Genomic DNA, 144,179 nt, shown 5'->3' on the forward strand with positions numbered 1-144,179 from the left:
GAGCTTAGCTTACTTTTAAATGCCACATTGAAGATAATAATTAGAACTATCATCTCTTGAGTGAGAACTCTGATGCAATAAAAATATGGGAATTTATAAATGGACCAAAACTACCACACTTTTGCTTTACTGCCTTCAGTGTTAGCAATATATATATATATATATATGTATATGTATGTATGTATGTATGTATATCAGCTTATGTTTTATTGTTTCCCTCTATTTTTCCAACTTGGAATATAACTTTAATTGACCCTATAATAATATGTCTTTTCAATCAAAAATAAAAAGCAGAAAATATCACAGTAATTTCTTTTGAATGCTCACTTCTTAATATATGTGTAAATAAAGTGTGCTAAATAAGCTTACACAGGTGCCATAATCTTTAGATGTGTTTGGAAAGAAAAAAAAACATTCTAGAAAAATGCACGAGTATTTTCATCATACCTGGGAAATGTACCCATTCTTGTAGCTCACTTATGCTCCACAGTAAAAAAAATAATAGCAGCTTGGAGCCTGTCGACTGAGATTAATAATAAATGAACACCAAATGATAAATAGAACCTCTCATCATTCTATTTCTGAAGATTACTGCAGGATAAATACTAACAGGAAACCAAGCAATGTTAAACATGCAGTTCAATGTATGCATTATTTACAACAGGCAAATGTATCTAAAAATTCACAGTAAGGTAAAAGGATCAAGCATATGTTGAAAAATGCACACGTTTTGGAATACATTATATGCAAAAACATTTGAATAGAAATTATATTTCAGGTTGCATAAATGTCAGAGAGTTGAGAGTTATTGTAAACTGTACAACTACAGTATTTGAGTTCTTGATCATGCTTCTGCAAAGAAATGTATGCTGATTGGAAATGGAAGGCCAGTGAATGTGGAACAGTGGTTTGATAGAAATAGTGCAACGATGTACAATATTTTTTCCGTTCCAGAAAATGGGATAATTTCATGTCTGTTCCTCTTCTTTCCAGTACAGAGCTGGAACAGGAACACCGCTGTGCTACTGCATCAGATGGCTAGGTAGAAGATCTACATTTATAAGCAGAATTTTGGACAGAATGCAGAATGCAATAGAATGCAGTAATTCAAATCAGAATATTTTCAGAACAGAGATTTCTTTCACAACCGATTAGCCATAGTGACACTTAGAGAGTAACAGAAGCCATTAGAGCTTATCTTTCAGAAAACGAAAACAACAAAGTATCATCCAACACCACTTTTTACTACTGCCTGATGGAGGGTCAGACATTTATGAATTACCTAAAGAAGTCATGAAAGCAGTGACAATAATGAGGTCCCAACATTTAAACAGCTAGACCTCCCTCATATACATGCTGTCCTAAGTAGGAGAGAAGGCAGAAATGGGTGTGCAGAGGTTGGTATTTGGGGGAGTATTTCCCTTGTTTAGGACAGAAGTGAGATCACCAGTAGCACATCAGTAGCAACCAGTGGCACTGTCAAAAATTTGTTGTCACATATCTCATCTTGAAGAATTCAAAGGTTTACCCTGTGTAGTTTATTTATAAGAGAAGCAACCTGCTTGCGGTCTACAAATATTCATTAGAAGACATTTCTGATGGTGGACCACTCTTGAATCCAGCAAAATAAAAAAAATAAAATAAAATAAATAAACCACAGCAATATGCCAAGGACAGAAATAGCCCCTGGATAGATAAGAACTATGAAAAAACTCATATTTTGGAAAGCTACTTATATAGCTTAGCTAGTAAGGTATCAAGTTATCTGTTTCTTAGTATATAGATGAAAATTGATTATTTTTTTAAGGGTAAATAATACAGATTGAGCAGATACCATTCTTATAAAAATAGCAGTTAACACCTTCAGTGTTCAGTTGTGATCAGTCACTGAATATGTGATTCTAGCTTGGGTCTGGTCTGCTCCACAGGAATTTTGAGTCCCCATCTGATGTGCTGACTGCATACTATAACACTGAGGTTATGTTGCTATACAACCTGCATAGTCCAAGGGAATAAGACTGCTGCAGAGGCATTTCTCTAAATGGTATGCCACTTTTCTCCCTCGCTATACAACTGTCCTTACAGTGCACCATCCTAATGCTTTCATTTCCATAAACAGGCTACCACTCTTTTTTTTAATGCACAGGGAGATCTCATTGTAAATACTATTACTAACTCTATATATATTCAGGTGAAGGTATTTGCTTGAGAAGAACTGAAAATGTACACCTAGCAGTAACTGTGGGCAGCAGTGGTTTATTAAAAATGCCATACAGCTTGCTTTCATAATTACGTGTTCTTTTTTTTGTATGGAAACTACAACTAAAGCTTTTACATGAGGGATCTCTGATACTGATCAGTGCAAAATGCATGAATAATCATTTAACTAAAGACTGTATTCTTTGGAACTAAGGAAGTATTAATCTGTCTGCTCCTAACTGAGCTTTTTCTTCTTAGCATCTCCCATCCTTCCTCCATCCAGGAGAGAAAAGGAAAGGAAAAATCCTGGGGAAAGCAGCCTGACCTCCATAGGCAAAAAAAAATCTCTGACCTCCATAGGCAAAAGCCTAGTCCTATAGGCCACAGTTTTCTTTGACTTGCACATGAGAAAAGTCTTATTGCACTTCTCACAATCATCATATTGCCATTTTGCTGCTATAAAGATGACAAAAGACCTGACTAACTGACCTTGGAAACTGAACATATTACTATTGGCAAGTCTTCCTTCCTGTGCTGCAGGAGAAAACCCAGTCCCGTTCAAATGAAAGGGAACATGATAAAATCTGATTTCCTAATAGCCCATAGGCAAAAGTAGGAAGGGTTTTGAAAGAGGGATGTGTTGCTGTAGGACTGTATGTTCTCCACATACAAAGCATTCAGTGAGTTAAATGGAAATTCAAAACCAAAGACCAGGTGGTCTTCCTCTGATTGTTTTGTAAGTAGACTGCCTCATGACAAAAATTAATGGTGCATGAATATAGTGTTTTCCAATGTCATTTGTTTCCCAAATACAAACGTTAACAAGAAATGGTAAACAATTTCTTCAAGAAACTACTTTAAGTTTCCAGTACAGAGAAAAGACAAAGAATGACTAGTACTAATCCATTATTACCAATAATATTCCTTGCACAGTTAGCATTGTGTTTTCAGAACTGATGTTCTGACATGCTTCTGAGGTTTTTACTGTCTACCTCTCTTACTTTGTCTTATTGTTGCCACTTAGTGGCAACTAAGTGCCCTAGTTTATCATCTGATTACTTGGCTCTACAGAAAAAAAAGGATAACAAGGCTCTAAAACTCCAGCAGAAGTTTCAAGCTCATCTTTTCTCAATCCCTCATCTACTTAAGCCAATGTACACCACAGGAAGCAGAGCATCAGACAGATCAACACAATAGAAAACATGCATGTGAAGTTTCAAATTATCTTGCTAACAGGACAAAAACTAAAAATCTCAAGTGCTTTACTGCCTTTGTACCTTTCCCACTGCACCACAAATCTAGGGCATGGGAGAGCAGATCTAACAAAGGAAGAATCATAACTTAATCTGTTTTTCATTTTTTAAAAGAAAACTGGACATATCTTCTGTATTAGTGAGTCACAGGAAGTTTGTCCAGACTAATACCAGGCCAGTCATATGACACTCCTTGTTATAGCTTCATGCTAGCACAATGATTGATGGCCAGTTCCAATTACTATTTGGCACAAGCCCTTAGTTTCTTGCTAAAATTCCAGGCATCTGCAAAAAAGACAAACTAAAAGTCATCTCTTTTATTAGTTCATATTCTTCAATATGAACATACTTGCTAATGGGAAAACAGAAATCTGTGCAAATGTCATATGTGCTTCGGAAAATCCAAAAGATTTTTTCTACATGCTTTTTCACACACACACTCAGATACTTCCTCAATCTGACATATCAGAAAGAATTCATTCAAAGTAATGTCCTACTGATTTCTATCAGAAACCAAGGAAAGCAATTTTTCAGTGAAGAAGCATGTAAGAATCATACATTTCTTACCAATATTTCAAGGAGGACAGAATTTTGGAGACAGAAATAAAAGGAAGCATTCCCTTGTACTAAACAGTCAGCCAGAAAAGTGGCAGCCAATCTCTCAATATAACATGTTTGTTATGCTGCTCTGCACTGTATGGCCAGCCTTAGTTTCTTTTATGAAGGGAAGGGAAGGGAAGGGAAGGGAAGGGAAGGGAAGGGAAGGGAAGGGAAGGGAAGGGAAGGGAAGGGAAGGGAAGGGAAGGGAAGGGAAGGGAAGGGAAGGGAAGGGAAGGGAAGGGAAGGGAAGGGAAGGGAAGGGAAGGGAAGGGAAGGGAAGGGAAGGGAAGGGAAGGGAAGGGAAGGGAAGGGAAGGGAAGGGAAGGGAAGGGAAGGGAAGGGAAGGGAAGGGAAGGGAAGGGAAGGGAGGGCAAGGCAGGAGAAGAAAAGAGAAGAAAAGAGAAGAAAAGAGAAGAAAGAAAAGGAAAAAGGAGGAAGGAATGAAAGGAGGAATAAAAAAGAGAGAAAGAGAGAAAGAAAGAAACCAAGTGAACTGGATCTGGTAAGAGATTTAAAGATGGTAGATCTTGTTTCCATCTTTACTTCTGTAAATTATTGTGCTGTAGCTACAAGGATAACATAAGCCATTATGACCTGCAGTTTCTCCAGGGATACAGTACAAAAGTGCTTTATCAAAAATGCAATCAATTGCAGAGATGACTGCTTCCTGCACACTTCCAAGCTGCTGCTTTATAAAAAAACTCCTCGTAAAAGGAGCAGGAAATGCATGACATCGTTTAGCAACCAGTCATTAGAATTTAATGGAAGAGGATTAAAATACAAAAATGACATGCTGATAGACCTTCCCATACATTACCCCAGACTTTGAGCAGAGGAATCAGCGTTACACCAGTAAAGCTTTAACTCTTTCTTCAACCTTCAGAAGTGGAAACATCCCACTGTCAAAGGAAAAGCTTTGTCATATTAGAAAAAAAGTCAAATAAAAACCAAACCTTTGAATCAAAGCCAGGTCAGTGGTTACATTTTCCTGGTTTTATGCCATCTCTCATTTTTAAAATTTCTGGGGAAAATAAAAGTGTGTATTCTAACCTTGATTTCTCCTTAATTGTTTTTGCACAGGTGCCAAACCATGACATCTCTTGCATCTTAGCAGTTTTCTTATTCCTAGTTGCTTACATTAAAGTGTATATGCACTTCCTCACGGATACATACGAGGTACAATAAGAACAAGCAAAACAATCTCTGAAATTATATTCCCACTGAGCTATCGTGAATACTTTTTTCTTACCAAAAACACCTGGTGCGTGGTATGATGTGCATTGATAATAACTGATGCAGCTTTTTCCTAGGGCAAAGCAAGCATTTACAGCTACATAAGCAGGATGCTGGTGATGAAGTGATTCTTATTACAATCAAAAGATAAGCTTAAACAGCAGGAATATGTCAAGCTCTTGAGGCTCAACTCTCTCTAAATCACCCCCAGAAGGTTCCGTGTATCTTTCTTCCCTCTGCAGTTTTTAAAACTGACAACTGCATTGTGCTGATAACCAATATCTGCATAAATGCTTTTCCTACTGTATGTTAAACTGTACCAAAAAATGTTACAGATAATCTCTAAAAGGTATATCACATATCTCGTAATGATTACATTTTTTTAATGACTAGTCTTTTCATCATACTGAGCCAGAGGCAAGAGTGAAGGTATGCTATTTTTTTATTTTTTTTTTTGGCAACTTTTCTGTCCATCATGCTACTTTGCTCTGCAGTTAAGCACAGTTCAAACCACATAAGCAATTGGGAGCCAGAGCACTGCTCGGTGCCCATACAATCAGATCCCTGGATGAACTGCACAGCAGCATCTTGCCAGTCCAGAGTCTGAAATCATTACCAGCAGAGTACAATTACAGGAATTCAGGGTCCTCAATCATTATGAAAATGCATCTTGTAATACTTACAAAGAGTTGACTCATAAAACTTGCTTTAGTCACATTAAATATTTACTGTTATTGGTTAGTTTAGTCACTCAACTGTAATAAAAACTATCTCCAACTGCCATGCCAACCTTGGATGTGATTTGATCACACCTCATACACAAGGCTCCATCAGCCAGGCAGAAGAAATTGTACCTCCTGCCTCCAAAGGAGTGCCAAGTATAGGCATTCATCCCTGGGAACACCTCCCCCAGATGGGCCAGCTATGTCTCCGTAAGCACTGTGAAACAAACAAAAAGAGGTCATGACCATCTTCAGCTGTTTAGGTAAAGCAAGCTCCTTCTCCTTCCCAAAGTGAAAAGGTTTAATTTATCACTGTAAGTCAGTAGCTTTTTATTTGACTCAGAGTTTTAAAGTCCTCTTACGGCTTTGGCACAGCATCATTTTGTGTATGTCTCTCTAAGGAGAATGTTTCAAATCTTCTATCATTGCAATCAGACATTGCATTTCTTGAGTCATAAACATCAAATACAGTGTTGCACTTTATTGTTAAAAAAATATTTTCTTCCACCCATAGGTGGATTTACTTCATTGCTATACGGTCTTTCATACATATAAGAAAAAAATGTTCTTTTTTCCATAAAAGACATAAATATCGGGTCTAAGTCTTGGGGTTTTCTTCATTTATCTCATCTCTTCCTTTCAATTACATATTTAACATACCCAGTTTCTCTGTATACCCATGAAATTATGCAGTTTTGCTATGATAAAGCTGAAGTCAAAGTGAACACAAAATATCAAAAGGAAATTTGCTTTAAGTGAATACCCTTTATTGTTGCAGTTATTTAGGGTGGAGGTAGCATGTGATGCTGAAAATGACCTAATTACTCATTTACAATTTTTTCTTGAGAGAAGCGCACTGTAATTTAATGTGCAGAGGCTACTGGGAAACATCTCTGATATGGAAATCACCAGCACTAGCCACCAAGGTAAAATTCATGTATAACTGCCTATTCAAAGATCATTTCAGTGCACTTAAAAAAAAAAAAAAAAAAAAAAAAAAAAAAAAGTATATAGGAGCACAATATAACAAAATAATGGTTTCAGAGGCTAAGAGCAAGCATCAGCATTGGTCAGTTTTCTGTTTCCAAAAGCAGTCACAAGTGGATACGTGGTCAATGTTCAGCTGCATGTGAGCCTGCAATGTGCCCACGTTGATCACACCACTGTATTCAGTACTGATGAGGCAACACCTTAAGTACTGTGTTTATTTTGAAGCCCCTCAGAAGAAGAAAGACATTGAGACCTTGGAGCATCTCCAGAGAATGGCAATGAAGCTGTGAGGGGTCTAGGGCACAAGACTTATGAGGAGCTACTGAGGGAACTGGATTGTTCAGACTAGAGAAGAGGAGGCTCAGGGGAGACATCATCAATCTCTACAATTGTCTGAAAGCAGGTCATGGTGTGCTGGGAATTGGCTTCCTCTCCCATGTAACTAGAGGTGATAGGACTAGAGGGAATGGCCTCCGGTTGTGTCTGGAGAGATTCGGATTGGACATTAGGAAAAATTTATCCAAAAAAGTGGTCAGGCATTGGAAAGGACTGCCCAGGGAGATGGTGGACTCACCAACCCTGGAGGTATTCATGAAATGTTTAGATGTTGTGCTGAGGGGCATGTTTTAGTGAAAAATATTGGTGATAGGTGGATAGTTGGACTGGATGATCTTGGATCTTGGAGGACTTTTCCAACTTTGATGATTCTATGGGAAAGAGAAAGAAAAGGGAACAAATCAGATCTAGCTACTTTCTCCCAAGGAGACTTCTTGATCCTAACACAAATAGTTACCCAATTAATAAATGTCAGCAGATCTCCCTTCGAAGTACTTGGCCAATCTTCCTTCAAACCTGTCTCAGCACAGCACTACTTAGTAAAAAGCTCCGAGGTCCAGAACATGTCACATAGAGAACTACATTCCTTTTGTTTTTATCCTGATCCACACCAGCATCATATCTAATCTTCTGAGATCTATATCTGAAAAATACAACAATTGATTCCTTTTCATGCCACTCAGAATAGTTTTGACCTTTCTGACATTTCCAATAAATTCTTTTATTAAGGTTGAAGTGTTGGATGAATCCACCTCAGTTGAAGGTTGAATCCACCTCAGTTACGACCAGATTTTAGAGCGGGTAATAGAAGTAGACTTGCAAAATAATCATACTGATGCAGAGTCCATGGCATTCTCTGGGCTTTTTTTCTTCTAACTAGCATAAAATTGGTCCGGTAGATTGTATACTGATGGACAGTTGAATTAGGTATGTTGCAAAACTGCACTGGATGTGTTCCAGAACATGATCTGGTTTTGTTTAATTCAAGAGTAATCCAGTTCAGATGCTCTAAGGCCATACTGTGTATGAAACAAAGCACAGTAAGCAAGGATTATTTGAACAGAATCATAGAATCATAGAATAATAGAATCACCAGGTTGGAAACGACCTATAAGATCATCTAGTCCAACCATCTCCTCATCACCACTGCCATCACTAGCACTAAACCATATCACGCAGCACGTCATCCAGGCGCCTCTTGAACACTGCCAGGGACGGCGACTCCATCACCTCCCTGGGCACCCATTCCAGTGCCTGACCACTCTCTGAGAGAAACAGTTCTTCCTTATGTCTAATCTAAACCTCCTGTGATACAACTTGCGGCCATTACCCCTTGTTCTGCTCAATGCCTGGGAGAAGAGGCCAGAACCCTCTTCACCACAGCCTCCCTTCAGGAAGTTGTAAAGTGCAATGAGGTCTCCCCTGAGCCTCCTCTTCTCCAGACTGAACAATCCCAGCTCCCTCAGCCGCTCCTCATAAGACTTGTGCTCCAGACCCCTCACCAGTTTTGTTGCCCTTCTCTGGACACACTCCAGGACCTCAACGGCTTTCCTGTAGTGAGGGGCCCAAAACTGAACACAATACTTGAGGTGCGGCCTCACCAGTGCTGAGTAGAGGGGGATGATCACCTCCCTGCTCCTGCTGGCCACACTGTTTCTAATGCAGGCCAGGATGCCATTGGCCCTCTTGGCCACCTGGGCACACTGTCGCCAGTTCCTTACCCAAACAAGTGTATACCTGTTCAGACCATGGGCAGCCAGTTTTCCCAGAAAAAGCATGTGAGAGACCGTGTCAAAAGCTTTGCTGAAGTCTAGGTAGACTACATTGACCTTCTCTCATCTACCAGACTGGTCACCCAGTCATAGAAGGAGATGAGGTTGCCTTTCATGAACCTGTGCTGGCTGGGCCTGATCCCCTGGACACCACACACATGCCATGCAATCTCATCCAAGATGATTTGCTCCATAACCTTCTCTGGTACTGAGGTCAGGCTGACAGGCCTATAGTTCCCCGGATCCTCCTTATGGCCCTTCTTGAAGATGGGAGTCGCATCATCAAGCCTCCAATCCTCTGGGGCCTCACCAGTTAACCAGGAGCGCTGATAGATGGCTGAGAGGGGCTCGGCAATCACCCCCGCCAGCTCCCTCAGCACCCGAGGGTGCAGCCCATCCGGTCCCATGGACTTGTGACAGTCCAGACAGAGGAGGATCTGTCTCCACTGGAATCGCTGGGGGCATATTCTGAGCAGCATCCCAGACTTCCAGATCGGGGCATATAAAGCCCAGAGGATAACTGATCTGGCTATTAAAGGCAGATGTAAAGAAGGCATTGAGGATCTCAGCCCTCTCCTTGTCCTCAGTGGCCTCATTCCCTCCTGCATCAAGTATAGGATGAGAATTATTTTTGGTTCATCTTTTACTGTTGATATATTTATAAAAGGATTTTTTGTTGTCTTTTACTGCAATGGCCAACCTGAGTTCAAGTTGGGCTTTCACCTTCCTAACTTCCTCCCTGCATACCTTAGCTACTTCTTTGTAATCTCCCTAAGTAGCCTGTCCCTTCTTCCAGAGGACATAGACTTTCTTTTTCTCCCTGAGTCTCAACAGTAGTTCCCGGCTTATGTTTTTTTAAAACTAGCTGTGTGATCTGAATTTAAGGGGCAAATGTACTGTGTTTTTTCCCTGAACAGATGCTGTTCCACGCCTCTGAATTGTCCTTGTTGCTGTTCTCTGAAATTTTTGCTCTTTAAAGACAAACTTTTTGACAGGGGAGGACTGCAACTGCACGCATATTCAAGTGTGGGCAAACTATGTTTGTTCCCACAATTATGTCTTCAGTTTTCTCCTCTATTCCTTTCCTAATATTTCAGAATATTTGCTTGCTTTCCAGACAGTTGCTAAGCACCAAATTGACATTTTCATGGTACTATCCACAAACTCCATCTGCCCAAGGTCTCACTTCTGAGTCCTAATTGTCTCTCAGAATGCAACATTTTCTATGCAAAGTCAGAACTGTCCTTCTCTGTGTGCTTCACTTCACATTTATCTATTGATCTGACTTTTGGCAGATACGTATGAGCTTTAAGAACTGATAGAAACATTGTATGCCATGCAAAAACCAATTAATTTGTTATGCTACAACATTCTTTTGAAACATATAACCATTATTATATCAACTTACACATTATTATTTCAATTTTTGGAGAAACCCACTTGGACAAGCAAGTATTAATTAGAGAATGTCCACCAAAGAAGCAAGGAATTTCCACTATATCTATTCTAACTCTAATGCATTAAAAAATCACTACAGCTAGAAAGGAACCCTGGAAAATGCCTTCTAGTACAGTTTCTTCTAGCAGAGATCCTTCCAAACAAAATGCAGCTTGGGAACACTAGTATCACATCATCACCTTGTGTTACCATGTCAGAGAAGAGCATCCAAAAGTTAATTATGTTTTTGAATTGCTTGGCTGCTCCTTATCGTTTGCCGGGAGCTGCCTTTAGAAGGGCAATCAGGTGCTCTAGGCACTGGCATTCTCTGATAATAATAACATAAGTTCAAATAAGCACAGCTAAGCTCCCCCTTCTTCATATTGATATATTAAGGGTTTCCAGATTCCTTATCTGGACTCTTCAGACATTTAAATCGTTTAAATATTTCACACATTAAATAGAAAGCTGCTGAATATTTTCTCCTAAACACATAAAGTCAGTAGATGAGATCTAGAGAGTTATCAAAAATGGTAAAAAATAAAAATAAAAGATTAAAGATACACTGATACTGAGATATAATATGGCAAGAATACAACAAAGATCTTAGCTAGACAGTACATAATATTTTTCTTTAGGGGAACAGCTTCCCTAAAAACAGTTGCATTTTAATTTCAGATTTTCAATTAATTAATTGGTCCAAAAACTTGTATTTTAGCCTTCTTTTTCTTTTCTACGAGAAGCCTTTTCAATGATGATAGCTAATGAATGTTCCAGAATTACTGTACAGACTCCTGAAAAAGAAGGGATTAGTTTGAAAATTATTAAATACACATACACAAACAAACTGAATTACCAGAGGAATTTTAAGTAATATTTCACTATAAACTTGCTGCAATCAGCCTCCATGCTGGCTGACGTGCTATCGCAGGAGGGGCACTAATCAGGACTACCACAGACCTGCTTATGTGCTTTGCCCTGTGAACCACAAAGGCACATCAATGCAAGCTGCTAGTGCAGATGAAGTCACAGTAGGATAATGACAGCCATGTCAAAACAGATTATATCTGTAAACAGGCCAAAATAGGCTAAAGACAGTAAAGGCACCTTTATGTGAAGGTGCCTCATCTGTGAGGCATTAACATTTTAAAGTGTTGTGTCCTAAGCTTGGGGAAGTGGAATGTCCTCAAAATAAGTGTGTACAAGTTCATACTCATACCTGCACCCATCCCTGAAAACTTTTCTTTGAAGAAGCAGATAAGAAGATTATTTTAGAGAAGACCTTCTCCATAAATTTTGAACTGTACAATCATTTATTGATCCAGAGAAGTTTGATTTGTTATGAATCTCTATTTTTCCCTACAAAAGTGTGACTGAAAAGTTCAGAGATTTCACTTCTACTCATGGTCTGTGTTTTCTTGTTCCAGTATGCTGAGTGAAGATATTTCATAGCTCTAACTTGTAAATTAATGTAGCAGTTAAAATAAATTATGGTCATTTTCAGTGATCTATTGGTATAACTCATTTAGCAACATGTCCTAAAATTGCATACAGAAAATATCAGAATTTTAGCAAGTGCATTGATTGACAATTATGTTCAAGACTGTGTATAATACCCGCAACTAGGTACGGTAAACTCAAAACAATACATGAAAATAACATACATTCAGGCCAATATATGATAGAATAATCTTAAAAGATCATGTGGCATGGAAATAAACCTGTTAAAGGAAGGATTTACTATACTCCATGGGTGAGCTTTGAAGAAGCTTCCACTGTATTCAATTACTATTGATTCATTAGGTACATGAACTGTACAGCTCTAATTAAAAACCTTTCTCTTTCCTGCTTTGAAACCAGCAGGGATCCTTAAATAGATTTACTCTGAACTGGAAAAAAGTGATAAAAAGATTAATTAGAAAAATGCTAACCCAAATTCCCCAGCCTTCTTTGTGTCAATTTCCAAGTAACAAGTCATTGTCTTCCTGGCTCTCCTTAAGCAGAAGCATTAGATGATGTACTTTCCTAAGCTCTTTGAAACCTTGGCTTCAGCGTGAACTTGCTTTGGCATGTCCCACAGGCACTCACTGCTTGCTCACACGCAATGTCATTTCAATCTCTGACTTGGGAAGAATGCAGAGATGGAAATCCCAGGCAGAAAGGACACAGAAAAGGAGGAATGGTTTTATTTGACTAACCAGGCTTCTGACACACCAACTCAGTGAGCCTTTTCCATTTTAGAGGAAGGTCTGACAAGACATGGTGCTGGGAAGGAATCTGGCCTGGGAGGGTTTCTACTGTGAAGCTGCAACAGAAGAACCAGGGAATAACTTGCCAGTGGTGAATTGTGCTGAACTTCCTAGCCCATGCTAGGAAGTGCCCATGCATGCAGGTGTTTAAGAGATGTGTGGATGTGGTACTAAGAGACAAGGTTTAATGGCAGTCTTGGTAGTGTTGGCTGTTTGTCTTGTTAATTGTGAAGGTCTTTTCCAATCAAAAAATTAAGTCTATGATTTTATGATCCTATGATTCTACTTTCTCAGTCATTTTTATGGAATAGAAAATTCCACCTCTGACCTTTAATTAACCCATAAATTCCTTTAACATATACACCTGCATATGTGTTACTGGACTCAATGGATTTTCCTAGTGAAAGACTTCTTAGACTCAACTGACTTCAGATAATTTCCAATACAGTTCCTTAGTTCTGCTTCATTTTTCAGTGTCTTCCTGCTTTGTGATGAAATAATATTTGCTGGTGAGAAAGGATAAAAATTTCCCTATGCCTGCTATATCCAATGCTATGTAATTGTGCTAATGTAATTGTGACAAGATGCAGTTTAATCAAGGTTCTTCCAAGGTATTTACTACTGCTCAGCTTGCACCAGGAATCTGTACCAATCTGCACCAATCTTTACAAAATAATAAATTTTCACCAGTTGTCATGATCTCTATATACCATTCAGACAAATGCTGGTCTAACACCAGGACTGTTTTTTCAACTTAAGTATGCCTTAGTCTGTCAAGAGAACAGAAGGAGGAAGACATTCCTTTTGTAAATGTAACAAGAAAAATGTTAAGAGTATCATTATTTTAAACTGAGTTGGGCAGAGTGGAGAGTAATATATAGCATAGAGCAATAGAGCATGGAATGGACTAAACAACGCACCGAACTTCATTTCATCAGCAATTTGCTGACTATCATTTCATTTACCTGCATCAATAAGTGCATCTAATAAGGAACAAATCCCATTCCATTCTTCTGAACAGGTGCAGTTCTGCATTATGGAGTAATTTCATTTTCACAACATCACTAGAAGAATGCTATCTTCTTCATACTGGGGATACTTTCAATCTAGCTTAAAATATAGGCTGGCAATAACTTAAACAATGCTACAGACCCCGTTCCCCCTCTCTTTCTTCAACAATTCCCTATGTTCACATATTATTTTCAGATGCTGGGAAAAGAGGGCAAAGTTTTAAAAAAACTCTGAAGGCCACAAATTTCATTTTCTTATAGGTCATTTTCATAGTCCAAACCCCTACACTAGAAAATGACTAAGTCACTGCACAATTATTTGAAAATTCAGTGCTTTGTTTCTTTCACAGCTTTATGTGAATATAGAAAGAATTATCTACATATCCAAAGGATAAATTTAATTTTAACAGGCTCTGTTTCCGCTAATTGCTAAAGCCAAAAGAAAGTCTGTCAAAGGCCAATAATTCCCCAGCATCTTCTGCAAGATGAATGTATATTATCAAATAAGATTACATATTACATTCATCCTTTAGAGGGCATTCTGTGAATAGGGAATATGCTCTGGGTAACACTGAGGGTCAGATCTACTCTGGTATTTATTTCCATATCTCCTCTTAATACAATGAAAATTGTGGGTTACACTGCTTACAGACATTACTCTTTGTTTTTAAATATTTATTCTTAAAGCTTAAACTGACCTAAAACTTTTCAAATGGTTCTACATTTCTTCTCAATAGATTTCATGTGTACTTTTCAACTGTTAAATTCTATTTATGCTTTTCTATAGATTGAACTCATCTGAAGTCAAGAAGTTGAGCCAGCCAAGGGGAATGGTTGTAGTTTGTTGCCCCATACCCTTCACCACTTGGAAATGTTTTGTATCTGAATTATCAGTTCCTAGGTTTAATGAAGTAGGTATATTTAAAAGGAGAATTCTAGATACCACTGTGTTCACAATTAATTTCAAGAGTTTTATCAAAATGTCATTCCATAAAAATAAAAGACTATTTTAAATTGCAGGTGATCTCTGGTTCATTCATAAGAATCATAGAATCATAAAATCATAGAATCATTAAGGTTGGAAAAGATCTTCAAGGTCACCTAGTCCAACCATCAACCTGTCACCATTATGCCCAATAAACCACGTCCCTAAGTGCCACATATACGCATTTCTTGAAGATCTCCAGGGACGGTGACTCCACCACCTCCTCAGGCAGCCTGTTCCAATATTTGGCCACTCTTTCTGAGAAGAATATCCGACCTGTACCTCCTTGGTGCAGATCAAGGCCATTACCTCTCATCACTAGTTACCTGGGAGAAATGGTTGACTCCCACCTCATTAGAACTTCCTTTCAGTTAGTTGTAGAGAGCGAAAAGGTCTCCCAAGCTTCCTCTTCTCCAGATTAAACAATCCCAGTTCCCTCAACCACTCCTCATAAGACTTGTGCTCCAGATCCCTCATCAGCCTCGTTGCCCTTCTCTGAACATGCTCCAGGGCCTCAATATCTTTCTTGTACCGAGGAGCCCAAAAACAAACACAGTACTCAAGGTGCAGCCTCACCAGTGTCAAGTACACAGGACAACACAGGACACACCTTCTGGCTTCTGCTAACTACAATATTTCTGATAGAAGCCAGGATGCCAGTGATCTTTTTGGACACCTGGGCACACTGCTGGCTTGTATTGATTCAGCTGTCAACTAACATCCTCAGATCCTTTTCTTCCATGCAGCTTTCCAGACACTCTGTCCCAAGCATGCAGTGTTGCAAGGGATTGCTGCAACCAAGTGCAGGACTTAGCACTTGGTCTTGTTGAACTTCATCCCACTGACTTTTAGTCTAGTCTACCCAGAACCCCTCTGTAGGGCCTTCTGACTCTCAGGTACATAAACACATCTTCCCAAATTAGTGTTAACTGCAAATGGATTTAACTCCATTCACTACTACTCTCTGGGCCAGACCATCAAGCCAGTTTTTTACCCAGAAGAGTACACATATCTAAGCCATAGACTGTCTGCTTCTCCAGGAGAGCACTGTAACTAAAATTTTTTACTAAAGCCTAGGTACAGTACAACCACAGCCTTCCCTTTTCCCAGCAAGGAAGGTTATGGAACAGACTGACTTAAGGCTGACAGGCCTGTAATTCCCTGCACCCTCTTTCTGGCCTTTCATATAGGTGGGAATCACATTAGCAAGTCTCCAGTCATCTGAGACCTCCCCATTTGAACAGGACTACTGATAAATGATGGAAAGCAGGTTAGCAATCACTTCTGCCATGTCCCTCAGTGGACACGGTGGATCCCATCTGGCCCCATGGACTTAAGACAGACCAGGTGGAGAAGCAGGTCTCTGTTTCCTCTTTAACGGTGGGGTTTATTCTATTCCCCATCCCTGTCTGCTAGCTCAGGAGGCTGAGTACCCTGAGGATAACTGGCCTGACTATTAAAGGCAAAAGTAAAGAGGGCAGTGAGAACCTCAGCCTTTTCCACATCCTCCATGGTAATGTGCCCACTGCATCCAACGTGTTAAGATGAAAATCCTTCTTGGTCCTCCTCTTGTTGTTAATATATTTATAAAAGCATTATTTATTGTCTTTAACAGTGATGACCAAATTAAGATTCGCTGGACTTTCACCTTTGTAATCTTCTCTCTAGCAACTTCGTTTTGCTTTTCCCTTGTTGCCTGCCCTTTTTTTCTCAAAGTCTCAGCAAAAGTTCACCAGGTCAGCCTTCTTCCCTATTGGCTCATTTACAGCACAGGTCTGTTCCTGCACCTTTAAAATTTCTTGATAAATGTCCAGTCTACCTGGATCTCTTTAGGACTGACTCCCAGTGGTCTCTCAATCAATATCCTAAGCAGATCAAATTCTGCCCTTCAGAAGTACAAGACAGCAGTTTTGCTGACTCTCTCCATGTCAACAAGAATAGAGAACTCTACCATTTTGTGGTCACTCTGCTTTCGACCACCACATTTCCCACCATTCCTTCTCTGTATACAGCAGGTTTAGTGGGGCACTTCCTCTGGTACACTCTTTTACCAGCTGTGTCGGGAAGTTACACTCTACACACTCCAAGAGTCTTCTAAACTTCTTCCTATTTTCTGCACTGTATTTCTAGCAAATGTCAGGTAAGTTGAAGTCCCCCATAAGAACAGAGGCTAGCAATGGCACGATTTCTGATAGCTGATCACAGAATATTTCATCTGTCTCTTCATCCTGATTGGGTGGTCTGTAACAGATTCCCAGGAAGATGTTAGCTTTAGAATTAACATTACAGGCTAATAATGAGTAAAAATATACAAAGGTCCCTAGCACACTATTAAATATTTTATTTAGTCCTTTGGTAGAAGTGACTTTTGCTATGAATTTCTTGAAAGCTGTCCTCACTGGTGCTTCTACTCATATGGTTATGGAAACCAGAAAAGTAAGGACAAGTGGACTACATGCAAGTTCCAGCAATAAAAAAGGACAGAAAATCTTGAAATATAAGATACAACTGAAAGAATCAACCAACTTCGATCGAAGAAATGTATGGACAGTTCAAAATATATTGGGATAATGTAAAGGAACTAAATGAGAGGAAAGGGGTATTTTTACTAAACAAATAAAGAAAATACATGAAGAGATTCGGTTGGTAAAAGAAAAGAGGGGATTGTGTATTGTGAAGGCTTTCTAACAAAATGAGAAATCGGATCCTCAAAATCTCTTTAGGCTCAAAGAAAGTCCAAGATCTTTCTTGCAATCACTTAAAACAGGTATGGTTAAACGTTGGGAGCACACTTCCATGAAGAAAATTCAAAATGTACTTAATCTTAGCTTTTATTAATATCTTACCCTGTGAAAATAAACACATTCTTTGATGTTATTTGAATGTCAAAAGTTGGTATTATGCATGTGTCAGTGAGTTAACTGATGGCATAAAAGATGAAACTAGAGGGTGGGTTTTCAAAAATTCCCATCTGAACTCCTGTACAAAATCTGAAAGATTACATAAGTTTGAGCTGTTGGTTTATGTAAGCAAATATGCAAAACTACCCATAATGTTTACTGTGCAGCAATAACTGTCAAAGGAGAATAAAAAAAAATTAAATTTCTGTACATATTCTGTTTCCTAGAAAAAGCTGCATTGTCATTTGTACGTTGAAATGAAACCCAAAGCAAGTTATTCACAGCATCAGCAGCACTGTTTTCCCTATCATTGTAATGCTACCTTGTGCTCTGAAGTATACAAGATTTCTCTTTCAGCATGTTATTTTCACTGACAAAATTTTGCCAAATAAAGACAGATTTTTATGAGAATAAATGTCATCTTTTCCACCAGTAAAAGTTTTACATCCCTCAGAACTGCCAGAGCTTGACAATTTTAACTAACTTTCCAGCACCTTCTGAATACATCTCATTGACAACATTTTTTTGCAATACTAAAAACTCAAGTATTCCTAGTAAGGATAATTTTAAAATTCACACTATGTCTCTAAAATCAATCAGATATCTACAGGACAGCATAAGAACTCTCAGAGGCACGTATGACCTTTCAGATATATTTATTTTCCTACAATCTCAAAGAACACAAAAAATAATGCAGTAAACATTTCCCAGGGAGACTAATAGTTCCCAGTTGAGAATCCAGTTGATAAACTAAGAACTTTAAGGAAAGTATTTATAGGGTTAAAAAATGCAAAAAGGGAATTTAAATAAAAAAATTAAAAAAATCAGTATTTATCAGGACCAGGACAAATTTCATGTACAGCATGATTTGGGGAAAGTGAATTCAAAATCCAAGTTTATATGGATTTCGTAGGTATATGTAGGTATCTGTGAGTTTGTGTTTGTAAGGTCATCCAAGCCTCTCCCATTTACTCATTCAATTTTTCTTGAGACACTATTTACCACAGTATACTGCGGTTAAAATGTAGTTTGAGACCCTTGAGAAATGTCATCTATATTATTTTTTGCATGTTTGTTAAATATTAAAATGTGTAAGTTACCAAACATCTGACTAAGAATGCCTGTATTTTTTGAGACTGTGTCCATGTCTTTTAAATAACATAAAAGGCAAACTACACCAGTTTGTTAGATGTGTCACTGTGAGCATACACAAAACTGTCCTAGAAACCAACTACAAAAAAGAACAGACAAGGCAGAAAGTTTGGGGTTGGAATTTATGCCTTCTCTCTTTATTCTAAACTTACCTGAAGAACAGCAAGTCCTGAAAACAGAGAGAGACTATCCAGCATTAGAAAGAAGGCAGGTCTGACTATGCAGAAATGGTGATCCTGTTTTTAAAGCAGAGCTGAGCACATCAAATGTACATTCCTCATTCTGTGAGAGAAAACCAGTTGCATACAGACACCTCAGAGAGCAGCCTAAACACAATTATCAGCAGCCGAAATAGTAGTCCACCTTCCAGACAGAAAGACATCTGACACATCAGTCTGAAAATGATTGGCAAGTCAGCTTCAGTTCTCACTTCTGTTTCAGATGCAGCTGAGGTTCAGCCAGGTTCACTTTGAATTTAATTAGGATTCTGGTAACATCAAGCTGCTGTCACAGGCAGTGATCAGAAAGCAGTGCAGAATCAGCCTTTTCCGAGTGTCTGTATTTAATTTTTATTAGAGAGGGATGACTTTATATCTAAAATTAATGCTTGAGAAAACAAAGTTAGATGATGCAAATCTGTCCTCTGCTTTCATAGCAGCCACAAATAGTTACCTGAATCCCTAGCAGCATTTGTGACAAGAGTACTCCTCCACAGCATAGCGTGACTGGCTCAATATTATTTCCACATAAAATTCAAGGACATGTATAAATCCCATGAAGCTCTTCTCTGAGTTTAATACTGTACAGAGTGACACCTGCCTCATTATCTCTGATAGAGTCTGCTCAGCCCTGCTCATTAGAGTAGGTGTGATACGCATGGAAAAAAACAAAGGGACTGCAATGCCCAAGAAAAAACTAACTGCTAGAAAGAAAGAAGCCAGAGAAGCCTGAGCTGGACTTCAGCTCAGTACAGGAGCAGAAGTTTTGTATAGTACCATCCATCATCAGGGTTGTAGATAATAATGCTTGTGCTTTCACTGCCTAGCTTCAGCTACAGGACTCATGCAGGCAATGCCTTTTTTTCCCCCCCTCAGTCTTAGCAGAACAGCTGATACATGTATGTGATGGTTATTCTTTACATGAATCCATTTCAGAAATGCTTTTCCTGACAAACCCAGGGGAAATCAGAGTGCAATTCAGTTAATGAAAGCAAATGGGGTCACCTATCACCTGCAGCCTGATGGATCATCTGATAGGGCACTGGAAACATCTGTATACTCCAAAGAACACAGCAGTTAAGATTTCACAGAGGACAGTGAAGTAGTTGCCCCCAAGTAGTTCATAGATGGAAGTAGAGGATCTGCCTTATTGATGAATTCAGACTTCATAACAACTAGGCTTGACTAACGTTAATGTGAAGATTCAAAGTGAGTAGCAGATGACGTCTGAAATAATTTAGATTAATGATGTTTTTTAATTAATTTCAAGGTCCATTGAGCACAGTCCTGTTAAATCTAAAACTTGTGCATAACAGGGTAAACATTTCTAAAGCATTTACTTAAGCAATACCTAAAGTCTGATATGAACTTAACTGTGAAAATCCAATAGTAACAAAGTTAGGACCTTGGTGTCATTCCTCACTGACATCTGCATTTAGTTTTGCTACATTTTATGACTGGGAATTTAAGAGAAAAAATTCTGAGGACTCATGTGGGGACAGAGTAAAATTTAAGATTCTGTCTATAACTGTGTCTTTCATCATTTTCAGTGGTATAAACCAGTTTCATTGTAGTTTTCAGATCTGAACGCTCTGTATTTTTCCCAAAGGTTCCTTCACAGTACGATGGGGGATTGTGACCAGCTGTGAGCTTCTGCACAGAGGGTGAACCAGTCTCCTTGGCAATGATGAAGAACGGTGGCTGCATGTGGTTCAGTGCTGCTGCTGTTCACCTGGTTGCAGCATTTTGGTAGGGAGAGGAATCTCCACTTAATAACTTGTAAGGAGATCCCCTAAAACATAAATCTCTGAAACATCCCATTGTTACAAAGTAAAATGGAGCTGTAAGTGCACTGCTTACAGCTATGTGTTGTACTGCTGATAGCTACATTTTAAGGGTGTTGTGTTATTAACGAGATGAAAAGCATTTCAGAGATCACAGATGGACTTCGCTAACTGGACAGGACAGCATTTAATGAAGACAGCTCAAAGGCTGTTGCAGTTCTAGGAAGAAATATTTAGAAAACTACAACACAGCATTCTTCAGTTATTTAACCAAGTTCTTCTTGCCTCAATAAGAAAAGGTGCTTTCATTTTGGAAATGAGGGACAATCACTGTGGCCTCCCCCAGCTCCAACATACCCAGTTTCTAATCAGAGCAGAGAAAAAGATGGTTAAATGATTTGCTGGCAAAGTACCCAAAAAAAGCCAGGTAGAGATCAAAATCATCTCTCACCCTCAGAATAATGTGGTAACAGCAAATACATCATAACTATGGTCTCCACCTGTTCCCCATGATACCTGGGAAGGAACTTGCCTGCAGCATGCTAAATAAAGACAAATTAGGAAGCGTTTGCTGAAGAATTTGCCTAGGTTGTTAAAATCAGTGGAAATTTTTCTTCAGAGATTCTGACAAGGAAAACCACTTATGCAAAAGCATCCAAACTTTCTAAAAGAAATTTCATTTTTCTCTAGGAAAAAAAGAGATGCAGTCTCCTGTCAGGAAAATCAAAATGATGGGTTTTTGATTGCCCACCTGCAGGTATCCCATCCATTATGCTCTCTGCTCTCAGTAAGAAAGCAAGCAGGCAACAGCAGTCCCTCAGGAGGCTGCTTGCTACCTGCTGCAGCCATCATAATCTACCACACCATTAAGGCACTAGGTATTCCTTTCACATATTCCCGCTTACCTAACAATTATTATTATTGTTGTGTTGTTTCAGATAAACTGTGCTCTAGGCAGCCTGGTCTAGTGGTTGGAGACCCTGCCCACAGTAGGGGGGTTGAAACTAGATGATTTTTGAGATCCTTTTCAACCCAGGCCATTAAATGATTCTCTGATGTTTTCTATTTGTATAGATCACATTTCAGTAATTCTTAAAATCCATTCTGACTCCAGACAGGAACACATTGCAGGAGAACAGCTCCAGGAAAGGACCTGCCAAATTCTATCTCAGAAGGTAAATTGCTTTTTACTCAGTCTTCTAGGATATGCTGAAAGCTCTCTAGCTACAGAGCAATGTACAAAATGCATTATTTCTGCCAATATGGATCCACACCTGTATGAAAGTTTAATTTCCATATAAACTTCATGGGACATGGAATGTTATCCCTGGAGTCTAGGAGGAATTAAGTAAAATAAGATGCTAATGAATGGCATCGCCTGAGATAAAATCAAAGGGGGGAAACAAAGGGGGATGTTGTAGTTTATAAAAATGTCTTGAGACAAACAGAGTTCTCTCTCCTTTGCAGAATTTTTCTTTTACAACCACATCAACAATTCTGACTCCAAAATTTACTAAAATTTTAACTAATAATCACAGTGACAGTCCTAGACACTAGTATGTTTGCAATCAAAACTGCCTCTGCAGAAAGAATTGAGACAAATGGCATAAGTGTATGCCACTGATTGAGTATAAGCTGCACAAACCAAAAACAGAAACCAGGTGTAAGGGAATAAAGAAGTAGCAAGTAGCAAGCATCTGCAAGAAAACTGCAGATTTGCAGCTGGACAACCTCTTTTACTAGGCTAGATGGTTTGTTTGCAAAAGCACGGGTAGATGCCAAAGCATCCTTAAATTTGGCGAGCCAAGGCCTCTATCTAGTTCTTCTAAGGAGCTTTGCAGAAAGAGACAGAGCATTCTGAAACTGACATGTAGTTCAATGTTAGGACTGATACCATGGTTGTTCACTGCCAATTCAAGCCTGCAAACAGCACTGACACGGACAAAGGCTGAGTAGATTATTTTTAAAGGAACAGTACTTCTGCTACCTTGCAGCATCTTGCTGCCTTTTGTTGTTATCTCTGCTTATATGACCTTTTTCTACCACTCAATTTTGTTCCAGGGCAAAACCATTGTGTGATTCTGCAAAATTTCCAATTTGTTTCTTTTTCATTTCATAAGGCACCAGACACCCTATTTTCATCTGTGTCTTCACCCTTCTCTGCGACACTGATGTCAGCTATGAGCAATATTCCATTATTCCAGTATCCAACACAGAGACTCTTATGTAAGAATATATTACATGCTAAGGCCAAAATTCCAGTTGCTCTGTATCTCCACTTCAGTCTTAATTGTGTGAATGAGTATGTCTGAAAATCAATCCCACAAAGTCTTGCTCAAATTCTCTATTACATTTGTACATCTATTTGTACATCTGCCTTAGAGCAGGTCCAGAGTGGGTAGAGAGATTACCACCCTCTTTGATCTCAAGATCAGCATTGTAGGCTCATCATGAAAGAAAACCTCTGAGAACACTTGGGATTTGTATCTCCAGAACCAATTCTCTGAGGCACTGACAATATTTTACATCACTGTCACTACATGGTTTCTTAATATCACGAATACATCAGCCCTTGCATCCCTTGGTCCTCCTTGAAAATTAGTTTTCACTGTCGTTGTCAAGCTTTCTGTCCAAGGACACTGTCATCAGAGTCACCTCAAACTTCTTTCCTTCTTGGCCATAGCTAGCTTTTACAAGATCTCTGCTTTCTTCTCACAAAGCTTGTTTTTCACTTCGGACTGCAGCCTGCCTTGTCCTGGATGGACGGGTCACTTCAGTGGGTAATGGTCCCCAAGGGACAGACCAGAAGACATTCACTTGAACTGGAAATACTGTTGAACATAATATTAGATTTCTTAACCTCTCACTACAGCTTTTTCCCACATTCCAAAAACATTGCAAGGCTTCTCATTGTCAAGCAAAGAGATCACAGAATCACAGAGTTGAAGGGACTGGAAGGATCCTCCAGAGATCATAGAGTCCAACCGCCTTGCAGGGGGTTGCAGGCCCTCTACAGCAGGCTGCTCATGTTGAGAGCTTTCTGCTTAAGACTAATACTATGTTTAAAAGTATGCTTAGCATTATGACAATATAATGCTGTTCCTTTACTTTGCTGAAGGCGTCCATATGAAATATTAAATGGCTTGGAAAATCTGGCAAAGTCAGCAGTGGTGCTGTTCTCTTTTTTTACTCTAAGAAACAAAATACAAACTGTTCCAATATAGCTTCGCCAAACACCAAAAAGCTTTAATCTGTCTTATTTCTCCATTTGTGGTAGTGTGTCAGCATTGTATCTGGACATTATTCCATCATTTATTTTATCATCTCTTTCCTCTTTCCTAAAAGTACCACGAAGATAAAACTGACTTATAACCAGCAAATACTAGCCAGGGATTGCTCTCAGTCTTTCTTCATAATCAAATTCTAAATTCAGAAGAATATCCCGATCACATGTAGCTGGTCTTTCTGTTGTTTGCTAAAAATCACAGTCTCATTTGAATATGTCATTAGACGTATTCCTGATGGGGCCAGACAAATGGAATACTGAAAAACAACTATACTCACTGAACAGATCACACAATTATAAATACTTCCAGTGTGGAAAGGTCAGATTTCCTACTGCCCCAGCATCACCCCTCAGGCCAGCTGGGGACATTTGGGATATGCTCAGGTCCTCTGCTAAAAATACGAGGATATAGATATGACAAATTAGAAAATTTACCACTTCATCAAATATGTATAAAATTTGGAGTCACATTTACCTACAAACAAGCCACTTAGGTTAGTACATCACTACTTGTCTTTCCCCCAGGACATGGGATTCCTTTGTCATTTCCTATATTCACATCTCGTTCCAATCTTGTTTTTGACTAGTAGCTTTTCTAGGTTTTGACCTCTTTTCAAGGACTTTTTCTTCAGGACGGAGGGAGGAGTGTCTCAGTGTGATAACAAATGCATTTAGTTCATCCTTGAGAAAACACATCCCTTAACTTCTATAACACAGAATCTAAAAGCTTGCAGTGTTGTACTGTACTTCAATTCCCTATTTTCACTTCTGATATATTTGCCCTTATTATTTAGTTTGGTTACCCCGAGCTTAGGTTCACAGAATAAGGGCCTATTAAAAAGCTTTGCTTTTTCTCCCTCTCCACATAAATCTATTTCTTACATCTCTTCAACTAGGGCTCTATTTCAAAGTATTTTACATAGATTCTTGCCTTTTTTCTTTTTTTTTTTTTTTTTTTTCAAACAACTTACAGATCTTCCTTATACATTTTGGTAGAATTCTGTTCCCTGTTCTTTGACTGTATCATCAAAGTATAGATATTTCTCTTCTTTCTCCTCACTCCAGTCTTAAAACTCAAATATATTTGTTGGATGCAGGCCATACAACCTTGCTGCTGTCTCCTAAGCAAAGCGTAGAGTGTCAATAATTGACCCAGTTGTTGTGGTCTAATTTAGATTTATTTTATCACATACTCTGATCTCTAACTAAAACACTCTACCCACTCATCAGTCTAAGCATAAGTAGGCATCCTTACAATAAAAACTTGGATGCTCTTCAGAATAGCAGCTACTTCTTTTATTAGGCATGATACACAGTTTTTCAATCAGTAAATATTTCTTTGTGCAACCAAACTCAGGAAATGATAGTTATGTTATTCATATTTTTGGGATAGCACAGCATAATTTACCTGCATTCATTGTCACATATCTGACAACTGATTTACAGCTTTTAACACCTCAATACTCACCTAAAGATAACCACTGGTAGCCGTCTTGTTATTGTTCCCCTGGCACCTCAAGGATGTTTATTTATGGGCCTCTGCCTGTCTTCCTGTCACTTTGGCCCTGTTCTCATGTCAGCAGATCTGAGCCTGTGTCATCAACTGTATTTCTCAATGTCATTATAGAATAATCATTTGTATTTCTACTAATTTTTCACTAAGCCTTGATCAAAACTAAAGTCACTGTCTAGAGCTGTCATAGCTTTCAAGTATCATCTTTTTTCCTAAGTCATTATGTAGGCTTTCCTCTTCACTGTTGAGACAAACAGAAAAAAGCAAGCATATCACTATAGAACAGAAGCTTTCTGAGACCCTAATTTTGTGTCCTGCTATATGATTATGATATTTCAACCATATTTGTATAAGCTTGTCTTTTTTTCTTTCTACTATTTCATAGTAGCACCAGTCCTCATCAGTGCTTCAGCTCCTCCCCAAAGTACTCTCCATTACTGACATACCACAATCTCACTTCCACAGCTTCTCTTTTCAGCTTCATTGCAATCAAAAACTAAAGTTGCTAGTTCTTTCCCGCTCCTTGCTCAAATGGGAACGGAGTATAAAGGATAATTTCACCTGAGACTTGATTTTGCTGTACATAGCAGCTGACAAATATTTTTAGCAGTCCTTCACATATGACTCTACTGCTTTTCAACATGGCAGTACAACACTTCTTTTCACTGGGTTGCTAATGTCCCTGATGCATTTATTGTGTGTATGCAGTTCAACTTCTAGCTATACTTATAAAGATTCTCCTGTTGTATTTCCCATTGTTAACATGCCATATATGATTAGCTAACAAAAGAACATATGTGAAAACATTTAACTTTCTGTATTTAATAGTCAATTTAATAAAGCCTAACATTCCAACAGATATGCTCTTTAACAGAGCAACTTCTATTGGGAATTCAAGATCTTTTTCAACAGCAGTCTACATCTGCAAGAACATTTTTTCTAATGTCAACAGAAGTTGAAGCAACATTAAATTTTGCCAAACTCCAGATGCAAAGCTTTTTTTTTTTTTTTTTTCCTTTAAACAGTCTTCAGAGTAAAAAGCCAAAGTCTCAAAGACTGGAGCTTAGAATAAACCATACAAAAAAATAAGGACATAACTCTTCAAATCTGTTGACAACTGTAAGCAAACCACTTCTTCAGTTTCACAGATAAGCAAAACCAGACTATCTATGTGAAAACATTACTTGATTATAAAACTAGCTAGACATCTCACACTAATGCTGAGACAGGGTTTCTAAAATTCCGGGTCAATGAACAGTGGAAGCTTTGTCCTTTAGTGTGAAAAAAAACAAGCCTAACAAACAATACATCTACTAACACAACAAACACAAGCACCATAACATGTTTTTAGACAACAGGTGTGTTTTAATATGCCTAAATGATACATGCTTATGCCTATATTATTTGAAAAAGTATGAGGTGGAAATGGGATTGCTAGCATTTCTGAAGCACTGGAGCAATACAAGAGGTCAGAATATCACTACTCCGTTTTCTTGAAATTATTTTTCTTCAATACTCTTAATGCAAACTGCAGTCATATTATCAAGTTTAAAGGACACTTTACTATATGCTTCATCAAATTTTCTTTTCTAGCACACATCTTTCCATTTTTATAATGGCCTGAAGAATTGTATGAGGGTGAAATGGCAGATGGCCTCACAAAGTTATTTACGTTTCTGTTGTGTGTTCCACAGCCCACAAAACCTGCTGTGCTTTATCAGGATTTTTATATTCTTTGCTCACAGAATTCAGAATAACTTCTTCGAACAAGCTTTGCCTTACTATTCCAATTTCAATCATCTTACTGTTGAACTGCCAGTATGTGAGTCTGAAAGCAGCTGTAAGATAACTGATTTGATGAGGCATGTCTTTTCACTTGTGTTCAGGACAGTACAATGCTAATCCCACATAATGTACAGTAAAAACAAAATTTCACCTCCTTTTGGAAGAGTCATTCCAATGCATTTCCTAGTTTATAAAGGAAAATACGTTCAATTGTCATGCCCTTAAATATGTTCGATTGTCTGGTCATCAACACTGTGAAATTTTCTGTGGGCTAAATTTTGCTTTTGTATTTTGGGAAAAAAAAAAAAGTCAATCAGAACGATTTCATGTATTAGAAAATAACTAGAGGTAAGAGATAAAAATCTTTTAAGTTAGCATTCAAAGCAAAGCAAAGACATTAAGAATGTGTTATTTTAAAAGGAAGTAAAAACTGTTCTATGTGTAAGAAAGGAAAATATGTCAAGAATCCTGATGTCTAATCTGAGATTTAGTGAATCCTTCATTTACGGTTTTAGTCAAGTTTTTAGTTCCCTGCACCGAGGATTCATTCCCAGTGATGGTGCTGACAATTCTCAGCAGTTCATTTATTCTTAGTAAAGTGTACTGAGACCTAAATCAAGTATTTGTGAAAATGAGCAAGAACTAGTAAACCCTAAGTAGGAAGAAAGTTTGAGAGAATTCCAAATTCTACCACTTTCCAGGGACTGTCAAGCATTCAAAGTGCTACAAGGAGATGGATCCTTTCAATCACAGTGATCGTGTCTCCATCTTCTTCTGCAGAAAGTTTTGCTCCAAAATCAAGACAGAAATTGCTGTGTATGAATTTAATGTTAAACAGCCATTAAATAAAAAGCACAAGTCAATTGATGCAGCTAATACTGCAGCTTCAGTTTGCTTTTAAACAGGCAGATGTCCTAATTATGACCAGAGAACTCAATTTATTCTGGGAACTCATAAACAGGCCAGTGGTTTTATGAGAAACACCAGCCACTTTGGAGTTACATGCTAGTTGTCGCTTTAGGTCTTTAGTTACATTTGTGAACCACGTCCTGACTCTGAGGAAACAAAGGAAAAGAAGAATAAAAGCAAGGTCCATAAAGGTACTTGAAAGCTTAGTTTTCCCATTTCTAAAATGCATCTAGTGATTTATACTATGCACTAAAGCATTGCTGTGTCAGTGCTAGCTGTATCATTTTCTTCCTCATTCCACTGACTCATGCACTTTTTTATGTGGTGCATTGCCTGTTTTGATATATTGCTCAGTAGAAATTGAGTCATTAGCTAATCATGTGCAGACATCCAGAAATACTCTTGAAAGGTTTTTGGTTCTTTGATTTCTTCAAATACTCCTTTCAAAAGAAAATTATAATTTTTCCCTTCCACTCATGCAGTCCTTTAAATGTTAAGTTATATATAATGTTTCCCACAGGGGTTGAGGCATTAGCTGGTATTCAGGAGCTGTTTCAAAGCGAGGTATTGATTGTAAAGTGGAGATTTCTTATCTCAATCTTATATATATATGTACAGTTATGTTACGTGGCAAGGTTTTAGCAGTGCGGAGGGCTACAGGGGTGTCTTCTGAGCCCCATGTTAGAAAATGGCCCCACTGCTGGCCAGAGCTGAGCTAATAAGCAATGCTCTTTGTGCCTCTGTGATAACATATTTTTGAAAGAGCAAAAATGCTATGCAGCAGCTGTGAGAGAATGAAGTGAAAAAAGCAGTCCTGCATGCACCAAGGTCAGTGCAGGAGAGCAGGAGGTGCTCTAGGCCCAGAGCAGATGCTCCCCATAGCTCAGGAAAGGTCTATGGAGTAGCAAGCTGTCCCCTGCAGCCCTTGGGCACCACACTGAGCAGATCTTCACATGCAGCCACAGAGGAGCCCACGGGGCAGCAGTGAATGAGGTCTGAAGGAGTCGCAGCCCATGGATGAGCCCGCAGGAGCAGCCTCCGGCTGAAACTGCTGCCATAGAGAGCGGCCGATGATGGGGCAGGAAGGCTGGGAGAGCTGCACCCATGGGGACTGTGTGGAGCAGCACGCTCCTGAAAGTTGGGCCCCGCAGTATGGAGTTGTGCTGGGGCATTGCTTGGAGAGGCACAGCCTGTGGGAAGGCCAAGCGGGATCAGTTCATGAAGGACTACATCCCATGGGAGGGACCTCGTGCTGGAGCAGGGAAAGAGTGGAAGGAGAAAGGAGCAGCAGAGAGCAAGTGTTATGGACTCTATACTGTGCCACTGGGAGGGGAAAAGGTAAGAGAGTGAGGAGTCAAGTTGAATCTGGAAAGAAGTGGGGTAGGTGAAGATAGGTTTAGTTTTGCTTTTTCTTCTCTACATCCTACTGTATTTTCAACTATTTGAAGACATTTTAATTGACTATACTAATTTTGGCCAAGCTGAGTCTATTTTGCCCAGGACAGTAACTGGTAAACAATTGGTAAACAACTTGATCCATGAGCTTTTTCATCTTATTTTCTCCCCATGCTCTGTTGAGGAGAAGGAGCGAGAGAACAGCTGGGTGAAGGTCTGGTAGCTAGCCAAAGTTAACCAACAACATGTGTGTACACATATATATACTGAAAATGAACACCATTTTCATCAACAGTTTGAAAATGAAAAAGTATTTTCCTATCAACCTAGCCCAAAAGAACTATCTCACTCCATTCTTCAGATCCTCTCACTTTCCCCTAGCTTAGAGCTATGGACAGATAACATACCATCACACAACACCCCACAGAGCATTGCTGCTCTTCTATAGTTGTCCAGTTGTATTTTCACTCTAGCTAAAGTGTGATTAAAACCCCCTTCAGGCTTTGCATTGTAGGAGGCATCTTTCTACACACCTGTAGGCATGGTGTAGGCATCACACCCCAAATTCTGCTCACTTGATCTCCACTTCTGGAACTAACTTGTACAGGAGTTTTCCTCTATCTTGCGGAGTGTGAAACGTGAAGATGTTTTTCTACTATTCTCACTCAGTCAAAATCACTGAATCATAGAATCCTTAGAGTTGGAAGGGACCTTTAAATGTCATCTAGTCCAACTTCCCTGCAATGAACAGGGACATGCACAGCTAGATCAGGTTACTCAGAGCCTGGTCCAGCCTGATCTTGAAAGTCTCCAGAGATGGGGCATCCATCAGCTCTGTGGGCAACCTGTTCTAGTGCTTCACCACTCTCACTGTAAGATTTTTTCCTTACTTCCAACCTAAACCTCCCCTAATTAATCCTGAAACCATTTCCCCTTGTCCTAACACCACAGACTCTGCTAAAGACTCAGTTCCCTTCTGTCATGGTTTTGTGATTTTTTGGTTTTCAGTATTCCACATTATAACATCCTGTAGTGCATTTGGAGTTAGAATGTTAATGTTCCAATTCTGGGTACCTGTCCCTGTATGTAGCAGAAGTCATGGGATCTGGCCCTTTCTGGTTAGGCGGTCTCTCAATGCCTTGAAGGAGGTGTTGGAGTGTGCTTTCCTAGCCATACCAAGCTTTCCAGGTTTGATCAGTCTCAGGAACTCTCTCTCTCTCTCTCCTATTGTATTTATTAGTCTCAATTTCAATTAGATTGTATTATATTGTGTTATCTTGCATTTCGATAGGATAGTTAGTAAAATAAGTTTTCCTCCATAGATCGTTGCCACTGTTTTTTTTTTTCTCTTCCTTGAGCCTAGCTCCCACCTCCCTACCCCTTTTCCCTTTTCCTTCTCATTTTGTGGGGCCAGGGGGGGCCAGGAGTCTACGGCCCCCCTGTCACATGCATAGACTGATCTACTTAACTCTGTGACGCCTTCTTTCCTGTAGCTCCCCTTTAGATATTGAACAAAATATTTAGGAAAACAGTGATCTCAGAGAAAAAAACAGATGCTAAACTAATGAGCTATCCTGCAAGTCAAAAACAGATTTCTGATTCTTTACACTCAAAATGCCTAAGCCTCAGCTCTGACGTGGCAGTTTACATTCATGAAGCCAACAGCTGGAGAAGTTGAAGGGCTCTGACTTCACGGGAAGCCTGAAAGGGCTGCAGCCTCCCTGCCCTCATGCTGGCTGCCAGATACAGCTCCCAGCTGGCAACTGCATCACTGCAAGACAGATCTCTGCCAGCCCCTGAGAGAAAACAAAGGCAACGTTGGACAAAGAGCTAACTCTGCCCATTTACATTACCAGTGCCAGAAAACATGTGTATCAAAACAATTCTATGTCCAAAGATTAAATGGAAGATTAGGCTCTGAAGATAATAAATAGTTCCAACAAACATTGGTGCAATTGTTTTGTAAAGCCAAAGATCATGTTTAGACAACATCAAATAGTCATTAACGGATCTGGGCTAATTTCCTATCCAAAGAAAGTGTATTGCCCATATTCTTCAGACACAGAAAGTACCCACTCAGACAAGTAATTACAACCTGCTGGAAATGTGCTCCTGAGCACATCCCCACCAGCTGCCATGCCTGGGACTGCATCAGCAGCAGTCCCCAAAGTAGCCCTGAGATGTTTACTTTCAGACATAGATGCTTTATAAGGAATTTGTTCAGTTCTGGGAAGCTCTTGAGCCTCAGTGTCCTCTTAAGAGTTGGAATTTGAGCAATCATACACCTCCGTGGCAAATACTTGTCTACAAGCAGTACAAAAATGAATTCATTTCAGCAAGATAACTCACACAGACAGACTCATCTGTCTGTAAACAAAAGATGCCCAACCAATGTAAATGGTGATCTATCTCTGACTCATTTCTATAGTATTACCCTGATAGCCACACTACTTCATAGCTTTATTTCTAGACAACACTTCATAGCATTACAGGAATTTTCAGTTTCTGATGTTGTATTTCTCCCACATTCTCTTCTTTTTCAAGCAGCACCTCTGAGAAAGATAAGAATATATATTAAACTCTTGCAGGCATTCTTACAGGCAAAAACACCTATACGATTTCTGTATTAAGATATTAATAATTAATTATAAGGTTTTTAAGTATTCAGGCACCCTCTGCATCACTTAAATTTCTAGCACTAGCAGTATGTCACACTGCAGCACCTAAAATTATCAAGTGATTTAGCAAAACTGTGTTGTCAATTTAAACAAAATCAAGACTTGCACCATAAGTTTCCAGTTTTTCACAAGTTTCTGGTTCTCAGCTGAAGCAATTTTACAGAAATCTGTCAAAAATCTTGATACTTTCTGATGAAATTAATAAAGCATTCCATATCAACTTCATCAATGTTTTTTCATTATATATAGGGTTGCCAAAAATATGCAGTTAATCAGAGCAAGATGTGCACAATATTAACATTTGTGAAAACTACCAAAATGTCAATCCTTCATCCAAATTCAAGGTTGGGACACATTTCTAAAATTTTAGCATTTCCTATGGTTTTAGTGTTTTAATTATTCTACTGACTCAGCAATTCTCAGATACTACAGTTGCACGTACAGCTCCACCACTGTGCAATACTGTATGTTGGCCCCTAAAGGGTACAATGATTTTAAAAGCATTGGCAAAACACTTTCGCTCCCCCAAGATATATTTAGAATGTTCTTGGTCAAGATTAGCTAAGAGACTTTTCATATTAGAGGCAAGAAATAATGATGTTATACAGGATCCTCTATCTGAAAATCGTAACAAAGGTCTAGTAGCAAAATTATAGAATAAAACCTAAGAAAGAAAGATCAACTATTCTGCAGGTGTTTAACATTGTGGTATTGTGATTCATTTTCATTCCACACTCCTTTCCATTTACTGATTCAATAAAGCATTTCAGCATGTGGGCATGCCTGTGCATTCTGTTTAGGATCAAGCAGCATAAGCTTAAGTTATTTACAATTCCAGAAAGATTGAATTAAGAAAAAAAAAAGCCAACACCATACACCCAGGACCTCAGCAGAAATGTCTACAAATCCTATTTCTGGATAAGTTTGCTGGAACTGACAGGTTAAATTCCCTACCTCATGGCATAAAGCAGCAGAGGATTTCTTCTAACAGAGACATTCAGAAAAATTGTGCAGATGGAAACTGATGGTGCTTACCTGCTACCTTCCCACTGTGCCTTTCCAAGTGTAAGGAGGAATCTGACCAAGGAGGTGGGAGACAATATATCAAAGAAATTAATTACAAATTACTTTCACATAGTATTGCATTCATGCCTTCTCACAATATCATGGTGAAATTCAGATATACATCAGCAGATTCCAGCTCCTGCATACTTGCCTTTCTGGTAACAGCTACCATGCAGTTACACTACACTAAGAACATTTTTCATCTTTCTACTGCTCTTTTTTCTTTTTTCTTTTCCTTTTTTGTCTCTTTTAGCTTAAATTAAAGTACAGAGGCACTTGAAGGTGACCTAAAAAGATGGAGTTAATGAAAATCATGCAGATGTGGACTGTCAGAAGAATGAGATGAGGATTTGCATACATCATAATGGAGCCACTGCATACATTTCCATAGCAGCAAGTGATAAATAACACAATGTGAAATTTTTACGATTTTATCGCATTGTCGCCTCTGATTTAATATTTGGTACTTTTTAAAAAATTTCCTTGTCCACTGTACTCCCTCCTACATTACTCAGTTCACACGATGAGCCTCTCACCACTTTCAGAAGTGTATACTTTCTTTTCTCTTCTTGATGCAAAATAGAAATTTGTGCTAAGAAGTCATCCCAAAGGTGATCAGAGTCATTCGTACGTGAAGCAGATGAAGTAATACCTGGGGAGGAGTACTGCATCTCTGATTTTCATAGTTCAAGAACCTTGTTTTCATCTTTTTTCCACACTCAGGACCCTAAAATGCAAACTGACATGTGCCAGAATAAAAGACAAAAGAAAAAATTAAAATAATAATAATTAAAAAAGGTTAATCTTGGAAATACATTCTCCATTGGTGGTCATTTCTGTTTTACTGTTTAACAGGCAGGCAGGCAATCCTCAAGACAATTTGATTCTGTAGATGCTGCACATGAGCAAAAATGCTCTTAAGTCTGATTCTTCCACACTGACCCTTTCAAAAAAATTTGCTTTTCATTTCAAAGCAAATGAGATTGAGATTCACACTTTGAGTTAGTAATGCTCTTTCCCGAGCTAAAAAATGAAGTTAGGACAAGTACTCTTCTGAACTACTACAATTGCTTTCTTTTGGTAGACTATAAAGCAGGGAGAATTACTTTTTCCCTGTTTTCATCAGATTAAATTGTACGTGAGGCAACCAAGAAATAACTCAAAGTGGTTTTAATGTAAATTTTGTGGTTTTATTTTTACCTCTAAAGAAATGAAGCTCCTGGGAGTTCAGGGAGTTTTATAAGATGGCGATTTCTTGCTCTGTTAGAACTGTTTAGAGTTTCATAAAAATTGAAAGCAATCTTTTTTCATGATTTCCTGTCATTTTTTTGCTAGTTCAGTGCCCTTCTAACTGTCATTAACTGTCAGAAACTGCACCTCAAACTCTGATATCCTTATTCATTGCCTTCTGTCACCCTAACTGGTAAAAAATAATCATACAGTAATAGAATATCCCAAGTTGGAAGAGACCCATAAGGTCCACTGGGTCCAACTCCTGGCTCCACACAGCACCGCTCAGAATTCAAACCACGTGTCTGTGAACATTATCCAAACACTCCCTGAGTGCCGTGCCCACTGCCCCGTGCAGCCCGTTCCATGCCCACCGCTCCCCGGTGCAGCCCCTGTCCCTGACCCCCACCCTCCCTCCCCTGACAGCTCCATGCCGTTCCATCGGGCCCTGTCGCTGTCACACAGAGCAGAGCTCAGCGCTGCCCCTCCGCTCCCTGTGAGGAGCTGCAACCTCCATCAGGCCTCCCCTCCACTCCTCTGCTGCTCCTCACACATCTTCCCCCTTTAGGTCAACGCGTCTAATGCACCTAGCCTTGCATTTTCTAACTTAAAACGGCACTTACAACACTGCATATGTTATTAATTTCAGCTTGCCATAGACAAAGCAAAATTAAATATGCACAATTAATAAAAGTATAATGGAATTATATCCAGAATTTACCCACATTAAAAAAAAAAATCCTTGTCTAAAATAAAAACTTTAGTCAACGTCTTGTTTCTGTTTTATAAATGAAGAGCACTGTGAGAAAGCTTCAGGAAAGGACACAGTTGCCTGCCTGTCCTCTGGACCAAATTTTACATTCTCCTGCTCACCACTGTGCACAAACAGGACTGAACTGCACTCAACTGTCACCAAACCAGAGGTGCACCCAAATTTTCTTCAGCAAGAGATTTCCTTCTTCAAGTTTTTCAGTCAATATTATAAACATGACTGATTAGCTGTAAGACCACAGCGAACTTGCTTTATTTTACGACACTTGAGAACAGAGCAAGAGTTCCCCACCTCTGCAGACAGCTCACAAACCCCAGCATTGGAAGGTGCTTGATTTTCTAACTGGAAAATTCTCGTTTCCAGCCTGTCTCTAACTAGGATCACCTGTAATACTGAATTAACATTTAAGACCCTAACACCTACTCCTCGTTCTGCAGGATTCAGATACTGCTCCTCCTTCAGCTTTACCCATTGAACTATTTCTAATGTGTGATGTCTTTGCAGTTTACCTACTAGAACACGTCTGAGCCAGTCGAAGTAAACATTTAAACATGTTGAGTTAGACTAAGGCTAAAGACAAGAAACATAGGCTTTCAGTAACCTTTAGATGCCAGATTCACCACCATTATATTACTCCATCCATTATTATATTCTAAATATATTAGGATACTGGTGATGTGAACTGAAGAACAGGCTATATTGAGACTAATTTATTTTAAGTAAATCATAACCTAGTAGTTTTGAGAACCTTCCACATAGGCTTAAACACAATGGCTGCCAATTTTAATGATAGCTGCAACTAGAGAGTAAAGAAAGAAAAACTGGTAGAAAGAAAAACAAATAATATAGATTTTTATGAGGAAAACTGAAGTGATTTTCATACTAAAATTTCATTTGATAAATAATTTTATCTTACCAAATTCATTTTTTTCAGTATTTCCAAAAGAGGTGACTTTATCAAAAAAATAATTTTCTTTTTTGGCATTTGAAAAGAGAGATAAAAAGAGCTAAAAACTAAATCCTTTGCTGAAATATGCTGTGTACTGGACTTGCTTCATTTTATATTGTTTGTTTACTCATCTTTTAAATGTTGTAATTTTAAGTTCTGAAATTACGTGATCCTTCTGACACTCTTCCAATTTTTCATCTCAATTGAGCCTAAATAAATAAATAGCTTGCATAAATGTGGAATCGTAGACTCATTTAATTGGAAGTGACCTTCAAGGTCATCGAGTCCAACTGAGTCCCGTCACTGAACCATATCCCTTAGTGCCACATCCACACATCTCTTAAATATCTCCAGGTATGAGAACTTGCTTGGACAGCTCATTCCAATGCCTATATAAATTCTTCTTAATGTCCAATGCAATAAATACTTTCTACTGTCCAACCTAAGCCTCCACTGGCATAGCTTGAGGCAATTTCCTTGTGTTCTATATCACTTATTACCTGAGAAAAGGGATTGACACTCTCCTTGCTACAGCCTCCTTTCAGGAAGTTGTAGAGAGCTGATTCAGGGTATGTTTGGATCTGAGAAATGGGATGTCTCAGGAGCAGAGGCAATCAAACTACACATTCAGAGCAGCACAGAGGGTTATGAATTTTATTCAACACACACACACTCATACAGAGGCATCCATTTTAGATAATCCCAGTAAGAGGCAAGCAGAAACTCCCTAAGCAATCTCACTATTACTTACAAACCCTTGAGAGATGGCAAGCAGGCAAAAAGGAGAAGGAGAAGGAACATCCCAGCAATGGGTTCAAAAGGTAGTGCCAGGAGGGCATCCCCTGCTTCAAAGTACATTTTTCCTTTCTCTCCCACCACAGCCTCTCTCCTGCTTTTATTCTCTCCAGGGTCTGCAGAGTTTTCCACTTGCACAATGTAGCCAAGACACGATAGAGAGCCCAGGTGGAATACCTGCTTGTAAAATAAGTTCTTGCCAAAAACAAGATAAGCTAGCAAGGTCAGCTCTCTCATCAAAACAAGATATTTGTATTGGTAGCCACAAACATTGTTTCCCTTAAAAATGTCAGAATACTGTGCTTCACCCCAGGATTCTTCAATCAGAGCCTTTAGGTCACCGACACAAGAGCTGAAGAGAGCGTGTTAGAGTCCTCAAAATATTGAAGGCACAGCTCCCACATTTTGAGATACAGATAAAATGCAGGAGAGGAAAGACCTACGCCATGTAAGAATAGGATACATACACTTTCTCCAGCTCTTGCTGGGTGGCTGGATCCTGAGCTAGACCTGCTTGATTGATCAATATGTGCCTTTCAGCTTCAGGACTCAGAACCCTCCTCTCTTACATAGTATCCATTTCCATTGGTCAGGATTTGAGGCAAGACAGGAGGCAAGAAGAGGGACTGCCATCCAGCATTCCTTAGTGTACTGCTGAATAAAGAAAGGCCTTATTTACATGAAGAAGTGAAATCTGATGGGAAAACAAAAAAATCATGAGAATAAATATAGGAGATTAAACTCCTTTTCCTCTTAAGTAATAAGAGAAGCAGAAAATTGAGAATATTATGGTGAAGATTAAAGTTTTTCCTCATTTAAAGCAGAAAATTATCATTGGAATTGGAATTTCATCCCAGATGGCTTGGCCAAGGAACATATGCCAATACTGTTAACCTCACTGTATATGATTTGACACACTGACATTTAGTAAACTTGGAAAATGTAATTAAAAGAGACATATATCCTGTAGAGATGAGCCTTACCAATACTAATATGTGTATTTACTGTCACTGTTTTCCCTGAGCATCTGGCAGGTTGGAAGGCATCTCAGGCTGTAAGCAAAGATTATCTAAATTCTCATAACACTGCACCCACACTAACAAGCTTTCAAATTTCTGGGGATTTCTGCAATTCACTTCACTCAGTCCAGCCCCTAGTGAAAAATGCTACTGGGAACTGCAGTTTCTATGGTAAGAGGCAGGAGAGCCTAAAAATGTACAGAACTGAGCAAATATCTATTCATGAAGGCTTCTACATCCTTCCATAGAGATGAGGCTCAACAAGACCAGTTAGCAGGTCTAAAGAGTAACAAAAAATTCATCAGAAGTAGTGGTGGTAATATAGGACTACCAAGGAACAAAATTCTCTATGCAATACACAGCGTGCTTTCTGGAGGTGATGGTTGATGTGAAATGGCTCATTTAATTTCATGTTTCAATTCAGGAGTATTTCCAATAACAAATTTTTAATATCAAAATTTTTTTGTATCCCCATCTACCTCACTTAGTCTTGCACTACAGACTGGTTTTGGAGCTGAAATTCTGAACTTCAACTGAAAAAAAAAATTGAATGTTATTAATTCTGGATGAAAATAAGAATATATGCTCCAGAAGAACACCTGAGGCAAATGAATTATTATTCTCCTTTCAGAAAAATAATTGCCAGCTCATGACCAGATAAGAACTAGACTACAGTAAAAAACTCCTGAAAGTGTAATCTGTGTGGACATCAGGTCTCAGCTGCACTTCGCTGCACTGACCTTGCTCCCTCTGGACAACAGTACTGGCTAATGCAAGCATGTTAGCCAGTGTGTTAAGGGAATGAGAAAGCCTTGGAGTCCCTTATGGTGCCTCAGGTGCCTCATGTAAGTGTCTGAGCCATCTTGCAATCAGATTTCAAAGTCATTGAATATGCATTACAATGAACTCAATCAATCTGTGTTGCATATATCAGTGTAACTGCAAAGTATTCTACAGACAATTTTGGTAAGTAATTTTTATCGTAATTTCCATTACAACTGCAAATAGAAACTTGATCTTAATGTTTTCTTAGCAGTTTCCCCCTTGAGCTGTAATCATGAAACATGTTTTCTGTCTTAAAGTAGTGTGGGTGGCATAGCACAGATGGGATGGTTGATTTAAAATTATTTAGGAAATGGATCCTATTAGCAAATGGTAGACGTTAAAAATTAGGAGAAAAGATGACAAGATTATATCACAAAAAGGATACACACGAAGACGGATGACTTCTAATGAGATTTATTCACTGGTGATTTTTTTCTTAGAGATGAGACTTTGAAATGAAACATTAAAAATAAGACAATAAAATTGAATTATAAAAATGGTCTTTTTCTCAGCGTTCTAGAGACGCCAAAGTGCTGTACAGCATTCTATTTAAAGTTGAAAACATATTTATTTGTCTGCTGATCAAATTAATTACTGTTCTGCTCTCAGAAACATAATTTTTGAAGGAATTCCTTTTTCTTTCTAATGTGACTCAAAACAGCAACAGCTTAATCAACTGATTAAGAAGAGTGACTCTGGAGTGTGCACAGATCTGATGCATGTGATCTAAATAATGAAACATTTTGTTCCTCCAAGCCAAAATGCTTCTTCAGCATATGTCTAAATAAAAAAAAAGTGTGGTCATGCTGTGGCAATGTTCCATTGACTGTTAGCAATTGTTATAAGATGCATCTTGTACCTAGTGTTGGAATAGAACTTTGTGTGAAAATTCAATACAAATTCTTCAGAATCAGAAGAAAGCCTGGGGAAAAGGCATAAGAACACCTTATAGTACAAAAAGATAATAGTCTATGACATTATATTTTAACAAAGGGTCACCATCCTCTGTGTGAACAAATGTTAAAAAATCATTGCAACTGTCTGCAAAAGAAATCTCTCTTCTCTCACTTTGCAGGCACTTTTCTCCCATGAAACCAAGTGGTAAGCTTTGCAAATTAAATAAATAAATTGTATAAACTCATCTTAACCAATACAAAGATTTGCAGTAAATGTAAAGAAGTTGTGTGGTTTTTCTTCTAGAAACACCAAGAAAGTATTTTCCATCTATTTGACAAACTCCATTCCATCTGATCATGTTATTGGAAAATTGCATATCAGATATAATAAAGAAGACAATGTTTATATCTGAATAATCAGAATAAATCTTAAAGCCTGCTAGAGTAGAAAAAGTTATTCATTAAAAATAGGACAATTAACTATTCTGAAGTTATACATGTCCCTCTTTTTTTATTAAAAGTTCTGGAGAAATGCATTCAAAATATTCTGTTAAACCCACTTAGCAATATTTGAAAATTACCATAGGGTTCTCATCTGGGACACTCATTTACATCTACTGTTAACCTGAAAATACTGCATGTCTATTTGTCAGTCCACACGGTAAATAGAGAGGTTTTGGTCAACAATCTCTAACTAATCATCACATTTCTGTGAGGTTTTGTTAATTCCACCTCAACAAAAAAAAAAAAACGAATCAAAGACAGGGAAAAAAAAGGAAATGAATGAATGATGAACTCAGCAGATTAGCTACATATAAATGATGGAGTTTCCTGAGAAGCACAACTGTACACTTTCCTCCAGATTCTTAAGAGAAGGCTAATACCTATCACCTCCTTCCTCATCAAATGACAAATGAGGACCCAAGGAGGACCTAAAATCATAAGTTCTTTATGCTGTTTGGAAAAAAATAAGCATGTTTCCTCATGTTTTCCTATCTAGTTCTGAGAAATTAACTTGCTCTCATTGCTCTACAGAAGTATATATGAAGCCTAACATGCTTATCGAAATAAAAACTGCTTGTTATGGCAAAGACTTTGGATGGAAAGAAAAAACCCGAGATTGGCAAGTGGATTTGAAGAACAAGAGAGCTAATTTGCTGATGGGTTAGTAATTGTCAGGCTTTAGCGAAAGCAACAGAAAACCTTTAAAATCTCTATAAAAAGGACCTATTTTAAAGAAGCTGTCATTGCTGAATAGAGTAACAGACAGACTAATGGGACTAATTCTAAACCCAGCAGGTCTGGAGGTGAGTCCCTGCAGAATAGAAAGGGAAAGCAATCATGTCAGATGAAAGAGAACATGTAAGGGAAGAATATTCTGCTGGGTACCATCAAGCCAATTGTGGACTAATGCACATCTCTCATTTCTGTCACTAATTTAAAGAGGCTGAACATTCAGTCACTGTTATTATGTTATCTTTTTAGCTGAAGGTCGAACATATGGGCATTGGAATCCATTTCTCCTGTACAAGTTAAAAATGGATGCTCCCTTATTTGTTGTAATATATTGCACAATTTGGTGAGAACATTTACTAGGAACTAGAGTTGAAGGATATATCTGAGCAAAAGTAAACAGAAAATGCTTTGTCTGAGTGGCAGTTGCTATCTGTTGAGTAAGGATACCTATCAGCACGTAGTAACAATACAATCCCTATTGCAGAGCTTCCCACTATTGACATACATTTACGGCAAGTGGTGTCAGTGATGTAGTCACCAGTGAGCTCATCTGATTATTTCTCATGTAAAACTGCATGGTGGAAGACAACAGAAGTCTCAGAAGGGCCATTTCATTTACTTACCTACTCAGTGACTGTAAAAATAAAAATCACATATCAGAGCTGTTAGCAGGAAATCTAGTAATAATTCTGTAGCTTCATGACAAAAAGTCTCTAGTTTCTTAAAGTATCATACAATAATTTAAGCTGGAAGGTATTTAGGTCAGCATGGAGACCTCCCAAAGCAGGGCCAATCTGAGCAAAGAGGTTGTTCAGGGTCTTGCCCAGGAAAGTATCTAACGTCTCTAAAGATCAAAACTCAGCAGCTTTTCCAAGTAAATATTCCAGTACTTCCCTTTCCTCGTTGTGCAGAAATATTTTCTTTACAGTTATCTGGAAGATCTGATGTTTTTGTATTTGTTGAGATTCAACTCCAGCATGCAGCTAGGTACAACACGGCCACTCATTCACTTCTCAGCTGGGTGAGGAAAAGAATCAGAAAGAGTGAGAAAACTCCTGGGTTGAGATAAAGACAGTCTAGGAGAGGCAAAAGCTATGCCCACAAGAAAAGCAAAATGAAGATTTGTGTTCACTACTTCCCACTGGAAGGCAGATGTTCAGCCACTTCCAAGAAAGCAGGACTACTCAGAACTATCACTTTCTTTGGAAGACAAAACCATCACTCCAAATGCATTCCCTTCCTCTTTCATTCCCCTATCTTTTATTGTTGAACATGATGCCGTGTGGCATGAAAAGACCCTTTCAACTGCTTGGGTTGGCTGTCCTGGATGAATCCCCTCCCACTTTCTTGTGCATCCACACCTCCCTGCTGATTGGGCAGTAAGACAAACAGAAGCTCTTGCTGTGTAAGCACTGTTCAGATATAGATAAAACATTGGTGTGTTATCAATATTGCTGTCATCACAAATCCAAAACATAGCACCATATGAACTGCTCTGAAGAAAGTCCACTATCCCAAACAAAATCAATATGATACTGAAAATAAAAATTCCCAAGTACAGTCTTTTCATCACACCAAATAAATAAATTTAAATAAACAAATATGCAGTATAACCTGGAATACAGTAAGACATTTTTAATAATGTATTTTTTACTATAGACAAAATTCAAGGACCCTTTGGATTTCTGAGTTATTACTCTGCCAATTTGAAGAATGGGAGCAGAAATGACAGGTCACAGCTTTCCAATCCTGCTTTTTAAACTAAGAAAGTCATTTCTTCTGATCCTCCCAAAGGGGTTTTGATGCACCCTATTGCAGTTTTCTTTACTAGATGGGACACACAGTGCATTTCATATGCACTCACTGAACATTCGTTGAAGTAGATTCAGATAACATCATAAATTATTAAAATTATAATTATATCTGTATATAACCCAGTGCTTTATAGAAAACACAGCTTTTCTACACGCTGTGCAGCACAGAACAACACACGACTTTCTGTCAAATTTTAGCAATAATAAAGAGCACTCACAGATGGACTGATCAAAGAGAAAGAAAGGAGACAGGAGGACTTCAGACCTTCAGTTCCTGATTTCTGTCCCAGCATGAGTGTCTAAATCATAGTCTCACTTGCACTGGAAAGACCTGCCATGGGGAGCTGGAGAAAGCTTCTGGGTGGTGTCTCCTCATCCCAGCACCAGAAAGTGAAATAGGTCCATCACAATACACTGGGATAACCTTGCCCTTCCTCTTCCCTGCTATCCAACATGTGACTTCAGAGCCAGACACCAGTGGTAGACAAACAAACAGAAAAAGTGTGGAGAGAGAGAATTTGGAGGAAGCCCTGGTGCAGCAAACAATTATTGTTGATTTAAGGAGCATATGGAAAAGTCATTTTCAGCATAACTGGTTTTAACTAAATAAAGTACTCGTGCCCATATTACAACAACACTTATACTGGCCATATACAAATCAATGCACATATCATCATAGAGGCTTCTGCAGCCTAAAACTGTGTCTTCCACAATTACCAAGCAAGCTAAGAGTAATGGAATAAGCTTCTTCATAGCTGTAGATGCTTCTGAATTAATTTGTTTAGATAATGCATCTCTAAGAAAATGTTGACGCGTAAAAGTGACAGGTATGGTTAAACCATCAAAATCCCTGAGAAATAATTTAAATTATTAGTAACTTTCATGGAGAAAAATGTAATCTATACATTTTTTGTTTGTTTGTTTTTATATCTGGCTCTGCTAAAATGAAGGTCTTGTTAGAAATTTTTTTCTTATGTAAAACTACCCTTAAATCATTTCTCTTTCTCTTCGCAGAGCTCAATGGCTTAGTCAACCTTAATGCTTTAATAAGTGGGTCTTGTCCTTATAGCTGTTGATGTTTTCACCCCTAGATGTTTCCTCAAGGACATTTACATAATAGTTTGCTTGAATTGTGCTTATTACTCCAGCAGCTGAAGCAGGGCATGCCATGGTAACGGGCCCACAATTATTTCTGCCATTTCTGACCGTGCTGCAGCAATCATTGCTAGGTAGATGGGATGAACACTTTCACTGACAATCTGAAGAAAAAAATAAACACATGTGCTCTTCCACATTAAATTCAAATCCCTTCAAGACAACTGAACCAAATGTTTGTATTATACTTCACCGCTAGTGATATACAAGTGTATAAAGGTGCAGTCTACTTTTATTCTATAAAAATAATTACGCAATGCAGGTCCAGAGATATAAAGAGTAAATGCAGACAGTTTCAACATTAAAAGGTTGTCTTTTTTTTTTTCCTCTCTATTTCTCTCACTCACGCATAAATGCTATTCTGAGACAAACTACAGAATGAACCACAGTGAAGCAGGCTGCTCCACTACAGTTAATGGATCAGCATTGGTACCTGAATGTCTAATTCTGAAAAATATAGATTGCTGCTAACTGTTCTGACAGATATCATTTCCTTCAGGCAAGTCTATGCTGATCTTTGGAGGCTACTTTTTCTGTTATAGAACATGGGTCCCATTGCTTTCACACTGCAAAATTTCCAAAGTATCTACTGGAAGTTTCAAATGAATTCTGAATTTCAAAGAGATACACAAGGGGAAACCTGAAATTTCATTTGGGTTTGCTTTGATAGCAAGTAAAGATCTTCAGGCACAAATTCCAGAGTCTTCTAAATTTGAGACAAGCTTTCAGAAATATTGATTGAAATAAAAGCCAGTAATAGGCTACCTTTCAGATTCAGTAACAGGTGTGAAAGCCCGCAACTTTAGTATCACAGTGCTCCAACCTAAGGGTAAATTTTCCCTGTAAAATATAATCTTCAGTATTTCCGGAGAGAAGATCTAGGGAATGATGTTTGCTAACGTCAGCTAATCATATTTGTAACATACAACTTTATAGCTATTTAATAAGATATGGGAAACAAACACAGGAGACCTGTGAAATCTGAGCCTAGCATCCATCTTGGGACACTCAGCTGGCTATTAGGGATACTGCTGCCAAAATATTTCTAAGCCAAAATTCTTAAGAGAACAGCTCTGCAAACCTTGGCCAAAGAGGCCACTACCTCCACTTTCTATGGGGGATCAATGAAATCCTGGGAGTTGGCAAGCATGCTCTTCTGCTGCAGTACATGAACTGCTGTGTAACCCGGTCTGTCCTTCTCACTGACCCCTGCTGCCTCTTACTGCTCGCTCACGGGTGCCTGCTGGGGCTGTGTCTGTTCCCAGTTCTTCTGTAGATGGCAGAGACTGCTTCAGTCATGCTAAGCAAACAATACATGCTCACGGTCTTGGCTCTTTGTCCTAATATCACCTGCCTGCAGAACTGATTCATTCACGATGTATAATACTTTGGCTTGAAAGTTGGCACCCTGAGGCACAGAGGATTTATGGCACATGAGTGTTCATAGCCAAATCAGATTGTTATTCCAAGAAATTGGACCCAATCTCATCCTGACAAAGCTAGTGGTAATTTTCCTAATTAATGCTTTGAGAGCAGTCCTCAGGAACTATACTGAAATGCAGTATCCCCTTAGCCCCTACGGGGCTGCAGTTTTACAGTGTGACAATTATTCAAATATCATTCCATTGTAAAAATTATAGTTTTAAGAGATGTCATGGGTTTTGACATTTGATAAATTCATGATACATTTTACTACATGCTCCTGCTCAGGTATAAATGTTCAAAATCCCACAAATGCAACAAAATACAATAAAACTTTTGACTTAAGATATTAATTAGGTGATTAAACTGTCAAATAAGATTTGTTTATTCTTTGTAAATTAGCAGTTCAATCCTCACGATTTATAAGCAGTACAAATCATAAAACAAAAGGTTTGGTTCACTATAAAAACCACTAAGCTTTTGCACAAGGCCAAAGCTGCCATGGAAAATTGATTTTCCACAGCTTGCTCAGTTTTGAATAGGCGCTGCTTTGTAGATTTTTTTATTGAGTGAATCCAAAACTCATTCTAGCTAAAACCTTTAGAAACAACTTGTGTTTGCTCCATTATTTTTAATGTCATCAGAATCACATTTTAACCTGATGTATTAAAGTAGAAGAGTGTAAAGATACATTTTCATTTTATTATCAGTGTAAAAGAAGGAGACTATGCTAGATTCAGTGCTAGAAAAACAATTATTCACCAATTCTTAAAGGATAAAGACTGTGTAAAGAGCAGGTGTAAGATAAAGTAAAAAGGATGCAGAGTACTATTAAATTCTGAAACTCGTTATCACTGGACCTTAATGCAGTCGATACATCATAGAATCATAAATCATAGAACAGTTTGAGTTGGAAGGAACCTTTAAGATCGAAGAGTTCTAACCCACCTACTATAAGCAAGGACGCCTCCAGGTTGCTCAAAGCCACACCCAGTCTGGCCTTAAACATCTTCAGGAAGTGGGCATCCACAACCTGTTCCAGTGTTTTACCGTGCTCACAGTAAAGAATTTCCTCCTAGTATCTAATGTATATCTACCCTCTTTCAGTTTAAAGCTATTTCCCCTTGTGCTGTCACTACATACCCTTATAAAAAAATCCCTTCCCAGCTTTCCTGTCGCCCTCTTCAGGTATTGGAAGGCTGCTATCAGGTCCCCCTGGAGCCTTGTTCAGGCTGAAGAGCCCAAGCTCTCTCTGACTGTTCCCATAGGGGAGGTGCTAAAGCCCTCTGATCATCTTCATGGCCCTCTTCTGGACCTGCTCCAACAGCTTGATGTCATTCTTGTGTTGAGGGCCTCAGAACTGGATGCAGTACTCCAGGTGGGTTCTCACAAGAGCAGAGTAGAGGGGCACAGTCCTACTCTATACCTGCTCTTTTCTTGAACTACCTGGTATAGGGAACCTGCTTTGGCAGGGAGGTTGGACTTGATGATCTCTGAGGTCCCTTCCAACCCCTACAATTCTGTGATTCTGTGATTCTGTGATTCTGTGATACTGACATCCCAGCTGGCATCAGAAGCAAGTTAGAGGCTACACAGGCATTTGATTTGGGTTGGTATGGAAGGTTTCACACTGTGTTAATAGATGAAAGATCCAAACTATATTAAAGTCAACAGTCTTCAATAGCTTTTCTGGTAACTGGATTGGTCTAATTAATTTTGCCAGAATTACTGCAAAAAAAAATCTCAAGCACACCTCACACACCTGAATAATAATAGTGCAGGGGCTGGGCAACATGAATTTTATAAGTGGCACAATTTATAATCAGTGCAGAAGCAACAGCTCAGGTCTCACAAAAGATGTAATCTCATGGAGTCATAGTGCTTAAACCCAGAACACTATTTGTGATTACCTGATCTGATCTACTTACCACAGGCCATTACCTTTGTACTGAACTCAATACCTTTATGTTTAGCTTAAATACATCCTCCATAATGACATCCCATCTTAATTTTAAAATGAGAGATTGGGAATCCATCTCAACCCTTCGTCATGCATTTCAGTAAAAACGAGCACAGGATTTCTAATATGGATTTGGCTTGTGAGAGCTTCCAGACATTGCTTCTTTTCTACTCAGAACTTTCTTATTGCAAATATGCTCACACATTTTAATGACGTTACCCTGAGTCTTCTTTTTAATTCAGCAACATACGGAAGGGAAGGGAAGGGAAGGGAAGGGAAGGGAAGGGAAGGGAAGGGAAGGGAAGGGAAGGGAAGGGAAGGGAAGGGAAGGGAAGGGAAGGGAAGGGAAGGGAAGGGAAGGGAAGGGAAGGGAAGGGAAGGGAAGGGAAGGGAAGGGAAGGGAAGGGAAGGGAAGGGAAGGGAAGGGAAGGGAAGGGAAGGGAAGGGAAGGGAAGGGAAGGGAAGGGAAGGGAAGGGAAGGGAAGGGAAGGGGAAAAATGATTGCTTGCTGTAGCAAGAAATATCATTCTTCACCATGATTGACATTTTCAAGTAGCTTTGCCATTTTAATGTTAAAAAAAAAAATGAATTTTATGCTGTCATCTTTTCTTCTCTGGGGTATATTCAGACCAAACTCTTAGCTCCCAGAACTATCTCAGACACAGGAAAAACTGTTATCCCACTGCTGCAATGATGAGATATATGACTGCTGAGATAAAAAGGGCATGGCTGTAGTGTGTTAGTTCAAATCTACTGAATTTAGCATATTATTAGCTGACAACATTCACTTTAGAATCACTGTGGCCATTATTGATGTTTAATAATGCCAATTTAAATGCATTACTGAATTGAAAATTTGAAGTCTCCAGAATGTGCCTTATTTACTTTTGAAATCATTCATTTTTTGCTATGTAGATACATGGTTTCTCAGAAATGATGGATATTGCATTTCTTTTGCTGCTCAGGATTCTTATCATCCTTTCAGACAATTGAATTTCTTCCATTTGTAAAATCTATTACCAGAGAAACAATTGCAAGTAAAACCCAATGACAGGAATCAGAACTGCTGTGGCAATATAGGAATAGTTCATTGATCCATATTACTACCTAGGTATCCCATTTAGAATATTATATTAACTCAGTCTTAACAATTAAAACTTGAACAACATCAAAGAAAATCCTATGAGGCTTGTATTTTCATTATATCCTTAGAACAGATTTCTGCTCTTAAACCTGAACTACTGAGATGTTTTAATGTTTGGAAATGCCCTAAATAAATGTAACAATATTACATTTTTAAAGGCTGATTAACCAGAGAGACTGCAGAAAACAATCATAGAGGAAAATCATTGTCCAAAGAGATACTTTCCGGAAAGATTCCCAAAAAAGTATTTACTTTAATCCAGATGTGAAGCAGCATTTGTTGTAATCTAAATGCAACTATAAAATTATTGCTAGTAAATACAAAAATGCTCATAAAAATTGTGACATCGTAAGTAGTTATTTGCAGAATGACTAAGAGAAGTAATAGCCCATTCCAGACTTAAAAATTTATGAATTGATGACACTGTATTGACTAGAACATTTACTGAACCTTCAACAGGTGTAATTAATCAAACTATTCACACAATTAAACATAGTGCTTAGCAGTATGACGTTATGTCCCAGTTCTTTGCAGATATCTCTGCATTAAAACATTTTCATGCTCATGCAGTGGCCTACTCAGCATCTTACTGCTTATCCTGGTCATGTCAGGGAGTGCTTAATTAATATCACGTGTCTTTTGCCTGCCTGCATATCAGTGTAGAGCTACTTCAAAGACATGCACACTGAGGGAGTGATATTTACTGAAACAACACTGTTAGAAATTAGATGTAAAGCAATATTTGGTTCACTTTATCACTTAACTTGAAAACTAACTACAGTGATAAAGATGTAGATGATTACTTGGATAAATAAGTTTGTTATATTTTGCAAATAACATACAGTTGCATTTTAACGTGGTCCTTCACAGAGGTATAGATCCAGAAATAGGTGGTCCTCTCTACTAAAACAGAAAACAATAACCTGTAAAGCAAAGGGTCTGAAAGGAATCTGCATGAAATCTTAAGCAGCTACATTACGGCAAGAGCAACTAAAACAATTTTTGAACACATCAAATGAAAAGTAACGAAATAAAGCTTTCTATTTCTGGATGAAATAATTTGGAAATAAACTCAGGAGGCAGACAAGCTAGAAACTTGACTTTTTTCTGCGAAGATGAGGGTTTTTTTCATCTCTCAGTATGTTCATGTGATGATGAGGTACCTTTATAGAAAACATTTAGGAAAATATGAGAGTTGTTAGAATGTAGTTACTCTGTTTTGTCCTCCTGTCAAGGTAGAAAATTCAGTGGAGCAAGGATTTCAGGTAAAAGAGATCAAAGTTTTCTAGCTCAATGAATCCTTTGTTGCCATGAACTCACAGCTAACCGGAGATCTAATAAGGGAATTTGATCCTTGCCTTACTTTCAATCTATAAATCCAAGAACTTAAAGCTATTATCCTGAAGCTCATTTTCTTACATGTTAAGATGTTACACCTTACAGTAGCACTGTCCTCATATTGCATGATCACCTAGCAGATATGTACTGCAACACTTCAATGCAACAGCCTCACAAAGAGAAGAGCTTACAGTCAGTTTTCTTGGTTATGTGAGCTTCAGTCAGCACCAAAATGTTACTTACACTTTAGATGTGTAAGAATTGGTTAAGCAGACAGGTTTTCCATTTAAATCCATCAAATAAATGTGATATTCTAAATTTTGGGTAAGGAAATGTCTTAATTCTGAAAGTTACTAGCACTTGGAAACTGATACTCTACAGTAGAACAGAATACAGCTGTGTCTAGCAGTAGCAGTACACATTAGACTGACACTGCCGAGTCCAACCAGAATGCCTATCCTACATAGTGCATGCTTCACTCCTTAGCTCATAACCTCATTTTTTACGCAGGTACTTCTCTCATTCATGTCTCTCTTTCACCTTTCAGATAACATCAACTTTCGTGTGCTGAGTAAAGCTGCAATCTGTAGGTTGCCAACACTACAACATGCAGACTTCTCTATTGGCCAGCTTCTCTGGAAGAAGAATATAAGAAGTCCGCTCCAAGATCTTGGACTCAAGAAACTTTTCAACAATTTGTAAAGAAAATCTGAGTTTAAAAAGCAGTATAAAAATGCACTCTCAGCCAGTCCCATGTGCAGCGTCTGAAGCACAGACTCAGATGTGAATGATCCAAATCGTTTATTACAAGTTCTCACATCATTTATATACCTTCACAAGTTTTCTTTTTCTAGCTTTGCCATTAACCCCTACAACTTTCCCATCCACCTTTACATGCCAACAGAGCACTCTACAAAACACTCTCCAACTGTTCTCCAGGCGCTTATCCAATCAGAGCCGTGAGACGTTCTTTCTTCTTCTAGAGGAGTCCTTGGTTCTTATGCTGTTTATCTTGCTCCACAGCTTCTGCTCTGAACAGTTTTTCTTGTATTCCCACACCCATGCAGCTGATGAACTGAAGATTTAATCTAATTTGATTTTCCACGTTTGGTTATTACAGCAACTATGTAACATGGAGTCATTGAAAAAGAATGGCAACTTTTTTTTTTTTTTTTTTTTTTCATTTTCTTGCTAACGTAAAACCTTACTTGACTTTAATCTAATAGTATTAGACTGAAAAGGAAATCACAATTCAGACAGGAATTTTTCAGCCCTAGAAAAAATAAAAGTGATTTACTGCTTTAATTGGCTGTTGAATTAGCTCATATGAATAATAGCTCATGGTGTTTTTAAGTTCTGTGGTTTAATAAGACTCACTTTTACTTCTCTGTCTGAAGATTTACTGGAGGATACCCATTCCTTCTGGGCATAGTGATTACTTTCAAACTCCAGACGTGAAAAATGAAAATGCTATGCAAAGCAAAAAGTATATGTAGTACATGCTGCTGGTAACATTGGTTTTTTTTTTTTGCTAACTTTTCTTTCCACGTGGCAAATATAATCATCTGTTATAATTATGCTGCTGGGCCAAAAACAAGAGGGCTCTTAAAATTACCTGGGACTGCATATTTATATTGCATATAAAAATATAAGCAAATATAAAATACAAACATATATAAAAAATAAAAACAAGTGAAGCCAAGGAGGGTCAGATGCATGCTGGTATGCCAGTCAGCAGAACCATCACCCATGTCACAGAGCTGGAACTCAAGCAGAACATGGGCTATTTCATGTTCAGTGCTGAACCAGCACTGAAAGAAATAAGGGAAGAAGCGTTATGTGATCCAAAACATGGATTTGTACTGAATCCTTTACCTACAGTAACCACAAGCAGGTACTACTAAAAACAGTTTTGAGTGTACCACTAGACAAAAGAAAACATCAATACTAAATGAAACAATTCTGTATTCTCTTTGAAAATTGTTGTTGCGGGTTACTAAGCCAGTAGCTTACTGCTTACATGTGCTTTTACTATAACAAGCAGCAGCATCAGAGATAATTATCTAGCCTCCAGCCAGCCACAAGCTGTTAATGCTTTGCCACTATCTTTCACAGCATCAATTCAAGCTCTGCCTAAGCAATATTTACCCTTAGGTTACCCAACCATACCCTCATGGACCCTACCCATTTAAAATAGGAACATAACCATTGAAGAATGCATTATAAACTCAGAACATCCTAAGAACAGCCAGAACAAAGAATCCTGCCCAAGAGACAGGAAAAGGCACATGGGGCATCAGTATATCACTTAATCCCCCTCCTGCTAATATTTCCTGCAGAAGAATGATAAAAACTGATTTTACGTGAGTATTTTGATATATTATTTAGTTACTATTTTTGCACAGGATAACTGGTTCATTCACCAAACAGCTAATCAATATTTTGCTTTCACCTCATAACTCATTGTGTGGCCCATGCTTTGTTTACTGCTCATTATTCAATTGTGTCATGGTGGTAGAATTACTAATTTCCTCCAGGGCTTCTCAATAGTGCTCATCACTTCAACATATGAGTGCTGCAAAAAAATGCAAATTAATTTAGCTTCACAAAAATCCACAGTGGCAAAGAAAAGGTAGTATTTCTATCAAAAATGTACGGAGTAGAGGCACAGAAAGATTAAGGGCACACGTGTTCACTAATTTTACATGTCCCGTCTGATGCATCAAAGATGCAATTTAAAAGTGTTTAGCAATATTTCAAACACAGAAGTTGCAGCATCAGTCACAGGTGTGAATGCTGAGCAAATTGGATTTGGGACTCTAACGGTGGTCATTAAAATTAGATAATTAGAAGCTATTAGACTATTAGAGGTTTCACCTAGAGAGACTGCAAAACTGTTTTAAGTGGATATATTAGCACTAGATGGGAAAAATCCTGTGCAGCAGCGCATTAATTCAGTCACATGACTTTCCTTTGCCTTCCCTTGCTTCATTCATTAACTACTCTCAAGCTCAAGCAATAAATGAGGCAGGAGTCATGCAGGCATCGTCACACAGCCCCAGTGCATCCTCAGAGCAGGTCCATCCTGTACCACATTGGAGCCAGAAATCCTGCATAAAAACGATACATGATCACAGAGGTATCATACAGGAACTGAATTAAGGTTGCCAGGCAACTTCATCCCCACATTATGCCACAAATCCTTGTCCTTCATCTTTTCAGCAAACAATGCCAAGCCCCACCTCATAACCATATTCTTTCCTTAGTCTGCCTCAGAGATCCTAATTAGCCATGCTCCCAAAGGCTTCTTCATCTCAGTCTCTTTGTCCAGAGAGTTCCAGCTTTCTCTCATTACTCCAGTTGTAATTTTGTTTTCTACATAGTCCTTAGTCCATCTCATTCCCTATTTCCCTTACAAGTTCTCAGTCCCAAGAGATGAGACAGATACAGTTAAAAAAATTAAAGCATCCTCAGTGGGATAGAAACTTCAGAGATTCTAGTGAGATTTTAAAGTGTCTCCAAAAGCTGTACATAGCACTTCTTTTCCTAAAGCACAAAAATATTGCCAAGATTAAGTGAATTTTTACAGTGAAAAGATAGCAAAACTTTCCACTACCAAAATAATTGTCTGTCATATTTCAATTATCTATTGCAGAATAGATACTGTTAGAATGTTCCCAAGAGAAGACCACCAGAATGAACAAAACATTATCACATTACTTAGAGCTTATGGTCAAAAACAGCTAAGATAGCTGTATTTTGTTATTGTTTTTCTTTTTTCAAACAAAACAAGTAATTGATGGACATGAATCACTGAAAACATCAAATTAAGATAATTAAATTTGAATCACTGAAAACATCAAATTAAGATAATTAAATTTGACAAAGCTGTGAGCAAAAACAGGTGCTGCATGAAATTTCCTGCAAACTTTGTATGGGCTACAAGCAAGACTAGAAATAGAAAAGTTCTCCTACACTTAGTTCTCAGTGTTGTTTTTTGCTACTGTTTCCCTGTAAGTGTGAATTTCACCCAAATGCAACTAATGTATTCAAAATCTATTTTATATATCCTCAACATTTTTTTTTTTACTTTATTGTCATCTGTTGTCTATACAGTGATAAATTGCTGAGAAAGTAAAAATAAATTCTAGTTACAAAAGGAATACATAACGAGCCTGGTATCAGAAACAGGATCATTACTTGAGAGACAGTAATAACATAGAACTTATTCTCCTAAAATCTGCCTCACTAACAAAGAAAATGATCTGTAGTATATTTGGAGCATCTTCTTCAAAGTTTATGAGACAAGAATCATGGTGAAACAGCTAATTACCAAAATTTAGCCACCACAGAGTGGTGGCTAATAAATAAAGTATAAGTAAATATTGAAACCAACAAGGGCACAAAAAAGTTAGTCAATCCTAAGAAGAGCAAAAGCATCAAAGGAAAACCTGACTAATTGCATTTATATCTCTGCAAACAGTATGGTAGAGAGAACAAAGTGAATCAGACCTTTGCAGAATACTTTATTGCCTATTTCTCTTTACAGACGGCATTTTGCTGTTCAGAAAGACTAGAATCAGGAAACCAAATCAGAAAAGTGACAACGTATTCTTCATTTCAAATAAAAGGGCCTTCTTGGAGGACATTTTCAGTCTAGAACTTCCAGCTCTGTAATGACTTGTGATTTAGATTTGTTGAATATTGTCACTTCTAAAAAATTTCATGGAGAATTTCTGACTTGCTGTGGATGGAGTTGTCACTTGCCTTTCTAATCTAATTCCTTGTGCATCTTCTTCCTGCCTGCAGGGTTACTTGAAACTCCTCCCATTTTAAAAGGAGAATTGGATCTGATGTTCTCCTCTTTGTTACCTTCTACTTTAAAGAGTGAAGAACCCTATGACTCCAAACTGAAAGCATACTTGGCATATCAGATCTAGAGATGAACATAATAGGTCTTGGCAGGACCTATCATGCTTAAAATAAAGTTTATTTGCTTAAAATACGCAAAAGAAGATTGTTCTTTACAAAGGAGCCAGCCTGTAGAACTGACCACCACAGGACATAGTGGAAGGTAAAAGACAGCACGGGTTCAAGCACACTGCATAAGCACTTAGAAAGGTTTGTAAAGGGCTGCTGAATAGGAAAACTGTACCAAGCTCAAGAATCTGCTGAGAAAGTGGCTGGAATGATCCCTGGGGAAGAACTGCACGTGCTTGTCCTACTCATGGCCTTCCCCAGCATTCACTTACAGACGGTGATAAGGGAGAGGGTGGAGTCACTAAACGTGTAGAAAACATAGGAAACCAAGTCTGTAGAAACCAAACTGTGTATATTTAATAGAAGAGAGAATAACAGGAGCACTATCATGGAATTATAGAATGAACCACAGAATCATAGATTGATTTGAATTGGAAAGGACTTCAAAGAACATCTAGTTCATCTCTTTGCTGTGGACAGGGACACTTCTTACTAGATCAGGTTGCCAGGGGCCATCCAACCTGGACTTGGACATTTCCGGGATGGAGAACCCACAGCTGATCAATCTAGTCCAGCATCTCACCACCCTTATAGTAAATAATTTATTCCAAGTATCTGATCTAGATCAACCCTCTTTCAGTTTAAAATCATTGTTCTTTGTCCAGTCACTATACCCACTGATAAAGAGTCCCTGCCCAGCTTTCTTGTAGGATCCCCTTTAAGTACTAGAAAGCTGCACTAAGCTCTCCTTGGAGCTTTCTCTTCTCCAGGCTGAACAAGCCCTGCTCCCTTCATAGAAGATGTGCTCCAGCCCTTTGATCATCTTCTTGAACTCCTCTGGACTCACTGCAGCAACTCCACACCCTTCACATGTTGGAAGCCACAGAGCTGAATGCAGAACTGCAGGTGGGGTCTCATGAGAGCAGAGTAGAGGGAAATAATCACTTTCTTTGGCCTGCTGGCCACACTTCTCTCGATGCAGTCAAGGATATGTTTGGGCTGCTGGCACACATATATCATACACACTTGCTCTCTGTTAATCCTCCTAGACCTACGTCTATGACTGCTTTTCCTATAAGGTTTCCATTATAGGGACAGATGTCAGCTCTTTATCTGTAAACAGGAAATGAAAGAAGAAATAAATAAAGAAAAAAGAAATGCATGGGAATACAGATGTAGAAACATGTAGGCTGGGAAGAGTTAAAGGATTACAAAAGTGAAAAATAGGAAGTCAGAGGGTTACATCAAACTGTGTACCTCTAACAGCATTTTTGTGAGCATTCTGAAAATGCTCACAAGGCATTTTCACTTGTGAAAATGGCAGGCACTTCTAGAGGCAGTCCAGCGATGGTCTACTTGGAGATGTGTCAGGATAAGAAAACTGAAAGATGTTCACAGGCGTAGGATTCCCCTTCAGGTTGCATCCTTCAGGAGCTGTTGATAACCAGTTTGGCCATGGCTAGAATGTTATTGACAAGAAGATCCCATTATCTGATGGGGACTTGAAAGGGGTGGGTATACAACTGAGAGGCTACTGGCTATATGCCTAGATGGCCCTTTGGACTGATTCAGCACAACAGTCCCCTGTACTCAAGAATATGCTGACCTCATTCAGAGCCACAAAAGTGGCTGCTTCTACCACTCTTCCTCCACAAGACCAAGGGTTGTTTGTATATTTGCAGCAGTGAATGGATTCTAGGTGCAACTAAGTCACTCCAGTAATGCAGCCTTGCACAGCTCTAGCCCACATCTCCTGGACTAGGGTACTGATGAAGGTCTAATTATGTACAATCCCCATGTTAAGCTTACAACATTGCTCAGAGATTTCTTGGAAAAAACATCCACAAATACCATAATGCCATTATTCAGGTTCCCCACCGTGATTCTGAATGTTGCTGATATAACACCATGTGCAGTCATGCAAATATAAAAGCCTGCATGAAACCAGGCTAACACTAAAGCTGCAGTAGTCCAACGTGTGCTATGTTCAGCAACTGAAATCACTAATAGTGACACTGTTTGCAGCTGGCTTATTGAACCACTATCAAGCTGTAACAAGATGATTTTCAGAAAGGCTATGCCTAGGAAAAAGCACAATTTCAGAAGTGGATAAATGCTAGTAGAAATGTAAGAGTATGTTGTTGCTTCATAACTCATATGTTGCTTTGGAAAACGAAAGGATTAGAAAAGTGTAATACATGAAGAAAATGGTGATCATGATTTATATGACTTGGTTACACATATATATCACTGCACTTTGTTTCTCTTAATGCATTCATCAGTACACAGATCATCTTTTTCTTTGCTTGTTAGAATATTTGTAGAATTATGCAGAAATTAAAAAAATTAAAAATCCAAATTACAAAATTGTATATTCATGTATTTGTAGCCTCTCTCTAAATTTCACATTGAAATATGTAGGGTACTGAAATACACACTAGGCTAATTTATTCTAATCCATACTTAACCTGCTGTGAAGAATAAGTCTGGACAAAAGATTTTTTCACCCATGTTAGAAAATTATTCTGTCGAATGTTCCCTTAAGAAAATCTTTGTTGTCCCCGTGCTTTCAATGGTACAGAGGACCATGTCATGATTCTGTTTTATGAGAACAAAATAAAAATAAAATAGCAAATAGTCCTCACCGAGGGAGCCCCATCCATTCTGCTATGGATGCAGGGAGAATCTGGTGGAAAAACAGCATGACTATATAATTTGAAACTGTATCATAATATATATGCATAGGGGAATAATTAAGGTTGTACAGGCACCATTCTTCTCTGACTTTTAAAGACTTCATTGCACAACCTGAAAAACATCTTTCACCATAGCTTTGGGTGAAGGGGTGTAAGTAATGAAGATGAAATAAGTGAATCAGGAGCTAATTACTTATTAATCTTCAAAAATTGCATGAACACAAAGAAAAATTGCTTTGGGAGGCCTAAAGAAGTAGGAGTGACCACAGCAAGAAACCAGCTGCTTTAAATAAGGTTGATTGTATTTCCTAGTGACAAATATTAAGTGTACAGAAGTCAGTAAGAGCTTAATTTCTCAAGTTATTTAAGTTCAGCCTATGCAGCAGAAACAAAAAGCACAGGCTAATAGGAGATGCATAACCTACTCCCACCTCTGCTGTTTGTAGGTGCCAGAGCAAACAGCATTTTCCGTGCCAAAGGAGTTCATTTACCTAGCAACAACAGTCTTCAAAGTGCTGCATAAACATTCCTCTTTCCAGTATCACCTCCCTCCCTCCTTTTCTTGTCTCCAAGTGGGAAGGAATTAAGGTTCTTTCTAAAAAAACGATTAGAAAGAAAAGAAGAAATGTGTAACAATGGACTTTTCAGCTATCTGGCCAAGGCCACAGGTGAAGTGTCCAGTGAAAACCCAAAGCCCACTGCTGTTTACAAGCTTTGCCCTGAAGTGCATCCTTACAGCCTGCACATCCACAGCCTGAAGGTAGGCTGAGCTGCAAATGCATTTTAATGTCAACTAAGAAAAAGCCCAGACCATGAAAGAACACAATTTGTAGCCTTGCTAGAACATGCTATAGCATAATTCTGTTATCCTCTCAGATATATGTGAAACACAACATTAAAAATTGGTGGCAGATCAGACACAGTATATGGTGTGTCTAATAACTGCTCCTGTACGTGCCAATGATTGACAATACAGTGATTGCCAACCAATTTCTTGCACCACTGCCTCGGCAGGAGCCTCTTCTTGCAGGAGGAGAGCCGGTGTGAGCCTCTTCGGGCCTCTGCAGCCAGAAGGGGCTGCGGACAGTGATGCGAGAGAGAAGGGCGGTGCCGGGCAGGGAGCTGGGCGACTCTGCTGTCACTGCGGAGGTGGCTGGGAGCAGGCTGGGTTAGGAAAAGAGAAACATCAGAATAAAATAATAAATTTTAAAAAAAGAGAGCAGACGACAAGGCGGCTTGGCTGCCTGCTGGGCGTGCCGCGGCGGGGGATGGGAAGCCGAGCTCGACAAGGAGCGTTACGGCAGGGCCGTACGGGGGTCCCCCCGCGTCCCCTCCCGGCAGCTGAGCCCTCGGTGCCGGGAAGGCAGGAGCCGGGCGGGGCCGGCAGCGCGGCCCCTCACCCTCTCCGCGTTGCGGCTGCCGCGCTGCGCTGGCGCAGGGCCCGCGGGGGGAGCGGGCGGCGGGAGGAGTGCGGGGGGATGCGCGCCGCCCGCTCCGCCCTGCCCCTGCCCGCAGTCCGCCCGGCCCCACCCTCCCGTGCGCCCCGGCCGCAGCGCCGCCGCCTTCAGCACCGCGGACAGCGCCGGCTCCCGTATCCCCGCCAGCCGACGGGCTGAGGCCGCCCCAGCAGGAGCCGCCGCGGCAACCTCCGCGCTGCGGCTCCCACGCCGGTGAGTCACGGCGTCCCGCTGTGCCCGCTGTGCTGCTCTGGGCCGTCTGCTCGTCGTCCTCCCGCAGCTCACTTCCAGATCTTGCTGCTCGCACTTCAAGGAAAAACTCGGTACCCGCAATTCAGAAATGATCAGTAGTAACTCAAAAGAGAGAGCTGGCCTTTGACTGAGCTCCGGGCCCCACTCTACTCTGACACGCTTTGACTGGTCTGGAGGAAGCTCATTAATGAAACAACCACACCAAGCTGCATACTCCAAATTCTGAAAAATTGCCCAATGGCTGCTTCTTTGCAAGCAGCATGGGGGTCTGCTACCTTCGGCCCCTGCAGAGGCAAGTGAGCTCAGCTGGACAACATAAGGATGAGATGGCCATGTGTTGTCCCCTTTGTAGCACAGGCTCAGATGCTGCCTCCTCTAGAGAGATGTCAGTTGTTTCCAGTCTTAGGAGGTGCGCAGCCATTGCCATATTTCTAGCAAAATAGTCAGGTAACCACCCACGTGTGTTTAGTTGTCAGCCACATCCTTATGAGAATCCTTAAAATAAATGGCAAGAATTCTTATGATGCATCCATCTCTTTTTGTATAACAATCCTGTTGGGTCACGTTCAGCACTCTTCATCAAGAAACTCAGCCTCACAACTTCCCAATGGCTATCCTTACTGTGCGCAGTGATTACTGGAACTCCTTTTCACATTCATCCTGTTTTGGGCTTTCCAGAGCCCTTCCTGAGCACAAGCAGCTCTAGATGTCATTCCCCATGTTATGGCACAAAGCAAGTGGCCCAGGGTTAGCTCTTGGGTTTCTAAAAAAAATATGCAGCATAAAAGTATATAGCATCTGCATGTACTAGTAGGAAACAGGATGCAGAAGGGAAAGTGACCTAGGCAGTTCTTCTATTGAAATGGTTTAGAAAATCCTTTCAACTTGTCCTCTCTGTTTATTTATTTATTTTTGTCACAGCTTTGGAATAAAGTGTGTTAAAATGCATTTCTGCATGTTTTACAGGTAGCAACAGCAGAGCCTTCAACGCCAATAGGCTTTTTTCATGTAAGACATAAAACATTTGACATGGAATGTACTACTGAAGCCAGACCGAGGGGGGAGAGGCATTCAAGGACTGATTTCCATTTCAAACTGCATTCTGGCACTTTGTACTCCAGCACCATTGGTGGATCAATATTTAATGCCCGGAGATTCTGGCTCTGCAGGAGTCATGTCAGGGGACCTCTAGAGCCAATCTGCTTGGGTAGAGGAGTGATAATTATTCATGGGCTCCTGCCTCTTGCTCCTTCTCTTGCACGGCCCCACTCTGCTGACTCAGTGCCTTATTCAGTCTTCTCTCCCTCTCTGCACTGCTGTGGCTGGACCCCTTTGCCTTCAGCACCTCTGAGCGCCTGCACATCCCACCATGGCTAAAACAGCAATGGGTAAGAAAATACATCTATTTTCCTTCCAATGCCACCTCCACTATTTCCTAGCACCACTCCATGCTCTGCGGGCTCTTCTCAGTGGCCCCAAAGTTTAGAAAAATCAAGAAAACGCTAAGCGTATTTTTTATTTGATGGATTAAAAAAAAAAAAAAAAAAAAAAAGAAAAAAAAAGATGAAGAAAAAAGAAAGAAAAAAAAGGAATAAAAAGAAGAGATGAGGGAGGGGGAGGAGGAGGGTGGGACCGCGGGGCTCTTTTAACGTCCTGAGATCAGATTAAATATTTTCTGATGGCGAGGTTGGTAGTGTGAACACAGCCTTATTCTCAAAAAGGTTTTTATTATTTCAAAGATTAGCGTATCTTATGGCACCGAGTATGTACGTAATGTTAATATATGTATTAACGTAGAGCTATATTTAAAAAAAAAAAAAGAGAGAGAGAGAGAGAAAACGAATGGAAAAGTTCTCCCCCCGCAAAGATGCCCCCACCGCCCCGCAGCCCCGCCGGCGGACGTAGCGCTGCCCTTTATTTCTGAACCACACCGCGTGGCGAGGGGCAGAGGGGGGATCCAGGGATGGCACCGCGGTGCGAAGCAGGCGGGGTGCGGTGCTGTGCGGGGGGCGGCTGCTGCGGAGCGCACTGCGGGCCGGCCGCGCCCAGCCCAGCGTCGGGAGCTGCGGGGGGGCGAGGGGAAGGAGTCCGCACCTGCAGTCTGCCGGGGGGGGGGGGGGGGTAGATTGGAGGGGGAGAACGGGGGAGGGGATGTAGGTCACTGCACCGTCGATGGCTGTTTTCTAGCGGGTCCCACCCTGCTTTTCCTCTCCCTGGGGGCTCTGCTGTTAGCTCGCGTTTGGAAGCTGCAAGCCCAGCAGCCCCACCCTGCCCCCCCGCCTCTGACGGAGCCGCGCCCTGCCGCCTCGCAGCCCTTCTCCCCGCATTGAGGGTGCGGGGACCCCCTGCTCCAGCCTTGCTCTGACCGCCGGGAGCTCGTCCGGGCACCCCGGGGACGGCGGCGGGAATGGGGGTTGGGGGGGGGGGGGGGGTGCTGCAGCCCGGCCCCTGCCCCCTTTGTCTGAGGGCGGCTGGAGAGTGGGTGGGGAGCGGAGAGGCGCAGTGAGGGTGTGGGAGATACGGTAGCGAAGGGTGTGGGAGAAACGGCTGCTGGAAGCATCCGAACTTCAACACTTCGTGCGTTTTCCTATTTCCCTCCACCCTTTTTTTTTCTTTTTTTCTTCGGGTGGGGGGTGGGGTGCATCTGTGCAATAAGACAGGACCTGTTTGACGCAGTGAAGTTTTCACAGACGTTCACCATTAAAATTGTGCACACACAAATGACATGAAACGATGATGGAGAGCTTCAACACCATCCTTTCCCGAGAAACAAATTCCGTTCAGATTCCCACTCCGTGCACTGTCATCCACTCTCAGTCACGGTGCACGAAGTTGCACGGAGCCCTCCTGGCACTGTACGTGATGCATTCTGCGTTTATTTCTCTGAACGCTGACGTTCCGCTCCCGAGGAATAATCGGTGCGGATGGGAGGCGTTTTAGCCTGGCCATGAAACCCCTGGGGACAGGGCGGGAGACAGCTGGATGCCCGAATAGCGGGGGGGGAGGGCTGTGGATTGTGGCCAGCCCTGCAGTGCGAGCACGCCCTCCCCTCCCCGCTGCAGCAATCTGGTAATCGGTATTGATAATTTGTCGTCTGCCAGAGACGTATCGCTGCAGAAGGCCCTGCTAGGAGTGCTGTCAGTGGGAAAGAAAGGGCTCGTCAGCTTTTGATTAATGATCTCTCAGAGCACAAATATCGAGGTTTCTGCAGCAAGAGACATGGCGGAAATCATTAGATTTGCCCAGAGACTGGCTGGCGTATCATTCCTCTTTGCCTACTAATACTTGGCGAACAAGCAGCATGGAAAAGCAATTAAAACCAATATAAGTACCTAGCTCAGGTTTCTGAAAGTACTAAATACAGTGTTCAGTTAAAAATGAGTGAATGTTAAGAAAAACATTTTCCTTCTTTAAAACTCACAAAGGCAAAAGCATCTTTTCACCATTTCTTTAAACTTCTTCTTTACTGTAGTTATTTTCAGGGAGATTTTGAATACAGACAACATACAACAATAAACCCTTTCATCTCTATTTTGAGGATTTGTTCAACAGAAGAAATTTTATTGTCACATGGAAGAGTAGATGTTTTCTCAGTCAGACATGCTTCCATTTTCTGCTAAATAAGCTGCATTTGTTCTGTATCCAAGCTTTACCCAACAGACCACTAAGAGACCTACACAGTGCCTGATTATTTTTTCCCTATTAAGCACTGTATTTTGCAAAGTGGCAATAAAGATGAGGCCCTGCTATCATCAGAGCCAATGGAACATTTCTAATCAACTTAAGTCGGCCCACCATTATGTTTCTGGCCCTGCTCCAGCAAGACACTTAAGCAGGTGTCTGGGTTTGAGCATGTGAACAGCCCCAGTGGTGTTGAACAGAACTCTTCAAGTTACTCAGCTTAGGCAGGTGCTAAATACCTACCTTGATAATCTGTGTTTATCTTCTGCCATAAGGATCATTATGAAGTGTTTGGAATTTTGTTTTAAGACTGTTAAATTAAACCTTTTCAAAGATAACTCCTTTGACTTACATGGGATTTTCAACAACTAGAAGAAATTCTGGAGCTTGTTGTACCCTGAGAGCTCATGAAGTTCTTTCTGATCAGTTTGCATGATGTAGGAGTGATTCCCACCAGGCACATGCATGCATGTGCATATGTGTGTGTCTTATTTAAAAAAAAAATGCATATAATGTGACTGCAGAAGATGTGGCGACTTTTAAATGGTGCTCTCCTCTTGACTTCTTCTTCCAAATAAAACTTGGGTTATATGGATATAGCACACAAGAGGCGCATTTTAGAACGTTAAATCAGCTGATTTTTTTGGGTGGGGTCACTGCAGACCTGATAGGCCATTATATACGTGGTTGTATAATCCATCTTAGAGCATGAACAGGCAGTGATGCTGCTCGAACAAAAAGAAAATGCATCTGAAATCATTATTCCGCTGTTTTCTTGCTGTGTTTAATTTAAAGAATACTTGTTCTGAGAACATGTTCAGGCAATTACCATACAGAAAGTCATGGTGCTGCTTATGGTCCTCGCTTTTTTTTATAGCAGTTGGTCTAACAGAAATACACGGGATATGCGTGAATAATGTGTTAAAGGAGTGTTTTAATTTGGACTATTTTGAGACAGTCAGGAAGTCTGTGAGGTGACAAATGGGTGGAATTTATGGCAACGTAAATATTTAGGCAGCCCCACGTTGCCTCTCAGTAAGACTGATTAAACCATTGTAAAAGCGCTTCAGAGCATTGTTCTTCTGTCCTTTGTGTTTTAGCTACAAGCTCAGATCTAAACACTCAGCTTGATGGATGCACTGTTGCTGCTCAGCTTGTCTATTAATGGAGTACTGCATTATTGTTTTATCTGGTATGTAAACATACATACAGTTATGTGTATGGTTGTTGATTTTAAATGGTTCAATTATTTTAATAAGTAGGCTTTCTACCACGAAGAGCTAAGCATTTTGCTCTGACCTGCCAGTACTCTTAAACAATTGCTCTAACAATTGCACATGAGTAGTCGTCTGGACATCAGTAGCAATGACAAGCTTCAAGTTTAACAGCATGTGGCCAAGTGCCAGGCCACATTCAGATTAAAATGCTTCCTTCCATATTGTGCAGGCTTTCAGTGAGGGTTTTAACCTGTTTTCTTCCCCTTTTGTAAATAAGTGGACACAAGTCGTCAGTATACTAATTGTTAGAAATTTACATATTTGAACAGACTAATATAAAATTACTTCAAAATAAGAATTAATGTAGACGAGAATCTGAAAAGACAGTTTGTTTTCTTATAATGTTGACTGAAATGTGATTTGACTAAGACATCATCATTCCAAATTTTATCTGGGTCTCGCAGAAGAAACATTTCAATTAATCTGTTGATCATTCTTCTGATCATCGCGATGCCAATATAAATTTGCTGGCCAGTACAGTTCACGTGAGAACTCAAGGTTAATACTTATATACATTTTTTTCCTGTGTTTAAAAAAGTAGATTACTCTTTCTGCTGTTGAAAATTTGGGATAATTTCACTAACAGTCCATGTGGTTAAGAGCTTATGTTGTTTCATAGCAGTTCTTTATTTACCCTGTGAAATGCTGAAACAGGAGAAGAGAGCATCATCTATTCCATCACCTTATAGAAGATATCCCACAATGTTCAGAGAAAATAAAAATCAGCAGCTTGAACACTTCCAAAGTATTCTCTTGCTTCTACATCCATCTTCTCTTGTCCTAATACAAGCTCTATGTAGCTGAGCACTTCTCTGTTTAATAATGTGTTCTTATAATCTATTCACATTGATTTTTCTTTGGTTTTCTCTTAATTAATTAATTTAGCCTGGAATCTTTTTTCTTTTCTTTGGTATTTGCACTACAATAGCACATTTCTCTAGATTGCACTTTGCACACATTTTTTCTTACCATAATTATGCATGTAATCTAATGGCATGGTTAGGTTTTTCCCAGGTGACATTTATATTCATTTTTTTCAGAAAGGAATTCTCCATTTTCAAATTAATACCACTAATTAAAAGACTGATTATAGCAGAGATTGGATGGTCATATTCAGCAATACACTTAGGTGACATTTTAGTCTTCAAAGACTGCAAAAATTAAGAGATTAATTCTCCTAAAAGCCTCCTGTGAGAAATAAGCATTACCATGTAGGCTGAAGAGCAGAGATCAGTTCTCATGGCAGATAGGTCTGGGCAGTACTTAACACATGGAGCATTTTCATGTAAGTCTAATTCAGCTGCCTTAGAAGCACAAAGTCAAAAGGAAAAAGAGATATTCAGTGGAAAAAAAAAAAAAAAGCCATAGGCTTATTTAAGCCCTGGGCCTTAAACAAGGCATCCTAAACTGGTGCCACTGCAAATAATTGAGATAGTTGGAAAATTAACTCTCTGAAAGAGAATTGAATGTTAAACGGCATGTTGGTCACCAGCCGATAATCCTGCGGTCTGACCAGTGGGCAACAACTCAGCTGGAAATGGAATCCTCCAACAAGATTTTTTTCTAATTGAACATGTTTCCCAAAGGCTCTACATGTATTGACTACATTTGTCTTTAAACCTGCAATACCAGGCCTCAATTTTTTTTTTATCCTGGCACTACCAATAGTTCTTCACAAGTCTTTGAGGACGAGTGAATATCGTGTTGCAAACCAGCATTGATCACTTGCCCTGCCTTCAAAGATCCGGTGTTAATTGTCCAGACAGCTTTCTTTTATAATTAAAAACTACTGCTGTCATCAGGATGCTTGTGAAGAACCTTCCTCAGCAGTACCCATTGAATGGATGGTAGATGAAACAAACCTACGTCTTGTCTCCTTGGTCTCAGTGGAATTCAGGGCTGAGCCTACAGGAATGCAGAATTGTGGCAGATAATTCAGAGGAATGACCAATATTCACTATTTTTCATAGGGTACACAGTCAGTGATTTCTGTGGAAGCACTCTGATCCACTGCTGGATTTTATTATTTTTAAAGATACTGTTGATCTTGCTTGGAAGTGGGTCAGTGTGCTGTCGCAGACTGCAGCTCTACCTCTCAATCCTGAAAGGTGCACCCATGCCTGTCAAGAAGGCAGTGTTTGTTGCTGTAGACATTACTCTAGTAATTAAGTAATTACTCTAGGCATTACTATAGTGGCTCACCACTATCAAAAACTAAGAAACTAAAATTTTTTGAGACCTCAGTCAGCACAGACCTGCATCCTCAAACAGAAGAAAGGTGTCGTGTGGAAATGATTGTTCCTGGGAGCAAAATATTCAAGACATAATGTGTCTGAGCAGCAGCCAGCATACAAAGCTGCTCTGCAATTATTTCATTTTCCTCCACTTACTATGTTTTCATTTTCTGATAATACATAATTTAACAAATGAAGTGAATTCAAGCTTAAAGGATGTACAGTTAAACTGATGAAGAGCATCTACCGAAACATTAGTCACTGATTGACACATTTAGAAACATTTTTCCAAGGCGTAGTTGTCTAATCCAAGTTGTGCATGAAAAGTGCATGATTTATAAACTCATTCTAGTACACAAAACCAATCACTGGGGTCCTCACCATCATGGCAGGAAGAAAGAGAGGTGGCAATGAGTGCATCCTCTTCGGCCCTACAGTTGGTGATTGGCCTCCAGTTGTGGCACTGGTCCTAGTGTGGCTCCCGGAGAATGCCAGAGGTGAACTGTGTCCTCTTACCCATGGGAACAGCTTGATGCTGGAGAAAGGCCACGAAGGCAAGTAGGTGGAAGATGAGTCCCACTGAGTACCTGGGAAGTCCTGGCTGGTGGAACCATTGTTGGATGTTGCACACTACAGCCACTGGACTAAAAGTAGGAACAGTTGCAGGAGCTGAAAACAAAATTTGATTCTCTTTGGGTTGAAATTAGGGACTTTCAGGTTAAATCCTCTAATTTTGTAGAGATTGAAGCCTGTTTTTTTCTTAAATGCCAATATAGACATCCATCTCCCCTATTCGATTTATCCCTTACTCTTTTTATGATTTGACTTTCTCTTCATTACTGTTGGCATAACTTTATATAATTATTTCAGCATTGTGTTGTGAAATTATGTTCCATAATGTGTAGAAATGTGTAACAGTGCTCTCCTGTTCCTGAATTTGCAGAAAACTATCAGTTAGGTCAGAAAACAAAGCAACTTTCTGTCTAAAGATAAATTAGCTTTCTGAGCTGTTAAGGTCCTTCTTATAATCCTTACAGAATATCTCAGGTAAATGTGGTTATTTTATACCTGTTAGCATAGAATGACAATAAACTGAGAATTTAGGTTCAGCCAGGGTATGTTTTATTTTAAGATATGCTAAGATAGTTTTTAGTATTTGAGTTTTCTTACATTTAAATATATTCACTAGCCACTGGGTGACAATGTCACTGTAACTTCTGAACTTGGTATTATTTTTGATCCTTTCTAAAGTTTTGGAAAACATCAGTGACCATTTTTGCTTTGGTTTTATTATATTCTCTGGTTTCCACTCTGACAATGACTGATGTGATTTCTCTTGGCAAGATTCCCTGTGTCTAAGTGTCTAAAATTATTAGGGTTATTATTTTTTTCATCTCAAAAACTATACAGACTACATAAAGGTCAAAGATTCACCAAAAAATTGACCTACCTCTTATCTATGATAGTATATTAAAATTAGTGATTTTTCAGTATTTTTGTCCTCCAGTTACCTGAGTGGAGCTGTAAGAAATATTTGTATGTTCCTGGGAAATGTTTTAAGTTAAAATAGAATACATGAACTGGTTTCCATCATTTTTTCAAATGCATTTTTTGAAGTGAAATTCAGTTCTGTAATCAATTTTATTAGGATTTATTACATATCAAATTTAACAATTTTGATATATTTCCTTCTTACATCATTCAAATGTGAAAAGAAAGCATAGCTAATGTCACCAGCAGTCATGTTTAATATCACTCAAATATAAAGTTTTGTGTCTCCAGGTTCTGGCATTCACTCAGTTTATTATGTAAATGTAATACAAATGACTATTTTTAAGCTAATGTCTTTTCTATTCATTTAGTTTTGTTGCTGTTAGGATTCCAGGCAGGCAGCTTTCAATATTATACATTGTAGATAGAAAAGATCCCCATACTCATTGTGGTTTTAAAAATAAAAGTTTAATATTTATTAATAAAATATTGTCCTCAAGTCAAATAGCTTACTGATGAGAAAACAGTGTCCTAATGCTAAACGTGATTGTTTTATAAGTAGAATATCTATAGTGATTGCTTAAGAGAAATGGAGGATTCAGGTTATTCACTTCTGAAGTGTATTCATGGTATTTTGAAGTGAATCATCAAGAAGTGTAACAGTGAAAAGACTTTCACCTTCTAGTGCTGGAAGGTCTTAAAAACAGGGTTAAACATGGCAGAGGTATTTTCATGTGCACTGCAAAGTTGTAATTATCACTTGGTGTAAGTCACCAATGTTATTCTGCAGTCTCAGCTTTTCTGGTATCCTGATCTCTGCTGCATGAGAGGTGACCAGCACAGTCAAGGGGGATAAAAACTTGCAATAATGAGAATAAACACTGAACCATAGCATAAAACTTAGGACATTTCAGGAATCAAACAGAAACAATCTGCAACACAAAGCTTATAAAATTTCACTTGATACGTTTCTATGCAGCGACATTTCCTGGAAAAAAAGCAAAAATTAAGGAAAAGTATACTGGAAACAGAATACTAGATCACATGGACCTCAGTCTGTCCCTGAGCTGCTGTTCTAATATGTTCTTTCAGTGCCATTTATTCTTCAGAGGAAAGCTTGAGCTGGCAGTCAGGAAGACTTCTATTTTTGATTTTCCAACACTGAACTTCCTTCTGAGCATTCTGCCGTTACAATCGCAGCTTCCCATCTGCTCCATCCCTCCCACCCGCTGATTTCTACTCCCAGTCCATCTCCTTGATGCCCTTTTTCTCAAACTCAGTCTATTTATCCAGTCACCATTCTGGGTCCTTTTTCAATTATTCCATCCCTTAACAGGCTTTACCTTTTAAAATGTATTTTATTTTTATTTTCATTTATCTGCTATTCCTTCTACCAAACAAATTCAATTTTCTTCCCTTCACATAGCCATTAGCGGCCCTTCAATAAACCTCTACACCTCTGAGGGACCAGACACAGAGGAGTTGATACCACAGAATAGTTGTTTTCTTTTTCCTATTTCCAACACTTCTCTGGCCCACGGGAGGAACAGTGTTCGAAGCATCATGTGAATTCAGGCATGTCCAGAACAAAGTATCTTTAGAGAATTTGGCTGTACATTTTTGGACATGTCTCTCCTTGTCCCGAGGGAAGCCTGAAAGCAGGTATTTCAATGAGTTATTCCATTGCCAGCCTGGGCAGATTTTTCAAGGAAAGAATGATTTCCTGGCACAGAGTGTAGAGGTTTTCAAACAAATGCAGCATTTGTCCAGTTTGCCATATGCAAGCTCTCTATTTTTCTGTAGTCATCTTCCCTGAAATCGTGAAATGATTTCAGCAGCAGGCAGCCCTCCAATCAACAGAACTGTTGGCCAAATCACTATAATTTATCCACGTGATGGTGAAACAAGGTTTCCTACGCTTCTCGTGCAAGTGAACTAAAAAAATGATGGGAATTCACTATAGCACTCACTATGACATATAGGCCATACATTTGAGTGGATAAGATGTGCAAAGATCAGGAATACTGATCTTGCTAGAATGATGTGCTAAACCAGTACAAATCTACTGCAATAGCCCCCATGCTGATTTACTTATTATGATGATTTTTTTCCCTTTAAATCTCCAGAAGCAGCTTAGAAAGGAAGCATCTCCTTCATTATTTTGAATAGTCATATAAGAGTCAAACACAATAATGAAGGAGAATTGGATTATACAGGAAAAGAGACTTTTTAATACAGGAAAAGGAATTTGATTCCACGGCAGAAGAGAAAAATCAGGGCATTATAAGCTCCTGTTAGTTTTCAGATGTATTGAAATATGTGATGAGCAGCCCAGCCCTGGAAGCTTGGTAAAGCTGTTACAAAGAGCAAGCTGAAAATGAACATGGAAGAAGTTTTCACAGTGTTGATGCTGGGATGTGGTTGTGCGCAGTGTACTGAAAATGTAGGTATTGCAGGCAAGTCTCCTTACTCTAAATAAGCCAGGCACCCCCCATCAGAGACCTCAGGCATCAAAAGTGCATCTTGACAGGGATCGACTGCTGATGGAGTTAATTTAGCAGAGAAGTACAGCAAGTAAATTGACCCATACAGGCAGGCAGCCAGACAGACAGACAGGTACAAAGAGATAAATAGACTGACACAACAAATGACATCTATAATTATATTTCAAAACAGGAAAAAATCAGTAAATTGGAAAACTGTGTAAAAGTAGAAAAATCTGAAAAACTGGTGGATAATTAAAGACTTAATTCAGAACAGTCACATTATTAAAATCTGTGTAAGTTGCTGTAGTTTATACAGCTATGCATCTATTTTACATCTTCAAGATCTGCATGTTTGCATTATGCAAATCTGAGCAAAGCTACTTCTTACATAGGTGGTTTCCTCTAACCACTGGTTGCTCTTTTTTTGTGTTAATTGTAAGAAGAATATCCCACCAATTGCTCTCTCTCAGACAGTTTCACGAATTATGAATAATATATTAACTTGTTTGCACCATCAGCATGGTTTTGAATAAGAGTTTGTTATTCTTTTATTTAATTATTATTCATTTTACACATCCTCTGACTAAAGTAATCAATAAGATTTATAATCTTTGCCTAACTGATAAACCTTAGTAATATGCTGCTGAGTGATATAATTATTTTCTTAATTTAGGCAATCCAATATTTGTAGATAGACCTGAAGACACGTCAGGACATGATGGTAGAAATATTTATCAGTTCATTAGTAATAATAGGTGCATCAATAGTTTAATCATGCAGAAAAATATCTGAAAGCCACAGAATAACAGACATTTTGCAGATAGCTCAAAAAAATCATCTTAGCCCCTGAAAAAGCATTTTTTGGATAAATCCGCACTCAAAGTCAAAAGAACTTCTGGGTTGACTTGCAGAAAAGTCTGGGATTTCTGATTGATAATGAAACATGGCATTAATCAGCTGAAGCTCAGGACTGACAGTAACTTCGAACTATTGTAGTTCATTTTCAATTCAAGTTCTTGACAGTAGAATGTTGCTAGTCACAGACTGTGTCTTCTAGATAAGCTTACAGAGACCTACTCATAAATTCTACAGCTCAGTGGTTGAGCTTTTTCTGTTGTATACGTGCATAGCATGTATTTTTCGTCAGACAAAGAAAGGATATGACAAATTGTGAAATGCTTGTCACCGAGCAGGAGTCAATGTGCTGAAGATTTCATCCATCAGTTCACAGAAGTCACTTCGTTGGTTAACACAGCACTAATAAGTTTTACTAATAACGGCAATTTATGTCCAATCAAATCACAGAAACACAGGGTTTGGAAGGCACCTCAAGAGATCATCAAGTCCAATCCCCCTGCTAAAGCAGGTATCCTACAGTAGGTATCACAAGTAGGCATCCAGAAGGGTCTTGAATATCTCCATAGAAAGAGACTCTACAACAAGTCTTTTAGATGTATTATGTGGTCTGGATTTGGTTTTAGGCTTGACCATAACTGTTTTAAATTGTGGCAATTTCTGGCTAAAATAGACACAGTTATATTCACAAGCTCTCTTTCTAATATGATCTAGTAGTTTTGCTTAATAACAAAACTTGCAGAGACCCTGGATTTTTTGTGCTACCTAAGATAATATTCACTGATATATAAACTATTATTTTATTTGCAGTGGTTCTAAGAATGAGATGATGACTTAGACTCCAAAAGCCATACAAAATCCCTCCCCCCCCCTCCAGTGATGCAAAGACAATAAATAAATAAATAGTTACAATGATGGTATCTCCTTCTGTGTATCTTATTTTTTTTGCCTCCATCTGTTCTGTGTGTTTTATTGCTTGCAGACCTGAAAGGGTACTTGAACCACTGTATTTCACAAAGAGGTAGGATGACTGGAGAAGTGGTAATAACTACACCTGAACTCCCAGCCAAGTGGGCTGGGTCTCTCTCTTGTGCTACCACAGCAACACGGCAAAAAGAAACCATGAGGTTCTTTGGCAAGGAGGTAGGATGGAGACCAGCAAAGGAAGGAGCTACTAGCAAGCCTTACCTCCCACAGGAGCATAAGATGAGCTTACTCTGGGAACTGAAAATCTGGTTGGAGGTACATCTAGAGATCATTTACCCTATCCTGCTACATGAAGCAGGACTATCACAAGTTCATTTAGCCAGCTTCTGAAATCTTCCATGAATAAACTCACAACTAACATCCCAAGCCACAGTTTGTGGCTGTAGCTCCTTCTGTTATCTGGCAGTACCTGGCTGGTGGAATTGGTTCTGCCATTTCACGGATCATCCCTCTAGTTCTAAGCAACTAGCCTATCACCCCTTCAGAGTTCCCTTTGCCAATTAAACAAATCTCATCTCTTCCACAAGCCTTCACAGGCCACGTGCTGCAAGTAACCCTCTGCTAGATCCACTCCTGTTTGTCCATGTTTCCCTTTAATTGGAGGCAGTACCTCAGGTGGAGCCTCACAACACCAAATAAGTACAAACAATCCAACGTCTCAGCCTGTTCATTGACACACAACTCTGCATCTGGCTGGACTCCCCCCTCAGTTTTCCTCATCTAATGTCTTTAGAGGAGTGATAGAGGACATTGCAAAAAAGCTCTTCCACGTGAGACTTTCAAAGCCCCCAAAAGAACAAAAATGGTCATTGCCCAGTATCTACTCCTATTTAGTGCTTAAGACTTCATCTTTAAGCACTAGCAGTTATGGGTTTATGTAGCTGTGCACTGAAACATTATCTGAAATACCATTTAGGCATTTGTAGTCTTTTTAGGGCTGCATTCAAGTCTAACAGAAAATTATCCTATGTTCTTAAATGCCGTGAAAATAGATTTGTACTGTGGGCATGCTGATCATTGAAATGTCTAGGAGTAACCTCAAAGATTCTAGACTTGAGGATCTGCTAAAAGATTGCTTTCTCGCCAATCCACGGCCCTCTTCTTATGAGATAACACCAAATGAAAAAAGTGAGTTTTACAAAAACTGCTTTGTATCAGCATGGTAGATCAGGGAGTTGATGTCATTAGTGCTTACTCTGTGCAGTAGCATAAAAGACCTTCAAAATCTCAAGACATTATTTTTAGACCCAAAGATTTCCCCAAAGATAAACACACCCTAGATGTACTTCCTACATAGAGAGACTTTCTTAACTCAGGGACGAAGTCCGTCTAACTTAGAAATTCAGTTCTTTGGAATAGCCTGTAATTAAATACAACCTCTTGCTCCCATATATACCTAATCAAGAGAATTCTTAAATTATTTTTAGAAACTCTTAAATTACTTTAAGAAAAAGGGTATTTAAGCCACATGATAGTCATAAATCAGAGCATCAGAGGATCTTTAACAGGATTGTTACATGCTTGGATTGAAAGCAAAAAAGCTCCATAGTTACAAGTTATACGTATGAACTCTAATGTCAAACAGTTTTATATAGAGATCTAAAAGTCATCTAAACTTTGTTATGGCACTCAAATTTAAAATGCAGTTTTAATTAACGTGATTATAATGTGTATGTTGTATTACTGTGAAAGTAGAAACACAGATTTTTAAGTAATCTACTTACATACACCATTTGTAATTGTGTACAGAAAGCAAACAAATGCTTTTATTCACATGGATGAGATATCCTTATTTTAAAATGTCCCACAGAATTAAAATTCCATTCAGAACTCAGAGGAAAATGGGATTTTTCAGACTGTCTCCTTTCATTGTCATTTTCATTTTGACGTTCAGCCGGTAGTCATAGCAGCTCATGGGAGTGATTGTGTAGAACAAAGGTGTGGTTAAACATGTTTGGCTTTGGATTAAGTACATTAAATGCATGCAGATTGCTCAAAATCAACCAATAAATTTACAGAAAAAAAAAAAGGTTTTTGTAATAAGTATCATGCATATATATAAGGTGTATATAAACTAAGTAATGAGTGCTTCTGCAGTTTTATATCAGACGTTATAAAATGAGTTTTCTAGGCTAGGTGACTAGGTTTATTTGAGGGGTACCTTTCCCAGCACTCACAGTAGCGTGTTGTTTCTAAAATGGATTCTCCTGGTAATTATAGTGTGAAAATAATTAAAATATGTTCTGCACTCACTGAAGTGACTCAGCAAGCAATGAATACATTTAACTACTGGGATATAAAGATCAAGAGTCCAACCAAGCTGCAAATTATAATTGCATTTACTATAATAAAAGCACAAATCTCTACTTAGCTGATTGCCCTCAGTATTGTCTTTCCCTAAAGCAAATATGTGCTCCTTACAATTGCATTCGCAGCTCATTTTCTGTGTCTTAATTTATAACTAATATTTTGGCCTTCATTAGTTCAAAGAACAATTATTTAAATATTGGAAGACATTAAGGATATCAGTAACTTGGAGTGGCACAAAGCATGCATTAATGAGGACTGCAGTTACAAATCATACATGAATTATTATAAAAAAAATTTAAAAGGGCAACACATTTCATATCTGACTTCTAGTTCTTTCAAATATCTGAGTCCCAGATAAACAGCAAGAATGGACTTTCCAGTAACAGAAATTGTAGTAATGCATCTCTTTTTGCTTCAGTGAGGTGCTCCAAATTACATCAGCTGAGATTCCTTTAATTATGGAAACAGAAGAAGTTGCATTCCATACCCATTCTTTCTTAACTGCCTGCTTTGCAGCAACCATTCCTTTGCTTGATGTTGTATCAGTGGCTTACTTCTAGAACTTGTGCATAAGTCCGCTAGAAGTTGCTCTTATCCAGAAGCTCAGTGTGAGTCTTAGAACTGTTTTGCATCCAAATCCAGAGATGGGGAGCGAAGGGGGAGCAGGCCATAAAATAACTGAAATAGTATCAGTATGTATCCAGAAAAGATCTACATGTCAAGTTGCAAAGAAGCAGTAGCAAAACTCCTAATTCATTCATGATAATATGATCAATATCCTAGGGTTATGTCATGACTCTCCAGCCAACAAAGATTAAAATGTCTCCAGAAATGTGATGCAACCCAGGAAGTGTTTGTTGAGGCTACATTTAGGGATCGCTGTGGTGCAAAATTTAGTCAGTGGAAGTCTCTGAAGAGATTGTTGTGAAACATGGAATGCATGCTTCTGTTCCAAGGCTGAGATTCAAAACAAATGCTAGAAGCCAACTCTGTCACGTCCTACTCCACTAATCCAATCTTACTGTGCTAAAATAAAACCTACAGCCTATTTCGTACCTTGGGATTATGTTGTTTGATCATAGCAGACTGCTTAACTAACCAGTTACCACTCTGTTCCATCAAATTTGATTTGCATCCTTCCTTCAGAGGCTGTTCTACCAGCCAGCACCCAAACCATCTGCACCATTCTCAAAGAGACAGCTGGGCCAATGAAAGAGTCACTCATTCTGACATCAGGAGACTGGGTTCTCCATGAAGCTTTCCTACAGACTGAGTCTGTGACCTGTGGCCATTTTTGTCATCTCCAGGTTATTTCATCCTCAGTGCACTCTGCCTGACTTTCTCACTTACACTTTAAGACGTTTGGCTCTGATGTGTTTGTACAAAAGTGGTGCATATCTCAGCTGGATGTCTGTATGCTTCTACAACATAATAATGAAGTGATCTTAGGAGCTCGCAACAGCATCTCCGATCTGGCCCTTGACTGCAGAGAAAACTGCTGTGTTCAGTACAAGAGCTTGAAATTGTGCTTCCCACCCAGTGCATGGTGTCTGCATGGGCTGTCTGTAGGTGTCGCTTACCAGGGAAGATCTTCAAAGCTGTATTAGCAGACGTTCTGGGGTGAAGTATCTGGCTTTTTAAGCCACTTTATATGTGACCTTTCTCAGAAATAAAGGATTCTAATGGCTCCATGTGCTGGCAAGAAAGTATGTGGAAGCTCTTCAGGCACATGAGGCAAAGGAAATATGTTACACAGTGAGCATTAAGTCATGCAAAGCAAATCCAGCCAATCAGAAATTCCACAGCTTAAGGTTTTGATCCTTAAATCATCTATGTAAGTCTCCAAGAGAGAGCTTGGGGATTTTCCTTGAGAACAGGAATATTAATGTCAGGATCAGACTCAGACTGATACATGTAGTATCATTATTACTACTACTCTTACCAGTAGTCATAAATGAAAAGTGGAATTTAATTTTTCTGTATGACATGACAGAGCAGAGATTGCTACAATACCATCAGAAGAGGCTGTTTTCCCATTGGGCAAGTGTGCAGTCAAAACCACAGCAGGTCTCATGCAGGTGAGGTGGGCCAGGTAAGGGGGGTTGATTCTCCTGGTGCAGTTCTTACTGCCCATCGCCTTTTTCTACCTGGTTCTGATTCAGGAGAATGTCTTCACTTATGTCTGAATTTCCATTGTCTTTTATGCTTCCAGAAGATATAAGAGAAGGCAGATAGCAGAATGGTTACTGGGTGGGGCTGTATTAAATAATTGTGAGCCACTGGCCATACCTGGATTTCACACTTAGGCAATAATAGTGCATCAAGAACTATCTATGAGTGTGGTGGCCTCTTATGATGGTAAGCAGAACTTCAGCATCTTAAACGTCAGCATCCTGCCAAATAAATTTGAAGAATTTGTCTACAGAGCCAAAGAGGTACAATGAAAAATTAAACAACTGCTTTCAGTTAACTGGCAGGAAATTATGCTGTCTTAGGAGTGTAACAGCCTTTAAGTTCATTCTTTGCTGTTCATTCTCTCCATTTTCCTCAAAGTCTGTTTTAGTAGCTGACATCCTTACCTATAGAAGAACCTCTATGGGAAGAAAACTGGGGAAGGAAGATGGGGTGTGGAGGCAGGGAAAATTCTGGGGTGAGCAGGGGAAATCTTGAGAAAATGGCAAAGGTAAGGCAGATACTGAGTGAGGAGGTTTTCTGTCCCCAGGGAAAAATCTGTGGATTTCTTTTTGAACCCTGCAAGAAGTTCACTGAAATTCAACTGAATTTCAGGAACAGCACAATCAGGGTTCAGTAAATGGATTTTCTCATAGCTCTACCACAGAAAATTACACACATAGAAACATTACAGTGCAGTAACAGCATTCTGACATCAGAAAGTGAACAACATTTGAATCAAATCCCACTCATTAAGTAAAAACTATGGACATAGCATCTGGAATAATCCAGGAAGGCATTATTGGGCAGTCTGCATAAGCAAACAGCTGCTTGTATATTCCTGTGGGTGGGTTTTCCAGCCAGATACTGCTCTGCCACCTGTGCTGTAGAAAGGCCATGTGAGAGCTTTCATTTGATGGTAGGGTTAATGGTTTGGTACAATTTGATGCAGTCACAATAGTATGAAAGGTCAGATCTGTCATTTTCATCAGTTCTTGTGTTTTGAAGAAGTCATGCTCCCTAATTCCACTGCCACCCTGTGCCTCTATGAACAGTACTATTACTTGATTCTCCTCCAAACCATTTTAATCTATTTCTCTAACAAGGCTTTCTATTCAAAGAGAATAAAATTGCACGTACTTTTGCTGGAACCTAGATAGCTTTTGTGATTTCTATTGTCCATGAAAGTTACAGAAATGAATGCCTAAAACTACTTTTTAAAATTCTCAGTTACTACAAACGCAGATTAATCTGTCCAAGTAATATCTCATTTTCTGCACTTATTGTGCACTTTATTGTCAGTGTTCACAAAGGAAACTCAGTAATGCACAATTTCTTTTCTGCATTCTGTTTCTTCTTTCATTTTCACAGTTTCTGTCTCCTTCCCTTATGGCACAGATATTGAAATAGCAAAAATTCAGGGGCATGGGACATCATTCAAATTCCCTCCACACAAAACTGCTTTGCATTAAATGAAGAGCGTGCTTTTAAAGACTTGGTCAACAAAGAATGGCCCTGTTTATAATCAAAAAGGATAAAGCCAACTAAATATTTTTTTCTGTGTGCTTTCTTTTAAATCTACAGAGATTAATCAAAATTTTATCTTCAGTGATTAAGAGAAAAGCAAAATGTGGATAAAATGCATGCCAGATAGATAATAATTTGATAGGGCTATCTTGGCTTGCTTCTGGTAATTATCAGTTACAGTTATGGTTAGGTCACACCATTTCATTTCACAGAAAAGTATGCACAATATTACTCAAATGAATTATGAAAATAAAATCACTGGTCAATAGAGTGTGTCTTTTGGTGTTCACAAAATGATGTGGCTTTTCATGACAAACCAAAAACTCTAGCACTTCCAAGAGAGCAGTCACAAAGTGAAATTTCTAAGAAGCCGTTCTCTCAGTAACATTCTTGAGAGATCAGTGCAGAGGATGGTTGTGGCAGGTATTCTGTACCTTGCATTCCATGCTTCATTATCTTATTTCTTACTCTTACACTCTCTTCCAAATGAATTAAAAATAAACAAATAAATTTTTAAAAAGCGGGATTTCAGTTAGTGACTGTAATTCACCTCAGGAAGCTATCTGTCTTGTGGATGCCCAGCAAGGCAGTGGAGCTGAACTATCCAACAGGTTGCACATTTTGGCCATGGGCAATATGCCCATTCAAACTTCCCTCCAGGTGCACAGATTCTCAGAAGTTGGCTGGTGGCACTTCAGTTTTCAAAAATCAGTAACATTTTATAATATGTAGATTGGATTCAGTAATGGAAAATGAATCAACAGACTTACGTTCATCAGATGTTAATTATAAAGTAACATTTACACTTATCTCTCTGCTTTCATGTGTTAAAAATAGTCTTGATTCTGAATAACGGTCTCCTCTGTGACACAGCAATCTGTCCTAACTCTCCTTTGCCAAGGAACAAAATGTGACTGGATTGCCCATGGCCCATCAGTCAGTAAAGATTTTCATGTTTCAGTGTAAACTGTAGAAAATTCCTTATAGCTATTTGGTAACAGATGAGAGCAGACAGGGTGGTTTTAACAGTGTTTTCCCTAATGTTCCTGCTTCTCCCAGCAGTAGATAACTGTTTGCTGACTTCCAATGGCAGCCATAGTGCTCTTGCCTCTTAGCTTCAACCTGGGGGCGAGTTGAAGGACCTCTGTCTTTAGTGAAGAAATATGGAATGTTTCTGACTAAATCTGAGGTCAGGAGAGCAATTTTGAAGTGAATCATCAACCCCAGTTGACCAAGCTTTGGTCTACACCGCAGAGCAAAGAGAGTTTAGTTGTGAGGTAAAGAAAACTGGAAGATACCCTTCAGTTGCACTTCTACTGAGCTCAGGAGCTAATGGTTGCTCACATCATGGAACTAACCTAGTCTAAAGAAAAGACCCTCAAAATGTCTACAGCATATAGCATGGGGTCGTTGGGATTGCATCCCTCCACAGATTTCAATCTGCTGTGCATCCCTGCTTGTTATACAGATGCAGCAGGAGGATCCAGCAAGTAAAGAGCCCACAAAAATTTATCAAAGTATCAAAATGTTCACCAACACAGGGATTGGTTTCATAATTTATAGGCACAACCGTTAGAAATAATTTCAGAAGTTTCAAAAGGTTGTGTTATTTGCTTCAAGCTGTGATGTTAAAATGCATTTGGAACACATTCAGGAAAAAAAAAAAATCATGAATTTTTGAATGTGAGATTCTTCTCTGAAGCTGTCAAAGTTTTTAAGGGCATTTGGTACTATTTCCAAGCCTTTCTACAATTGCAAATACAAGGAATTCACTTTTAAAAAAAGAACTGTATGATTGCTAATACTGAAATCTCTTATGTTTTTATCAAAAATACATGTTCTGAGTTCATGCCAGACTTCAAGGCATTTAATGCATCTAAATATTTAAATGGTGCTGCCTATAACTGAGAAGATTCTGTTACAATCTTTTGTCAACAATTTCTTTCCTAGCAATTTCCCTATCAAAGCTTTTGTATTATGATTACTATCATTTACTTGCCTTTATTTAAATTGCACATTTAATGCAATGATATGTACCCCACATGACTGCACAAGAAGCTGTATCGTTAGTAAGCCAGTTGAAACACATTTGGAAAATAAACTTTGTTGCAATCACTGAAACTCTTTATGAGTTTTTAAAAGCTCCACTATATAACAGAACATTTTGGTACCTATTTCAGTTAACACAAGAAGACCTGTGTAATATGCATAAATGTTGTACTGTTGCCTTTTGTTTTTAAATGTAAAATGTTTCCTTTAGAGAGAATGTGTTTCTGTGTCTACAACACTTAACTCCATAGGACTTGGGAAATCACAGTTGTCCCCCTGTTCAGTCATGAGCTCCCTGTATGACACTGGCCAGCCGCTCCAATGAAGACCACCATCTAGAGGTGCCTGCATAGTTGTCACTGGGCTAACCAAACTACTTTTTCTTACCACATATGTCAGTCTTCGTCTGGTCATGGGGGAGAAGTCTTCACAACACTGATGTTGGACACCTGAGGTGTGCAGGTCTTCCATTCCTTCGAGACCCTCAGACTTTAATTTTCCAATAGACAAAACTACCCAACAACACTGCAGGAGTACAACATGCTCTCCCAGTGGCTGCATGAGGCAGAATAGGTCTTCTCCTCCTATGCTGGCCTGTGTCACCGGTGTGTTGTGGTTTCTAGAGTTGCAGCAGTCTCCAGAAATTGCTGTGAACGTTTGAGGTATGTTCTAACTGTGGTTGAAGGACTTCATAGGGGAAATAGAGACTAAATCAATACCCTGAGAAGCAAAATGTAATATCGGTAAAGCATGGAATGTCATCCTAATTCTGTCCGTGTTCAGAATGGAATAGGACAATAATTTCAGCAGTGTGCTTTCAGTGCAGCTATTGTATTAAAAGAAATGAGAGCTGTGCACATTCTTATCTTTCTCCAGCCGTATTTTGCAGATGACAAGCTAGCAGAACAAACACCCTTTTCTGATTGTTTTTAATGCTGCTAGGATACAAGACATGTTCAATGTCAAGCAAGGAGAAAAAATAATAAAGGGGACCCAAAAGGCAGGATTCTTCAGACATCTCTTTACATGCCTCTTCTCCTACAAAGATATTTCGAGCTATATGTTGTGCCAGTGATTCATCGGGTCTTTTACAACGTCAAGCTTTCAGCTCATATTATCAATGGCCCTGTCTTTAACAGACAACCTCCTATGTTTTGACTAGCCCTTCATGCAGGATCTTTCCACAACCTCCACAATGAAGTTCTGGTGGTGTGGGCAGCTGGCTGGTCAAGCCCTCCTCCAAGGATATTTTGTACAGCCACACTTTTGTGCTTAGAATTACACATGTGGTCACACACTTTATTGGATGAGGGCTTAAATGAATATAACATTATGTTTGACTATCAGTAGACATCAGTTCAAAGTCATTTGACTCTTCAGGGAATATTTGAGTTATTCTTTGCAAGTTGGCACTTGGTTTCAAAAGAAAAACTTGAAATCCAAACTTCCTTAGCAATCTTAGTTCAGAGAAAGCAAAGTCTTCCATACAACCTTGACCTGAGATGCTGCTTTCACCAGTGGTTTCTGTAAAGCTGTATGTCCTTTGGGTGGGTTATTTAGTGTCCAAAGATTCGTTAACTTAATTAATCATGCACTGGTGGTTAGAAATCCATTTTTAAACTGATGAATCATTCAAACACCACCATTCTGAGCATCACCTACAGGCTCTCAAGACCTCATCAGGGCCTTTCTGAGTAGGAAAACAAATAAAAAAAAAAAAAAAAAGAAGAGCAGCCATGAGAAATACTAAATGACAATTTTATCTGCACCCACTATTTCAGGATCACAGGGCTTTCTGATTTTCCTACTGTAACATCAAGGATTAATTTGGTCTAATCTGTTAAATGCAATACTTTCAGACCCAGTTATATTGTAAGTTATGTTTTTTATATGCAGGCTGCAAATATATGTCTGACTCTGTAGATATGATTTTAATAGCAGCAGTGATTTGCGTGTGCCAAGGTCAATTTTGAAGCAGCCCCACCAACATACATACCTTGCACTGTGTGTGCAGCAGCTGGTGTATTGCCACAGGACTCAGGAGGCCTGGCTCTTGTCTGGGTTCTAATTTCCAGTTAATAAGCTGAGATGTCAGCAATTAGGATGGGCGAATGCAGACTATCATGTAACGACTAAGAATTGGTACCACCATTTCTCAGTCCATTACTGGGGTCTATAGGCACTGCAGACTAACACTGAAGGTAAATTGGAAGTGTGTTTATTGCATCAGCTGATATTCAGTAGGCCTGAATATGGAAGCAAAGTGACAGTACAGGAATTGAACAGGGAAATACTTCTTTGTTTCAAGTACTTTCTCATATTAAGGACATTATGCTAAGGATTTTATAAATGGATCCTCATTTCTGGCTATATTTTTAATTATCTGGATGACATTTTCATTTGTTGCAGATAATGAGTTTAGCATCTGCCTATGGCAACACATGGGCAATGTTTCAGAGCTGTTCCCAATTGCATTTGGAGACGTCATAGAAATTTGTAAGAGCTTCATTTATTTCCACCTGCCAGGAGATAGTGGGGTCATGGCACTCTTCCAATGCTAAATACATTTCCTGGTAGCTAGATTCACTTTCTTTTACTGAAAGAGGACTGCATGCATTTGAGCCAAGGCTGAGGTCATGCATGACAACAGAAGCAGTTTATTCAGTACTGAACATCTCATATTTGATGTGATAAAGACTCCATGTTCAGAAGAAACAAAATAAATATTCTGGATAAATCTGCCAGGTGGGTTATGAAGCAGATTTGCTGGTCCATGGTCAGTCATCGCGGTTAGAGATTCACTAAGGAGAAGCTGAAGAAGGGGAGTTTGCTAACAAGTTCTCTTGTTTCAGCTTACAAGGAAAAGATGAAGGAGCTGTCCATGCTCTCTCTGATCTGCTCCTGTTTTTATCCTGAACCTCGCAACATGAACATCTATAAATATGATGGTGAGTAACTTTCACCTGCAGGTCAGATAAAGTGCTAATGTTGGGACGTGACTCAGTTCACCATCCTGGTACCTAATGTTAGACAGAGAATATTTTGCTTATTTAACCACTTCTTTTGCTGATTTGGGCTATTGCCTCATTGACTGTGTATTATTACTCATGATGCTTGATATTTTTTCTAATAGCAACTGGCTAAACTCCTAAAGCTGTATCTTTCATATGGTGCTGTATTTTTCCTAGTACATGGGAAGAAGTGCTTCCCATGTGAGAATTACGTCTTCGCAGCTGACATCATAGTTCCCAAAGAAACCCAGAAAAGATGAAAGCATGCTTAAAATTTAATCCGTTTGGGCAGAGCTTGCTGGAAGTGTGAAATGACACAGAACCCCAGTAAGCTTCCAAAACTGCTGTAAATTTTTATCTTCATAGGGTTCGTGTATAAATAAACTATTGCAGGTAAAATGGGATGTACTTCTCCCAAGGACAATTTTCAGCCCATAATCTGCCATTTTCTTTGAAATGCCCACAGCAAAGATGCTAAATCATTTGTCTGTATTTCTGATCCTACACTAATTTTTGTACTGCTTCTCTCCTTAACACCACCACAGTATTGAAGTGCTTACCACTTCTCACTTTATTGTGCAGACATGGAAGTTAAACAAATCAACAAACGTGCCTCGGGCCAGGCTTTTGAACTGATCCTAAAGCCACCATCCCCAGTCTCGGAAGCACCACGAACTTTAGCCTCTCCAAAGAAGAAAGAGCTCTCCCTTGAGGAGATCCAGAAAAAGCTGGAGGCTGCCGAAGAGAGGAGAAAGGTATTTTTCGTTAAGAAAATATTAGTGATTGTACCCAGCAGTGTGCAGGATAACATCCAATTTTCCTATCTATTTTGTATGTCTCTCATCTCCATGACTGACTCACAGTGTGCTAGCGTTGACAGAAGCTACTAATATGTTTAAATCGACAGGTTAGTTTATTTTCTTTCAGCGACTTGCAAACATCTGACTAGTCCGGATTTTTAGGAAGCATGTGTCATAAAATACAGGTAGTTTTGAACACAAAGTCCCAGTGGGTTCAAATTTATGTGCTTTCTCTCTGTGTGTAAGGGTACATTCAGAGTACCTATGATAGTTGCTGAAAGCTGGTTCAGTCTTGATTTAAGAGACAGATATGCAATTTGAACAGCTACTGCCTGGGTACCAAATATTGACTCCATGTAGGGTCCATGGAAATTAATCACAGGGCCTATCTGTGTCAACTGAACTGTCTTATTTATTCAGTATGGAGACGTGCCATCCCTGAATAAAGAGTGTTCTGGATTGCTCACCAGACTACTTGATTGAAGATGCTGTCATAGCATTTCTAGCAGACAGTCTGAGTAGTGCTGTAAATAGGCCTTGTAGAGTTATCTACTGAGTCTTTTCTCCCTTATGGTCTTACCCATAACAGACAATTCCTTTTTTATAATCATTAAGCTTGTCACAAAGAGCTTAGAAAGGTTGGTAGACCGTCTAGCAATTAGCACAAATGCAGTGTGTCTGCAGCAGAAAGACCCCTGCATTTACAGAATCTTTTGTAGATGTGGACAACAACGTATACAGAAGTTCAGGGACAACAGATATGCCAGAGATAGAACATGGGGTATCTCCAGCAGCAAAAGGCTCTCTGCTCTCCTTTTGCTTCTGTCAGACCAGATCAGGGGTCCTTTCAAGAGATCTGGAGCCATTACAGCTCTATGTGATGAGAAGTGAATCCCCTGAAGTCAACAAATCTGACATTTATTTTAAAAGTATTCCTTTTTATTTGTGATGAAACTCTGAATCTCATTAACTGGAACAATTCAGTCATCCAGATGTTGCACATTAGTTTTATAGCTTCAGTCTTTGTTTTTGTCAAGGCATTCTCTTCAGGGGAAGGACATGTGTGTATGTGAAAGGATAATCACACACACTAGCCCCGGCCCAGAAGAATGAGTTGTGGCACATCCATGTGATGGCAAGCTTCAAGGACAGTCTGTGAAGTACTTCTGTAATGAGTACACATTCTCAAGAAAGGATACAAACACAGAATGAAATGGCAACAGTTAAGAAGCCCAATATTATGCATATACTTAGTGGGAAGTAAAAACTGAATGTTCCAGAGATTTCATTTCATTGATTTCATTACTGTTCATTTCTTCCTAAAGGAAAACTCATTACTGCATTCATTTTGAATGAACATGTAGCTAAATGAGCTATTTTAATAGACAAGATCTTCCATGTTAGCAATGCAGCAGAAATTGCAAGCAAAGGAACAAAGAACAGAGCAGAAAATCTCTCTACATCACTGTTAAAATCCTTGGTGCTCCTACATCCCAAGCATTGCCTGCAGTTTTAGTCTAAAAAAAAGCATATAATGCAGAGAAGAGAGAAAAATGCAATCACAGGGATAGAACATCTTCCATAAGAAGGTAAATTAAACAGTCTATTTCTCAGCTTGGAGAGAGACAACAGATGGAAGATAAAACAGAAGTCTTAAAGTCTTGAATGGTAATGAGAAGATAAGTAGGAACAATTATATTCTGTTTCACACATCCAAAGGGGAAGAAACACTCAACAAAATCAGACAACAATTTGAAGACAGAGAGAGGGAATTACCTTTGCATATATCATTTAATCAAGTTTTTGAATTTGTTACCATAAGCTATTTAGATGTTATTTAAATATTAATTATTTCAAAAAGACATTAGCAAAATTGGTAAAGAATTACCTTGTAGAGATAATGTGACAGATACAACATCTGCCTCAGACAACATGTAACCTGGTGGAAGCTAGGAAAATGCATAGGAAAGAATCAGGCAGAATTGCCCAACTTCATGTATACTTTCCCAAAGCATCTTCTGCTTTCTGCTGCTGGACAAGTCAGGCAGATGTTTTCTGAGATCCAGCATGGCAGTTGTGATCATGCTTTTTTATCTATGTACCTCATCTATTAGGCATAACCATTCTAGATCATGTCCTTCCAGCACATTTCTCATTAAAATCAAATATAACTAATGAATGAGAATTGTCTTCAAAAATACATATACTCACTGGTTTTACACTTTTTTTAGGACTTAGGCCCTGCTCTGCTAATTAGACAACATTTGCATAGAACATCTGCAGCAATACATGCATTGCTTTGCTCTGTAAGCCCATGGAGGGGGTGCATCCTCCTGTTCTCCTTGTCCGTTCAGTCATAGCTTTGGGAGAGCAGCTGTCTCTCCCTGTGTCTTGGCACACTGGTTGGGACAGAGAATTCTGACAACAGTCAGAAGTGGTTCTAATAACTAAAAGTACACCCAGTGAGGAATATGCCATAAGTGAGATCTAACTTATAGAATGGCTTGGATTGGAAGGGACCTAAAGGATCATCTAGCTCCTATCAATTTGTGCCCATTTCCTTGCTTTTATGCAGGAAAGCAACTTCATTTCTGCTACTGAAAACATCATATAATTAATTCCTTCTAATTAAGAACTTTTTATTAGGAAGTTATATGTTGGCATTTGCATTGCAGTAGAAGTCTTTAATCTTACCCTGTAGTATATCTTAAATACACAATACAATGAATAATACCAAAGTTATTGAAGCTTCTACTGAAGAATTTAATTTAAAATAAATCCATAGCATCACCAGGGTTGGAAAAAACCTCCAAGATCATCTAGTCCAGCTCTCCACCTACCCCCGGTATTCCGCTGCTAAATCATGTCCTTCAGTACAAAATCTAAATGTTTCTTGAACACCTCCAGAGGCAGTGACTCCACTACCTCCCTGGGCAGTCTGTTGCAGTGCCTGGCCACTCTTTCAAGGAAGAAATTTTTCTTAATATCCAACCTGAACCTCTCCTGGTGCAAATCAAGGCCATTACTTCTCATCCTATTGCTGTTGTAAGAGGCCAACCCCCACCTCACCACAACCTCCTTTCAAGCAGTTTCAGAGGTCTCCCATGAGCCTTCTCTTCTCCAGAAAGCATGTCTCATGCTGTGTCTCCTACATCCTAGTAGCTAAAATAGTCAGGGAAGTTTCTTGTTTAAAGTGTAATCCTTTATCTCTGAATAAATGGCTTAAATATTGGGCAGTATGCATCAAAGAAAAATAGATCAATGTGAGAAAATAAGAGCATAGAATCATAGAATCATAGAATGGCCTGGGTTTAAAAGGACCACAATGATCATCTAATTTCAACTCCCCTGCTATGTGCAAGGTCACCAACCACCAGACCAGGCTGCCCAAGTCAGATGAGTGGAATTTTCTTACTGTAATAATAGTAATAACAATAATAATAAGACATTTCAAAATACAATTTCCATAATTTTGCTCTTAGAATGCTTAGTTGTCTGCATCTATCTCTGACCAGCTGAGATGCGGATTTCCTCATGAAGGACTCTGAAAACTGGGATTGCGTATCGTCCTCTAGAAAGTGACATGAATGTCTGAAGGAGTTTGCCTGCATCAGTAATCTTTTCAGCACAGTAGTACATTTCTGGGAGCAAAATATCTATACCAGGAATGTCTAACAACATTTTTCACACAGAGCATGTTGACACACTGGAACAGGTTGCCCAAGGAGGTTGTGGATGCCCCATTCCTGGAGGCATTCAAGGTCAGGCTGGATGTGGCTCTGGGCAGCCTGGTCTGGTGGCTGGCAACCCGCACACAGCAAGGGGGTTGAAACTGCATGATCATTATGGTCCTTTTCAACCCCCAGACCATTCTATGATTCTATGATTTTTATTCCTCTATATCTGGCATTAGAGGCTGCAGCTGTAGCTGCTGTGATTAAACCTTTTTATATTTAATAAGTCTTCTGAATATTCACCCAGAGTATTCTTTTTTTCCTTTCTCCACCATTTTACGCTTAATCTTCTTTATCTTCCATCCCACTTCCAGATTTTTATACACATTTTCTCATAATAGCTCTGCTAGAAGCATTTATTGTAAACCATTTACAAGTGCTTTAAAAAATGGAATATGAGAATACCTTTTCCAGCACTTCAATACAACGTTGAAAAATAAATATGCAATAAAAACTTCCTACATGTGTTAGATCCCACATCAAATCTGTCCAAATGCATCAGTTAAAAGCCAACACCAACAACAAAGAGTCCATTAGTTCCAGGCACACTAGATATCAAGGGCCATTCATTTTAGTAATTTCTGGATATCTAGCAGGCTTTGAGCAGACTGGGTGGCCAAGATCTTTAGCCAAATGTATCTGAAACACAAAATCATATGACAATCCAGTACAAAAATGCATTGACTGGGTTCCAAAATTGTCATAAGGGTATTTCAACAGAGATCTGAACGCAGGGGAAACAGACAGGCTCACAGCTGGTGTAAGTGGCATTAGGAAAGGGACATCAGTGTAAATGACACTCTCCTCCTTGTGTGCTTTGTGATGAGAAGGGGAGCCCTTATTCTGAACAATTCCCAAGTACCCTGAACATTTTGTGTGAGGAAAAGGGACGTCTTGTAAGGCACATCCTAACGAACATCAGAAATGTGCAGTTAGTTCCTGAAGCATGGCAGAGTTTTAATTTGGACTCTTTCTCATGCCAATGCAATTTACATTCAGAAAATACTGCATTAATTTGTAAGTAAGTGTTTTCTTCATTATCTTGCATTAGTGACCAAATTAATTTTTAAAGTGTTGCCTGCCAGCAAAGCCTCTAGAACTGTGTGTACTTTGCTATGGAGCTCTAATTTTTCACTTTTCTCATGGATTTATGATAATAGAAAGTAGTTCCAGAAAGCAAAAGGTTTCAGTGGAAGAAAACAAATCCTGACAAACAAGCAAGCGCCCCAAGGACCCAAAGGCATTTAGATAATATCTCCCACAGAAAGCCAGTGTTCTTTCAAAAAATGCTGCTTAGAAGCACAGTCCAAATCTTACTTTTTATTATGGGATGCATCCTTAGACGTATCTGTTGTCCAAATCTCCACATTCTTGATCATATATATATAATGGGACTTTATATTCCCATTTGCAATGTTTTGTCTGGCACATCAGTCATTTTGTCTGACTCGATTGCTCTATTGCTATCTGTTCAACATGTGCTGTAGAGGTAATAGCAGTGAGGATCACTGCAAGGTACCAAGCAGCTCAGTGCAGCGCTCCCATCAGCTAGCTCCAGAAACTACAGCTGAGCAGCAAGTCCAGAACTGCAATCAGGCTGGAGGTGAAAGAAAATCCAATGAATGGCCAAGAATGACAAAAGTAGCTTTATCTCTGATCTCAAGCAAGCTGTTCCAACCTTTGAAAGCCAGATGGATTTAAATCCAGTCTTGTTGCAAGATGTTCTGCCTGGCTTCTGCAACCTTGTCTATAATCTGCTTAATTTGCCTTGTCAGTATATTTTGGCTGTATGTGTATCCTACCTTTGTTAATATATTTGTTTTCTTCTTCTAGCTGGATCTTCCACATATAAGAAAACAGCAGCTCTTTTTCACTCCATTAAAAGCCTCACAATATTTTAATTTAATTTAATTTAATAGGATTAATTACTGCTAATTGTAATTACTGGTTAAAACCCTTAATTTAGGCCTTAAGCTAGTCATTTTTATGGATAAAAATGGCAACAGTGTATTGTTATCTGTGCTGAAATATACATTTAGCTTCCCACAGCCATATTTTTTCCCTGTTTTCTGTTTGCCTCTCATTTTCCCTCTAATTTATTTTTTTTCCAAGAGCATACAGTGCTATTTATAATTTCCAAATATCCCCTCTGAAACACAGTCTTTTCTGCTAGACTTGCCTGAGGATGGGCCCAGTGCTGCAAATTCTCTGGTTTCTCTCCTAGGATTAGTGGATCTGTGTTATTAACTTGATTTAAAATAAATAACAAGCCTTGTGCTTCTGAGAAATAAGTTTACAAAGGATAGTATACTAGAATATGTTTAATTCCTACCTTCATTTTTCATCTTTCTTGAATAATTTAAGTGAAAATACAATTCTTACATATTCTCTGTATAACATAACACCCTTTTTCTTTCATATTTAATGAGGAGAAGCTGAACATAAATACTGGGAGAAAAAAAACATTGTCTATATTGATTCTTGATCTTGTGAAGGATTCGTTTATCCTTCACAATTGTAAACTTGAAAGCCTGTTACTATTCAGACATACTAAAAATGCCCAACCTGGGCAAAAAATTCAGCTCCTTTTTAACACCATTCCCTTCAGCTCCCAGTCCTGTATCTCTACAAATAAAATATTCACACCTCAAGGACCACAGCTCTCAGAGGTTAAGCAACCACTGCAATAACCGTGGACAGCATTTCTCATTAACAGAAGTGGTTTGAACACTGCTCTGCTGCTCCCTAAGGCACATTTCCCCACATTTAGCCAGTGCTTCTCAGCCCGCTATTGAAACTAATCTGGTTTCTACGTTGAAGTGATTTTACCCAGCAATGCTTTTAAAAATGAACAAACATTACAGAGTTTCCAAATTCAGTGAAGAGCCCCGTGGAGGTTATTTCACTCCACATGGGTTTTCAAGACACGTCTTTCAACCACATGTCTCTCTGTTTCCAGTCCCAGGAGGCCCAAGTGCTGAAACATCTGGCAGAGAAGAGGGAACATGAGCGAGAGGTGCTTCAGAAAGCTCTGGAGGAGAACAATAACTTCAGCAAAATGGCAGAGGAAAAGCTGATACTGAAAATGGAACAGATCAAAGAAAACCGCGAAGCTAATCTAGCTGCTCTTATTGAACGTCTCCAAGAAAAGGTAACTGCGCCATCACTCCTCAGTCTGGACTAGAGAAGAGCATCTGATCAGTATTTCAAAGAGATGCTGTGCATAGCTCTTTTCTCAGTTACAAAACTTTAGTTAGTTTTAAACCAGAGTCCCTGATGCCTATCTAAGCCACTTTTGGGAAATCACAGGTTGGCAGGGACCACTGGATCCATCTGGCCCAGACCCCGCTCCAGCAGAAACGACCAACACAGGGGGCCCAGATCACATCAGGTGGTTAATGGAGGTCTCCAAGAAAGGGACTCTGCAACTTCTGGACAACCTGCATCAGTTCTCCATCACCTGCACAGCACAAAAGTGCTTCCCAGTGTTCAGAGTTAGCCTCCTGTATTCCAATTTGTGTACACTGCTTCTTGTCTTACAACCCTTTACAACCTTCCTTCAGATATTTACATTCATTTCCCTTGCACCTGGAGAGGAACTCAGTGGTCAAATTAAACATTTATCCTGTGTATACTTCTTGACTTCTGATGGGGAAAGAGTGAAAAAATTATGAAAAATTCTTTCCTATACATTAAATTCTTCCAGTAAGTCTTGTAACTAATACAGTGTAAGCTTTCTTTTGAAGATCTTTGGTACAGCCATAGGAATTCCTCTTGAGAATCCAGTAAATTACAAAATACACAGTTGAGAGCCAAATGTACCCTTTTCCAAATCACCCCTCCTAAACAAGAAAGGAAGGCATGAGAATTAATGTTCAGAAGAGTTAACAAAAAGATAATTTACATTTATTTCTCTCACCAATGAACTTTCTAGTATTTTTGAAAATAAATGATTAATAGAAATAAAATAGCTCCCAGTCACTTCCAGTGAGACCTCTCTAAATGCTTCTTTCTTTGATGGAAACAGTAGTGTCATGCAGCAAAAAAGAAACCATTGTTTCCCAAAGTTTTAAGTGAATATGCAAACTAAATAATTGTGGAGTTTAAGAATTGTACTGAAATTACTTATTTTCTCAGTAGATGTGTTTACAGGCACATATCCCAAAGCTTATGAAAACAAAGGGAAAAGGCAATTAGCCATCCTGGAGATCCAAAAGGAAATGGGACAGACAGCTGGAGCATCTCGATGCTATGCTCACATTTACAGGCTGTTAATCTCTTCTTCAGCAATATCATGGCAGATGTTCATGAAATACAAAGAAGGTTTTTTAACAAAGACTATGATAACTCATTTGAGAATATTTGTACAGACCAAAAATTAAATACTACATGGCTATATAGTTTTTGTCAGCACAACAGCCAACTCTTACTATGCAGGAAAAGATGATGTGAAATGTCTTCAAGAGTGACCAGAACTGTGGATGCCTCAAGGTTATGGTGCCTAGAAGCTCCTATAAGATCAAAGATAACTTTTGCATTCTGCAATTAACTGGAGCCCTGAGGAACAGGCCCCTTAGAAAATCTGGCACTTAAAGTTATGAATCTTATAAGAAACTGTGATTTACAGACTCAGATGATACAATAAGCTGTGTTGGCCTATAATCCATAGCTTAACTCAGCCAATAAAAAGATTCCTGTTGAATTAATTGAATTTTTTACTAATCCCCATAGAATATCCCCTAATGTATGAAAATATCTAGGAAGTTCCTTAAACAGAAATCAGCTATGATGAGTTGCTTCTCTAGTCATCTTGTGACTTGTCATTTAATTTTCTAACCTTTTTTTTTCCACTGATCATATAGAAATGGTAAAAATCTGACAGTTTGACAGCTGAAAAACAAGAGGCACAAATCAAAAACCCTAAAATCTTGAAGCTGCCAAAAATTATACAGTTTTATAAACACCCTGAATGGAATATTTCCTAAATTCATTTGACAGCTGTTGTTCCTGACCACAGACCCGTTTTCACAGAAGTATTTGAATATACAGTGGGTCAAATAAGTCTAAACAAGTCAGGACTGGTTTAGTAAAAGAAAAGACAACATGGATATAACTGGACAGAAGGGCACAGCATTGACTTCTGGTGTCTCCTCCCCAGCTTCATCATAGCAGAAGAAAGACAGAGGGGATAGCCAACTTCATTGTTCAGTCTAAGGAGGATGGAATGGAATGGAATGGAATGGAATGGAATGGAATGGAATGGAATGGAATGGAATGGAATGGAATGGAATGGAGAAGATAGGATAGGATAGGATAGGATAGGATAGGATAGGATAGGATAGGATAGGATAGGATAGGATAGGATAGGATAGGATAGGATAGGATAGGATAGCTCAGCTATGTTATCAACAGGAACCTCCCTTGGCATGCAAGATGAGTTTGATTTTTCCTTTCTTGATGTTTTCCAGGAGAGGCATGCTGCAGAGGTGCGTAGAAACAAGGAGCTCCAGGTGGAACTGTCTGGCTGAGAACAGCAATGGTGGATGTGACCCATCCCCACCATTAGTAAACTCCCCCTGCCTATATTATTATGGATCATGCGATATCAGTATGGGAAATGTATGACATGGTTTAAAAAAAAAAAAAATCAAGAACTCAATAAAAACTTTAAAAAAAGAAACAAAAAATAAAACAAAATCAATGCGGTCTCTTTGCAGAATGATTTGCTTGATGTTTAAAAAACTTGGATCTTATTTTGTAAATACTTACATTTTTGTTAAAAAATACAAGTATTGCATTATGCAAGTTATTTCATAATCTTACATGTCCTGTAACAGGCTTCTGATGTTGTCTATTTCCACTCAATTGAATTTGCTGGATCTGTCCATTTGAAGCACCTCATGTCTAACTCCATTCCCTGCGACTTTCATTCCAACTCACCACGAGGTCAGTAGTAGTTCTATGGTGCTAGAGACCAGTCATTGCCTAACAACCTAGGCTGCTTTGCCATCAACGAGCTTTGTTGAAACAGTGACTAGATCACAGGTGTCGTGACTTCACATTCAGCTGTCCAAGACAAGAGACTCTTAAAATATAGTTTCTTCAAATGCAACTCGCGCTACAGAACTCTGTAGCATGCTGTATAACTGAAGTTAAATCACCATGTGCACTACTTGGTGCTTCTGCTTTCTGAAGCAAGAGGCAACAAATAACAGCTTTGCAACTGAATGAAAGCAAGTGGTATCAGTTTGAAATGAATTTAAAAGGCACATTGTAACCATCAAGCTATGACAAATTCTGAATGATGCCAAACAGCCATATAAGTGCTAATTGTAAAGTGAGCTTAATCTACCACTTGAAAATTTATTAATGAAGCAACTAATAGATAGCATCAAGTGGCTTTATTTGTAGGTGCCATGATCTATGATACTTCTCTGATGCTGCTGTAGTACATGTGTAACATTAAAAGAGGCAATCAAATATTTCACCGGGAACCCTTGAACCAGATGTTACCTTTTTTTTTTTCACACTGCTGACTTCCATTTGTCTTGACCTTTATTCTTCAGTGTTAGCCAACCCTAGAGACGGACAGCTAGGACTGAATGATCTTGGAGGTCTTTTCTAACCTTGGTGATTCTATGATTCTATGACTAAGAGGGCTGAAGCAGGAATGACTAGACAGGGTGCTTGTGCCAAGTACAGTATCATGAAACCTAACACATCGTCCCCAAAATAGCTGCAGTTTTGAAGTTGTCCCTGCCCCCTCCCACCCCCCCCAGAGGTTGCTGCCTGCATATTCTACTCTTCATTAGTGCTATTTTCCTGTATGTCATTGTGAGCAAGCTGTGATTAATAAAGAATTGGGGTTCTGTGAACTGAAAAAGGGCTTGTCTCTTCTCTCGCTCCATTACTTCTGGCATGTGCCTGTATGAGGTGAAAGCCTAACAAAGTCATAGAAGCATGGAAATGAGATTTAAATAAGACCTATTAATAAATCACGTTGATTTCTCTGCTAATGCAGGTCTAGCTCCTGCTATGTGTTTTTCAGTACTTAGGCTGGTTATTTTTAAAGATTACCATATAAACTGAACCTATGCACATGACTCTAGCATTAAGTTATTACAAAAGAAATTGGTACATGTGCACCCCTTAGCCTGACTCAGTACTGAAAAAAAAATGGGATTTCAAGAAAAAGAAGTAAATGAAGTTGTCCTGGGCACATACATCCATAACTGCATTAAGATTCTGGGTACTAGCATGCTGATTCTCAGGGTAAAAGGAGTTCATGTATAGGATTCACTGAAAAACATAAAATAGACCTGCTGTGCTGCAGAGATGAGATATAAAACTGGATCTGGCTCCATTTACAGCATCTAGAGAGTTAATCAAAAATTACCTTCAGCATTAGTTTTCTGATTCAAAGTCTTGCAAGTGCTGTCAATTGCTCTTTTGGAGATATGAGCCAGAAGCTCCAGATCTGCAACAGTTGGTTTCTGATCCATGCAGGCTGTATTATTTTGGAGCCAAGTTATGTCCCTGGAAGACTCGGCCCTTGATCAAAATGCTGTAGGAACTCATCCACTCACAATGCTGCAAGGTCAGCCCTGCGCTCAAGGAACTCTGTATCTCAGAGTGGGAGCAGCAGTCCAACTTGTAACAGCAAGTTGGTTTTGCAGCCTAAATTACTTGTCTTTCAGGCAGAATTAATAGGAGTAAGCCTGGCAGAGAAGTCAAACAGTAAACTTTGAAACTGGATGTCAAGCTCCAGCATTGCCAAGTCTTCAAACTTTGTGTTTTTCTTCAAGCCCTAGTGAAAAGGTCTCTCAGTCAAGCTTATATTTGGCTTTAAGGTTCAGTATCTTGATTTGAGGTCTCTTGGAAACTGGTTTAATTTCCTAATGGCAAGTTACATACTGAGTTCTTCCTGACCTCTGACTCAACAAGACCCCGTTGTGTTCCAGACCCTATTTTGCTTTCTTTGCATAGCTATCAGGGCAACAAGCCAAGGACAAACCTGTGGTGCAGAACCCAAGCAGGGCTGTCTGCCTTGTTTCCTTGGGACAAGCCTCTTTTCCCCCACAAAGGTGTCCATGTCCAGGAGGGCCCGTAGCACACGCCATCCCCAGAACTAGATCTGGGCCTGGGTATTAAAACTGCACCAGAGAATTAATGAAGAAGGCAGTCTGTCCTCTGCAGGCCACTGTCAGGACCAAACCTTTGGGTTTGCCGTAGGATACATATGCACACACGCACACAGCATGAAGCACCTACCTTATCCAAGTTTTCAAATCCCATCACGTCGAACACGATGCTCTTACCAGGTTTTGGGTGGAGGAAAAGAGGATGGGAAGAGGTAGGACCTGCTCCCACATTGCAGTACGTGCCCTGTTCTGAGCTGTTCATACAGCAGGGGGCTGTAGACACCGAGTGGAAGAACTAGAGATGCTTTCCTGCACTCTCGCCTGATGCTGCAGCGACACTGGTGCAACAGTGCCATGCAGTGGTCAGTTTTAACAACGGGGATAACCTGAGTACACGGGATTGCGCAGATTTCTCTGGAGGATATTCAGCTCATCTGCCTCACAGTTCACACTAGGTCTTAAAACAAGGTTTTCTTAGTTTCAGCCGGGAGTTGTTTTCTTCCGAGTATGATATGCTTGCTTTTCTCCTAGAACCAAAACACAGCATCATACCAGATGGCTCTGAGGAAAACAATTCTGTCCCACATTAAACTAAGATGAAGGTAAATGGTAGCTCTGAAATCTGAAGATCACAGACCTTTCCAGATTTAATGGTGTAAATTAACGTGTGGCACAACCATGGGTGGCACAACCATGTAAAGCGAAAAAAGGTCTTGGCATATTGGTGTGGAGTGAGGAGTAGCCTGAATACAGACATTACAACAGAAACTTGTGACTGTCAGAATACTTAATTCTTTGCGACTTCAAACATGTCTAGGAAGAAATGGGTAACATTCAACAACCATCCCAGATGAGAGTCATAGGAGATGATATAAAGTAACCTCTGAAATACAGGGAACAACAAGTAAAGCCAGCATCAAAAGCCCACATGAATCAGAGGTGGAGTGACCCATGGAACAGCTCTGACATTTGAAATGACTGGTCATCCTTAGAACTGTCACCATTCAGAAATACTGAACTCTTTTTCTCCCTCTACAAACACTGAGAACCAGGACAGAAGATGGAGAAGCCTAAAATCCAGCCTACAGTACACATACAGGCAACTCAAGGCTCTGTGAGCTGTAGAAACAAGAGTCTGCAGTGGACTCCCCATGGATAAGGAAGATACCTGATGTACAAGAAAATGCCTATGCCTTGGGTATTCAGTAGTATCTGAGCTTTAAAACTTCCTCTGGGAAAAATAATGGTAAATTCTTCAAACGTCCACAATAAACGTAGGCAGGCATATGTTTGATAGTTTACTTGGGCAAACTTTCACTCCATCAAGCCAGCAGCATGGTGCCAGCTTACCTTTCCAACCACTACATGGATGCTGAAAACATCTTCCTACTGTGACACGTTGGCTTTGGTCAAATGGGTCCCAGGAAAGGAAGCTCCTGAGCAGCTCCTGAAGATGATGTATGGGAAAAACATTATCCCAGATACAACCCAGGTAACATCTAACATGGTGTAAGGAAACAGCTGAGGAAGGAAACAATTTCAATTTTTCTCATCTGTTCTTGTTGCAAGAGATTTTTAAACAAACTTTGGAATGTGACTGTTCCATAACAAAATATGTTTTGAAAAAAAAAAATAACTTATCAAATATCCAATTTGCTAAATAGCCTTTTATATGACAATTTCCATAAAATCCACAAGCTCATGAAAATTCTCCTGTACAACTATTTGTGACCGAAAGAGGGCAAACTCCGATTATTTTAACACGTAACAATGTGCAGAGACTTTTGTTCTGAGACACTTTTCTAGCTGTGTGATATTCTGCAACCCTGCTTTAGAGCATCATAAAGACTGATGCAATATTATTTGTACTGAAATCTGAATTTGAGTATATATGTTTAGAACGAAATGGAAACAGAACAGAATAGAACAGAACAGAATGGAATGGAATAGAGTGATATATGTAACATAAAAATGCTGTATATAATATAAACATCTTTTACGTGTAACATCAACTTCTTTACAACTGAATTTGGAGAGGCCTGGTAAAGGATTACAGAGAGGTGACCAGATTCATCATGCACTGTGTTTTACGTATCACCCTTTGCAACTGATGAAAAAGTGATGGATTACAATGGCATATAAACAGCTTTCAGTCAACAGTGATCCAATTACCTGAATGCCTACCTGCTGTAGGTATTACCTCGGGAGCAGTGCCAGATAAATGCAAGTCTTCTGCCTCCAGGGATAGGTTTGGGAGCAGCATAGTTGCCTTGCTCACAGAACAGCCTGCGTGTGAATTAACTGTTTCTGCTAGGCTTCGGATGTCCTTAATAAGGAGCCAGATCAAGTCTTTGTGCTGTGCTCCCAGGAGCTGTTATCAGTGCTGGAGAGGGCTTGATTCAGCCCATGACAGTGTGTCAGCTCAAGTCCATGTACCCATGCACTCAGCTACGTCCTGCAGCACAGCTGCAGTAGAAGGAGAGTACATCTCCTGCGTGGTGCAGGGGAGGACGAGGCTGTCATACGCCAGCTGCCACTGGGACACAGCAGGAAAAGGGGCCACAGTAGCCAAGCTGGGGTCCAGAGAGCAAAATTGGGTGTGCTACTTCTGCTTTGAGCTCAAAATAATTCCTGAAGGCAGGCAGGTAGGCAGACATGGGCTACTGGCACCATTTGGCCTCCATGTTGAGACATGTTTAATGCTCATAGTGTAGCAAGCAGACTTGGCTACAGAAAGGCCTTTGCATTGCCTAAGGCATCTGCTGGCCCTTGCAGCCCGTGTGCGAGGGTGGATCCAAACAGCCCTGAGCTCCCTGGCGTGGGCTCAGAGCTGGCTGAGCTCAGCCTGTTTCACATATGGAAGCTCCCCGCTGGGAGTCCCAGGGCACGCCGGAACAAGCACTCAGCTGCCATAATGCAGCTTCATGGGCTCTGCTCCGTCCGCACGGAGGGCAGGCAGAGCCACCGCAGCTGCAGGTGGAGCCAAGGCAACACCTTATCCTGGCACCAAACTCTGCCTCTTTTTTCCCAAAGCAGCAGACAGGCTGTCCCTCTGGTCACAGCTTCTACTTGGTCACAGCTAGTGGACAGTGACAGATACCCACAGGTGACTCTGAAGACAGGGCAAGCTCATGGCAGCACTTCCCAGCCTCCAGCATCTCAGTATGCACCTCTGAAGCTGCCTGAGTAAGAGCTGCATAGTATCAGTGTAGTATTTAGCATCCCTGATGGATATTTTCTTTTATTGATATGTCTGAGGCCTGTGCAAAGTTCTGGTATCTGTAACAACCCATGAATGTGAGCCACACAGGTGCACAGGTGTTTGATTTCACATGATAGTGCTGTCTGCTATCTGCTTCATCTTCAAGAAGCAGTTCTTTTCTTTTAGTTTTTTTTTTTTTTTTTTTTTTTTTTTTTTTTTTTTTTTTTTTAAGGAGAAGTAAATGGAAAACTTTGAGATTGTTATAATGGAGGGAAAATTGCCCTGTCCTGTAACACACATGTGACCAACATGCAGTCAGATACTATGTTACATGCAGTCTTCATCTGATTCTCCTGGCAAAGAGAACAAGGCAAGAAGTTTCTAAAACAAAGATAATTGCTTCTCAGAGGAATAAAGCATATAGGTGTAGTCTGTATCTCTCTCTTTTTCCCACCACATTTCAGACTATTTTTAATGGGCTTAAAGGCAGGACAAAAGCTACAAATTAGGCAAGTATTTCAGCATGGTAAAGAGCTCCATCTGCATTCTGTATCTCTGAAGTCCTACACTCAGCACAGTGCTGTCAGTAGTAACTGAATGATGTGCAGATCTGAAGTGTAAACAAAAATGAATGATTAAAAAAGAAGCACACTGTGTTTCCGAGCACAATGCTGATGCAGTATTGAGCTTTCCCTCCCTTTGTGGCAGAAATCAAACAGAAATACCACAACATCAATTCCGAGAGGAGCAAAACCCATAAACTTAATCTTTCTCTGTTTGTGTAACATGGGAAAACACTGTCTCTCTCCTTATTCTGCTCAGTGATTTATTCATTATTCTGGTGTTAAAGATGACTTATTTAATTTCTGGTAGTATTATGTTAGAAGCTATAGTTGACTGAAAGCACAGAAAAGCATTGCGTTAGAAAAAAGACTTAAAACTTGCTTTCACATCTTTGCATTACTATGAAGCCAGTAACGTTCTTTTAGTGAGCACTGCATTTACAGCAGTTTTAAAGCAACAGAAATGAAGTATGAAATTATATCTATTATAATTGGCCAGATAAGTACTGGCTGAAAATACAGCTACAAGTAGCTAGAGCAGTTGCAGTTTTACGCAGATGCTAAGACTATGAATTTGAGATATCAGAAATGCCTAGAGAAGATCTATAGCAACTCATCACTTTCACAGAACTACGTAAGACCCATGAATCTTACCATCCTGAGGGCAATTTCTGAGAAAATGCCTGCAGAGGGAGATAAATCATACCAATGAAGCAATAGGCTTTGGAAATACGAAGGCAAATGTCTATGTGGGTTATTTCATGAATATTCATGTTATTCATTGCATTGCATGAGGTACCTGCTACATGTCAACTGAAGTAGCCACATCAGTAACTGCAGATATTTTATTACATCTAAATCTAAGAAATCCTACTATGAAATTATACATGTGGCACTTCCAATATCAAGTACTGCAATTAGCACGTCAGTGTACTGAAGAAAGCTTTGAGTATGATTTGTCACTGAAGTAATACAGTCTGTGAAGTATTAGCAACCCCATATGCAATCATAAAATTATTTTAACATAATTATAAATATTTTTTAAAAATCAGAAAAAATCACCCTCAAACAAGGGACCACTCCAGAGGATTCTTCATGAACAAGAGAAGAAAGAGTCAACAGTCCTGCACAGAAATGATCTGCTCATGATCTGAAGGCCACCTTCGTTTATGTGCTTGAAGGGAACATATAAACAGAAGGAGGAACAACTGATTACGAGGGTGGATAGCAATAGGACAAAGGGAAATGGATTTAAACTGAGGCAAGGGAGGTTTAGATTAGATATTAGGGGGAAGTTTTTCACTCAGAGAGTGGTGACACACTGGAACAGGTTGCCCAAGGGAGGTTGTGGATTCCCCATCCCTGGAGGCATTCAAGGCCAGGCTGGATGTGGCTCTGAGCAGCCTGGTCTGATGGTTGGTGACCCTGCACACAGCAGGAGGTTGGAACTGGATAATCATTGTGGTCCTTTTCAACTCAGGCCATTCTGTAATTCTGTGATACCTGCAAGACACAAAACAGCCACTGCTGCTAACAATAGGCCAGAAGGGTAGGTGATTCAGGTGCAAATTTCCTGCATTTAGGTCCTGCCATCACACAGGCCAGAGATTTTAAGCTGTCGTTGGAAAACACACAGAAGCATACTGTTCCTATGAAGGGTATTAGAATCAGGGCAACTCAAAGCAGAAGTTGAAGTGTCACTACTGTCTTTTTACCTATGCTTCATATGACTCACATGCTTCCTACCTTAGTTAAGCAAGCCTCTCTCACAACCGAAGTCCTCCATGTAATTCTCCAAGTTGCTCACATAAGTTACTCATTCTCTGGACAAGTTTGTGCATGGCACTAGGCTTCATTTTGTAGAGCAGCCATAGGAGAACATGAATCTGTGAATTTCTTGAGGACTACTGAATGTCTTAAATAGAGCCCGCCTTACTACAAACTGCTTAATATTTCTGGAAGAAGAGTTCTCCTGAGGCCATGGTAGAGAAGGATATGTAAAGGAAAAATGCAAATGGTTCCTAAAGCATGTTTCACCCTATCTTGGGAATTTAGTTCATCGTAAAATAAGACAATACTCACAAATCCTGATAAGAGTGTTTCATGACAAATGAAGGTCATTCTTTGGTATTTGCATGAGGGAATGAAGCAACATAAGAAGGCAACACATAATTTTGAGTGTTTGGACCTCATTAATTCATGTGTGCCTCTTGAAACTGTACAATGCTTACCCTATGAAAAGCTGTTTAAGTCACACACAAGGATTTGCACAGAATTCAATGCTTGTTGTCAAACTGAAGAAGTGTTCTACTTTCGGAAGAATTAACTTTGCCTCTCAAAAAACAGATGTGGATCTGCAAAATTGCTTAAGGACAAGTTTCTTTCCTTTTCTTTATCATAAATCACAATTTCATTATATAGCCATCATTTTACTTAAGCTGAGTCCCTTTTCATGGATTCTTCAAAGAGGAATGTGTGGATTGTAATGAAATAGCTGTGGTACTATGAACATACAAGAAATACTTTAATTGGACATTGTCAATAACTGTTCCAAATGTTCTGCATTATATTAGCATGTGATCAGTTTTGATCATTCAGTTTTCATCCATAAGAGAATACTGAATTAATTTTTGACGTTGAAACATTATCTCAATTTTTATTACTCCAAAGAAAAACTGCTACTGTTATAGCAGCCACAAATAAACACATCCTCAGAGTGAAATATTTTCACTTATAAATGTTTGTATTTTGACCATGCTTTAAAAAGTGCAATTAAAAATTAACTACAAATACCACAGAAAGGGATGAAGTAACAATGAAGATGTGTGGTCACTTGTTTAATCTTTGCATGGCTAATAAAGAATCTGACCTCAATATTCACTGATATCAACAGGAATTTGTTCCATAATGTTGAATCGAGCTCCAAATATGTCGTTCAAGATCTCACAGTTGAAAAGCGGAGTCACTGTGAAAGGGAAACATTTAGAGTCACTGGAGTAAATCAAATAGGGCACATGTTATGGCCCTTCAGATAACATCCTCTTTTCACCTAGATGCCACATCATAACCTACAATGGAAAGAACATTGCTAATAATCTGGAACTATGGCAATCATCCATTCATCACGTTATTCAGATAATACTTGCATCTAACTGCTGAATGAAAACAATGAATCAAACAAACAAGCAGAAACACCCAGCAAAGGAAATACTGCCATTGGCCACCTACTAAGAAAGAGAAGTTCTAAGGTTTAGTGCCTGTGACCCTGTGTGGGACTTGGTTCAGGAGTTGTACCTCTCCATTCTCTGACACAAATGAGATACTTTCCAGTTTTTTCCCTGGGGTTATCAAGTCCAATTATCCTTGTATCATAAATGAAGACATCAAAATAGCAGATTTGGTGCAAGAACTACAAGCGGGTCTCTCTCCATTGAGATGCAGGTCTATACCTAAGGAGCAGTGTGTGTGTTAAGAGTAACTCCTTTTGTGCCAAATGCAGGCAGCATTGGTCTCACCATGAAAGCATGATGACATTGCCTACTTTAGAGTATTCCCAGTCACAAAATAATCTTTCACCAGATAAGAAAATCAAACCACAGCCTTACAGCCTGTCTAATGTATCCCTTCGTCTTGGGTGCTAACCCTGAACGCAGGGAAATATGTATAGATTTTAGTTAGGAATCTGTGAAAACAGAATCACAGAATCACAGAATCACAGAATCACCCGGGTTGGAAGGGACCTCAAGGATCATGTAGTTCCAACCCCCCTGCCTAGCAGGGCCACCAAACAACAGTAAAGATTACTCATCACAATTTTAATCAATCCACAAGAGTTCTACACTTAGTGGAGTTTCTTTATCAGTCTTTTTGAAGATATTTGTAAATGATTCACCTGAAGAATCTTTATGCTGGCTCGTTTTACTGATGTGTATTTTCAGTGTGCTCCCAAACGCCATATCAGTCAGAACATTCGATGGGACAAGGAGGAATTGCTGGAAGCAGCAGAGCTCACTAGTGACCCTGTATCACGGTTATTAGGATCCCGGCAGAATAACTCAAGTGAGGATAGGAGTTGAATGAAAGAAGGACCTGGTTTGCCCTGGTGCTAAGAAATGACTGACCTTTGAACAGTTAATCTGCTGGTAGTGAGTGTACCAGAATAGGCCTGAAGTAAAGATAACAATAAATGAGGCCCGGGGATGACAGCCAGAACCAGAGTCCTAAAGCATGTATCTGCTGAGCAGAGCCAAGCAAGTCATGAGACTGTGCTTCTGATCAAAGGCCTCCAAGAGGGCTGCAGCATTCCTTGGCATGTTCAGGAGATCTCAGGGCTATTTTTGACCACCACTATGAGCTGGCCAGCCAATACATTCTGCAGATGGACAGATGATCACATCTTGTTGCCAAAAAGTCTTAAGAGATTTACAAACCTTCTCTTAAAGAGAACCACGTTATTTCTAAGCTCTCTCTGTGGAAGCAGCGTCTCAGCACAGGGTGAGCTCTGACAAGTGTCTAGCAGGAGATGTGGCCCTTCAGTTCACTTCTCAAAAGGCAATGCAGAGCCTATGCTGCTCTTTTGACTGAATCAGGGGACACCAGAAAGTCATCCATATGCCCAAGAAAGGATTGTGTCAAGACCACGGCAGTGCCTTTGTCATGGATGAGGTCTGGTTCTCAGCACAGGCATGCTGTTTTGTAACATCTCAGGCAAACACAAATCTGTTCAAATTTGAAGGGGTGCTTGCCAAAGAGCTGAAGTAGCACTCAGAGTAACACTCTTCTGTCAGCAGAAAATCAAAAACGTAGATATTACACCTTCTGAGCATCCTTTTTAGCATTCTGAAACATAATTTCACATAGGAGGATGCCGGAGAAGTGGTGAGAAAACAAAAGAAGCTACAAACCAGAGCTTTGCTAGTCTCTGGTGGAAATGGTTTTCACGTCAAATGACATAAGCATTAAACATGACTCATTGCTGCCATTTCTCTCTGTCCGAAAGAGAGAAATGTATACTCTGTGGTCAAGGCAGAGTGTAATAGGATGGTAGTTATTAGGCACACCAATCTGATACCAGTGCAAACAAGCTGTTAGAGTTCTATAAAGGTATCTCTCCATAATGCATTTTACATGTGCATAGCATTCTGTGAAGAACTTTTAGCCAGTATGAGTGTACTGATATTTCAGGAACAAAAAGCAATACTCCTGGAGCTCTCCTGAAACCCTGCATCTGAAATTTAAAAGAAAAAAAAAAGTAATTCTGCTTTATTTTCCTCCTTTATTTCTTGCCAAGTGTCAGTTATGACTGTCAGCTTGATGCAAAGAGAAGTTTAGATTTGGGGTGTCTATTATTTAGACATAAAAAAGATGAGGGAGAAGAACCTACAAATGTGTATACACGTAAGATATGGCTTTTCTTTTTGAGAGCGTGGCCCTGTACAAAGTTGGCTGCTTAAACTATGAGCTAAGTGGGCCAATCCTGAGCCATGGTAATATTTTCAGCAAAGCTCCACCAGTTCACCAATGCCAAGAATCTGGCTTATTGTCTGCCTTTCAATCTTACCTCATTGTCTGTGAGCTTTGACTTCAAGTGTAGTGTACTTCAGTAACTCAGTCAACAGAGGGAAGTAGATGGCAAACATTCCCTCCCAGGGACATGGGCTCACTTTCTGTCATTTAATGATGTGAGAGCCAGCACTGATGCAAATCCTCGAGCCAGCAATGCTCTGCTTTGCCATCAGGCTTCCTCTATAGACAAGGCATCATTGCCACTTCACATTTAATGCCTCATTCAAGTGGCATGATTCATTTTCAACACCGGTAGTGTACATGGTTTGAATCGTACCTCACTTTTTCAATTATTTGTCCAGAATGAAGCATCTGCTAAGAAAAAAATCTAACACTGGTCTTTTTCTGCTCCCCCTGACACCTTAGAGACACACACGTCTTCAAACTCTAAGGTCACACCATGTCATCCCCTGCATGTGATGTGCAGGCTGTTATCTCGGAGATTAGAAGAGAAAGTTCAGCAGCCAAGAGAAGGATCTGCGGTGATGCCCACAACTGCTGTTACTTTTTATATACATTTGCTTGTAAGCCAGCAGGACTCTGACAATTTTCACTGTGTTTTACTTTTCAGATTGGGTTTGCAGTACAATTTTTCTATTTTTAATAAGAGTTAAAACCAATAATTATAATAAAAATAAAACCGACTATTTAATCAGCAGAAACACAAATTTTTTGGTATAGGTGTTTGCAGAAGCGAAGCATTCTTGTTTCATAGAGATGCCAATACAACTCTGGGAAATAAAGATGCTTTCTGACTCTAGATTGTTTTCTGTAAGGAAAATCTCCATGCTCAGGATCACTGAAATAACTATTTTGCAGTTCTGACTGTATAACATTTGATCCCACAGCTCTTAGAAAGAAAAGACACCCATGGACATCAGTAGGGTTCTAACCTCCATGAAAACAACAGGCTGAAACTTTCAATTTCTATGCATTCTGCCAAGATTCTGCACAGCTTTTTTGGTTTATTTTGGGTTTTTAAGGAAATCCTCTTTCCCCTGTGCTCTATGTGTTAGAACTGGGCCCAGCCACAGTTGCTGGCCCAAGAGGGACAGGAAGGAAAAGCAAACAGAGCTAGCCCCAACCTGCAGAAAGCCACTGAGACTTCAGGAAACAATGTATGCTATAAAGTCCTTTTTGGAACAAAAGCACTCTCATTGCACTCTCCTTCTCTGTTAAATCAACAGAGTTGTAAAAATTATTTCTATAGAAACCTATTTTCTCTCCATGTCATAAAATTATATGTGTTACCCAAACAGCTCCATTGCTATTGTAGAGCCAACACACCCGGCCCCAAAGGCACAGCTCTGCTCCCATAGGCAGCCCAGCTAAACACAGCAATTGCTCCGCTGTCTCACAGCCTTCCTCCTCCAGTCTTGTGAAAGCCAGAGCATAAACCAAAATTGTTCCAGAGACACTAATATGTTCTGTTTTCTGTACTCTCCCTAAGCATAGACATAACTGACATAGTTTTGTATGTCCTCCAGAAATGAGTTTTTCTTTCTACCCAAAAGAGATTTAGTCTTTCTCTCTTATCAAGAATCCCTAAACAGGTCTCCTGTCCAAATTACAAGCTGTCCCCAGACACTATCATGAAGGGATAATTTCCCCAAGGTTATAAGGATTCCATGTTCATTTCTTGAATAAGTTCTTGCCACCAGTGAAAGATGCAGGTTGGCTATTTGAGGTAAATGAACCATGTGTAGGCAGAAATGCTTTGCCAAAGCATCTAGTTGTTTATTTAATGCTACATATTTGTGATTGTTGCTGGTATCTGGCAGCCACAAAGAAGAGGCCACAAAAGGAAAACAAGAAATTAGCCAGGGAAAAAATAAAATCTACTACAATACTGCTTATGTCCAGAGAAGACTCTAAGGGCACAGCCATACCAGCAGCACATCAGGATCTGAGCCACCTTGTGCAATAGGAAAAGAATTATATTGCCAGTTTCTCATCCAGGTAATTATGTTCATCTCATGAATAGGGGCAACCCCATTCTAAATAAGGCTTCAGCCCACGTGTTGGTGATTCTTTCTCTCATGTCCCCTACCTCACATATCCAAGTTACTGATAAGCCACATTGGATTTCTAACAGCTGTGACATTTCTAGCAAATGAGGAGGATTGAGGGGAGTTTCCTCTTCCTTCACACACAAGCCTTTCCTCAACTCTAACATCTTTCCACAATCCCAACCAGCTTCCTTTCATGACTTGTATTTCTTCCCAAAGCTGCGCTCTATCTGTGGACTCCCACCTCTTGACATTTTTATCACTGCAAGGTTTCCCATTGGGATCCCATCTTGCACCTCTTCATGTCCCTACCATGGCCCTGTCCCACACTGGCAATCTATGCCATCCTAAAGGAGCCTTCAGCAGCACAGTGTACACCATCATCACAGTAAAGAGTGCCTCAGAAAGATACTTCTGAAACCCTTAGATTCATTTTGCTCTGGATCCGGTCCATATGAGGATAACCTACCTGTGTCACCAATTATCCCTCTCAGTGGAAGAGATCTAAGTAGCAAATCCAAGACCTTCAGCCCTACTACTAATGGACTATACGCATGATGATTTGAGGTATTATACAGGAATCTGTGCTTTCAAATAATTTTAAGACCTCATACATTATACACAAAAGGCTGTGTTAAAAATACAGTGTTGAGTTGTGAAGTCAAACACACAAAAATTAATCTAAGGGGAGTATTCATTTTGCCTAAGAACTTGGTTGCATTCCAACAGCAGGCTGGATTGTCTTTCATCAGGGAGCAGTGAACAGACTAGCTGCACTGAAATATCTGAAGGTGTGAGGAGACTTCAGAGTGTGAAATACAGTCCTACTGTTAAGGGTTCTGATGGGTGCTGCGGGAACTGGATTATTTTGTTTCTTCCCTTTACACAAGTGCTATGGGAGACTAGGAAAAGGTTTGCTGAATGTTGCTGGTGTTCTTTGTTGCCTGAACTTTGACATGGGGACTAACTGAGCCTGATTTGAAGAAGTACTCTTTATCTGTGGCTTCCAGAAAGTCAAGAGCAGCTGTGCTTTCAGTCCAGCAAATGCTGCAGAAGTACTGAGGGGAAAAAAATGAAGAGTTAACCAGGTCCTTCCACCTCAGCCAAGACCTCAACCAGGTGCTTCAGGTTCACCTTTTTTGAGTCCTGCTTGTCTATCCCAAACATAGTGCCACACCTCCATGGGACATCACAGAGATCACTTAACTTTGGAGAAGCAAGTACAGGGCTGCTGAGTTTGAGAAGCCCCAGAGATGGGGAGAAGGAGGCTTATTCACAAAAAATGCCCTTTTTAGTGAGGTTTCATTCCAAAAAGGTTCTCTACTTTCCACTCATACTCTGCTTATTCCCCTGGTTTACAACTCATTTTGCAACTTCTGCAGTCTCGTAACAAAGTGGCGCTAGATGCTGTGTACAGGTCGCAGATACAAATTTGTCTTTGTTATCCTTCACTGTCCCATAGGATTAACAACATTGTTGCAATAGTTTCTCTCATCCAAATAAGAGATGAGTAGATACTGTCACCAGAAAGTTAAATCTGAGGTGGCATCAGCCCCCGGCAAAGTCTTTCCTAGCCTTTTGCAGTCAGAGGCTTCAGACATACTTATTAAAGGAATCTCATTTGGGGTTTGTCAAATACAATCTTGTAAAAATCTCCTTTGTGATGGCAGTTTTAGGATATAACAGTTAATGCAACGCAGATAGCTGAGCTGAATAGGCTGTATCCCAATAGACTCTGATATAAAAGGCATTTCATTGCGTAAAGCTTGCATCACAGTTTTCTCAACAACTGTTCAATACAGGATGCGTTTTTATCTCATGCAGGGCAATGACAATATTGTGGAGGGAGGGCTGTACTCCTAGCATAAGAACTGGGAATAAGAAGGGACTCTTTTTTTTTTCATTTGAAAGAACACAGCCAAAATGAAAGCTAAAGAACAATTTCATTACAGCTCCCTTTTTGCTTAAAAAAATGCACAAAGTCAGACTGTCTGGCTAGCACATTATGAGGGTATTAATGCTGTGTAAAATAGCAAAAAGAAAGGCAGGGATTTTTCTAACCGGAACCCTAATGCGTCACTCCTTCAGTTCTGTCCCTAGGGGCAGACCATGGGAATTCCCAGTGTTGGGTCCCGGTGGCTCTCAGCCAGCTCTGCCACTGAAGCTGTGTTTTCAGCCTGGGCTGCTGCTGTGCTGAAGGGCTGGGAAATGAGGCTTCAGTTTGATAAACAGGAGGGATGAGGTTGCCCCGAGGCGCTGTGCAGGGAGCGCTACAACCTCTGTCAGCGCTGTGGAGAAGCAGGGAGCCTCCTTACTTCCCAGAGAAGGGATCAAAAGTTGACAGATGTTGCCTAACAGAAAAACAACCTGCAGATTTTTAAGCTCCGTAGCAGATTTAGCTTGAACTTTTTTCAATATGTGTTTGAGTCGTGGCTGGCTAGACCAAGGGGAGTTCATGGGATTTCAAATCTCCCTTTTGCAACAGGCATGGATTTATGACAACAACGCAGCTTTAGAGCTATAGCCGTGCCCATCAGTGTGCTTGTTTGAGGTGATGCCCCAAGTTTTGGAGTCCAGCAGCCCAACCCCTGGCTGCAGGTGGGGGCTGCATATGCCTCCTGCTCAGCTTACCCTGGCTATGTAGGAACAGAAGGTCCTTGCAGTCACAACTGAGGGACAGAGGGCTGAACCTCAGGAACATCATGCAAGAGAGCTCAAAAGAGCAGCTGTTCTGCATGGTATCACAACACTGCTGTGATGCCATGCATCTTACCCCCTTCCCCACTGAACTAAAACATATTTATTTCTGTCCAGTGGGTGTGTGCGCCATTCACATCCCCACCAAGGTAAATTCTTAAGAGGATAAAGTTTAATCATTATCACTCCTCATGCTATTTTTGCGAACAAAAACAGCAATTTTGTCATTGCGTGCTCCAGAAAACAAGTCTCTAAGGAGCTCAGACTTCCTGTTACCAGGGCCCTAAACTTTGCCCCACCTTTGTGAAGCACAGGCAACTCACAGAGAATGTCATCCACTCTAACAATTGATTTTCTTCTGTAGAATAACGTCAGACCTTTTAAATAAAAGGCTGACCTGTCTCCTTCTAAAATAATTTTGTCGGTTTTATGGAGTGTTGTTCTGATTATATACAATTCCCACAAGAAGGGAAGTACCTTTAAAATAAGGACTATTCAGTACTAGTACAGGATTTCCTCTTGTTGTTGATAATTTCCTCTTAACAGAAGACGCAATGAATCCCAGAGAAATTCAAAGGGGCAATCTACAGACAGATAGGCAACAACATTATAGGGGGCACATTGTTCAATCAAATTGATGTTTTCCTTATGAAGTAAAAAATCTGCTTGCTGTGTAGCATGTGAAAGAGTTCGTACTGCACACACTTCAGTCCCCTTCGTTGCAATTTTAAATCACCATACAATCCCACACATTTTTACATAACCATCACCGAACAATAATAGGTGATAATTCTTTTCATTTCATCTTTTGATATTGAAATTCAGCCTCTGAAATGGTCTCTCTGATAAAGAAGACAGGCTTGGTGATAATAGAAACCAGTATTACCACGTTATTATCTGCACTATAAATAGCATATGTATAATGCGAAGTAAGTCAGCAGTTGTGAGTTCTCTCTACTGGATGTTTCTTATTACCAAAATGGTTCCATACTCCTTTCACTAGATCCAGTTTTTCACTCCTAGAATGTGGATCTGTACTGTTCACCTCATGGAGAAGGAAATCTCATAGCTATGTAGATAACTAACATGTGCCCCAAAACACTGTACCAAAATCCAAGAATGAAGCAGCTAAGGCTGAGAACTTCATGGGAATGGCTGCCAGTCATGAGGAGATAGTACCAGTCATCCCAATGCATCAAATTCTCCACTGTGTTGGGCCCCACGAACCACTCTCATTCATAGACCACACTTCAACTCTTCCACTTCCTTACACTCACTTGACCAGACTGCACAAATACGATCAGCAAATCATGCTGTGATGCATTATTACAGCTGGGAATGACCACCCAAGCCCTATTTCTCCTTTACCTGATGAGACAGCCCATCAAAGTAGATAGCGACATCCACACACACATTTGTTTCAGCTCCATCTTGGTTTTAAATCACATGCCACAGTTTTTGTGTGTTTATCTGATTCTGGCTTACTGAGCAAAACTGTGATTTACTGAGATTATTGTTCTCCTCTTTCCAAACTCTTTAAGCACTAGCGTGCAGCTTATTTTGTCATCTGACAACAGTTGTTTCCGTACCTTTGCAATAGACAAAGCAAACAATTCAGCTCTTCATCTGTTCACAGCCTTAGCTTTCCTTTGATCCACATTAGCCTTCCTTCCTGTTCTCTGCCATTCTCTCCCCAAGGCTGTCCCACCAACCTTTCTGCTTCAAAATCCTTTCTTCTGTAAACTCAGGGCAAAATGGAGAAGTACACAAACCATCAGCATTTGAGCCATTACTACTGTCTGTTCCTTGACTTTGCAGCTTACCTTGGAGAAACACAAGGTTGTCTGGAGACCTCCCAGAAGCATTTCCAACACAGAAATAAGAGAGTGCTCTGCAGAGACCTCCTGTGCTGGGGCTGCCCTGTCAGGCAGGAGCACAGAAATGTGCAGAACTGCATCCAGCTATCGCCTTTCCTTTCCTGGAGGCTTCTCCTGAAGGATGCAGCCTGAAAAAGCCTCTGAAAAGGTCCAAAGAATGCAATGTGATTGAGGGCTCTATCAATAAGGCAGAATGCCCCCAAGTGCTGAGCTGTTTCAGGCACTTGGAGAATTCTTGCTGTGTTACACGGTTGTTTTACGTGATAGATTGAAGAACAAGGTACAGCTGGAAAAGGACCTCTGCCTCTGAATTCTGTGGTCCTGGGAAGGCTTGGGCAGGCTGCACACAGCACGGTCAAAGCAAAGTCATTTGGTCCATGCCTTCATGTTGTATGAATAATTTGTATGAATTTGGTAAAGAAAAAAATGGACTGGACGAGATGGTATGAGTGAGTATGACATAAAATACCCAAGCACTTCCTTCATAAAGACTTTCTCCAGATGAATTCTTCAGATTCCCAAAAGACACCTTCAAATACCCGTATCTCACCGGACACTGGCATTTCAACATTTATTACTGCAGTCATGCTACTATATTGCAGGCATGAGTTAATGCCTTCATCTTCTGGCTCCAGAAGAAAGAGACTGGCCTAATTTTTATTTACAAGACGGGCAAAAGCCTGAGCATGCTGAGTCACCTGGCAAGTACGACGGTCCATCTCTACAGCCTTTCATGTAACACCCCAGCAAAGGGCTTTCAAATCATTTTTGTTGCCTCCCAGCAGAAAGCCCACAACCTGCACATGATTTGCTGCAGGGTTCAGCTCAGCATGGAGTATACTGCAATCCAAACTGGGAGTTTCTGGCAAGAAATGGCTGTGAACAGGCACACAATATAAAACAGGAAGAAGGATTTCAGTTTATCTGTGCTCACTTGGGCTCGTTTGTTGTGAGGAAAGACCTGGCAGGCTTCCCACTGCTAAGTAAGCCTAGAAAGGCTCCTGTCACCTGGGGACTCACATGCTGATGTGAGAGTGAGGAGGGCAACAGTCAGGATTCATCATTTTTTAGCATGATGCTAATACAGTCTGTCATGCTACGAGTGTAAGACAGGAGTGCTGAACAGAAATAGGCCTAAGAACTAGTGACAGCTTTTTTCCAAAAGCAAAAAATGTCACTTTGATGAGCTATTCTTTTATGCCAAAGCACAGAATGAATTTCCAGAGGTTTGTATCTGGATTTACACAGTATTTACCAGCTCCTTAAATTTACTCCGCACTCCAGTCCAGCTTCTTTGATATAGGAAGATAGTATTTGCTGATTTTAAATACCACATTGTCTTACATCCCACATGAAATGCTAGCCTGAGGATTTCCAGGCAGATGCAGTTTATCCGAAGCAATTTAAGGTGGTGGAAGGGTCATGGGATCAAGTCACATCCACATTTTCTCTCTTCTCTACCGCCTCTCTGGTTAAGCTTTTGCTTCTGGATTGTTTTGGGTTGGTTGGTTGTGTGTTGGTTTTTTTCGTTTGGTTGGTAGGTTTTTGTTTGTTTGTTTGTTTTTAATAGGGTAAACAAGGACATACTTGGGGCTCAGGAAATATCTGTTATCTACAGGAGCAACCTTATTTTGCCTCTCTCTGTCTTTGGAAACCCATCATTTTGTAGGAAATAAAAATAGCTGAATGTCTCACAACTTCAGTTTTTGAGAAACAACAGTAACTGTCATTTACATAGAAAACTTCCAGCTACCACTCTGTCCTGAAGAAAAGAGAACAAGCAATGCCACTGCTTTTTCACAGCTGACAAAACAGATACGGCTAAGTGATTGCCAAGCATGACTTAGTGAGCAGCACAAGTTGTAATATAGCCCCGAACTTCTAATCCCCATGCATCAGCTTCTGGGTCAGGCTTTTTCCATTTGAATTTTTAGCTTTCCTGAGTTCCTGGAATTCATTCACCTGTTTCTAAGGAGCAGTCAGTGGATTTTCAGTCTCTAAAAGTTAATACAGATGTATTGCATAAATTGAATAAGATTAGTGCTTTAATACTTTTGCCATTGGTAATGGAAAGAGAAGACTGAGTATAAACACAGCATCTAAACTTTTATTGCCCTCTGTTTCTGAAGTTCATTCAAAATTAAGACAGTGGAACAGAAGCTATTGCAGGGGTCTTTCTACACAAAAGAGCCAGGTATTTAAAGGCAAGCAAAGTAATTTCAATGTCAGTGAAATAACCATTAAAGGGCTGAGAAAAGTTGCCATTTATTAGAAGACCTAAAGCTGCATGCACAGTAGTAATCTTCTACATAGGATCACTAATTTAGTATGAAAACCTAAACACTAGGCAGAGCATAACTAAACAGGAGACAATACATCCTGTGAAAAGGAAACTGGGTTTGGAATTTTACAGCCTCTTGTTTCATGTTTATACATAAAACTCTATAATTGATAATCTCGATAACACCTATATATTCCTAGCTGCCCCAGTGTTTTGCATTTTGTCTCTAACAGTGGCCCCCTGCAGCCTGGGAAAGAAGGTAAAACAAGGTTACACACTTGAATAACCTCCCACTCTTCCCAGCCTCACAGCAATCCTTCCGAGAAAGCCTAGCCCTCTCAGCCTCTTGTCAATGCCACTCCTTAATTGGCCCGAGAGCCCTTCTTTAAACAAAGCACTCTTCTCCCCAGGGCCGAGCTCTTTCAGCTCTTCTGGCAGAGCTAAATCCAGACGAAGATACACCACGTACCAACACAAGAGTACTAGAAATTCAAACACATGGGAAAGGAGTGAGGTACTCCCAAGAGAAATTCTCCAGGCAGAGGTTTGCAGGTGGGATCTCTGCTCATACGTCTTTCAAGGAGAAAACTCTCCATCTACATTTAAGCCTGTCAGGCTGCTGCTTGAAGAAGAAGCAGAGCATGCCATTAACACTGAATGGTGACAAGCAGAGGGTCAGTCAGAGTCAGTGGGTACACCCTTCACTAACACACAGAACATGAACTCAGTGAGGCAGTTAAGAACAGAACTTTGCCACAAAGCCATAGGACTTCCATGGATTTGACCAGAAGGGGTTCCACATCCACAATGACCATTTTTTAATACTAAGACAAAGCAGTAAGAGTAATTAGGTGTTGTGCAACTTTAAGCTCTTCTTTAGCAGTAACTCGTATCTCTTCACTTCCTACCTACATACTGCCAGGCAAGGAGGAGTAACACACAAAATGCATCCTTAACTTTCATTCCCTTGGCCGTGGTCCTGAGGCACAGTGGTTCTTCACACTACGCTCAATTCGTGTATGTAAGTACACCACAATGGATGAATGAGAACAAAGTAAATGCATATGCCCAGAGAAAGGCAGCACTGCCCGTGATACCAAAGGCACAGAACTCTCTGCTGATATATATACCAGACAAACGTGTCATTTAAAATGCGTTGTTCTTTCTCCTTTATTTAACCACAACACAAATACAAGAGCAGTCAAACCTAGTCCAGTGGAACTCACTAGATAAACCTGTTCAGATTTAGATTCTCATGAAATCAAACAAAATATACATGTATACACATACGCACACACACTCACGCACACGAGAATGCAGCAGAGCCCTTGCAAAATGAGGAGTAGCACTGAACTGCCCCTAAAAGCAAAATGCAAAATCAACAACAGAAAAATGCACCAGTTAGGATACATTTGTTAAGCAACGAAGTCGTGCACTGAACAGGTTCCCACTGTACCATTCCATTGGATATCTAAATACCAGCATAATTTGTTTCAGGTGCAGATTTGAAGCTCACAAAGAGAAAGAATCTGCTTTCACTTAACCAAGAATACCAGTAACACAGCAATTGCTCTACTGTAACTCAGAGCAGAATCTGGCCCTGTAAGTTGAACATGCTGGAAGGCTACTGCGGGTAACAAATTTTCCACATCTCTAGCAATGAAACTCACCACCAACTGTAGTTTCTAATTTTGCTTTTGCACCCTCCCCATTCTAAAGTCTGCACTAAAGCACATACTGCTCCTTTGGGTGGAAGAAATAATGCAGTGATTCTGTGATGCAAAGAAACACCCACTAGGGACTAGAATAAGACCTCCAAATATACCAAATCACAGCAGAAGAAATAGAAACTGGGCTCGTAGATAAAGCTGGTCAAGCTGGTCCATCTGATTTGTCAACGCTTTGTTCAGAAATATAAGACTCCTATATAGTTTACAAAAACAGTAATTCCTTATAGAACATCTCAGTGTCAAAATATTAACAAAAACACAGCTTGTTAAGAAGAGTGGTCTTGGAAAAATTAATAACTAAATTAGGCTGTAGCTAACAATAATAGGTGATACCTCTTCACAAAAAGGCAGTCGGATGTACTCAGGAAAAACGGAACATTCGAAACGAGCTGTTACAAAATTGATTTCAGTGTTCAGCACAGATCTAACACAAGTGTTAACATCCACTATTGTTAACTTTATTTTCAGATAACTATTAAAAAAAAAAAAAAAAAAATCCTGCTAATACAAAAATGTAGAAAACAACAACAAAAAAGAAACAAAAAAAAATCCAAAGAGACAGTTTCTAGACAAATTTAGTTAAGGTGAAGCTGTACCTTTGTCCCAGTTATTAAGAACTTCAATGTTAAGAGTGGCATAACCCAGCTCAGCTAGGTTTGCAGGCTTCCCCACCCTTACTAAAGAGTTAGTTCTTAGAAGGCTCCAATCTCAGTCCCCCATGGTCTGTATGGTTTGCCGAGGTTTGCTGATTGTGTTGGTGCAGACGGGCTCAGCATATTGGGGGACAGGAGATGGAAGGAGCCAAACGAAAAGGGGAACGCAGACAGCGACGCCATGGAGGAGAGAAGAGGAGGAGACAGTTTGGTAGTAGACGTGACCACGGGGAGCACTGGTCCGACGCTGCCATTTGGGGGCACTCTGAGTGAGGAAGTTTCAGCATGTGAGGCGGCAATTCTGCCCTGGTGATGCGGTTCTGAGGAAGACACTGGAGTACTGGTATTGCCGGGCCCATTCTGAGGCAGCAGCAATGGGTGAGATATGTGAGGGTGATGTCCAAAGGCGTTGCCCCAAGGAATGTGTCCAATGCCAGCATGCGCACCGCTTGCCGCTTCCCGCTGAGAGGCGTAGTTATTGAGGTGAGACACGAGTCGGACCCGCAGCGGGTCAGAGGCATCCAGGCCCTCTATAATGCTCAGGTATCGAGCGACTTCAGCCAGGCACTCTCGGAACCCGAGACTCCGGTAGTCCATAGCCAAGGCATGAGCATCGAAATAACCTACGAGAGAGAAAAAAAAGAATGAAGGCTTAAGACACCGTTTTCCAGTCATTGCCTGCGCGCAGCCTTTCCATGCCACCTTCCCCTATAAGTGTTTTCACTTGGATGTATGTTAGTAATCCCAAATGCAGATTAGCTACCAAGCTTCCTATTTCTTTTTTGTTGCTGTTGTCTGTTTTGGGGGCTAACAGGCTTCTTTTATATCTGTGCTGTGATGCTGCAGCTCCCAGGACTACAGACTGAGACCTGTGAATGCAGACTGAAATTGCACACCGCTTCTGAAAGTACTTCTGTTCTTTTCACATCTCCCAGTGCAAGCAAAATTACAGCAAAGCAAAATCCATTACAAGCACAAGTTCTAACTTATCAGAGATCACTTTGCAAACTAGTAAATTTGCTCCCATTTAAAGCACACGTCGCCATTTCTGCTAATTCTCTGATTCCATCCTTGTTTTTTCCAGTTTTATGTTCTGGAAGTTTGGCACGTTAGATGAGCGGGCACCCGACAAAAACAAAACCTCGCTCTGCTCCACACTGCCAGCAGCCAGCTCACCGCACAGTGCTGACAAACTGCTGCAGCACCTCGCAGTGCCTCTCCCCTGTAGGGCACAAGGCAGAGCTACCGCCGGACAGCACTGTGCCTAGACACCTGAGCCCAGAAGAGCCGCAGCACTGCCATCCTCGTTGCGCAGCAGCCCAGCTACCGCAGCTCCGAACTTTACCTTTTCCTCCGGCCGTGTGCAGCATCTTCAGGTGATCCACAGTCATCTGCAGGATCTCGGCTTTCTCCAGCTTGGCCGATCCCTGAGGAGAGAGGGGCGGGAGCTGCGGGCAGAGAGCCTCGGCGCGGCGAGCAGAGCCCTGCGCAGCCGCCTGCCTACCTGCTTCTCGAAGGCGCTGGGCACCAACCGGCGCAGCTCGGACAGGCTGTTGTTGATGCGGTCGCGGCGGCGCTTCTCGATGATCTGCGGGGCACAAAGCGGGGTGAGGGGCCGGGCCGGGGCCGGGGGTCGGCGGGGCGGGCGGCACTCACCCCTCGGCGCCGCTTCCTGGCCAGGATCTGCGAGGTGGCCGACGGCGACGCAGAGCCCGCGGTCGAGCTCAGGTTCCTGCGGGGAGCGCGGGACAGCGGTCACCCCGGGCACCCCCGCCGCCCTCCCCCCACCTCCCCCACGCAGCTCGGCGCCCGCTCTCACCCGTTCTCGTCCGCGCTCTCCTTCTCCACCTCCACGGCCTCGTCCAGCTCCTCGCTGTCCGACGAGCTGTATTCGGGATGCGCCCGCTTCATGGCGGCGGCGCGCGGGCGGCCGCCGAGCGGGCGGCGGGTGGCGCGCGGCAGGAGGACGCGCGGCAGGAGGGCGCCCGGCGCGCGCCCCGCGCCTCGCCCCGCGCCCGTCTCCCCCATGGCGTTCCCACGCCTCGCCTCTTACCCGCCGCGGGCGGGCCGCCGCCGGCCGGGCAGAGCCGCTCAGAGAACGCCCGCCGCCGCCCGCCGCCCGCCGCCCGCCGCCGCCACGCGCGGCCTCCGCCTCCCCCATTGGCCGCCGCCGGGACGCCCTCGGCCAATGGCCGCCGCCCGGCTCCGCTCGGCACCGCCCCTCGGGCCGGCCGTGGGAAAGCGGCGGCGGCGGGCGCCGCGTGCGACTCTGCTGCGGGGCTGTTGGGGGGCCGCGGTGCCGTCCCCTCCGCCCCCTCTGCGTCCCCCTCCTCACGGTTTCCCTGCTGGCCGCCCGCAGGGTCCGCGCCAGCCTCCGCTGGGCCTGTGTGGCTGGAGAAGCGCTCCACGTCAGCCCAATCCTCCCCTTGTTCCCCCCCCTATTTTGGAAGCTGAGAGAAGGGAGAGCAGCGCTTCAAGCGTTGCGCGTTACCGTGCGGTTCCAGGCCAGGAAGGAAAGCTGGCGGGAGAGGCGCTGCTCAGGGTGAGCGCATGCAGCAGGACGCCAGCACGTGTCCCCCGCACAAGCCTCCCGCCTGTTTGCTGAGGTGCAAGTGAGAAAGAGTCGTGTGACACGAACCCCGAGGTGGTTTCCTAACGAATGGATTTCCATTCGCACTAAGCCTTTCAGCCGAGGCTCCCATCTGACAGTGGGTGCGTGTAGTCTCACAGCTGGAGATACGGAGACGTGCGGGGTGCTGCAGGGAAGGAGCCACGAGCCCGTGCCAAGCTCCCAGCAGCGGCTCTCAGCCTCTCACCATCTGCTCAGGCCGAGCTGCACACGCTGTGCTGCACGTTGTGTGGCACTGCCCACAGCTCTGCACAGTGCCACTGCTGGGAGGGCGTGGGAGCAGGGAGCAGCTCAGGGCAGCGAAGGAGCTGCAGGTGAGGAGCAGAAGTCCTGCAGCTGCCTGCAAGCAGCTGAGCAGGGTTGTTCCCATGCTGCGTTTTCCATAAATCTGTCTGTTCTGCAGTGCTGTGTAATTAAGCTTGTGTCAGAACTTGCAGTGCACGCACCTTCCCAGCCTTCATGTTTTGCTGTAAAACACCTCTGGCTGCACCGCCTGCTTTCATGGAATCAGAATATTCATAAAGGTTGGGAAAGACCACTAAGGTCATCCAGTCCAACTGTCAGTCCGTTCCCCCATGCCCACTAATCAAGTCACTCAGTGCCACATCCACACGTTTCCTGAACACCTCCAGGGTCAATGACTCCGCAGCCCTGGGCAGCCCATTCCAATGCATTACCACTCTTTCTGAGAATTTTTTCCTAACATCCAACCTGAACATTCCCAGCACAACATAAGGCCATTACCCCTCATTCTATCACTGTTATCTGGGAGAGGAGGCCAACCCCCACCTCACCACAACCTCCTTTCAGGTCTCTGTAGAAAGTGACAAGTTTTCCCCTGAGCCCTCCCTTCTCCACACTGAACAATCCCAGTTCCCTCAGCCACTCCTCATGAGACATTTGCTCCAGAATGTATCCCTTGGCTCAGAACTGTCACGCTGCAACAGGGTAATGTGAATTTGGCATATTCACATCAAAATGCATCAGTACTCTTCTGGATGCCTCTGAACAACGCAGGCAGTCTGCAGGCAGTCTGCCTTTCAGTGTCTAACGGAGGCTATAAGAAAGAAGGGAATGGACTCTTTAGAGGGTCTGTTGTTGACAGGACAAGGGAAAATGTTTGCAAACTGGAGTAAATTGGATTTCAATCTGGACTGGAATTAAGGAGAAAGGTTTTTACCGTATTGATGGTGAGGCACTGGAAGAGGTTGCTGAGAGAGGTGATGGTGATGGAGAGGTGATGAGAGAGGTGATCCTCCATCCCTGGAGACATTCAAGGTCATTCTGAGCACCTGATCTAGCTGTAGGTGTCCATGTTCATTGCAGGGGAGTTGGACCAGACGACTGTAAGATCCATTCCAACTCAAATGATTCTATGATTCCATGATTTACCTGGGGATGTTTCAGCTTCATGTCTACATGTGTAAGAATGTGTGTGTTCCATGTGTAGAATTGCACAAGGGATTCAGTAGCATGCTATTGGCAGGACTGCCTCCATTAGTGTTGCCGTATTGTGAAGAGGAGATCAGCTGCTGGTAAGCAGCAACTGCAGGCACTGTCCTGCCAAGAGGAAGATGTCATAGAGTCATAGAATTGTAGAATCATAGAATGGCCTGGGTTAAAAAGGACCACAATGATCACTTAGTTTCAATCCCCTGCTATGTGCAGGGTCACCAACCACCAGACCAGGCTGCCCAGAGCCACATCCAGCCTGGCCTTGAATGCCTCCAGGGATGGGGCATCCACAACCTCCTTGGGCAACCTGTTCCAGTGTGTCACCATCCTCTGTGTGAAAAACTTCCTCCTAATATCTAACCTAAACTTCTCTTGTCTCAGTTTAAAACTATTCCTCCTTGTCACTGCAGCTGGGCAGTTTTTTAAGCCCCTTCCTCATTCCTCCATATCCCACAGTATGTTTTGCACCAGGTATCATACAACAAAACTTCGTTTTTCTTTTTGCTGACCTTTTTTTTACAAAATCTTCTATGGTTTACCAAAATAGTTTTTTTCCTACAGTGCCTTTCCCATAATAGACTAATAAATAATAATACAGAACCTTGTTCTTGTTTCCGGTGGAACAAACCCCAGAAGACTACCAAGGAGAAATCTGTCCAGCCATTTTTGTGGGCAGTTTTGTAAATTCAGTATTGCAAGAGCCGTGTTCAAAACATGCTTCGTGTTGTGCATTGATGATGGAGAGGGAATCTCTGCCCCACAGTTCACATTCTCAGACCACTTTGAGTTCTCTTTGTTAGACGCGTGCAGCTTTGAGAACACCGTGTGTGCTGTTTGTTCTTGCTAGGAAGCCTAACATGGAAAACGAACCTCAGAACTTTGGTTCCACCCTGCAAAATGTTAAATAAAAAATGCTCCTTAAAGGGGAAAATGTGGCTTTTTGGCAAACAGTAACAGGCACTTTTCTTTAGTTTCATAGAACTAAATTTCACTGTGCAAAAATAAAAATGAAGGCTGAGCATGCCCTGTAGCTGTTGGTAAATACAGCTGGGAATAAAGCAAATCAAAGTAGCAGCTGATTGCTTTTGAAGGTACCAGCTATTACAAGCTTTGATGAGCATTGCACAGGCAGGTAAATGAAAGCTGCAAATTACGCAGTGAGCAGCAGCTCCTGGAAAAGCAACCCTATTTTCTCTCAGATGATACCTTGCATTGACCTCACACATTTCTGCAGTTGCATTGTATCCTCCAGCCGTCAGCCACCTGAGCAGCCATAGCACTTGGAGCCTGGAGTAATGGGCTGCAGAGGATGTTCAGTGTGTGCGAATGCAGTGAGAAAGCGCTGGGTATTTGTAATTGCTATGAAGCAGTGAGGACTTGGGCTGTAGTTCTGTCTTGGAGATACTGGCAAGACAACTTGGTTTGACTGCTCTAGGTAGATTAAAGACTAAGCCTGGTGAGATTGGAAACTATGTTCCGAACAGGGCAAGTATTTGAATGTGGCTGCCTCAACAAGCAAAATCTCTCCTCCACGGAGGTCAAAATCAAACCATCATTGGCTGTCTCTTCAATTAAATTATGGAATACCTGGACAAAAACTAGCAACAGAAGTGCCTCCTTGGTTTTGCCAGACCAAGGTTAGGCATCGAAGCTGCTTTTTGCTAAACTTCTGGTTTTTGCTAAACTTCTGGATCTAAATGCATAGCTGCATCTGACCCGAGTTGTTTTAATTCAAACTGAAAGATCATAAAGCAGTTAGTTCTGGGACTCGAGCATATTTTGAGGTAATGAAATAGCTGTGGCCTGTACTGGCATGGAGGGCATTTTCCTGTGGGATGCTTCTTTTCAGTCTTGCTCACAGTACTTTGACACTGCAAGGCTTCAGGGCCTGGGGATGCTGCAGAGCAGAGCAGCACATCTGTGCAATACCAAGGCCCTGTGCAGAGCTGCTGTTCTCAGCGTGACCTTCATTTCATCTGCTTTTAAGGAGGAAACATAATTCCAGGAGAAATAGTTTTATTCCACAGTAGCACTCATCTGAAAGATTTACTCCAGAAAATCTCAGTGATGTTGGAACGGGAGCTATCAGAGCAGCACTGCTGAGTAGCACTAGCAGTAATTTCCCATGCACGCCCAGGCCCTTCTTTTGATTCATACTGATGCGGTTGTGACAAAACTGCCTCGTGTTTGCTTGTTACAAAACAGGATCAGCAGCACACGGCTCTGAGTGCAGCACGGTGCTGACCTCTGCGTGAGCACCTCTGCAGTCGCGCTAATAGGGGTGCTCCACAGCAAGTGCAAGCAGTCACACACTCCTCATGCTGAAACCACAGCAAATGTGTTTAATCCCACACAATAGTTCCGTTATAATACGTCTTAAAGCTGCGGTTGGCAGGGGAAGCGGCGACCACTTCTCACATATATAATGTATACGGAACATATTCAGCTTGGCACGGAGACAAGGAGCTGGAAGTGACACGCTGGAGCCTCGCCCCTGACAGCATGAGACATGTGCTTGTAAGCTGTCTCGAGGAGGATATTTGATTGCCCTCTTTCTTCTTCTGCCTCTCTCCCAACAAAAGCGGCCTGACCTCCCCCATGACCCGGCAAGTGCTGAAATTCCCCAAACACATTTTTCTGTTGTGCCCCAGCGCTGAACAAAAGGAGACGAAGCAGCCTCGATATACTTGGGAGCATGGAATGAAAATAACAGCGGGCCGTGGCCGGGCCAGCGAGCACCCAGCATCACCTCTGGCCCTTCGCGTCTGCGCTGCCTCCCACGCCCGCTGCTGCATTGTCCACAGCTCCGTCTTATTTATGCTCTCATTTATTTATTTATTCGTTTATTTATTTACTCGGGGAAGGGCAGTTCCAGGGGCGGCCGGAGGGGGGGGGGGAAGGGGGGTTGTGTAATTGCCGTTTACACTGCGTTCCCACGCTACTATTGTTTGGGACTTTGTTTCCTATTCCCATCACGTGTGCTAATTAGTTGGAGCTGCTGGCTCGCTGGGAGGCGTGTGTCTGGAGCAAAAGCAGAAAGATCACTTCCTGGAGGGATCCGGGCAATCCGAACAATTCTCCGCTTTACTTTCAGCCCTCTCCCAACCCCCTTTGGCTGCGCCCACTCAGAGAGCAGAGAAGAAGCACTGATTGTCAGCTGCTACCGCCGCGCAGAGCACACATTTTCTCTTCTTAAAAAGAGCGACCCAATGGACAAAGAAAATTGGGGACGTCTCACCCTTGCTTAACAAACCGGATTTGAGTTTGTTGTGTTTCAGAAGTCCCCGCTTGCCTCTCTGTTATGTCTAAGGAGGTAAAAAGCAGCGTTTAAAAAAAAAAAAAAAAAAAATCCTCAGGTTATTTTAGCCTGCCCTTAGGAAGTGAGTCAGACTTTTATGGCAAGGCTGAAGGTAGCTCATGCCATGGCTTGCAAAACAAAATGAGAGAGAGAGAGAGAGAGAGAGAGAGGCTGGGGGGTGGGGGAAATACCTGAGTCATGGCATTTGCTGATTACAGCAGGCATCAGACTGCAAGGCTAAATCACATGGCAAGACCTGTGTATGGATCAGGTTTTAGACTCAGTGTTTGGTGTTTTGTTTTTTAAATCTCCAATCATTGCCCTGGTGCTCTGCAGATGTTGAGCACATCAGAGCCTCCCTGGGCCATGCGTGCTGCATGCAGCTCACCCAGGCACCACATTTCAGCTGCCAGAGTCCCACTGCTCCTCTCACCACTGGCTTTTTCCACACACCCCTTCAGACAGCAAACCCTCAGCATTCTCCATTCCCAAGCAGCACAACCACACAAGGCAGGAAGAGCTGTCAGGCTCAGCCCAAGCAGAAACATGCTCCTCAGGATGCAGCTCCCAACCTAACGTATTTAAGAGGGAATGCTCGTGCAGAAACAGGCTAAGGTGCGAGGCAGCTTGCTTCCTTTTCAATGGGCACCAACTCATGAAAGCAAAGCTTTTTGCCCTTTTTCTGGCAATACCTGCAGTCAGGTGCAGTGTGAGTATGCTGTGTTTTCCTATGCAGCTCTGCCAATGCCTGAGGAAAATCCCAAAGCAGTGCCCGCCTGTCTGCCCTGCTTCTGTGGGATGGCAGCTAGGTGAAAACCAATATTTCTATCCCATGAGAAATTCCAGTATTTCTGCACTTTTATTTTGTTTTTGCTTGGGTCAAGGAGAACTGAAGAATCTTAAGTCTATCTGGTTTGGGGTTTTCCTGTCCTTTCTGTGGGGAAAACAAATCCTAGGTTTTGGAAACAGTGAAAAGCTTCCCTGTGAGTCAGCTCAGCTTTAAAAGGCATCTCCGTGAGTGTCACGTTACTCGGAGGCTGTCATTTTTGTCCTCCCACAGCTCTGTTGTTTCTTAGAGACAGGGCTCCCTTTCTGGGTTACCCATCTCGTGATTCCCTCCTCAGCTCCAGGTGCAGGAAAATACTTCTAATTACAGAAGATACAGGCTGGCAAGCTGGCTCAGAAGAAGGCTGGGTACTTTTCCTGAAGTGGAAAGAGCTGTTTTAAATGTCATTGCACAATGCCACAGGGCTGGCATCCTGCAGGTCTCACACCACCACCACACACCCTGCTTTCTGCTCACTGCCTGCTCCGAGTGTCCCTGCTGCAGCTGGGGTTGGATCAGATGGCTGCAGAGGTCCCGCCCAACCTCAGCCATCCTGATTTTGCGTTAACCACTTCTGGCATTTACAAACTTTTCACCTCCTTGCACTAGCTCCAATTGCTTTGAGAGGTGGGAGGGAAGATTAAGGTTAGATGTCAGGGGGAAGTTCTTTACTATGAGAGTGGTGAGGTGCTGGAACAGGCTGCCCAGAGAGGCTGTGGATGCCCCATCCCTGGAGATGTTCAAGGGCAGGTTGGATGGGGCCCTGGGCAGCCTGGTCTAGTATTAAATGGGGATGTTAGTGGCCCTGCCTGTGGCAGGGGGGTTTGGAGATTCATAATCCTTGAGGCCCCTTCCAACCCAAGCCATTCAATGATTCTATGAGTTAAATTGGGAAAATACTTGAAATCTAGCTTTTAGTAAGGGGCTAAAACTTCAGGAGAGATGTGGTCAAATAGATGGTGACAAAGCTCTCTGCAGACCAGCAAGCACTTCTGGTGCACAAGGGGGTCACACAGCACAGTCTGCTATGGACTCGGGGTCACATGTCACAAGTGCAGAGAAGCTTTAACAAGGCACAGTCCCACTGAGTGCATCATGCATCACAGCCTGCTTTACTCAGGAAAGAGGTGGCCAGTGAGGAAGGCACTCTACAGAAAAATGAAGAGCATTCTCACGTCCATTTTTAACTTCATTATTTCCATTAAATAACTCCTGTGTAGTATGCAGTTTTTTGCACCTGTGGTCTTCCACTGGCATTAAGCGTTATCATTTCTTCTTATTTATTTCACTTATAAAACAATTCATGAACTGTTCCAGCCACTGACCTCCCAGAGAGACTGCTAATCAGGCCAAATTGCACTGCAGGGAGTGGTGAGCGCTGTGTTCAGATATCTTACCAGGATTTGTTAGGACCACCAACATCTCTGCACAAGTAACCTGAACCACGGCAAAAATAATCCATCAAACCAACTCTGTGCACTACCAGCTTTGTAACAATTACAAAATTTCATCAGGACTCAACCTAGTTCATTATTTTTTTAGTTCTTGCATCTCATTATTTGCATATAGAAAAGAAAAAGCTTCAGCAAGGACAAAAAAAAAAAAAAAAGCCACCAAAAAACAAGCAGCCTGTCAGTGAGTCATCTGAAAGCTCTCTGTTCTTTTTCCTGTTTTCTCACTGAATATGGAGAGCAGCTCATGACTTCTGTCCTAGTACACAAAGCCTATCCGAGACTGGTTCAGCTGCCCGAGGGAGTTCAAGTCGGACTTCGTGGCCACTGTTGCCTACTGGAGCCATTGCAGAGGAACAACAGAGCTCCAGTTAAAAGAGGCTTCTGCGTGGATTGGTCACAGTAATTGCAAAACGCTCTGCTGAAAATGCCCACCCTTTCTGGAACTACAAATTAAGCGAGCGACCTAATTTCAACTTTCTTTTTTTTGTAACGGAGTTACACACAAGAACTTTAAAAGCCATGCTTCTCCCCAGTCAGCAGAATAAATCAAACCTTGTTTCCTGTGGTTGGTTCTCCTCTTGCTGAGATCAGCCCAGTGTCCGTGCCCACCATGTTCACCCCACGTTGCTGCAGCCCTTGCCCACAGGCTGGCACACAGGCAGAGCCAGACAGTGCTGCAGCGGGTGTGAAGGCTCAGATGCGCTGGCTGCCCTCTGATATGGCCAATGGGAGACTAATCCACATCCTTCTTCTTCCCCTACCCATTCACTGTGTTTTCAGCAAACCCATGGGGTCTTAAATAGTTTAAGTCTGCCGTTGGTCAGAGATGGAGGGTTTTGGCCACTGGGCTTAGCAGTTGCTAGATGGGGAGTGACTGCTGGACAGAAATGAATCCATTAAAAAAAAATCTCTTCTGAGCACTGAAATGTTTCCTCATTTGGAATTTGGATTGGGAAGGGGAAATTATTTATCTCAGTAGCAGCAACAATGACATCGCTATGGACTAGATGGCCTAAATTAATGAGAGACACGTTATTTTTTTTTAGGAAGAGTCATTATCTTTACACCTAAGAGTTGTGTGCCTAGTTCATCCACTTTCACAGCTCTGTCACCTGGCCAGGTAAAAGATATTCTCTTTCTTTGCAAACTTTGCCTCTCTTAAGGGCTTGGAAGGCTCTTAGATGCAGGAGTAATGGGCCTCAGAGTAGGTACACAGATTAGATAGTTAATCAGTCACTTGCAGATTGTTTGTGAGATACGAGACCTTTCACAGAGTGCACGGTGGCGGCTGTGGTTTGGAGAGCCCTCCGTTTTCTGATGACTGAAAACAGGGGGAATGGCTCCAGTACTGCATCTACAGCTGTAAGAATGCAGAGCCCACCTTTAACTTGAAAATATTTGCATAAGGCACTCAGGTAATATAAAGGAAACTGATTACTTTATACCAGCTGGATTACAGCAAGCCAATATTGACTTCAGGTTTTGGTTGTCATCAAGATTTATTTTACTTGAGGTAAATATTGACTGTGGCACAGCCAAGGTCAGTGTTTACTTTGGAGGAATATCAGTCTTATGGCTCAAAACTGGAAGTCCATATCTTCATTGCTATACTTTTTCATAAATATTGAGGAAGGAGGATATTCGCTAATATGCATTTTAATGTATTTTTATATATAAAAATACATTACATAGAGCAGTTCTGATGCAGTAAAAAAAGAAATACGGAAAGAAGGTTGTTACCTTGGACCAGCAAAAGATGGGAGCTGCCAAAAGAAAAAACACAGCTGGATTATTATAACTCCCAAGCAAACTCTTACTGCAGACACTGGTTGTTGACCTCTTGGAAAGTAAACAGCAAGAAATGTAAGGGGTAGCTGCCATCAAAGATGGTATGACACATGGAATGAGAATTTCTGTTCCCAGCCTTCTTTGAACTGTCTGTTAATTTTGTCTTAATACTCTGTAAACCCAACAAAATACGACACTCCTGCGTGAATATGGGATAAGTTTAAAAAGTCATTGAAGCTGTGCTTACCTTAGGCTTTGTCATTTGTGTTTCTGTGAAGAGGCACAGCATCTAAACTTAAGTCAAGAGGAAGACAGGGAGTTCTTTTGGATCTGAGGGCACTAACATGGAAAACGTTCTGTGTTGTTCTTCACTCTGTTGGTAAAGCTATGGAGGAGGGCATTACCATAACCTAACATTAATCCATAACCTAACATAATCTGTGATATCTCTTGGCTCACACACCCCGCATCTCCATCGGGGCATTGTACAACACTTGCCTAGTTGGAATGCTGTAAGAAAAGAAAACCAAGGATTACCTTAGTCCTATTAGTTGCAGAGGTGGCCCGCAATATGACACAGAGCTGGGAAAGGCAAAGGTGTGTTACCCAGGAAGGAGACCAGGCGTAGCGGCACACTGATGCACAGATGTTTACCAGTGCTGATCCAGACTGCTTAGGTATCTCCAGCTGTGAAGAACTGGCTGCCATCTAGACAAGCATACCAGAGACCACGGCTGGTTTCCTGGAGGCCTCATTCATGCCCCTACATTGCTGTCAGTAGCAGGATGAGCTCAGTGCAAGCAATGAAACTGAAGCTGAAATGTGTTTTTCCTGATGGAAATCTCACCAACCTGCTGGAGCTGAGACATTTCCAAACCAAAGCTTGATTCCCTTTGAGTGACACTGGTGCTAATGGAGCCAGATTCAGATCTCTGATTTGGAAAGCCAGCCTCGATCCCAGCATTTAATCCAAGTGGCACCCGTGGTAATCATGCACTGGTGAAGGAGAGCTGTGTGCTTCTAACCGGATGGGTGCTCCACGAGGCCTGAGCGGCAGCAGGGACACAACGTGCCATGAGTCAGGCCCCTGCAGCAGGAGGTTGCTTGCAGCTGGATTTGCCATCACGTCTGCCTTATAAAAGCTTCAAGCACTTAACAGCTGTTGCACCAATTGCTGTGAAGAGCCAAGCTGATCTTTCCAGAAATGCAGGCCTTTTCACCTTGTGCGGTGTTTGTGTTTGCGTCCTCCAGCCCCTCTGAAATGCAGACACACAGAACTGAGAGAACTAATACCAGCCTTAGCTAAGCTTGTGGGAGCACCAAATGTTGAACTTACAGAGGGTTAGCTCTAACTGGCTCCAGTTGTGTGAGCAATGACAGCTCCTAAAGGCAGCTTTCACATGAGCGCTGCAAAGAGGTGGCCCAAGTTACCCAGCAGCGATGTTAGCTTGGCTCTCTTCTGTCTTCCAGTAAGCAACTATACAGTCGTGATCAATAAATGTTGCTGTGCTATAAAATGACATCATGGGATAAATTTACTTTGCATTAACAAGATAACATCAGGACAAGATGGTCATCTATAGTCTTTGACAGGCATCAATTTTCTATTTTTCTTTTTTTCCCCCCTTTCTGTCTTTTTTACACATTGATCTAGCAGGTGGGAGAAATTTTGGCTATGGAATTTCACCAGTGTATCCTTCATCACATTTTTAAGGTAATATATATGATTTCTGTCCATCAATTCACATGGAAATAATTTACTCCTGACTGATGCAAATGCCAAGAGAACCACAATGGATTTGCAGTAAGATCCTTCATTGCTTGACTGCTTTGGAATATAGTAGGAGGAACTCTTGAAAGCAGTGGACAGTCATATTTTCATTAGAGCATCTACAGTACATTGGTTTGTTCAAGAAAAGATAGTTGCCACACAGAGGTTGAGATGAGAAGGCCACGTGCTGAAAACTCACCAGAGCAGCTTGCCCCACGTAAAGAATTGATTCTTGTAGTGGTAAAAGGCTCCATATAATTGATAATTGACTGTGTCCACCTTGATACCTGTAATGCATGAATCTCACCTTTTTTCTGGGTGAACTTTTTCTTTTTGCTCAAAGTGCTGTTTCCAAGAGTGGGATGCATCCAAGCCTTTCCCTCACACCAGGACTTCACCTCAAATCTTACAATAGATGTGACTTCTCCCAGTGTAGAAAAATGAGCTGATGTGAGCGGTAATGGGGCTGTAATTGGGTCCCCCAGGAGGATTTTAGGTGAAGTGGAGATGAGGTTTGTGGCTTTGTCTATGCCAAGGAGCCAAGGGAGGAAACGAAGGGGGACCCAGAAAGGACTTTCCCTCACTGTCACCTCCAGTGCAGAGAAAGGCATAATTATGCTTTTTGAAATAAATATACATCTTCAGTTCCCACTCTTCAAAGATATTCATTCCATGTTTGTGTAGTTTTAAGGCTCCTTTGGCTTCAGTGAAATCCCTTCCCTCTCTCAGATTCATAACATTTTTTATAACTGGCCATGCTCAAGAACTGGAATGCTGACCTCCTCTTTGGGAAATAATTACGGTTTGTGTGGTCTAATAACCGGTCCCAGAGGGTTCGATGTGAAATAGCCAGGGTCTACAGGAAAGAAAACTATGTGGAAACTAGCACAGTCCCACTAATCTACAAGGAACAAAACAAAGTTGTACCCTAGGGTAAGAACCAGTAGCAACTAGCTTAATTGCTACCATGTCGTTGTGTGAAGCTACTACCTCCGTGCAGGCTAATGCGAACCTGATGCAGCTAGACTTCTGATTAAGACCAGCTAAATTTCACTTCAAACAATCAGATAATCCGCACGACAGATTGGTTGTGCAGCCAGGGATGTGAGACCCAGGAGCTGGACATAGACACACCATCGAGGTCACCTTTAATGTGCAGAATGTATTAATGGGGCAGCCGGTGCTTCTGAATCCATCCCCTTCCCTCACCCGCTTTGCTTGTCTGCCCATGAAGGAGAAGCTCACCAAAAGAGTGGTGAGAGCAGAGGTAAAGCTCTCTTTGATTAAACCACAAATGACCTCCACCTTTCAATCCTTTTTTCTTTTTTTTCTCTTAAAAAGGCATTTTTATGAGGTCTCCCAGGCCCAATAGTCTCCACCATGGCTGCACAAGGAGGGACTGCCAGCGTATAGGAGGAGGTCACTCACTGCTGTGCCACCCCTGAACAGCAGAGATTTGGGCTAAGAAAGTCATAATTCACAACCCTGCTTTGTTGTAGCTGTGGGAGCTGTACCGTGGTCTCCCACCCAGCAGGACTGCAGGACACTGGAAGCAGTGAGGCCATGGCCTGGATGCTCTTCATCTCCCCCCAGCATGAGAGGAGTTTCCGTGGTTCCTCTTCTCCAGCACCTGCCCCAGACCAGGCCCTGCCATGGCTTCACATTGCTGGGCTTGGATTTTGAGAGCAGCTCATGAGCCTCTCTGAGAGCAAAGCCTGACCCTGAAATACCCTGGCCATAGTACCAGGGCAGGGCTCCCGGTGTGTGCAAGACATGCTTATGCTGTCAGTCCCTTCAGTTCATGCCCAGTCACACAGGAAATCTGTGGTAAGACCAGGAATAACTTTTCTACCAGAAAGACCTCCTGACAGTCCTGTTCTTGCCTTGACCACTAGATTGTACTTCCTTCGTTTCACCCATTACACAAGATTTCTTCTTTTTTTTTTTTGTATTTTCAATGGGATGTTTTCCAGTTTCCAGTGGGTTTCAGACATTGTAAATAGTAAGGACACTGTTTCTTTTAGGTGTACATGAATGCTTTTAGACCTAAATCCCAGTAGTCTTTGCTTTGAACTGAATCAAAACTCAGAAGTTCAGAAAGCTTTCCTTACACTGCTTTCCATGCTCCTGCAAATCTTTCATTTTTTACCTAACCCTACAGGTGCATCTACATGACAGTGAATTGGTTGCTCCTGTGTTACAAACTACAGTCCTCAAAGGAGAGATCCTGTGGAGGCTTGGTGGTACATCAGAAGATGGGCTGAGTGTTGTAGATGGCAGAGGTGCCCACACACATTGCCAGCATAGATGCTTTGGGACTCCAGGTAGTTTCAACAAAGAGAAGCAGTCCCAAGGCTGACATCACCCAGCTCTGCATTTTGTACATGCCATGTATTTGAAAGGAGACAAGTTTCAGTTTTTCTGATAATACTGAGACATTTCTTCTTTAGCTCTTGGACAAGGAAAACTCTGTCTTTGAAGGAAGGCTTTCCCAGCTGAATTGTTGGGAGGAAGGGGACAGTGAAAAGGAAGTGACAGCTGTATGAGGATGCTTAGAGGAGCTTTATGTAGATGAGAGCAGAAGCCTCTGACTGCTCATTCTGGTCCTTCAAGGTTCTGTGTCCACATCTCTTTTCTGGGCAGTATGTACAGGCAGGAAAAGGGCATTTACATCCTTTGTCCAAACTTGCTGAACAACTAGAGGAACCAGCGTTGGCAGCACAGACTAGAGCTGTCACAACCAGAGCTGCATGTGCCTGCAGCAGAGATGCTGGCAGATCCTCTGCAGACAGCTTTTTTGGGCTCAGGTAAGGTAAGCAGCTCATGGATCAAGCATCTGCAGGTGCCCACTTGGATAAGCTGTCTTGCTGGTGACCTCCTCCCAACTTTTCTCTGCCAGCAGTGCCAGGCAGAACCCATGAGTGACAGCCTCTGCCTTGCTGTGCTGCAAACACAGCACACCGCTCTGCAGTGTCTTTTTGCCCACTGAGGGCACAGCATTATGCTCTGCAGCATTACAGCACATGGCAGCTAATCTCACACACCCAGCCCACCTGATAACACCGTTGACATCAAAGGGCTGAATCTCCATGCGTAATTTGCACTGCTCAGCCATAAATTAAGTGAACTCTACCCCTGGCACCTCATCCCTGTAACCTCTGAAGTGCTGCATGCACTGGGGCATCCTACGTGCTAAGTAAATGTGGAAATTAGGTTAGTCATACTTTCCTGGAAGCGTCAACTTGCCCTGCTTGGCTGCAACCCATGAGCTTCCCCAGCGCCGTGAGCATTCTCAAAGCCAAATGCTTTTCCAGTGGAAAGCCTTCCTGCTCCATTGTGAACCAGAGCTGAAATGATTTGCATCAAGAGCCTACAGGAATTCAGGTTAAAAAAAAAAAAAAAGAAGAAAAGAAAAGAAAGGGGTGTGCTGAGGTGACTGAATCAACACATTTCACACGGAGGTTTGCTTTCAGCTGGAGAGGGATCAGTGGCTACGTGAGATGGCAGAGTCCTGCAGAGAAGCCACAAGACTGGGTTGTTCCCTAGCTGAGCTGTTACATCTGCCACGAAAACCAGAACAGCCTCAACATCAAATGTAATTGCCAATCCTCAGCTTAACACAACGAACAGAAAAACGATATCACAACCATGCAGCAAACGAGGAGAAAAGTTTCTGCTCCAACTGAATGAATAGCCAAAATCCTATATAGTCATGAAAAATCCAAGTTGCCTGAAGAAAAGTGTCATCCCATTCTGTGCTGTTCCTATGTGGCAGGTCTCTTTCAAAGTCATGAGGTAACCTTTTGGAGGACCCCATTCTAAGCACTCAGACGCCAAACTGAATTCATGAAAACTGTAGGCAAGATGATGATACAGGAAGGATTCACAGCAATTCGTTTCTCTGCAATTCCATTTAAATTATATTTTAGAGTAAATTAACTGAAATATCAAAACTAGATTCTATTTCAGTGGCTTAGATTCACAGCATCTTCATTTCAAGCTTGGATTAAATTGGAACATTTCTCTCTCCAGTATCCTATTCTGGTAGGAGTTCTGCTTTGAAGAATTTATGCTTGCTGGTGCAAGTGCGTCTATGGAGACCTCCTGACGGCCACTCTCTGTGGTTCACACTGGCTCAGCACTGACAGCACTGGACAACCAGAGGTGAGCTATTTGTGCTGCGCCTCGGCCATCCTCCGCAGAGCCGCATCCTGCTCTTCCCCCCGTGCTGCTCTTCCTGCCACACAGCACTGGCACCTGCTCTCCCAGAGGCTAAAACCTGTCAACATGTCTGAGACTTGAATGCATCTGCAGCTCTAACCTCCTACCTCAGTTGATAGTTACCTCTTGTAACAGTCATGAAAAAGGAGCGTAAAGCCATGAAAAGTTTTCTGACTGTACAGCTTACACAGTAAAAAAAGTCTGTATTTTTTTGTAGCCTTTTTTATTTTGTATGAGAAAATCTTAATCATAATGAGCTGCCTTCAACTACCGGACTCTTCAAAAGAATCATATTTTACAGTTTTAGAGGAACAAACTTCTCAGCTACACTTGTGAGGATGCAGTCGTGGTATTGTGACAGGACAAGGGGAAAGGACATTCAAGGTCAGGCTGCACTGGGCTCCAAGCAACCTCATCTATCTGTAGATGTCCTTGTTTATTGCAGGGGAATTGGACTAGTTGACCTTTAAAGGTCCCTTCCAACTCAAACCATTCTATGATTGCCCACTGGTGACCACTACAGGGGCTGTGACAAACCTAAGGCAGCCAGCAAGCTGAGGAAGGCACACCCTTTGACCCAGAGAATATTTAAGTCATAGACATGAGTGTGTCTTCAGAAGTTCCCTGGCCCTACAGGTCTTCTATCAAATCCTCACGGCCAAGAAGTGAGAGCAAACAGGCCAGCACACCTCAGGGGTTTCTGCATGGTCCCATGGGCTGTGATTGATTTGAGATCCCAGCTCTGCCCATGGCAGTCACTGGAGCCTGCAGGCACAGAAGTGGCTATTGCTGCCCCATGCAGCTTTCAAGTTCTCTTTTTGTAAGGGTAATGGGGCATGAATAGCCAAGTGAAGATATAAATTCAGGGATTTCTGTTTAGTAACAACTTTGAGCACAGCTCTTATATTCTTTCCAAAAGTGAGTAAATTATAAGCAACTGTAAAATTAAAACTACTTCCCTCCCAAATGATGTAGCAGACACCATCACAGAGAGTTAGAATCACAGAATACAGAATCATAGAGTCATAGAATCCCAGACTTGGAAGGGACCTCTGAAGGCCACATAATCCAATTCCTCTGCAATGAACAGGAACGCCACAGCTAGATCAGGCCCAGGGCCTGATCCAGCCTCACCTTGAAAGTCTCCAGGTACAGGGCATCAACCATATCTCTAGGAAACCTGTTCCAGTGCCTCACCATCCACACTGTAAAAAATTTTTTCCTTATATCCAACCTAAATCTCCCCTCTTTGAGCTTGAAACCATTTCCCCTTGTTCTGCCACCACAGACCCTGCTAAAGAGTCTGTCCCCTCCTTTCCTGCAGCTCCCTGTAGATAGTGAAAGGTCCCTATAAGTCACCTTGCAGCATTCTCTTTTCCAGGCTGAACAGCCCCAGCTCTCTCAGTCTGTCCTTGTAGGAGAGGTGTTCCATCCCTTGAATAATTTCTGTGGCCCTGCTCTGGATTCACTCCAACAGGTCCATGTCCCTCCTGTACTAAGGACTCCATATCTGGACACACACTCCCGGTGAGGCCTCACCAGTGCAGCATAGAGGGGCAGGATCACCACCCTCATTCTGCTGACCACACTTCTTTTGGTGCAGCCCAGGATACATTTGGCTTTCTGGGCTGTGAGGGCACACTGCTGGCTCATGTCCTGCATCCATCCACCAGTATCCCCAGGTCTTTTTCAGCAGGGCTGTGTTCAATCCTTTCATACCCCAACTTGTATTGGCAGTGAGGATTGCCTCAGCCCAGGTGCAAGATCTTGCACTTGGATTTGTTGAATCTCATGAGGTTCACCTGGGCCCACTGCTCAAGCCTGTCTAGTTCTCTCTGGATGGCATCCCGTCCCTCTGGTGTGACAACCACACCCCACAGCTTGGTGTCATCAGCAAACTTGCTAAGGGTGTGCTTGACCCCACTGTCAATGTCATTGATGAAGATATTAAAGAGCATCACCCCCAGCACTGACCCCTGGGGAACATCGTTCATCACCAATCTCCATCCGGGCACTGACCACCACTCTCTGGACTCGATCCTGCAGCCCGTTCTTTATCCATCAAAGCACTCTACCCATCAAATCCATATCTTTCCAATTTAGAGAGGATGTTGTGGGGTACCATGTCAAAGGCCTTACTGAAGTTGAAATAGATGACATCAGTGGCTCTTCCCTTATACACTGATGCAGTGACACCATCATAGAAGGCCACTGGGCTGGTCAAGCAGGATTTGCCCTTGATGAAGTCATGCTGCTTCTTCCATATCACCTCCATGCCTTCCATATACCTTAGCACAGCTTTCAGGAGGATCTGTTCCATGATCTTCCCTGTCACAGAGGTGAGACTGACGGGTCAGCAGTTCCCGGGGTCATCCTTTTTACTTTTTTACTTTAAAAAAGGTAAAATATCCTGATTTGGAAGGGACCCATAAGGATCATAGAGTTCAACTTTGGGATCCACACAGGACCACCCAAAAATCATACAACTGAGGGCGCTGTCCAGACATTCCCTGAACTTTGGCAGCTTGAAGCCTTGCCCACCGCCCTGGGCAACCCGTTCCATGCCCAGCACCCTCTGGTGGAGAACCTGTTCATAACCCCCACCTGACCCTTCCCCAACACAGCTCCATGCCATTCCAACAGGCCCCGTCACTGTCACAGAGAGCAGAGTTCAGCGCTGCCTCTCCAATTCCCTCATGAGTAGGCTGAAAATTCAGGAGGAGCAAGAAGGTAACGTGCGTGGCTGAAGCTTCCAGGGGCTCAACTCCCCTTGCAAGCTTCACTCACAGAAGGAGACACTAAGTTCTGTCTCTCTTTGTGTATCCTTCTCTGTCCTTGGCTGGCCTGTGAGCACGGGGACCAAACAGAAGATGCACTGCAGGCAACACTTTCTTTGCAGTCTGCCAGGCTCTGCCTGGAGATTTAATTTCCTGTGACCCAAAGCGATGTCAGTGGTCTGTCATGAGGCAGGCTGCCTGTAAGTGCCAATGAGGAGCAGCAAACCCTAGCTACAGATTATCCAGCTCTGGACTTACTTGTCCCTGGACTGTCTGTATACTAACAAATAAACAGGCCAGGACTCATGAGGCCAAGTGCCACAACACTGCTTAAATCCATACAGCTAAGACTCCTTTCCCTTCAATGGAGGGTGGCCCTATCCCTTCTGCTCATTGGAGAAGGGATGTTAAACCCTGCCGGTGAGCCGCCAGGAAGCACGAGCAGTGATGGCCAAACCCAGCCTGCAGCTCAGCACAGCCAAACAACTGAGGTGCCAACAGCCTACCTTTACCATCCCACAGGTAGAGATGGCAGGTCTCCAATCCCATCCCTGGGAAGAGCAGGAGAAAAGTGCTCCTGGTTCTTGTGTTGCACGGCCACACATTGCAGGCTGCATGCTTCAGCCTCACAGTGAGGCTGTGAGACTTCAAGAGCTGCAAAGCGTAGCTCTGACCCTGCCCCGGGGCTGCGGGCTGCCCGCTGCAGCCACTGTTTGCAGAGCCCCAGCTCCACTGTCAGGCATTGTGTCTCTCTTTGGCTTCTACTTTATTTATGACAACTAGCCGGGAGGTTGAGAAATCACAGGCTGGCTGGCCAGTGTTTGTCAGCCGAGTTTGCTGGAGAGGGGGTTATGAAAAGCAGGAGACACTGGAAAATCAAATTAGAAATAAAAATACAAATCTGTCCTGGAAAGCAAGTTGCATAACGGTGATTAACAGAACCACCCGGTGTCTGGATGTGAGCCTTCGCGGTCACTCTCTGCCCCCAGTCATCCACACTGTGGGGACACCCTGGCGACGCGGAGGCCCGGGGCTGGGAGCGCTGCCTCACTGCCGGGCTGTGCGTCCCGGAGCAGGCTGACTTTTTGCCCTTTCTAATGGGGCCGACAGTGGGTCTGCTTTTCAGCCGGCCCACCCCAGCCCGGCCCTCAGCTCGGAGGCATTCGCGCTGCAGGTTTGTGACGTGCCATCAGAGTATACGGCGAATCAAAAGGATTAGGAGGGCGATCGGTATCTGAGGGGGCCGTTGGGGTATTAAGATTCTTCCCCACAGCGTTCGCGAAACGCCGTAAAACCGCAAATCTTAAAAGGCATCGGGTAAAGCCAGCAAAATCCCCTTTGGAGTCCAAGTCCTGCAGCTGCGGGGTGAAAATCCCGCCGTGCCGGCCTTTCCCATCCCAGCCTTTTCTTTTTTTTTTCCCCCTTTCTTTTTCCCCTTTGTTTTTGCCCTCCTTTCCAGCCGCTGGCCGCAGCCACGGCTCGGGGCCGCGGGAGGGATGCTGCGGGCACGGCGCTGCCGCCCGGCCCCCGGGGAGGCTGCGTGTGTGTTTAGGAGGTGCCGTTTCCCACAGCTCTGATCTAATTCAGCTGTAATTCAATCTCCGTGTGACCAACGCTCCGCCAGCGCTCTCCCACCCGCCGGCAGGCTCCTCTCTCACAGGCTGTGTGTGTGTTACACATTTACACTGTCAATCTGGCGGGCTCCCCTCAAACAACCCCTCTGTGCCGCTTTGCCGTGTCAATCAGCCGTGCCGCGGGGGCCGGCGCCCGCCGCCCCTCCCAGCGCAGCGCGGTTACCCTATACCTGCCACTCAGGCCTGCCAAAGGACCGCTGCTGAATGGCGTTTGTGTGCGGCCACAAAGGGCGAAGGCAGCTGAGGCAGATAAGGCTGAGAACCTGGAGCAGATGTAAAAGAGATCAGACCTGGCTTTCCGCGGATGCTCGGCTCCTGCAAAGATTTACGACCCCTTTTAACCCCGTTTTAAATACGTTAAACTAAAAATAGGATGGGACGAGACTGCCTGGCTCTTGGGTCGAAATTCACCCGGAGGGACGGGCAGACCCCCCAGCCGCGCTCCGTTCCCCATCGCCACAGCACGCCGTGCTGCCCGTCATCGGGGCGCTCCTCTCTGATCTCATTATAACCCACATCCTCCAACCTTCGCCGGATGCCAGCTGACCCCTCGCCCCGCAGCTCCCAGCGCAGGGCCGGCGGCTCCCAAAGCGGGGCCGGCCGCTCGCAGGGCGAGCAGCGCTGGGGACGGGAGCTCAGCACAACAATGCGCCGGCCTTGGAAGTGCCGGGCTGTCATTGTCATCCCAGACACAATTATGGGAGCCTCGCTCGGGATCAGTTTCTTTTGGCAGATGGCTTTGAACTCTGCTTTTCGCTTCCTGCTTCTCCGTTAATTATAAGTTTCTGCTCCTTCCCACTGACAGACGAATCTGCCGGGGGCGAGAGAAACCGAGGTGACAAATTCTGCTCGGTTAGCACCGCTGAGCCGCCGCGGGCTCACACTGCGCTCCCCCATCTGACACCGCAGGGCTGGAACCGAGAGGGGAACATCGCCTGGCAGCACGGCCGCTGCTTGGCAAGGAGAGCACAAACCGACCTCATTCACAGGAGCTCTGGCAAAGTGCTGCCATGTCCCCTGGCAGCAAAGCTCTCCTGCTGCAGAACTGCCCTTCATATTATGCCCGGGGGTATAAAAAAGAAGGGGACAGACTCTTCAGCTGGGTCTGTGGGGATAGGACAAGGGGAAGTGGTTTCAATGAAAAGTGGAGATTTAGATTGGATATAAGGACATTTTTTTTTATGATAAGGATAGTGAAGCACTGGAATAGACTGTCAAGAGGTGTGGTGGATGCCCCATCCCTGGAGACATTCAGCGTCAGGCTGGACGGGGCTTGGAGCATCGGATCGAGATGTGGGTGTCCCTGTTCAGTGCAGGCGAGTTGGACCAGATGACATTTAAAAGTTCCTTCCAACAAACAACTCTGAGATTGCATGGTCAGCCTCCTTGCAGCTCCAGCAGCACTGCATGTACCTGTGAAGGGACTTAATGCCTTTTTAAGCAGAGGTCATGGTCCCACTGATACCAGCAGGGAGCTTTTAAAAAGTGCTTTTCCCACTGTTCTCCTAAAATGGAGGCTCAGAACAAAGCAGTCCTAGAAGCACTGTCATCAGAAGAACCATGTCAGTTATTTTCTTTTTATGGCTATTACTGACTCATTACGATTTTCTAGCGCACTGAGCTTTTGAAGGCAGCTGTAAGAGGTGAAGCACATTTTATTTCTGTCATGCAGGGCTTTTCGTGATCCCTCGGGTTTTCTCTGGTTGCAGGAGATCGAGGCTGGAGGTAAAAGAGGAAAGGCTTCCAACAGTGGAACAAAGAGTCAGCTTGTGGCTGTGCCTCCACACTCCCACTCAGGCACCTGTGTCCCAAAACCTCCAACAGCACCACCAGAGATTTAAAAAAAAAAAAAAAAAAAAAGCTATGCTATGCTCAAAAGAGAAAAAGAAATGTTGCTTCCAGCCTGGGATGGAGAAAGAAAAGTTCTAATGGCAGCTGGGTCTGAAATCAGAGTGAGTAAAGCATGGGCTGATGGAAAGGACTCCAGAAAGGAAGAAAGAAAAACAACACAGAGATGAAATAAATAAAAAAAAAAAAATAAAATAAAATAAAAAAAAAAGAAGCAGCAGCAGCAGCATAAATGGAAAGGAAAGCTTCTAGAGTTTTCCACGTGTGGGAATATCTCTGCCAAATGTCTTCTGCCCGGCACCTGACTCACACCCATGCAAACGACCAACCACAGGCGCCTGTATTTTTCCCTATTTCTGCACATGGAGTGTTTGCCACAGCTGTGGGTGCTGTGGGTTGGTGTCCATCAGCAAACAGCCAGGCATGTGAAGGGGCGGCCCTGCGGGCACTGCTCCCCATAGACAGCGTTCCCACAATGTAGCCCCAGGCTGGGCTGTTGCTGCCCGAGTCCTATCCTCATGCTGGTGAGGATGCTGAGGACCCCCTGGCCCTGTGCAGTGTTCCAGGGTCAAGTGCAAGAGGGCACGAGGAGATCTCCTTGCTTCTTCAGAGGGAGGGCAGGTAGAGCTTAGCCTATCCCCATGCTCCAGACATCTCTGCCCCCGGCCTGCAAATTAACATCATCACCCTAAATCCATTGGCTAAGCAGAGAGGGTTGTTTTTGTTTAAAGACAATGTAAAAAGCCTATAAAAAAAGGTTGAAAGCCCCATATAATTATTTTATCTTATTTTATTTTAAGTCCTGTGGTATTAATTAAAAAAACATTACCCGGCTTGAGAATTTGATTCCTTCTGCCTGATATGGGGAAGGAAAGGAATCTCTCTTGAGAAAGGTCTCCAGAGTCCTTAATCACCATTTAGGGGCCCTGCTCTTTGAAGGGCCATAGAGGAACAAAGTGGTTTGGGGATTAGCGAATGGCTTTTATTTCTTCCTTAATGATGAGAAAAGTGCAACGAATGCCTAGGGCAGATGATAAATTGAGTCAGAAAAAGTTGCAGGAGTGCCCTTTGCTAAGCTAGAGGATCAGTGTCAACAATATAAAAAAATGCCTCTGTTTGCTCATAAGAAATAATGTTTGAATCATTAAACAGTAGGGATGGTATTGGCCATATTTGACGGCGTTGTACCTGCAGCCCCTTTGCAAACAATGCCTTTGAAGTGACTTCAAAGGGTCTGTGCACATAAGGAGAGGTTGCAGTACCAGTCACTTTGTTAGTGTTCCTGGGACCACTGGGCACAGCTCAACAGAGCCGAGCTGCCTCACTCAGGGGTAGGAACGAAGAGAACCCCATCCAAAAGCACCCAAGAATACTTTTGTTCCACAGAAGAGATAAAATATAGCATGTTCCATCTAATGTTGTCCTTAAGCCACTATGAGCTGGGGCTTCCTTCAGCCATGGGAAAAGAAAACCAAAAAATCACACAATTCTAGGAAAAAATAAAAATAGAATCATGATGCTCTGTAGCATTTCTCTGAAAGCGTCTGTGATGAGAGTGAGAGATTCAGGATGGAGCCAATGTCCCTGCAAGCCACTGGAGACTCCATCTGGTTTCATGGGGTGCCAGGCCAGGCTTGAGTCAAGGCGAGCAGGATGTGTGGGTCAGACAGCAGTGCTGGTGAGAGGGGCATAAACCAGGGAGTGACTGAATGGAAAACGACCAAGGCTGCAAACCAGAGTATTCAGTTTTCCCTTTATAAGGCTGAGATACAGATCCATCTCAGAGTATGGACAGGATTGATTAATGTGGTGGTATTTATGGAAACGTCTTTTCTTCTTTCCTTCCTTTTATAGACATTTCTTTCTTTTTTGCAGAGATACCACAGACTCCACAGCTGTGGGATTTAGACCATCTGTGTCGTCCAGATAGGCAAAAATGGTATCAAGGTGCAGCCTTAATTGTGAGAAGAGTGTGGGTCTCACAGTGCCCAGACAGTCACATGGCCAGTGGAGAAGCCAAAGGGGAGCTGTAGACAAATGTGGCAACTACTGAGCTCAAGAAATTACAACTCACTGCTTTCTTAACTTGGAGGGCTAACACAAGTTATTTGGCAGATCAGCCATCAGAACCTATTGCAATGTACTATTCCTGCTTGGGATGCCTTTGTTCAGCTCAAATCCGCAGTTCTTCCATGGTAGGTGATCTCCTACTGGAGTCCAAGGTGAGAATGTGTTCTTGTTAACTTCAGGGAGATGTATCAGCCATTCTAGTCAGTGCTGACTCTTCTTTATATAAACAAATGTGCTCACACAGAAAGATTCCCATGTAGGCAATGTTGGGTCTGTAGAAAAAAAAGTAGATCTGGATCTCAGGTCACCCCCTGAGGAAAACAGTGACTTCCAAAGGAACAACTGAAAGCCATCCAGAGTTGCCAGGATTTCTCTGTGTTTCTCTGTTCAGTGAAGACCAAAGCTTACAGCTACTTCAGCCTCGTTTCTAGAAGAACCAACCTATTTGTGAATCTGACTGAAGTGATGTAAGAACTGGAACAGCCCGGTCAGGTCCTGCAGCCACCTTATCTGTGTTTAAAAGATTTCATAAGGATCTTGGACAAGACGAGGAGTCAGGCAAGAATCTAAAGATTTCTGAGATAATTGGTATTTTTTAATGATAAAACAGCGTGAACAAAAGTTCCAACAGTTTATCTCCATGGAGACAAATAAATTACCTGCTGCTACAGAAAATCAACCTGGTTAGCACCTTAGATATGTATAAGGAATGAAAAAAATAATGATAGGGCAAGGGCTCCCCAATTAGCAGTTGGCAGACAAGAAAGTGTGTTGTAATGGAGAATGAAGACTAGGAAAATGATTTACTGCTACTTTCTACTTGAATATATAAAAAATGCCGAGGCAGCATTACTATCCTCATTAGAATACTTGTAATTGTGCAGGTGACATAAATGGATAAAGTTCAAAAATTCCTCAGGTATTTCAAATATAAGGAGTTAGAGAGCTTGTGTTTGTCTCTTGTATAGAACTAAATGAATGTGAGAAAATAACTTTCTGTTAAGGTGGACATTAGAAGAAAATACTTCAGCTAAATTGAGGAAGGGTAGATATAGATATTATGGAAATGTTGTGGTCAAGAAATGTAGGGATGGGTTCTATACAGACCTCCGAAGATGCTGAGAAGTTCAGAAGATGTTTTTTCCACCAAGAATATAAGACTGCCAGCCTTTAGGCCTATGGAAAAGAAGAGTGGGAACATCTAATGGTGGCTCAAAAGGACATCTAGGAAAAGAAGGTATTGTGATACCTCTGCTAAAACTGCCGTGGCTGGATGGGAAGAGAGAGGAAGTGAGAAGGAAGGCTTTGTCATAAAAGCAATGCTACAGCTTATGAAGCCCTTAGATCAGAGGAGGACTGTGAATGGAGATTTGATTCCCAGGGAAAAACACCATCATGATCTCCCAGGCCAAAAAAGGGGACTCTGCCCTTGTTTAAGAGCAAACAGGAGGATGTCTGCCTCACTCACATGGTTTGATTTTGGGGAGCCAAAAGTTGGACACAGTGATCCTTGTGGGTCCCTTCCAATCTCAGATACTCTGTGATTCTGTGATGCCACGGGAGCTGAGGCTGATTGGGCAGACCAGGAGTCACAGCTTGAGGCAGCTCTGGCTTTGGAGTCGGTCTTGGGAAAAAAAAGATCCTCCTGGAAGGTAAGAGTTAACA

The 144,179-nt window shown here is 41.4% G+C and overlaps 2 protein-coding genes and 1 long non-coding RNA gene across 3 annotated transcripts; 1 reads left to right on the forward strand and 2 right to left on the reverse strand.

Moving 5' to 3' along the window:
* Positions 1 to 60,536: 60,536 nt before the first annotated feature.
* Positions 60,537 to 94,900, forward strand: STMN2 (stathmin 2). The gene is made up of 5 exons (XM_052704027.1): positions 60,537 to 60,799; positions 83,333 to 83,428; positions 84,074 to 84,246; positions 90,985 to 91,176; positions 93,494 to 94,900. The coding sequence occupies exons 1-5, from the start codon at positions 60,781 to 60,783 to the stop codon at positions 93,551 to 93,553; spliced, it is 540 nt and encodes a 179-aa protein (XP_052559987.1). The 5' UTR covers positions 60,537 to 60,780; the 3' UTR covers positions 93,554 to 94,900.
* Positions 82,682 to 101,127, reverse strand: LOC128091098 (uncharacterized). Its single transcript, XR_008211235.1, has 3 exons — positions 100,994 to 101,127; positions 96,297 to 96,693; positions 82,682 to 85,457 (listed from the first exon to the last, which is right to left on the reverse strand). It is a non-coding gene; the product is annotated as an uncharacterized LOC128091098 (long non-coding RNA).
* A 14,375-nt stretch (positions 101,128 to 115,502) lies between these two features.
* HEY1 (hes related family bHLH transcription factor with YRPW motif 1) lies at positions 115,503 to 118,677 on the reverse strand. The gene is made up of 5 exons (XM_052704019.1): positions 118,563 to 118,677; positions 118,400 to 118,475; positions 118,248 to 118,331; positions 118,089 to 118,170; positions 115,503 to 117,366 (listed from the first exon to the last, which is right to left on the reverse strand). The coding sequence occupies exons 1-5, from the start codon at positions 118,652 to 118,654 to the stop codon at positions 116,783 to 116,785; spliced, it is 918 nt and encodes a 305-aa protein (XP_052559979.1). The 5' UTR covers positions 118,655 to 118,677; the 3' UTR covers positions 115,503 to 116,782.
* Positions 118,678 to 144,179: the final 25,502 nt, after the last annotated feature.

Source organism: Tympanuchus pallidicinctus, unplaced genomic scaffold (assembly GCF_026119805.1).
Source record: "Tympanuchus pallidicinctus isolate F22 unplaced genomic scaffold, pur_lepc_1.0 scaffold5, whole genome shotgun sequence".
Lineage (NCBI taxonomy): Eukaryota > Metazoa > Chordata > Aves > Galliformes > Phasianidae > Tympanuchus > Tympanuchus pallidicinctus.

Coding starts and splice junctions, on each gene's coding strand:
- STMN2 (XM_052704027.1), top strand. Junction 83,429..84,073: donor GAACATCTATAAATATGATG/GTGAGTAACTTT, acceptor TTTATTGTGCAG/ACATGGAAGTTAAACAAATC. Junction 84,247..90,984: donor CTGCCGAAGAGAGGAGAAAG/GTATTTTTCGTT, acceptor CTCTGTTTCCAG/TCCCAGGAGGCCCAAGTGCT.
- HEY1 (XM_052704019.1), bottom strand. CDS start 118,654: ATGAAGCGGGCGCATCCCGAATACAGCTCGTCGGACAGCGAGGAGCTG. Junction 118,171..118,247: donor CCAGCGCCTTCGAGAAGCAG/GTAGGCAGGCGG, acceptor CTCTCTCCTCAG/GGATCGGCCAAGCTGGAGAA. Junction 117,367..118,088: donor GCACACGGCCGGAGGAAAAG/GTAAAGTTCGGA, acceptor TCTCTCTCGTAG/GTTATTTCGATGCTCATGCC.